This window comes from Dermacentor andersoni, chromosome 4 (assembly GCF_023375885.2).
Source record: "Dermacentor andersoni chromosome 4, qqDerAnde1_hic_scaffold, whole genome shotgun sequence".
In the NCBI taxonomy this organism is placed as follows: domain Eukaryota; kingdom Metazoa; phylum Arthropoda; class Arachnida; order Ixodida; family Ixodidae; genus Dermacentor; species Dermacentor andersoni.
In genome coordinates, this window is record NC_092817.1 from 180,259,643 (window position 1) to 180,365,773 (window position 106,131).

The window sequence follows — 106,131 nt, forward strand, 5'->3', positions numbered from 1 at the left end:
TTGGTTTCGCACGTAGGACATCATAATTATTTTTTTCAATCCGTAGTGGCTCATCGTATACCATACGGTTAGTGTGATCACCTTTTGTGCCGTAGCGGTTAAGCGCGCCTCGATTTAGGTTGCGCCTAATGATGCGGCGCACCGCAAAATATATTTCGCATCTTTGGGATTTGCGGAGAACGGCCAACCGATTAGTCACAGCTTCCGCGCGGTGACTGTACACGGATACACAGCGCAAATGAACAGAGGTGTGGTGACGACTTCGGCAAAGAACACAGCCGCCGACGGGGTCGCCTTATCGCCTATCACCGCCAAAACTACCGCAGTAACCATCTTTATCTAGCGCGGCGCGTTTCTGTTGAAGGCGTACCGTACAATTTCAATTGGCGATAGCCGAAACATGCCACCGTTCTCTGCTGCCTCTTTGAGCTGGGCCGATACGAATGTGCGATGCTTGCAGAAGCGAAAGGAGCGCCACTCGGCGCGTTGTCGCCTCGAGCACCGTTTGCGCGGTGAAGAATGACGCGTGCATGAAGCTAGCTCACTGCGCAGACGCTACCGCGCAAAACGCGCAAGGGCGTGTACGCGACGTTCTACACACAAATCGCGTGGGATGATCGGAGACACGCCGGAGCGGCTAGCGTCAAAGAAACGGTGCATGTTCTCACTTGTACAGGCACGCTCACCACTCGCATCGCTCTCGGCGTATCTTTAGGCCATTCCTGCTGCTGGACTTCTACCCAAAGATTCGATATCTGCTTGGGATCGGCTATGCACCGTCGCGTGGTCTTCGGTTCTGTGAGAGAGCCGGGAATATTTCTCCCCGCTGTGAAACTTCCCTGTGCGTGTCTTAGCTAACATTTACCGTAGCAACCTATTTCTTCCTTTTCTAGACAGCACTCGTAAAGAGTCGCAAATTTTTACTTGCCAGTATAGTATGTACTTCTATTTTGTGCGTAGTTATGTGCAGTGTGTGGCAGATCCTGAATCCGCGCAATCTCATTTTCTGTCCGCATTCCCTTCTCGCAGGTTACGCATGTAGCAAATGCCCAGATGCTAAAGTGTTCTACGTCAAGAGCAGCTTGGCGTCATGCAAGAGACACCCGTTGATATGTGGCTGATTCACTAGCAAGCTCGCGTCTCTGTTGCCACTCTCCATCAAGTGGGATTTCTAACAATTTTTTCTGCTGCTCTGTCGTGTACTAGCTGCCGCGCATGGACGCTGTGAAGGCTTTCGATTTGCTCTGGCTTGTAGTAGTAAAGGATGGGCTACCTTTTGAGGGGAGGTATTTCCTTTTGCTTGCGAGAATGTTTACCAGCCTAACCAAGTGATACGTGCATACTGGAAACAGCAGCACGAAATGAGACGGACGACGAAATAGGTAGGAGCACACACGAGCGCAAGTTCAACTAAGTTTATTTTTGAAGACAGAGGTATTAAAGACGCTGGTCAACTTGACAAAGGTAAAGAGCCGTGCATGCGTGGAAGAAACAGCCACGAGCGACAAGAAAAAAATATGAGAAAGCCATGTCATGTAGAATAAACGTGCGTGAAAAACGAGAACTAGCGGACAAATCTTTCGAAAAAGTGAAATTTGTTCGATGAGTGATACTACCCAACGAGAAATACTCTTGAGAACTGCAAGTCTTTCCCACTAAAGCAACAGATAACCTGCTTATGTATTTGTTTCGTTTGTGATCAATAAATATTGCTGCTGGAACTCCTCCGGTGTTGAGGTATAGAGCAGAAATAACGGTTGTTTCATCACAAAGACCAGAACACAAGAGGACTTATGAAAGAATTATTTTTTGATCACGAAGAAAAATTCATAAGCAAGATTTCTGTGACTCTAAGTGGAGAAGAGTTGCTGCATTATTTCTCGTTAATATCACTTACAGGACAAACCTTTCAGTTTTCATGTGTTTTTTTTTTTTTTTGTTTTTGACGCATATCTTTGTTCTACAGGACATGTCTTTCGGTCCTTTTTTGTTGTGCCGGGCTGTTTCTGCTGCACATCCATGGCTTTTTCTTTGTGAAGTTGGCCAATTTGTTTAAAATATTTGTCTTCACGAATAAACTTCTAGTTGAGTCAGCGTTCATGTGTGTTCCTACCTTAATTCATCCTTCTCGTTTCTGTTTGTGTGGTTGTCAAATATTAATGTACACCGAATTCGCGAAGTGTCCATATAATTTATACATGAAATATTTGCGCTGTTTATTTCAGGAAGAACGCTATAGGGTCTTATCTTCTCTGTTTTTAACACTGATGTACATTTTTCTAGTTCAACTTCAAGGAGTCCCCTGAGGAAGCCAATAAGAGTGATGGTAACTTCATTTGTGTAAGATTTATGAATTTCATTCAGTCAAGGGATGACATGTCACATGCCTGTAGGTACGCAAATATTCGTACTTTTTAAACATACTAAGTTCTAGTTTTCGGTTCTCATGACGCTGCTTTGTACTGTGCTGCATTCTCCAGGCGCAGGAACCTTTTATGCCGTCAGTGCATGGGTTCTTTTTGTATATATTGGAGAAACAATTGTCTTGAGCTTAAATATGCATGTATATCACTTGTAATTTTTTTTCAACACGGGTGCTGTATCTCCCTCTGTCTTTCTTACTGCTTTGTCCCAATTTTTATGCAACTTTTATGTATTTTATGCAATAAAATTCTGGTAGCATTTGAATAATATTTTACCTGCGCAATTTAGGTCATTGGTTTTTCGTATACACATTTATTTGCGTTTTTCACTGTCTCACCAATCTGGCTGTCCAGTCATTGAAACCTTTTCCCATCCTTTATGACTATTTCTGGGCTACTTGATACTGCAAGTGCAGGTTTACTTGATACTGCAAGTGCAGGTTACCATCTATTTGGCTCTGGAATTGTGTTAGCCGTGTGTTACTACCAATTTTCTGTGCTAAATAATTATTTAAAACCACTTAGTTGCTGGGTATAGTGAAAAAGGCCCCCAAAAGTGCTCTAATTAGCTTTGTGCAAGTCCAGAAAAATTAACTGAAAATGAACTCACTAAATTGAGGAAATACCACCAACAAACTCTTCTGTACCTCAATTTAACATATACAAATGGTGTACTGTTCTTGCAAACCTGGCTCGTCAGAAACATGATTCAGGTGTTCGCCATGCCCGACAACTTTCTAAATGATGTCTCATCAATTAATAGCTAATTTGAGTGATGTTATTTTATAAAATAATTGGGCAACCTGAAAATATATACATCTCGAAGACAAAAAGCTCAGACAAGTCTACTTTGGTACTTCATTAAATTTTAGTCGCGATGAAAGACGTGTGCTAAAGCTTGTATATATTTACGTGAAGTCATTTGTTTCAAGTCTGTTATTTTGCCTTCTCACAGTCAGCCGTAACTTTTCATGTGATGGGTTAGTGTGCGAAACATGTTAATATAACGCATTCAGATGTCTTGTGTGTATCCACACGCAAGCAGCTTCAAGTGTTCATGTGTTCAAAGTTGGTTGTTAGAAGGGTATGCTTAAGCCCTGCCTTTTGAGTCGCTTTGCCTTCTAGTCATAAACTTATGTCGAAAGCAAAGACCACAATGAACGTTTTGATTTAATTCATATGTATAGGTTTTTTCAGATGTATTTACACTGCTAGAGTGCTGTAAGTACGAGCCTATGTCTCCAGGTTCGATGTAGTGGTGCCTTATGTACTGTAATAATGTTTCACGTGCACGCATCTTTAGTGTAAATAAAGGTACTTCAAGTTTGACCAGTATCTGCTTTGATTTTTGTATGTGTGTGTCACGCAGTAGGCTCGTCCGGTTGGTGTGCCTTGTTACTACGCCGCTCCCGGGGAATCATAGTAGAGACCGTGACTGTGTGTAAAACTGGGCGGTTAGTTGTGTGTGATTTTATTTTCTCTGCTTTGAAGTGGCGGGCAATATGTTTGTACGCGCCTAACAGAGAAACCGATCGCTCAGCTTTTTTTGAAAGTCTTGAATCCTATTTGAATTCTGAAAGAATGATTCTAATGCTTGGCGATTTTAACTGTGTGTGTTTTTCTGCCGATAGAATAAAGAATGAACCGGTACGCGATAATAGTGCCATGAAATTAAGCGCGATAGTTCCGGATCACTGCCTAGAAGACATTGGTCATATTGCAGCTGGCGGAGAACGGCCACATTTCACTCACTTCCAACGCACAAGCCATGCACGCTTGGACAGGTTATACGTATCTGCAAATATAGTGCCGCTGTGCCAAGATTACAACGTAAAACATGTTTCGTTCAGTGATCACAGTTTGCTTATGTTTTCCTTAGGAGCAAAGCACAAAGGGTCATCATTCAGTTGCACACTTTGGAAGTTTAATGATAAGCTTATGAACAATGATAACTTTGTGAGCAAAGCAAAAGAATGCATAGAAAGACTACTGTCTAAAACGGATAGTTTCATCGCTGAATGGGAGCTGTTCAAGCAAGAGATTAAGCTCATTGCAATCGAGAGGGCACGCGCACTACGCCGCAGTGAAAGAAACGAAGAAAATGTGCTCCGTAGTCAATTAGACTATTCGCTGAACGCAGAAACCACACAACCAGGGGCATTAAATAATATAATTAAGGATGTCAAAAACAAACTGGAAGCAATAGATGTCGAAAGATATGAAGGAGCCATTGTTCGCGCTCGTGGCGAAAGACTGTGGTTGGGAGAAACGCCTACTAAGCGCTCACTCGCGGATGAGAAAAGTTATGCCGTCAAAAATGAAATAAAAGAATTACAGTACGAGGGCGTTATAACCAAAGACAAACGGATAATTGAATTTGCTTTTGTAGAGTACTTTAAAAATCTGTTAAGTCATAAAATTGATATTGAAACCGGCTTTGAAAATGAGTACCTTCACTTAATGCCAAGGTTAGACGACGACGTGAAGACCCGCCTTGAAGCAGACATTACCGTACGCGAAATTGAAGACGCAATTGATGAGTTATCCGTAGGCAAATCTCCAGGCCCGGATGGCTTCAGCAGTTGTTTTTACAAAGCTTTTAAAGTGGATCTGGCAAAAGCCCTGCATCATGTAATAACCGAAGCATATAATGAAAATGCAGTGCCCCTATCTTTCAACTGTTCTCACGTTGTATTAATACACAAGACAGATGACCCAGTTAAACTTCTATCGGTTTCGTCCTATCGACCGATAAGCTTAAGCAATGTAGATTACAAAATATATATGAAAGTACTGGCCAAACGATTACAAACCGTGATCACAGTTTTGGTAGGACCCCACCAGACATGTGGGATCAGGGGACGCTCGATATTTACTAACATTCATGTTACCAGAAGTGTACTTGAATACTGCGATGACTTTTCAGAACGGGTAGCAATGCTACAGCTTGATCTAGAAAAAGCTTTCGATCGTGTATCACATCAAATTCTTTTTAGTCTTTTGGAATATATTAATGTTGGGTTTGTGATTGCGACAGGTGTGAAAATGTGTTACACACACAGTTCAGCAAGCATAATTGTAAACAAAAGTGTCAGCGAAAGTTTCAAAGTTCAATGTAGTATTAGGCAAGGGTGTCCATTATCATCATTATTGTTTGCAATTTTTCTCGAACCTTTCTGTTTAAAGATTCTTAATAATGACACTATACATGGCTTCAAATTACTCACAAGTGAAGTTAAAATACTGTGTTATGCTGACGACATAGCAGTCTTCTGTTGCGATAAGGAAAGCGTTAAGGAGACCGTTAAAGAAGCAGAAATTTTTTGCTCGCACACGGACAGTATGATAAATTGGAACAAATGTTTAGGCTTCTCGCATGGGCCGTGGGAAAACACCTCAGATTATTTCGCTAACATGAAATGGACTGTGACACCTGTCAAATATCTCGGAGTGCCCTTAGAACATTATCGCGATACAATGCAATACTGGAACGAGGAAACCAAACGTGTTAGGGAACAAACAGATAAATGGGGTGGGCGGGATTTCTCCGTTTTCGCGCGTGCTACAGTTTGCAACGTGTTTTTAGTCGCGAAAGTGTGGTATGTTCTTCAAGTGCTTTGTATGTCTCGTACCAACGTGCAGAAGTTGCACAGACTATTTGCAGTGTTCGTGTGGCGTTCAACATGGGAAAGATGCAGCAGAACTAATTTATTTCGATCAGTCCGTAGCGGCGGACTAAGTTTATGTCATTTATTTCTCAAACAAGTTGTGTCAAGATTTATTTTTTTGCGCGACCAAAATAACGGATTTCTGCGAACAATTCTTCAATTACGAATGAGTGATGTAATTCCTGAATATGTTGTATCAAATGTCACAAAAAAGGGAGTTCGCGGCTTTCTTCGTGAGGTCGTTATGTCTTTTCGAATGCTAAAGGGGAGATTCTCAATGGAGTACCTAAGTAATGTGCCTAAAAAGAGTTTATACAAGGATCTGATTGATATTATGTTGCCAGTGCCCATATATCGTGCCATGTATTGTGTAGGTTCGGAAGGTGACGTGTTGAAACGTGTTAAAAAAATGACAGTCCGCTCCTCAGTTCAGACGTTCTCATTTCAGCTCCATGATGATGATGATGAAAAACGTTTATTTGCTCTATTTTGCAGTGATTTTTGCGGCTTCAGATGGAGTCTTCCATCTTCTCTCCAGGGTCGGTTCCCCTAGTCCAGGGCTCCGCTGAGGGTAGCTGCCCTGCGTGCACGCCTTACTAGTCCTTGTTGGACTTTCAGGATGTCGCTGGATAGCATCCTCTCCCACTGTTCCGCACTCGGGTTTTTTATTATGGCTAGCCCATCTATTTTCTGGCAAGCCCATGTGGTACGGTATAGGGTTCGTTTGTCTCCACACCATGGTCACTTCCTCTCGTACTGCGTGGGGCAGATCTTGCTTAGCATGTTTAGGCATGGGAATGTTCCCGTTTGTAGCTGCCGCCATGCTACGGCGTCTTCTCTATTTAGTTGTTTGTGAGGGGGCGGGTATTTTCGTCTGATGCCTCTGTAGTAGTTTAGTATCTCTGAATAGCTTTGGGCTACCGGCTCGGGTTCCTCAGCGGGGTCGGGATTGTTGGATGCTCGGTTTGTTGCGTGCCCTCGAGCTATCCTATCTACCTCCTGATTCCCCGTAATGTCGGTATGTCCCGGCACCGAAACTATCGTGTGTTTGGCCTGGTTGTTGACGGTGTTGCCACGTGAGCGGAGGATACGGAGCGCGCTGTGGCTGATTCTGCCGTTTAGGTAGTTGCGGCATGCTGCTTGGGAGTCTGTGAGTATGGTTAAGGACCTGTTGGATCGGTAGCCCTTCGCTGACGCTAGAGCCACGGCTGCCTCTTCGGCCTCGACTACCGTACAGTTCCGAATTGATGTGCTGGTGATTTCTTTTAGGTCCGAGTTGATCACCGTTGCGACTTTGCTTTTCTTGTGGTTTCTGTCCTGAGTGTAGGTAGCGGCGTCTACGTACACTGTGTCGTGTCTAGTTGCCAGTGTTCTTTGTACATACTCTGCTCTTGCTTCTCTTCGTGCCATGTGTAGGCTCGGGTCCATATTGCTGGGTATCGGTGCTACTTTGATGGTGTTTCTGTATTCGTCCGGTATCGTCTCCGTGCTTTGTGTCTCCTTTATGGTAGCTTCACCGCCGTATCTGCTCAGGAGTCTTCTGCCCGTTGCCGATAGCTTTAGTCTTTGCATTTGCGCGATTATCTGCGCTTCTTGGAGCTCCTCGAGACTGTTGTGTAGCCCCAGGGCCAGGAGTTTGTCGGTCGATGTTGACTGCGGTAGGTGGAGCGCCGTCTTGAAGGCTTTCCTCAGGATTGCGTCCGCTTGCTGCATTTCGTGCTTCGTACAGTGGTAGTACGGGAGGCTGTACGTCACTCTACTGACCACCAGGCTTCTGACCAGTTTGAGTGTGTCTGCTTCCTTCATGCCGTGTCTTTTCCGCGAGACCCGCGTTATCATGCGGGCCACTTGGTTGGCTGCAGTTTTAAGTAGTGTTAGGGTGTGGGTACATCGTTGGTTCGATTGTATCCACATTCCTAATATCGTGATGAGCGTCTTCTCCGGGATTGGCTGTGCCTCGAGGTGGATGTTCAACTTCATGTTTACTTCCTCTGGGATGGTGCGATTCCTCTTGCCTCGCCATACTCTTAGGAGCTCGGACTTCTCCATTGAGCAGGCTACACTGTAAACAGGTTTGACCCTTTTAGGGAGTTTTGGCCTCGTTGCATAACTTCAGCCCTTAAGGGAGGACAATATCCTCCATTCGAACGGAGTTTTTTTTTACACCCTTGTGTTTGGTGGTGTTAAGGGGAATTATGGGAGTTTTTTAATTCTCCTTTGAACACCAACCCCTGAGTGGTTGCAGGAGTCTATATGGAGAATTATGGGAGGTATTTAATTCTCCTTTGAACACCAACCCCCGAGTGGTTGCAGGAGTCTATATGGGGAACGTTGGGAGTTTTTCATTCCTCTTTTGAACACCAGAACTATGGAAGTTCTTATGAGGAGCTTTGGGAGCTTTTACAAGTTGACATGGGTATTTCATTTTGCTTCTTATGGGAATTTATAGGAGAAGCGATGGGAGTTCTTACGTACATATTTTCGGAAACGTTTGGCTTCTTAAGGGCGTTTTGAAGGATACCTTTGGGAAATTATTTTACCTCCTTGTAGGAGTGCTTAGGTGTAAACCTGGGAGCAACCGTTCCCATATTTTGGGAGCTCTGCTTAAGGGAGCACTTATGGATAGTTTTGAGAGTTCGATTTTTGCTTTTTATGGGAACATATACGAGAATGCTTGGGAGTGAATTTTTACAGCTTTAGGGAGCTGTTTTACTAAGGGAGTTTTAAACAGATGTTTTGGGAGTGCATTTTAGCTCCTTATTAGGGCTTTTACAGGTAGGTCTGGGAGTTTATTATGCACTTTTTGGGAATTTTACGAGGTTGAAGGGAGTTCTTTTTGTGTGTGTGTTTAGTAGATTGTGTCTGACGAGTGCAAAAACCATGACAAAGCAATAAAATGTCTGGAAATTTATTGCAGTTCCAGAATCAAATGTGCCAGCATGATAGTACAATCAATGACTATTAGCATAATGAAAGTGAAATAATTCAATAAATTGGATACAAACAAGCAAACCAGTTTGACAGGAAATTCAAGCATATTGCAAGCTTCAGTACAGTTGAAAATCCACAAGTGCAGCCAAGACTGAAATTCAGCGGCTCAAAACATCATGAGCTATTGGGCAGTCCTTGCATGCATTAGAACAGGCCACATTTGTTTTTGCATGTAAAAAGCATGCTACAAAAAATGATGCAAAGGAGGCCAGACAGCACAAATGACCTAGAACATAATGAAAGTACCTTTGAATACCTATGCTATTTCTAATAGACATCTACGTACAACTTATTCTCTCATGTAACACACAGCTGCAAAGAAAAAGAAGTGGTACCACCCACTCTGAATCAATTTCCTTAGCGTGCAGCACCTGAAATTCAAGCTTGCCAGCTAGAGAACATGACAAGTTCACAGCAAAATGGGCATAATGTGATAACAGTAGACAAACAGGTGATATCTCAGGCTGAAGTTAATTCAACAAGGGGACTAGTCGTCATCAGGGAAAGAAAATCCAAGCAGACAATTCCAGCTCACACTTACTTGCATACACAGATGTCACTACATAGGTTTGTGTTGTGATGCCCCATGACCTAAGTCAGCATCAAAGAGGTTCATTAAAGAGTGGCACATATGCAGTGGCACACACCCAGCGTACATACACAAGTTTGTGTCAAAAAAGTTCATTGGAGAGCTGCATCTACCCAGTGGCCCCAAGTGCTCGTAGTAGCCCCAGGGGCACATACTGAATTTCCACAAATATAAGGAGTTTTTTTTTTCAAAATTTCTGGCGTCAGAAGACGCCTCGCATTATATAACTGACATAGACACAAACAACAAGATCATTCATAGAAATTGGTGCCAGCAACCTGCCAAACTCCCATACTTCTACACACCTTGCTACCCCAACTAAACCCCCATGGTGAGCATTTAAACTTACCTCACCTTCTCTATGCACTCACTCATTTTGCTGGATATCCATGGAGTGGAGAAAAGTGAACTATATAAATACTGCCAAGGAAAACGGTTGTTACCCTAACGAAGAAGTCCACTTCTCAAAAAAATTTCTCCACCTGACATAACACTTGTTCGACCTCTGCTGATCACCTTCAGCTGAATATTGCATATCACACAAAGCAGCAATTCAACTATAATTTTTAGTTTTATAATGAAACAAAAATTTCTTAGGATGTGAAAGAAAATATGATACAGGAACCTTTAACAGTATCCATAAGTGTGAAATTTTTACACAGGCAAAGAGGCAAACACTTTGCCACCAGGGCACACATAAGGAGTCATTACATTTTCTCTGCAAAAAGCCTTAACACACCGACGACAGGTGGTGTTGCATGAAGCCATGCATGCATTTCAAAAAATAGGCATTTTGTATTTTCTTCTTCCGCAAGATCAAGGCAGGCAGGCTGTGATGCTGTGCAAACAGTGGTGGCCTTCAAAAGGGAAGGAATCCACACAAAAAGCCATGGTACTGTTGAGATGGCAGTGCATGATAGGGCGCATTCTGGAAAACCAAACAAAATAGATTATGTACTATTGTATTGCAAACAGACACCGCATGAATATTTAAACATAGCATCACCAATTATTCAACAGTGCTGGGCCATTCAATGCTACCACTCCAAGTGCATCTTGGCCACCTCAGATTTTAGGAAAAATTACAGCCCATTGTACAGTTGCAGGCTGGATGAAGTGGAGAGTATGACGAAAGCCCGTCTGGTCGGGATGATGCATACTAAAAGGAAGAGGTCCAGACACCGACCAAAATGTTTAAAATAGTTTTTTACATTTTCAAATTCAAATAAATTCAAATAACTTCAAAAATTCAAATAAGTACTTTAAACCATTTTGGTCAGTGTCCAGACCTCTTCCTTTTGAGTCGCAGAATGCACAAACAGACTACTTCGCGAAAATTTCACATGGTGTGAGTATCGTTATCTTGTAGGCTAAGGTTGAAACATCACGGCACTGACAAAGCTACAAACAAGTGTTTCTACGAATGACCACAAGGCCTTCCAGAATGTTTCATTATGTGAGATAGACCATTAATGTTTTCTATCTGCAAAGAGTATCTTCTTATTCTGACTTAAGTATAATAGACCTTCGAGCAATTTCTGAAAAGTATTTTCATCCAGCTCGGGTGGTTTATAGGCGCAAATAACCAATTTAGGAACCCCCATTTTGTAGTGAAGAAAGCTTATATTAAAAAAACCTATAGCTGCAGTGATTAAAAGCTTCTGAAATTTTGAATCAACTCTTTATGTCTGCAGAAGCTCTTTAATTAGGTATTAGGACGCCTTGCAGCACTGACAATGAAAGGAAATCATGACAACATATTACAAAAACTAATAAAATGAATGTGTTCTTGATAATATATGTTGTTGTACTATACACAGATTATACAAAACACCAGCAGTAATGTGCATATCTTCAGAGTGCACACACAGTTCACCAACGTAATAATAAATACAGGTCAACATCATAAAGCAACACATAGGTACTGGCGTTTTTCTTTCACATTGGCCTAAAAACCAATCACATGAGCATTCAGCCATCATATAAGCAGCACCTGCTTGCATGAATTCAAGGAACTTTCAGATGTGCAAAATCGTTTAGGAGCTTTTAAGCAATAGGCATGACACTACTATTATGATTAATTTGTTGCCTGTAAGTGGTAAATCAAGTGAACTGCTAGTTGTCCTTCCGGTGAAGGATATTACAGAAAATGTGAGGACAAAAAGATTATAGTAGCTATTTGGAACTCATGAATGTTAAGAAGATAATATGCAATGTTACCATGCTGACAGACAGTCAGATAAAAGATGATACAAAGAAAATATTATATATAGATTACACAGATGCAAGCATTCTGCTTCTTTATTGCTGCAAAACTCTGTAGTTATAGAAGTGCTTCATCCCCTGAAAAATATTTTTAGCAATACATTCACTATGGAGTTCTATTGAGGATGCATCAGATTTGCATGCTACAAGTGGTTTGAGCTGTTCACAGACAGACATCTGGCTTGTAAACGCAAGAGCATGACGAAATACTGCAAGTGCTCCAGAAAAATGCTTGCATGGTAAGGGAAATGACAAAAACAAGAATGTGGATGAAAAGACCAAACTGCCCCAAAGTCTAATTTTAGCAATGTAAGGTTTTATGAAACATAATTACAGTTCTAAGACAAAACAAAATACCAACATGATATGCAGAGAATGGGTGCTGGACATCAAGCAACCTCACTAAACAATGATTACATACATAAAAACGACACATTCGCAGGAAATTTCACAATACACGACATATAAACTATGTGATTCATGATGCACCCATGTCATACATCATATTGTTCAAGTAACCAACTTCTTTATTCAAGACCCCTGTAGAAGGTTTGTTAATGCAGTTATTGGTTTCTTGGATGGAAAAGACCTAGTATACAAATCTGCACTTCCCTGCCTTATATTTGCAAACTGCATGTGTACAGTCACAGTTTGGCATGTTTTGCAATGTTTTGTGAGATATCCAGATGCTGTTACCACCTACATCTGTGCACAATGCTCCTGCAGCCTGCCATTACCACAAATCCTGGTCTATCCTACATAATACCCCAGTCACACGGGCACTTTCAAAGTCCTTTGAACCAAAGATTCTTTACTTCAAGGGAGAATGTGCACTGTCACACAGGCACAGCAAAGGAGCCCTACTGGAAGGTGGCTTTGAGTCAAAGGAGTGCGCGTTCGTCCTTTGAAACCTCAAGGGAATACTCCCAAGCCTAGAGGGCGTCTGACAGTAGAAAAAATAATCTAAAGATATGGAAGTTCAATTTTTACTTCTTCAGAACAAGCTTATAAGTACTGAATACTGTTACTAAAGTACTAAACACTTTCGGGACACCCGCAATCTCCATCATGAAAGCGCCGGTACAGCAACACCGGTACGGCCTGTCGTCAGCAGCAACCTCGACACAACACGGTTGCCATGTGCGATTTGGTTCTTTGGTTAGTGGCTGCTAGGCATCCCAGTCTCCTTGGCTTTTTTCTGCACATCTTTCCTTGTCACTTTTGTTTTTTAGTTTTTACAGCGTTTACGTGTACCTACCGCTACCTAGCCACAGCGAACGAAACAAAGCAGCTGAAGCAAAGGCAACAATGAATAATCGACGCCAATGTGCGGTGTACGAAGCGGTACACATGGTGGCCATCATTACAATAAATACATCTGTTTGTGATAAAGTAATGCCTTTACTACGTGTGCATTTTGTTTTGATGTTTCTATGTATTAGGAAAAATAATTGTTGCTGAAAAAAATGTGACAAATTTATTATAAGACGCATTGGGCTATATTTTTTTATTACTTTCAAGGTGATGGTAGCGCTAAGGATACATTGCGGTCTCTGTTAAAAGCTTCAACGGAGACTACCTGGAGACCATGTAGCACCGACATATATCCGTTGAACTAATGTCTTTGAAAGCTCAAGGCTCCTTAACTTCAAAGGACCTTTGGCATGCTCGTGTGACGGGTATAACACTTGCTGCTGAAGGCATTAAAGGCACTCAAAGGTGCCTCAAAGACAGGCTGAGCATTCTGCGCAGGTTAGCGTGTCAGCAAGGCCTGAAACACTTGCAGGACATTGTAAAAGATGTCGATACATGGCAAAATACAACAGCACAACATACTCAGAAAAAATGTAAAGGTAAAATTCCACACTGATATATAAGGGCCTTCCCAGACAAACCGATAAATGCAATAGCACACCTTCTATTGAAATCTCGAATATAAAAATTGATTACTTGAAAAAGATGTACGGTACATGCAAAATAAAATGAGTGATGTATGTTATATGTCACGTGTAGTCAAATTTTGCTGCAAATTTGAGCATTTCATGCATGCATATAATCGCACTCATGTACTAAAACAAGTTCATGTGTAGTGCTCATCCTGTGCATTTCATGTGTTTCATCTTATAGTGTAGTAACTATGTTTCCTAATGCCAGTAACCAACTCTCCCAGCTTTCAGCAATAGTATGCAAGATTATTTATTCTTAGAAGTATGATAGCAGGAAGAAACAAGGATAAAGACCTGTCAACAGGACTAGCATCAACTACAAGCTGATTTGGCTCCTGGATGGAAACGAGTATTAGTAATCGTAATCATTATCAATGTTTCAATGAGGGAGTGGGTGAACCCAGAACTTGCACAAATAACTACAGTAGCCACATGGCTGAACATATGAGCCGTGGGTGTTTCCCTATCTTCCAGCACATGAGGTTAGTTGCAGAGCCCCGAGAGAGCTGAGAGGGAAGTGATTGTGGTTTTCCACATTAGCAAATAAAGATCGACATGTGTCGGAAAATAATCACCATCTCTCATCGAAAACATGTAATTGTTTATAGAGCACTTATCCTCAATTCATTACACAGATTGCGTTAGGTGACTAATTTGTTTTACTACTGTTCTTAGTGCCCCATACAAGATTAACCTTTTCCAAGCCAATTTTATTTTCAGAAAACCACTGAAATTTCTAAAATATTTTTATTAGCTATTCTTTGTGAAGAGTTTTTATTACTGCAATATCAGCAGTTCGTTTAAAATTTTCTGCTGCCTTTTACTAGCTGTTTTTCATGTTTTTAGGTTGCAAACAGACAAGGACGCAGAAACTGTCTACATGAAGCATATTTTTTTAAAGAAAGTCAAGCGTGCTTTTGTTATCCTCCATGAAAAATGTTATTGCAGGAAGAAAGGTGGTTAACCGAGGGCCCCTATTTTTATTATTCTTATCATAAGAAGCCAACAAACACTGACACCAAGGACAACATAGGGGAAATTACTTGAGCTTAATAAATGAAATAATGAAACGATAAATTAATGGAAATGAAAGTGGATGAAAAAACAACCTGCCACAGGTGGGGAACAATCCCACAACCTTCGCATTTCGCATGCGATGCTCTACCAATTGAGCACCGCGGCGCCGTTTACCGATCCACTTTCTTGGGTATTTATGTTTCCTTGTAGAACCCTGGGAGTGTTAGCCAGCGTTACCACTCACAGACCTTGGCGGCGGACATGGAACATTCTTTCTGCCGCAGGCGTCACGAGAACGTGATCTTTTTTTAGTGAAGGCAACCGGTCAATAAACCCACACATGCTACCTGAAGGCATCAATGTTGCCTGATTCGAGACACTCGTTATGTAATAAATTAGAAGAAAGAGGGTTAACCGAGGGCCCAATTTTTACTAGTAATATCATAAGAAGCCAACAAACACCAAGGGCAACATAGGGGAAATTACTTGAGCTTAATAAATGAAATAACGAAATGATAAATTAATCGAAATGAAAGTGGATGAAAAAACAACTTGCCACAGGTGGAGAACGATCCCACAAGTTCACTTTCTTTTTTTTGGGGTGGGGGCAAAAACTGAACACATAACTAATCACTGATCTATCATGCAAGTGGTGTTTGCCTATCTCAATAGTCTATATGAAGACAGAAAACTAGGCTCAGGTGTTTTTATCTCTAAAAGAAAAGACAAGCTTTTATACGGCAACCTATCAACTTGAAGCCCACGGTAGTAGTTCTCTTCTATGGCATCTAGCTGTTGAGCACGAGTCAAATAAAAATTAATGCAAATGTATTAGTGTTCCATGCTTTTAATGCATGGAAAAGGGACACTAAAGGAAATTAATGAGTTAAGTTAGACTAGAGGTTAGCCTTTTGTAATAACAAATTCATCATTTATACCAAGAACAGAGCTTTTATAAGCAAGAAAATTAGAGAACTGGAACATCAAAGGGCACCAACTAATATATTGAACCAAATTCTGTAGTTTTATTTGCCAAAACCACAATATGATTATGAGGCATGAAGTACGAGGGATTCTGGAATAATTTTGACCCCCTTGGTTACTCTACTGTGCATACAGTGCAAAACACACATGCATTTTTGCATTTCACACCTATCAAAATGCAGCTGCCACAGCTACAATTTGATTATCCACCATCAGGCTTGGCAGCGCAACACCAAACAGCCCAACTCAGAGCCCATGCTTGTCAGCAACCTTCTGCAGTGAGTGCATCACTTTGTGCTCATGAGGCAGTACTTCCAGCTGCTTCAGCTGCTTTAAAGTGTGCGCACTGCTGGCTTTTGCTGTTTTACAGCCCTTAAAGCCCAACCACAACAAAAGTTAGGGCTGCATAAAAAAATGATTCAAACAGTGTAAATACAAAACAGCATTCTAGCAATCTTGATACCGAGACTGAAATGAATGCCACAATTACCAGTAACTGGCAGTGAGGCATGACTCAGATTGCAGGGCACCTTAGTGTGGCCTACGAGATAAGGGACCACCTGCAGCTGCCTGCAGTGATAAAAACCTGAAGGCGATGTGGACTCTCGTCATAGCCACTAACCACCAGGTTCATGTGTCGTCTGCTAATACAGTATTAAAAGAATATCAAAAAGAAAATTAGATACCAGCCCCGCAGCTTTGCCAAGATGACTACAGTAGTATTTACTACTAATTTATTACCAATATAGCCAAAGTGAAATTTCATTGCATTTGGAATTTAAGCTTTTGCATTAGGGGTTTTGAGATGTGATAATCGCAATGCTCCTGTGCTTTGTGACATTGCATCACTAGATATTTGACAACGCCGTGGTTCTAAGTGTTTTTACATACATCGATATCTTGATTCTTTTACAACCTAACTCTAATATGACACATGAGAATACGGTAGATAACATTTGAAATGTCTTTAATGGGCACGGAAAAGGACTAACCTTTACACATGAGACACGCATGGTGAAAGCATTGTATGCAAGGCTCCCACGTGTCTTTAAATAATTTTTCACTTTGGTCGGTGTCAGTTCTGTTTTTTCCCTTGACTCTTCCTAACCGGACAAGACTTCGTCAGACTCAACTTCATTAACCCATTGACAATATGCTGCATATCTTAGGTAAACATTTGATGCTCACCCTAACGCATGTTTCCTGAAGTTACCAACTAAGAGCAAAGAAAGGTTAGCTACTGTATGAACCAGCCTAAATCCATGTTAAGCCCACAATTGCCCAATGTGCCTTGACTAGGCTCTAAAAATGTGTATTAACACAAGGCGCAATAGATTTTGTGCTCACGTTGGCATGTTCATAACGGCTGGCCTCCCTCACTCTCATCATCGGAATCTCAGAATCCCTACTGCGAAAACTTCAGGAGTGGAAAGCAGCAAAGGTAACAGTGCGCAGTTTGAAGCAGCCAGAGGCACTGCCTCATGAGCACAGCAGTTGCACTCACTGAAGAAGGTTAATGACAAATATGGGGCCCCATTCGTGCTGCTGGTTCCGAAGAAGCCATCTAAGCTTTTTTCCCACGCTTGAGTGTAAAAATACAGCTGCTTTTAACAAAAGGCATGCAACACCGTTCATGAATTGTGCCATTGGAATGGTTTACCAAATAACCTCTTACTTCTGGTAAGCTCTACACAAGCCAAATTGGACGCTGCACTGATGAAAGGGCAAGAGAACATTTGCAGAATATAAAAACAAAGTAAGACCAATGTAGGTGAGCATTGTAACACATGCACTTGTCATCCACAACTTGAAATATATTCTTGGCAGAAGTAGAAACATGAATTCACAACTGATATCAGAAGCTCTTTTAATATCAAAGAATGACTGTAATTATTCTTTTTTTTTCTATTTCTCACAAGTATGTGTATGAATGTTTTTTGCTTTCGGTTTACACAGGTTGCTACACCTCCATTTGTTTGACCCTGTTCCCTTCTTTGCAATCTTTCCTCCCTCCCCCTCTTTTATGAACTTCCAGAGAGATTATATGAATAGTTCCTGCTTTCTTAGAAAACATGGCACACACGCGGTGGATGTGGAACATCCTTTCTGCTGCAGGCATCACAAGTACGTGATCTTTTTGGGTGAAGGCAACTGGTCAATAAAGCCCCACATGCCAACTGAAGGCATCAATGTTGCCGGAATCGAGACCCTTGTTATGTAATGAACGAGAAGAAAGCAGGTTAACCGAGGGGCCCGATTTTTATTAATCATAAGACGCCAACAAACAAAGGCCCCAAGGACAACACAGGGAAAATTAACGGAACTGAAAGTGGATGAAGAAACAACTTCCCGCAGGTGGGGAACGATTCCACATCTACGCATTACGTGTGTGATGCTCTACCGATCGAGCTAACACAGCACCGTCTTCCCATCTATTTTCTGGGGTATTTATGTTACTACTAGAACTAACCCTGGGATTGTTAGCCAGTGCCACCACTCACAAACCTTGGCGATATGTAGAGCATCCTTTCTGTCGCAGGCATCACGAGTATGTGATCTTTTTGGGTGAAGGCAACTGGTCAATAAACCCACACGTAGTACCTGAAGGCACCAATGTTGCCAGATTCGAGACCCTCGTTATGTAATGAACGAGAAGGGGGTTAACCACGGGGCCCGATTTTTTACTGCTGGTGTAGTACACACTTTCCTGCGTTTAGGGTGATGCCAGCTTCTTGCAGGTGCTGAAGTACTTTGTGCAGTCGTGCATCATGTTCTGTCTTCGTGCGGCCAAACACTATTATGTCGTCTTGCAGACATGCTTGGCCGTCCAGGCCTTCTAGCAGTCTTAGCATTTCCCAGTGGAAAAATTCAGTTGCTGTGGAAATTCTGAAGGACAATCAGAGGAACTTAAAATGGCCAAGTGGCGTCAGGAAAGTGTTGTACCTCTGGGACTCGGGTAACCAGTAACCAATATCCGGCTATAGCATCAAGTTTGCTAAACCAGGCAACTCCGGTGAGTTTGGCCAGGCAATCATTGATGGTGGGCACTAAGACTCATTCTCACAGAATGTTCTATTTTAACCCTCCAAAGTCACTGCAGATTTGAAGCTCGCCTCCTTTATTTTTAGCCACTACCATAGGTGCATGCCACTCTGTGGTTTCTTCGACCTTTATGATGACACCCAGGCTCTCCGTTCTTTCCAACTCACATTTGGACACTTGGCAACATGGGCAGTGGTACTCGCCCCGAGTACATAATAGCACACCGCTTGGCATCAGGGAGTAGCGATATATTGTAATCAGTCCTGAGAAGGTAGGCCTAGGTCTGTAGCCAGGTAGAGGTAGTGGCATAAAATGTTGGCTGGGTCGCTGACCTTGCCTTTTGACTCCGCTACTTCTAGGAGACTTGGTTGGACATTGAAGGACTTGATTGCGGGGGGACGTCAAAAAGTGCGTCATGCAGCTTGTCTATTACATAAATTTGTTCTTGACACAACCAGCCATTTCAGCACACGGTAGCAGTCTAACCGTTGCTTTTTTTGGTCCTGCCGGGTCCGAGCAGCTGTTCTTTTGCTTGCTTCAGGTTTCCCGTGACTTGTTCGTCGTAGAGGCTTGTTGGCATGGCAGTCACATCTGCACCAGTGTCTACCTTGAAGCCATTGACCATCACATTGATTTTTCATGGCCCAGGATCCTGTTGGTCAGTTAATTGTCCAAGTAAACCTCTTCCAAAACAGCTTGGTATGTGCATTTTGTTCTGCTTTTTGGAAGCGGAAAAGCATATGGCAGCTGTGTTCCTTTTTACTGCAGGCACTGCATGTTTTGCCATTCGCCGTGCACATAGTGTGTGATGGTGAACCATAGGTGTCTTGTTGAGCCATACCACTTGCATGTCAGCGCAGTTTGGTCACGCTGGATTTTACGAGAATTATTTGACTTTCCTTTGCTCTTCGAGAAGCTGTGCATGGTGTCTACAGCTTCAAGTGATTGTAGCTGTGGCCGTAGGTCCTTTTGCTGCTGTTTGATTGTTGCCGCCATGTTGCGAGCAGCGTTGACAGCGGCTTTCAGAGTAAGCTCAGCATTAAGTTGCAGCTTCTCACTTACCTACGTGTCTGTGGGACCGACCACGAGTCTATCACAGATCAGTTCCTCTTTCAGGGCGCTGTACTCAGAGGCTTCAGCGAGCCTGAAGAGTTCAGTGATGAACAGATCGGCTGTCTCATGCACGTCTTGCTTCTGACTGTTGAACTTTGCACACTCGTATATCATGTTCATCCGTGTCAGGAAATTTTTTATGAACAGTTGCATTACTGTGTTGAAGTCGAGTTTCTCAGCATCACAGAGCCTGAGCAAGGCTAGGACGTCTTTGGATTCAAGACCCATGGCATAAATGAGTGTGTTCACCTGCGTCTCGTCGTCGTCTTTGGTCTGGAGATAGCTCTATAGCCCTCCCTTCTCGTGAGCCACCGTTTCTACTCCTCGGGCTGCCGAAAATCAAGTTTTTCCGGCAGTTTGACGACGAACGAGTTTAGTGGAGCTGCGTGCTGGGCTGTGGACACTGTAGGTGAAGCCATGGGTAGCAAAGTTTCGTATTCACCGCAGTGCGCTGTGATGTAGACTTCTACTTGCGTGGTGCATTTCTCACAGCGTTGTCGAGTATCCCACCGTTGCCTCCATGTCATGGTCGGGTGACGAGCATACGTGATTGACAAAACGTAAGTGTTAACTGGAACTGTTTACTAGGTTGTGTATGCAAAACAAGCACGGCTACATGCCGGCTCGGCTTACACGGTCTGGTCCGCTCTCCCAGAGGCGTTGTTCCGCATCTTACATGACCGTGTACACAGCGCCATCTCGTTGCGGTAGCTCGCATGACACGGTGCACCAGTGTAACTCAATGGACAGCAGCTTCAAAAAAAGTATATTTCGGAAGGCTGCCCAAGTTTAAACAACTCTCAGTTAACGTTAAGGCGATTTGCCCTCTTATTAACATGCACATTTACGCCACTAGACCATAACCTCATTGCTACATTATAGCACAGTTTTGGTCCGAATTAAAACACTGATATAACACAGCGGAAAAGTTACGAATAAGTGCCATAAATACAAAGAATATTAGAAGGGCATACACTATCATTCTTGCTAACTGCTCATTTGTTGAAATTATGGCAGTCTTCTGAATTATAATTTTTAAACGTGCTGCCCATTGAGTTATGATAATGCATTGCGGTGAAATTTGATAGATGGCCGCAGAGCCAATTCAACATTTCAGTTTCAACCACAGCTAGTTACCCCTATGCTTTTCTTGGCTTCATTGCCTGCTGGCTTTATATGGTCGTGATTTTAAAAAAATGAAGTCCGTTTTCCTTCTCATTCATTCATGCGAGGGTTTGAAACCTCACAGCTTTGATGCCTTTAGGTAGCATGCATGGGTTTATTAGCCACATGCCTGCTCTCTTCAGTTCAGGTGTTACGCGACACCATCGTGCAAAAAAAGATGTTCCACATCTGCCCACCATGGCTCTAAATGGCGCTGGCTAACACTCCTAGGGCATAAATACCATAAATACCCAAGTTAGCACAATTGGTAGTGCATCGCGTGTGTACTGCAAAGGTTGTGGGTTCAGTCACCACCACAGACAAGGTCCTTTCGTCTGCTTTCATGACTTTCTTTCAATATTTTCTACATTTCAATTTCAACCACAGCTAATTACACCAACGCTTTTCTTGGCTTAATTGCCTGCGACCTTTATATAATCAGCAAAAATAAGGTTACAAGAAAATTAAAATAAATAAGTGGAGGACAGGGTCATCGGTGTTCAAAGAAGCACCTTCCTTTTTGTATCGTTAACCAACATGTGCGCCCAATAGGTAACTCCTCTACCTGCACATCGAATGACAATGCAAGAGATGCAGCTGGAACCCACAGTCAAATATATGTACAGCATACCAATGCATCTCTCCTCCGAAGGTAGTGAAGAGCACAGGTGCCTGTAGAGTTGCGTGCCACGGTTCCTCTTGCCAACCCATGGAAAGGAGCATAAGTGATGCTGTAGAGCTTGCTCCTTCAAGCAGTGTTCAGGTATCCATTCATAATCCTGCATGTAGTGTCCAATGTATTGTAGATATCAAGACAGCTTCAGTCCTGCAGCAAATAAAGTGATCAGTTCTAACCAAAATGTTGAGATGTAGACACTTTGGCAGGCGGATGTTAAATGTTGAAGTTTCTGGGATGCCAGTGATAATTTCATTAAACATTATATGGGCCACTCATACAGGGATGGAAGCAGTCAAAGAAGTTTTGGAGCAGCTCTGGGAGGTGGCAAATTTGACACACTGGAGCATGAATTGCCCGTTTTCGAGCAGTAAATACATATTTACATGAGTAGCTTGGTAGAGGTCAATGAGTGAAATACAGGTATATGAAGAAAAGGTGTTCCTTATTTTACTTTACAGAGCACTATTTGATTATGGCAGATCAGTTCTGTGGAAGCCTGCAAGGCAAGTAAAATTCATGACAGGAAAAATTTTCACCCACCCTACTTTAGCATGAAGCTACGAAGGAGACCTGTACAGGTTTCTCGGAAACCACCATTAAATTACATACTGGATATGACAACTAACTGTGGCCAAGAAAAAAATTAATGAGTGCTTTCCGTGAACATCACCCACTCTATGTTGATAGGTTTATGTTTGTGCTACTCAAGTTTTTTTTTTCCATTGTGAACAAGCAATTAATATGTACTTGTAATGAATGTTTATTTCCTTACTTATCGAATATGGTGCCAATGCAAAGGTTGTGGAATACGCCGAGAAATGACCGATAACAGCGTTACAACGACCTAGTTCATGTGTGGTCTTTCTTTTTCCGACAAAAAAAAAAACAAACAACCAAGCGAATTTTTCTTTAGAAATTCACGTGACAATGCACTCCGCAACAGTAATATAAGTGGTCTCAGACAGAAACAGTGTCATCAGTGCACTGCATATATTATGAATGTGCAAACCTGGGGCACAGTCTTGTAAAGGTTCGCAAAGCGAACTGTTACCAAGATCGCGCTACTTCGCATTTGGTAGGGACTGTACTTGCCCGCCAAAAACTGCTGACATGTCGAGAAAAAACTGCAGCTGCTCTTTCCCAGTGCCCCTATTTGACAAAGTTTTTGTAAAGATTGATGCAATAGTGCGCAGAAGCATTGTCATGGTAAGGACAGTTTATTTTCACCTTTTATTTATTTCACGGGCTTTCATTCTCGTGCCTTCACAAATCCTAGGCTGTCTTAAATGCTGTTACCGGCCATTTGTAACCATCATACAAAGCTTTTCACTGACATCTCATCGATTAGGTAAATCAAGACACTCATCAGATACAGTGAACACCATTCGAGTAGTGCACTCTGGTAATTTTTCATTCTTGGCAACCTGCAGTTGAGATAGCAGAATATTGCAGAATAAATGTGAAGTGACGTAGTGGTCATTGCATATTTGCGAGTATTTTATATCTGTTTTGACACACTGGTTGGAAAAAAGACATGAACGGGCATGTTAATTGCACTTGAGCTATGGTATACAAGTTTCCCTTGTTGTGCAAGGGCGTCTACATTAGACAGACGGGAAGAGGTATCAATGATTCATAATAAGGATAGTTACAGCGCAACCTAAGACAAGGACAACAGAAGGTACAAAATGACGACACGGCGCTGTTTTGTACCTTCTGTTGTCCTTGTCTTAGGTTGCGCTGTAACAAACCTTAGTATGAATCCCAACCAACTGGCCCAACTTGCCGTTCTGATGCAGTATCAACGATTGCTTGGGCGAGCATAGTTACAACCTTCATAAAAGTTAACGAAGTAGGCCCCTTGCGATGCATTGCAAGACTTGTGGATGCAAACTAGTTTTTTTAAAGAATGTGTCATCATAGGATGCAGTAACATTCAACTGATGCGCGAGATTACTGATCAGGCTAATGCCATTGCCAAATACGTTAGGGTGTGCGTGAGTACACCCTCCTTATCTTTATCAGGCAAGGAACTTTACTTTCTAAGTTGGTCGGCACGTTTTCAGTGAACTGCAGCAGTCTGCTTCTTGTAAGGTTGTTGTTTTAGTTGTTTTTCTCATGTGTGCTATGAGCGGCGCATATAATGTGCAGTAGGGTCGTGGAATAAGACCAGTTAGAAGTTAGTGCTCATCCTGTCACCTGTACTTTTTCTTCCATACTGAAACTGAGTTATGCTAAAGCAAGATAAGAATCCATTCAGTCAGTTTGTGCCTTCGAACCAGTTCACCTCCACAGTGCACAATGATGCTTTTATAAAGGGACATTGAAAATATTGTTTATTTTCTTTGAATAAATAAAGTTTAGTATGAAGTTTCACACTGCATTTTGCAAGTTTTAATTACCCTAGTATAAATTTGTATTCTAGAATGTGAAGGATGAAAACAAGCATTTCCAACCTTACACATTTCCAATGACATCTAATCACTACAACTTAGAGGAAAGGCGCTACGATCTCAAACAGTCGCAACTTCTATCCGCGGTTGTTGTATATAAAGGCATTACGCACCGAGAGAATATGGTCAAATCTTAAAGCTAAAACTACGGTAAAGGCTTGTACCAACACGCTTAAACAAGGGAGAACATTTCAAAACACATAGTGCGGAGGTAAAAAAAATAGATCATGGAGTTTTACTTGCCAAAACTACAATCTGATTATGAGGCACGCCATAGTGGGGGGACTCCGAAATAATTTTGACCACCTGAGGTTCTTTAACGTGCACCTAAATCAAAGTACACGGGTGTTTCTGCATTCTGCCCCCATCAAAATGCGGCCGCCGTGGCCGGGAATCGATCCCACGACCTCGTGCTTAGCAGCCCAACACCATAACCCCTAAGCAACCACGGTGGGTACAGTGCACAGCTGTGAAAATTTTTCCTATACCAGAAATAAGTTTTTGGCCAGGGGCTCAAGAACCGGGGGAATCGCGCCCTGTCTAGCGCTGTTCACAGTGCCACCTCAGCCAACTGGCACATTTGCACGCGAGAACGAGAGCACCAAGTCCGGCCATGACTGGTAAACCCATATGACGATACATTACCAAAATATACAGTAACTAAAACAAAAGGACGCGTACAAACGAGATGTGTCCTTTTTATTCAACTGACATATAATCTTCGCGCCTTCTCCCCCTTGTACGATATAGAGGTTACACAGTTCTGCTTATTCTATCGTCTTACATCATGCATGCGCACTGAGCACATCAATACGTTCTGGATATCGCAGAAGCCGTTGTTCACGGCGTGAGACTCACGATAGCGAAGTCAAATGCGATCCTTCTAGAAATAAAGAAATTGTTTGCCTGCGACAAACTTTGCAAACAAGAAATAAAATACGAGCTTACCAAAATGCTTCGTCCAGGTTGGTGGCGGCACGCAGTTCGTTGGCGTTCACCGTTGCGCATTACGCTGTGTTGTTAATCACGCCGCCCTCGCTTGTAGGCGTGAGAAGAGCATCAAAGTATTATTCTTTTCTGTCAAATACTGCTGCTTCGTAAGTACAAATAGAAAATTTTGAGTTGTCAAGCCTACCCCAGCATACTGGCACATAACAGCTTCCCGCGCTCAAATCTCGCTGTGGATTCGAATTCGCGCTGCGTGCATTTCGATGAGCTGTTGGGGCGCCACATAGAAGAATTTGAATATGGACAAAACAAAACAAAGTTCTAACATATGTCCGTCTAGATTATTTTATATTTATTTATTTAAGATATAAGGCACATGCTGTTTAGAAAATACTCACGGCAAACAATGTTTCAGTTTAGTTTCTTTGGCCCCTCGGCCCCTCCGATTTATGTCCATTGTCAGCTGGCCTGCGGCCTTTAAACGATATTCCTTACATATTGTGGCTCAATGTCGAGGACATTAAACCTGGTTGAATGGGGTTTAAATGGAGGGACAAAATTTCGTTTTGTAGAGTATCGCTGCTGGGGATAAAGCGAGAAATATAGGCTGCTTCTCGTCGGCAAAAGGAGCCGGACGAGCAAGTCACGAAATGCAAGAAAACGAACGGCTTGCATGATTACTAGTACAGTCTCGCTTGGTTGACCAGTGAGAAACAGCATAATTAACAACCTAACAAATACAATGGACAGCCGCCAAATCGTTGGTCAATTAGACATGTTAATGATGAGTCAGAGTGGTTGTTATTTCGTGTTTGTCCGTTTGTAAACGTGTTGTGCAAAGCTTCGTTTATTCGATGTTGTGCCCCATTTCCACCAGAAAAAGAAAGAAAGAAAAGCGGCGTGTTTCTGTTGACGCGGCACGCGCAAGTGAAACGGATTTACGGGCAAGCCGCGCGTGTCACGTTCACACATATATCGCTCAATAAAGCATTCCAGCGGTATCGATCGACATACCGGCCGCACCACTGGTGGTAACGGCTATAGTGGTACCGGTGGTAATAAGGGGAGCCGAAAGGACCTAGAACCTCAGGGCACTACAAGAATATATTTCATGGTTTCACACCTGCTTACTGCAAAAGTGTACAAAGTACATGCATGGTATAGCACTGTACTCGTAATGCAAAAATAAACGAATTAAAATTAATTTGTAAACTAAGAAACCAAGGTGAACCTTCAATAATTCACGAACAGGTAGGTTCACACTCAACTGACTCATGAAACAGTATGCTAGCTGTGCCAAGAATCTTAATTAGTCGAGCAATTAAGGGTGGTGACTGTCATGTGCAATGCCTTGGGGAAATGCATGCAGAAGTAGGACAATAGCTGTTGCTCTGTCTTTGCTCATGCCCTATCAACTGATTAATCACTTATTTATTTATTTATTTTTATTTTCACATACTGTAGTCCAATTGGGCTATCGCAGGAGTGGGTTTGTACATTGCATATAACAAAATATTTTTCTGCACAAATCAACTTCAATGCCTTAAAAAACATGATAACTTCAATATAAAAGATACAATCAGTATAATAAACGCAGCATGAATCAAGTAAATACAATGATTTTTCTAATTTACCTAGTTTCACCTGGGAGTAAGTTCCATTTTTCAATTGTATTAGGAAAGCTATACTTAAACAGGTTAGTATGCAGTTGAAATGGAGCAAGGTTAAGTTTGTGGCTATTCCTAGTAGGTTTCAAATTATCAGGAGACAGATAGTTGTTCTTTAATGAGTAGTGTGGGGTGTTATTTGAATTATGCAACAATTTAAGGCATTCATAATCACGCCGCTTGGACAGAGGTAGTAAACCGATTTGTTGTTTATTTAAGTCATTATTCCAAAAAATTGGAGAGTTGGAATTTCCCCTCACAAGGCACTATTGGCAATAAAATCACCTACAGTGCTTGTCGAATGGGTGCCGCAGTGCTACAGTTGACCTGCAAAGACGGGGCCGAACCCCTGCTCAGAAAATGGAAGAGAGGCCGAACTCTCTCGAGCCCTGGCTAACTTTGAGCACTGACTGTGTTGAGTGGTATACTATATATTGTACTACCACACACTACAATGATGTATATTAATGATTAATACAGTAATATTATGTATATAATAATAATAATAATAATAATAATAATAATAATAATAATAATAATAATAATAATAATGATAATAATAATGATTCAGATCTGCTACCATATCTGCATCTCCTTCCTTCATGCTACAGAAAATGTCTATGGAATTCTTGCTGTCAAATCAATAAATATATACTTCAGAGCATTGTTGCGTTGTTGTGACATCACTGGAAACATCACTTCACAGCATTAAACCTTTATCGGTCAAACCTGTGCTCAGAAAAACATGTGGCACTCAAAGCACAACAACCCAGCGGCGAGCATGGTGTGTCAAGCGCGTCACATGACTCGTCAAAGGTCGTAACATAATTGCTGGTGCTATATATATATGTATATATATATATATATATATATATATATATATATATATATATATATATATATATATATATATATATATATATATATACATACCTTCCGCAAAGTACAACACTATTTGCATCTCACGTTGACTGATATCTTTCAATTGTTAGTAGGTGAAATGCAATCCACAGAAAAAGGATAAACAATTGTATGCATATCTATCAGTATAATCACGGAGTATCAGGCTGGGCATCAACCAAATTGATTCCTAATATCTGTAACTGTGGCGAGGAAAGCATATGTCGCCTTGAAGAAGTCAAGTCCACTTGTTGAAACGTTGGCTCCTGCTTTCGTCTTGTTCTCGGTTTGCTCATCGTCTTGAATTTCCATTTCCTGCCTTCCCCATGTTTTCCCTGGGTTTGTATACATGGTATTTTAACACGCAGCCTAAAAGATTGCAGATTCTTCTCCTATATGCATAGTTGGTATATAATTGTGAATGAGCAACACACTAAAAAAACGTTTTCTTCTAGCATAACACTGAAGCATACAAAGTTGAAAATTTACTGTGCCTACCTGGGCGTCATTTCACATATTTAAGAGGTGAATCATTTTCCTTTGTGTACATGTGCATTGGGCTAGCTCCCAGATCAAACTATATGCCATCAATCTGCACAGTTGGCACAGTAGGAATTCACAAGACAAATTTTAGCAGAGTGCACCTTGTTTACACTTTTCTGCATTTCTGTATGCAAGATATAACACTACAATTTCCGCTGAAGATACTGTGCTTGTTGTGCAGGCCATGTTTTGATGCTAATGGATGGCACCTGTATAATCATGTAAGACTTTTGTGAATATATTGGCACAGCAGCACCTTCTGTTATTTTGTATGTATATTTCTGACCAGCAACACAACCAAGCAGAGGTATATTGTGCTGTAGGCAAAACAAGTGGCCACTTAGATTTGGCAGCTCTAGATGGGCACATCGCATCTAGTCGTTCCTCACCCCACTTTAACATTTACATTTCACCAATGGCAAAGGACAATGTTGGATTCCGTAAAATATCCAATTTCAAATGCACTATGGATGACTGACTTTTGAAAGAACAATGAAGTGATGCCTGGAAACCTGTGTACCAACTTTCTTCCCATATTAGTTACTATAATGCCTTACAATGTGTCTTAAAATTCTTCACATGGTGCACCTAAATTTCGTGCTAGAGTGGAGAGGAGTGCAGTAGTTTGACTTTACCTAGGGTAGCAAAATGCCTCACAACACTGCTACATCAAAGTAGCAGTGTTGCAGCGCTCAACGGTGCCCTTAAAGGCATCAGTTGCGCCCATCACATAACAGGGGCAGGGAGAGTACAAACATAAATGAGATTACAAAGAAATAGTTACAACAAATAATAGGACAAAGTACAGAACAAAGGTATGCTAACATTGTTTAGGTATTAAGAAACAGAATGTAAGAAATCATAAGAATTGCAAAACAAAAGTTATGCACACAGCAAAATAAAATGTTGAAAATATGCATGCACACATAAACTACGGTATTAATACAGGTATTTATTAGTAACTCACAAAAACAACTAAACAAGAATGTAATAAAAGAGGCAACTAATTAACAGTGCGTAGCACGTCGTAAAATTTTAATGTCAGATTCTGTGGCAATATCAGAGGGAAAGCAGTTCCCTTCAGTGATGGTGCAGGGTATAAAGGAGCATGCATATTGTAACATGCGAGATGGTGTACGCTTAAATATGAGGTGGTGATCCCGGCATGAAAATACGACAGGTGGTGACTGAAAGAAATCATTGTGAAGAGAAGTACGATTATAAAGTTTGTCAAGCAGGCAAAGACGCACTGATTTGTGGCGAAGGGATAGTGCTTTTAAATCAGTACGTGCTTTTAATGATGACACGGAAGTGTAAGATGAATAGTCGGAAAATATGAAGGTGAGCAGCCCAGTTTTGAACAAATGCAATCTCGTCAACAATGTTTACCTGCCAGAGTGCTATATTAGCGATGCGTATTCGAGCTTTGTGTGGATTAGTGTAGTGTAAGCAAGTTTATGTATGTTGACAAAAGCATGCTTTAGGTTTAATTTGATGATGCCAAGAGAGTGGTGAGCTGCTGCAAAGATGGAGTAAATGTGGTGGTTTCATGCTAAGTCGTAATGTAAATGAAAACCTGTGCTGGTAGTTGAATGTTAAACTGGGATCTTCGAAATAGTCGATGACTTGTGAATTAATAATGTGTTCCATAAGTTTGCGAATTGTACTGGTTAATAATATTCATTGGTAGTTAAAGGGTGATAAACACTCGCTGGATTTGTAGAATGGGATGACTTTAGCCACTCACCAGTCTTAAGAATGAACCCAGGGGGTATGTTGCGACACTAGCTGGGACACATTCTTGAGCAGCTTGTTATTAAATTTGCTGTGACCTGTTGTAGATGAAGTTTTTAATCTGTTTAGTAAGGTAAAAATGCCCGACCCACTAATAACAATTTCAGACATGTCAGATTGCATGGGGAAGTCAGGGCATGCAGTGATGTCTTCACATTTGGACACTCAACAAAACATATCATTTAGTAACTGCACACACTATAACTCAGGAACTACATCACCACCAGAATTAGGATTATGTCAGGCTGTGAATAGGGGTTTATTACGTGCCATAATCACTGTTATTCATAATAAATCATAGCTGTAAACCTGTTGACGTGTGGATTTTAGTAGCATCTGGCATTCTTTGTCACATAATATGTATCTTTGCCATGTCTTGGCTTTTTTTTTTATTTGCCATTCTATAGAGCGCTTCATTTTATTTATGAGGTGCTGCAGGCGTTTACTGAATGTTTTGTTGCATCTAATGCTGAGAAAAAGGACGAACATTTTGATAAGATTTGCAAAGGTGGCTCTAAACATAACCAGTTCTCTTCAATAGCTCGACTGTGTCTGCAAAGGTGGCTAATTAACGATTATGCCGAGTAATGTTGGCCCTATTGTAGCACCTAATGTGTTTAGTAGTGTTTTCTTTTTTGTTAAAGAGAAGTTAAGCAGACCTACTATAACTGCATGATCAGACAGCCCGTCCAGGTGAGTAATGCCGGAACAGATTAGAGGATCGCTGGTCGAGATGAGGAGGAGGAGGAATAAACATTTATTTTTGAAACAGTATCCCGGGTTAAGCCCCAGTTCTACTCTAGGTGGGAGGTCTCCTCATTCCAGGAATCCTCTGGCCTTCGCTGCCTCCTTGGCCCTGGCGACGAGGTGTCATTGTTGCTCCAGGCCCTCGGAGACGAGCTTGGCCTCTCACGTTTCAATGAGGTCTTCGCTTTCTTGTCTGGCCTTATATTCTTTCGGTGAAGGCGATGCGTCTGTATCTAGATGCCATGGACACTCGAGGATCAGGTGCGCCAAGGTGTATGGTAAGCCGCACATTGGGCAGCGGTATCCTTGTAGCATTGGGCATAGTCTGTGCATGAATATTTCCTTGTAGCATTTGGTATAGTCTGTGCATGAGTATTCCGTGGGTGTAAGTGTTACTCTGTAGTCTTCTGAGTGTGGTACTTTCTTCTTCGGTGAGCTTTGGGTGAGGTGGTGGGTGCAGCCTGCGTTCCAGCCTGTGATATTGAAGGATCGCTGAGTAGGTGATGGGTACGGTCTCTGCCCCTGCTGACGCAGACCGGCATCTTGAGAGTAGGAAGGGTTGGCCCGGCAGGTGTGGCCTCGGGCCACGGCGTGTGCTGATTCGTTCCCCTCCAGCCCGTCATGCCCAGGAACCCAGGTCACGCAGGTGTAGCGGATCGAAGCGCTGTCGTGCTTCAATATCTTTAGTGCTTCTGTCGACACTAGACCCTTAGCATAGTTCCTGACAGCTGCTTCAGAATCGGAAAGAACTACAGCTGCGTCTGCACGTGGTAGTTGCTAGGGCGATCGCCGTCTCTTCTGCAGTCTCAGAGTTTTGCGCACGGACTGTGGCAGACGCTAGCTCTCTGCCCTTAGAATCTGTGACGTTCAGGGCGTAAGCATTTCTTTGCGGGTATTTGACTGTGTCGGTGTATCTGGCATCCGGACCTTGCCTGTGTCTTTGCCGTAGGGCATCCACTTGGGCTTGTCTTCTTTCCTTGTGGTACAATTAGTGCTATGCACAGGGATTTGCAGATGTTTGGAGGAATTCTTTCTTTTCGGTCCGTGGTGGCCTATAAAGGTTTCACTGTAGCTCAGCCGTTGCAGCACTGATCTCCCGGTGGGCATGAGCTTAAGTCATTCTAACTGACTGGCTTTACGAGCTTCGGCTAATTCTTGCCAGGTGTTGTGTATGCCCGTCTTGAGAAGTCTCGTAGTCAAAGCCGTAGATGGTAGGCCCAGGGCAGTTTTGATGGCTTTGCATATTTGAATGTTAATTTTTTTCTACCTCTGATGAGATCTAGAATATTGGCCAGTGTACATGATGAACAGGTTGGGAGAGTAATGAGTTGAGGTAACATATACAGGAATGAAGGAAAATACGCCATTGAGCGTGAGCAGCTGTGACAGATTCTGTTGTCCAGTTAATAATGGAGAAATTAAAATTGCCATAAATGATAACAGTAGAATGCCAAAATAGCATATGCACTTCATTTAGAATGTTTTGAAACTCGCTTGAAAATGCACAATTTACATCCGGAGGGCAGTAGTATGCACTTATGAGAACATTCTGCTTGAGCATTGAAGTGAAATGAAAATGTGCTCTAGGAATGAACGAATGCCAGTTGGAACTGCAAGAATTTATTTTTTTAAAGCTATGAGCATGCCACCTTCTATGCAGTTGCATCATTCACAACAAAAAGTGTTGCATGCAGATGTGAAAAGAAAAATTTTATAGGAGATGGTATCGTTTAGCCACGTCTTGATTAGTACAAGAAGAGATGTCACGCATGAATCAATCAGTGATGAAAGTGACATATATTTTGACATCAAACTTCAACCTCTAGTGCATAAGAATGACAGGTTTGTAGACGTGTTATGGGTGTGTGGTTGCATAAACTGTCAGTTTCCACACTTGCATAAGATGAAGGTTTGGCTTGTCATTCTTAAAGCATGCTGAGACAGACGCACTGCACAGTTTATTTCCGAGTCCCAAACGTATGTGTCGTTGTTGACCAAGAGCTTGTTAAAAACCAAGCAAGCTTAGTGTGAGCTGTCTCATACTGACTACAAATTTTAAAAAATTAATAAGAAAATAAATATATCTGTCATCCTGATTGCTGATTTGCTGTTCCTAAGTGATGGGGTAGTGTGAAAGTGACATATTTTATTTGTACATATTGTACTCAACCCACTGCAACAGTAAAAAAAAGGAAAGAAAGGAAGGAAAATGTAATTTTGTGAAATTATACAGATGGAGCATCCTTCTTTTTTTTATGCTGAAGTAAACAATCAATATATGCACATGTGAATACGATATATGTGCATGCACTAGAATAACTTTCACCAGTCATATTATGTCAGCAAGACAGCAAGGTGGGCGAATTGGTTAGGATTTATCTTAGTTTTGGTAACAGCTAGCGCAAAGGTACGATGAGTAGAAAACGTTATTAAATACACGAGCAGGGCTGTTAATGGTTTGTGAACACTTTTCTGTAACGCTATGTGTTATATCCGCGTCCACAGCGACCAGGCCGGCATGGATAAGCGTAGTTTATGATTGAGCTCTTCCTTGTCATTTGACGCGCTGATAACCACGACTTATTACAATACGGCAGTTTCTTAACGTTTGCTAATCCGGCTTGGGCAAAGCTCCCGTCGTTGTGTGCCACCTCACGTCCGCCGTACGCGGTGCCGGCCGGGCAATAATAGATTGACTTTTGGATGGTAGTACGCTCGCTGCGTGAGGGCACCCCGCAGGTGAAGGGCATGGGAAAATAGCCCATTCTTACGACGCGGGGTTCGGTATGTGACCTGTGATTAGCCCGAGGGTTCAGATTAACTGCGTAGCTGTTGCGCGGCCCAATGCTTCGCGCTGCCCGATTGTAGACGGTGGACATTGTAACATATTTTAATTTCGCTTGCGTTTCGCTCGCGCAAGAACTTTCCACGACTCGCTGACTTCCCGTCTGTTGCCAATGAATGTTCCCCGGCCAGACGCTCCTAGGTCCAAGCCCGGCCCGGGCCCGAGTCAGCAATTGCTTGGCCGCCCCGAGCATCCTTGGACCGAGTTTGGCATATGCGGCCGACAACGCTTTCTGTCTGGCCAGCGCTAGTAGTAAAATCGTGTTTTGTCAACAATTAAGTTAGCGTGTTGACGGTACGTGAAACGTCGATCGCTTCCGTATCACAGCTCTGTTGGCATTAGCCTTTTTTTCTTATTGTGTTACACAATAGGTGCGATTGCGATCACTTTATTTTGACGGTTATGCTATGTTATGATAGAGCAGGCAGGCCGGATCGAGGTGCCGTACTCGCTAGGGCCTTTCCTTGCCGTGCTGCGCGTACACTATCACCGATAGGTCGTTTATATGGACGGTAGGTAATAATAATAACGATAACCCCGAGAAAGGAATCCATTGACATACTGGCCCTGGAGATAGGTTCATGTTTGCCGAATCGCACCGTATGTATGTATGTATGACTCGGTCGAATTGGCACGTACAGTTGAGAGGCTCTCATGAGATATGCTCGCCGACGACATGCCGATGAAGTGCTGTTTAGTATTTTTCTCGCACACAACTATGTAAACGAACTTCCTATTAGCGTGTAGACGAATGATGAGGGCGGCATATAGGTACAGTACCGTACATATTCGCCTGAAGAGGAACATTACAAATGTGCACATGGTATTCACATTTTATTAATTTAATGATGATATATGTGGGCTGTGTGGACATTTAGGGTGTAGTGTAATATGCAATGTAGGAATGAAGTATTAAGAACACAACAACAAAATTTCTTGTCATATGACCAACTGAGTAAAATGGGCTTTTCAAGTGAACAAACATACCCCACAGGAATGCCACTTGTAGCTTTTTCAACTGAGCTACCACATTTTTAGTCACATATGCAGCTAGGGTATGCAATCCAATTTTAGAACATGGCTTAATTAGCAAAAAGCTTTCATAATCTTGAATACAGTTAATGCATTAGAGGTGCAGCCTTAGTTACTGTACACATTGCATAATCTGCACACTGCAGAGCATTAATTTGCATAATTTGTTTTGTACTTTCTTCTGCATGTGGCTGCAAGCCTTTGTTTTCAAGAGTGCGCCTAGGAAAAAAAGTGTTTGTGTTTGGTTTGGATGATGCACTTCGGTGGCCAAGAGAAGAAACATGCAAATTATAATATTTTTTTATTAAGATAGCTGCATTGGACCAGCAGGACCTACCTTTCATACCATGATTAGGGCAAGACAGATGGCACCTGACAAAATCCAGAAAATGTATCATCCACTCTGAGTAATTGGTGAGCAAGCTTCAATACCATGAGGGGCCAGTGAGCCTTGGCTTTGGTATGACAGGAACAGTCTTGAAAATACCAAAACATATGTGCATAAGGGACAGGAGTTGCCTCTGTCTGAAACCCACTGATGACTCCATTATAAACGTAAGCAGCAGTGCTTGTGCCATGCTCTGCTGCTTAATTTCAGAGAGACTAAGAGATGAACGAAAGGCATAGATAGAAACATTGAGAGGAGCATTATTTATGTTCTTTTGCAACATCATGCTGCAATTACCACAAATTATAAACACTGCAATAGTTGTCTCTAGCTTGCTCATTTTAATAATCGTTCCATTCACAGTCTCAACTCAACAGCATAACACAACATATTAACTTATTGCGCTAAAGTCTGAGAGTGTGTTGGTTACATATACTACATTTGGTTACATTTACGTATACTGGATGAGTGAGGGGCATATGAACACACTTAGTGCTGCTTTCCAACTGAGATTATTCAATCCATTGAGCAACCTGACTTTAAACTTCTGCAGGTGACTGTTCAAGTCAATGCACATACATTTACCCACATCTACTGTTTGTTCTATATTGATTTCTCTTTTACGAGTAATCACTGTGGATTATAAGGGATATTACAATTAAACATTGAAGGCCATAATTATGAAAATAATATGGCCTTTGAAAACAAAAAGCATAGACAGGCCATCAAAATGACAGCAAAAATAAAGAATAAATTAATTGTTTATTTAAAAAGAAGCCTAATAAGCTTATTAAATCACCCATGACATGCCTCTTAATTGGCTCTTGAAAGTTGAGCTCCAAGACTGGCATGCTGTGTATATCACTGACAGTAAGCACCAGACTAGCAATACCAGAGTAACAGGGGAATCACCCATTGCAATGACCTCTGAAAATTTAGTCAACGGAGTTAGAGAGCTCTTCTAAATCACCTTTCTAGCAGCGGAGTAACACTGTACCATTTTGGAACAATACATTTGTGTTTCTCTGACATGACCCAAATACCTCAAATGGATCCCAGTACATATGGAAGAAGTAACCATGAATGGCCCTCCCAACCTCAATGAGAAGGCCGACCGAGCCGCGCGAGAACTAATCCACCGCGTCTCGGACAGTGACGGCACAACACCCCGCAACCCCCGGGGAAAGGGGAAGGACAGCGGGGAGGCAACGACAACGAAGTAGCGATACGAGACAACAGGCACAGACTGGTCACGTACCACGACATACTGACACACTATACGAAACGAGGAGAAACATACCCACAACCCCGCAAACAACTCGACAGGTTTCAAGAAACAGATTGGAGGAGGTTGCAAACCAGAATATTCCGAAACCCAGTACATTTAGACAGAGTAAATTCAACACAATACCCAGACGCGAGCTGCAAGCTCTGCAAGCAAGAACCCGCATACAATGCACAGATCTCATGGAAGTGCACACAGATCAGATCGATATATCTAGAGGACAAGATAGAACAGGACCTTCTCGAGGAGCGATAGCTAAGCGCTCTGACTAGCTCGGAACTACACGACCAACTATGGGCTATCCAGTGGGCCCGGGCAGCAGTGGAAAGGCTATGCCTCACCGCACATAATGCCCGGGTGGCCTGAGCCTGGGCTGGAAACCTTGCAGATCCTTTTCTCATTAAAGTTATTTCCGTACGTCCCTCCCTGGTTCAAAAAAATTTACCTTCCTAAACGCCATGTGCATCTTTAGAGGCATGCCTTATAGAGATACACTGGCAATTTAATCTCTCCCCCATGGATGCTAAAAAGTCTCAAAAGGCAAAATGCTACTCCCTGATAGATGCTTCATATCAAAGAACATTTGCCCTTTTTACACACAATGCTTTGTTTAAGGTCACATTCAGAGCAAGTGAAAAGCACAATTAGGCCTATAATTCCCTGCCTGTAATGATACTTTGTACAAACTTGCTGTGAAACAGTATTGCATGAAGCTACACTGACTCTCTACAACTGCAGAAGATTACTCTTTTCATTCAGGCAGCAGTGACATTTCTTTCCATTCATAATAAGTGAGTCAAGATGCCTGTGCTCACATTATTAAAATTTACGTGTTTCCTGATAATAAATTGCAGTTAAGAATACTGCGTCCTTGACAGTGCTTGCAAAATTGATGCAGCAATGGCTGTCGAACTTGAGCGTAAAAGCATGTGTCGCATCAGAGCAAACTTTTCAGGGTAGAAAGACGGTAAGTGAGCCTGGCACAAGAGGTGCGGGTAGATACATGTTCTTGATGTTGTTGTGTTCTTTGTTATCTGCCATGGCATTGAAAAGGCCAGAGATGTGTCCCTGTACCTAGTGTAAGCAAGCATTAAAAGTGAGTAGTTGTGAAGCTTGTGTATCTTCTGACAAAGCTATGTGGCTTTACTGTCTTGCTTCAGCTGCTAAATGGCACTCAAGGAATTGGTGTGTCTGTATTTGGGTGAAGTTTGATAAAAATGAGGCTGCCTCATTGGTGTCATGTGTGACTTTACCGTGTACCAGCCCCGTTCTGCAGACTCTTGTCATGTATGGTATGAAGCTCAAGTAGAGTTGCAGACATCCATTGTAGATTCCTTATTTTTATAAAGAGGGAAGTACTTAAGGCTGACTGATACTATGCTTCCATCTCTTGTAATAGCAGCGTCTGTACAAAATACATTGGTCCAAAGGAACATCAGTGTACAGCCGTGCCATGGCCTTAAGTCTGTTCTTGCACCCAAGCAATCAGAAGTGACTGCAACATGCAACCTCTTTAATTCAAATGCTCATTCACATTGAATTAGCAATGCTGCCGTGGTGTTCACCTGGGCATGTTCTTGAGCGAACAGAGGGAGAGCAGCTATTGCCCTCATCACGTTCTGAATAATGATGTCAATCTGGTCCCTATGCTTCAGTGAGGGCCAGTAAAACTGAGCCTGATAAATAATATGTGGCGGGAGTACAGACCAAACAGCATTACTGGCTATTTCGGTACAATCTTCTCCACATTTAGATGCAATCCTTCATATCAGGTGGAAGGTTGACATTGGTGTCTTCTTTATTTTGCCTAGCCAATTTGATCTTGTTCCGGATTGGCGAACATCGAGACCAAGGATCCGTACTTCTATTTCTTGTAACAAGGACCAGTGCCGGTAGCCAGGAATATATTGGTGCATGTGTTGGGGGGGGGGGGGGGGTGAGCATTGTCTGCACATTGTCCTATGCCAGGTAAACAGACATGTTGGGTTCGGGGGCAAGGAGTTACGTTCCCGGTGTAGAGCATGCTGCAAAGCAATGCCGGTCTAGCCTGGTGTGGTTGGAAACGCCTTTCTCAAACTAATTGCCAATAATTGTTACAAAGCTATATTGTGGCTACTTTTCCTTGCAACAAGGTGTGTATTGTCCAAAATGAGTGATGCACGAATGATGGATGTCGCTGCACCTATTGCTGCCTGCAAATGTGAGCCACCATTCAGGAGCACAGCAGTACTGGACGGTAGTGCTAGTAAATTTACATAATTAGCAAGGCTTCAATATGCATACCCTGGAGTTAAATGTCAATATTGATTAAAATGGCTGTGACATATGAGTAGGCTTTGTTTTTTGTGGCCATTATCTGGCTTTCGCGCACCCCCTGGATGGGCTGTATTATTCTTGCATCCCTCTGACAACAAACATTTGCTTGTGAGTACTTCTTGCTACCTTTATTACTGATTTCTTTTCTTGATACTCAGATCCCTGTCTTTGCAATGTGGCCTCTGGCTGTTTATGTTCTTAGGAATGCAGACTTGTATGATGTTAACATATCTGAAAAGAAGCAGTATACACACTGAATACTTGAATGATAGAAAGCCACTGCTGTAAAATTAATGGTCAATCTCGGAAAGGGTCACCTGAATTGGCCACAATGAATAATTTACTGAAGCTATAAAAGCTGCTTTTCTGAATAAATTTTCCAAGACAAATACAGCAATATGCATGTCATGTTTGACGAGAATTCACAATTACCTGAAGCATATTTGCTTTGAGAATTAGTCCCAGGTGCCACAAGCACACTTGATGCAGAAGCTTGAAAGCAGTACAGTGACAGCCACACACCTCTACCACGTGGAATAAAAAAAATCCCAGACGGTAGCACACTACTCACCCAGTTAAAAAAAAAAAAACACATGTTGTCATTTATTGAAATTGCTCTTTATTTTTAAAAGTTCAATTCAGAACAAGTTACTACAGAGTGTACTAATGTTTATGTTGGTTTCCATATTACATACCCCTCTGTGGCAACAAAATGCTGCACATACGCAATCAGTCATGCATGGCCTCCTACAAAGAGTGAAATGGAATCTGAGTGAATCAAGTGACATGTGGCTCATTTGTAGTTGTAGGTAAACTTGATGGCTGATAGCACTAAGGGCAAGTAATAGTAGTGTAAAGTTTATTTCTCTTAGTGGTTTGGGCGGTCGGTGCGTCCCTCAGTCCAGGGCTCCACTGATCTCTGTGGTTTGCTGGGCTTGATCGAGAAGAGCTCTCTGGCTCTCTACATCTTCACTAGCAAGCCAAACATCCCAGTGCCTGTTACTTGGCACTTACGCCATAAGGGGCGAATTGGAATTTGGAGGCTGTAGTTTATACGTTCATGTTACGTGGGCAAGAGTTGGCAGCTCCTCGCACCAAGAACACATACTTTCATAGAATGCAGGGTGTACCTTAGTGAGTATTTGTAGGTGTAAATATGTGTTAGTCTGTGCACAGCGCGAATCCCTGGCCTGTTCTTTCATAAGGTTGGAGTGCGGGCGGCTGTATTTTTGTCTTTCCTTTTCCTGGTTTTCGAAGTGTCGTGTGGGTCAATGGGAGTTCCTTGAAAGGACTGACTAGTGCTCGGATGCTTTTTGCTCGAGCAGTTCGGTCCACCCTCTCATTTTCCTCGAGTCCAGAGTGCGCCGGGCACCAAATTACCACCTGGTGCAATTCTGTGAATTTTGTATGGGACGGTACCCGTCATGCACGAACAGCATGCTGCCTTAGAGTCCATCATGGCCAATGCAGATTGTTTCTTTTGCTTCTGCATCTCGAAAGGCCAGCGCTATGGCTGCTGCCTCCACGGTGCAGGTTAAAGGGTTCCGAATGGAAGTTGTTATCCCTGTGGGCCAATTGAAGGCCACTATTTTGAATTTGTCTGTTGCCACTCTACATGCATCTGTGTAGTACACGTCTGGATTTCTTTCACATTTCTTTTGTAAAGCCTTTGATTGCGCTTTTCTTCTGCTTTGGTGGTGTTCCGTGCTCATATTCTTTGGGATTCGTGAAACTAGAATTTCCTCTCTTGTTTGTCTGGGTAGCAAAACTGTTTTTTCTCAGCCATACTGCGCTATCAGGGGATATCCTGCCTTTTGTAACAGAGCCTTTCCTTGTTTTGTAGAATTCAGATGTTCTCTCTGAGGCATGACCACATGCCGTGTCATGTTCTTCATATGTGTTGTGAATACCAAGAGCCTCCAGCTTTTTGGCACATGTGTTTTTGGGAGCCCTAGCTGCCCTGATGATGGAGCTCACTTTAGACATTTCAGCCTTATTTAGTTTTTGAAAGGGGAGGCTATAGGTCACCCTGCTAATAATTAATGCTTGCACAAGTCTGACTGCCTCCGCTTCTTTGAAGCCTCTTTGTTGTTTTGTGACTCTGTGGATCATTTGTGCCACATTCCTTGTTCTTTGTCTTAATGTTTCTAGCATGTGTGATGCCCTGCTGTTGTCTTGGTACAAAAACTCAGAATACATTCAGGTATGTGGACACCAAGGGCAAGAAACAAGGAAGGAAATTGAGATTGGCTGGGTGGTTTCTTTTGATGCAGTGAAACGTAACTAAAGTCCAAGTATGCATTCACACGACATCTGCACATGAACACGTTACTAAAATACATCAAAGCCTGACCAAGCAAACAAATTCGCAGGCCTATTTAAATTTATTCCATTTGTCCTTTTCAGCACTGGTCAAACGTGCAATACATGACTATGAAAACACAGTTAGTGTCTGTATACAAAAAAAAAAAAAGAAATTGTAGGCTGTAACTGCCTGAAACTGTGATTTCTAATGCACAAACCTTTGTGCATAGACAACTTGATACAAGGAAGTGCTGGTACAGATTTCCCAGTGAAAATGCATGCAGCTTGAAGCTTATTTCACAAAACTGACAAAATGAACGTAATTGTGTGCACACACCGCGTGCCTCCATTTAACACAGAAACAGGCTGGCTGTTCGCATTGTTCATGCTGCATAACAGTAATTTGCCGCCTTAAAAATAATGTTGCTGTGACGCAAATCGCTCCCAGTTGAAAAAGACAACAGGAGTTCCTGTCGCAACTACGGAAATTTCTGTTCTACGACAGAAGTTCCTGATGTTTCTGTAGTTGCGACAGACATTTCTGACATTATGACAGAAATTATGATGTCCCAACAGAATCATCCTGTCGTGAAGACCAAGAGTTCTGAAGTCGCAACAGCAACTTTCTATCGCAACAGCGATTCTGACGTCGCAACAGGAACTCTCTGTCGGGACTACACATTTTCGGTCGTGGCGTTAGAAATGTGCCACTTTCTGTCGCAGCGACATAATTTCTGACGCCGCGACAGAAGCGCTTTCAGTCGCGACGCTTTAAAATTGTATGTAAATTTCGCATCGGTGGTGTACCCTGTACTTTTCTCTTGCGCGGTATTCAATCGTGCTTCTCTGAAGCCGGCAATGCTGATAGCACAGACACCGGTATTAAAGTCGAAGTGGCCAATTGTTATAATTGTGCCGTGACGACGAAGCACCATAAATGCCCTAACGGCCTCCTCAAAATCGGCCGCTGATGAAAATCATATCATCTGCGGGAATGGCTGCGTATCCGTTTTGTGTTATTTGGTAAGACGTGGCACACAGGCCTGTGGACTTACATGTGCCGTTACACTGACACAGTTAACTTCCCAGAAATATTGCATAAGCTTTTACAAAGCGAAAAAGAAGTTTTGGGTTGTTCCACAAAGTTGCGTGAAAAGCTGTCTCGCTCGGGTCTCATTATTCTGGTACAGCGCTGCCGAGAGATGCCAGTATGCTGTCAGAATGAACAATCATCCACGAATGTTTATGTAGCTATCTTGCATTGAACACAGAATTATATGCGCGCTCAAAAGTGCAGAGCGAGAGACAACTGTCGAAATTAGCAGTAACAACCTAACAGTGTCCCCGGTCACCGTTGTCTATTTCTGTATTTCTTATTTAATATGGATATCCTACAGCAAAATCGAGGTTCTAGCACTACACAATGTACCTGTCGATGGTAAGAACACTTTTACTTTTCTAGAGATGCGGCAGTTGACGCGGTGGAATGAAAGCGCCTGTTGACTCTTAAAATGCAATTATAAACATAAACGCAAAGTGTTTGTATAGCTGAAATATGCACGAAGGGGCATATTCGTCGTGGCGTAGTGGTAAGATGCTGGGCTCGGGATGCCTCAGTCCGGAGTTCAAATCCCCTGCAGGGAGATTTTTTTTTTCCTTTTTTTTTTTTTCTTTTTTCTACAAACAAATTTACATAGCCTTGAAGAGGTCTCTGTCAATTTTTAATTGAATATTGATCAAGAACTACAGGACGTCACACTACGGACAACAGAACGACAGACTAAAATTTCCTGTTGTGTTTTTCAAGTGGGCAGTCACAACCTATATCGACACTTAAGGCGAAGTGGTTATCAAACACACCTGATGACGAAACTCCAATACTCTTTGACCCGCCGTGGTTGTTATAAGCGTCCTTGGAGTTGTGCTTAGTATTAAGCACGAGGTCACAGGAACAGATCATGGTTCTGACACGTAAAACACGACAATTAAATTGAAAAAGAGAAAGAAAAAAGTTGAAACGTCTCTTTTTTGTGCGGCACTGTCTTCTTGAGTTTTATTGAGAGGACCGGTAAGTCTCAACACCGCGACATAAAAGGTGTGAGCATTATGCGCATAGCGCAATGCTTCCGCGCCGTACTCACCACGGCAGCTTGAAAAGGCCGCGTCAAACATGAGGCAACTGGGCAAGCGGTAATCCGAAACGCGCCGTTTCCAAAAGCAGTCGACACCGTACGCGGTCCGATTTTGTGAGGACTGTGGGTGAGGTTTATCTAGCCGCTGTCATATCGTGGCGCAGGAGGGAATACCCGAGCACGGCCGCGCGAACCACGAAAGTGTATTGTAGTACACAGATCACGTCAAAGCGATGACTACGCAGTGGCCGATCACCGCCGTGCTGCGCAGTGGGGCAGGTAGCTTTCTTGTGAGGTTCCACACTACACGAAACACTCTCCGACGGCCGCCAAAATTACCTCGTAAGCACGCATATAGACACACACGCAGAACTACGATGAGCAAAACAGGTGCCGTCACCGGCGCCGACGACAGTGGCGCTTTGCGAGCTTTGCCTTCAGTTTCACTTTTAGTTGATGGGAAGACGAACAGAAGCGAGGACATTCTGCGGCCTAAGCCGTCGAAGTTTTGCATGGTCTCGCTTCCGAAGACAGCTCGTCAGATGCCGACCGGGGGTTCTGGCAGCGCGACAGGACATTGTGGTCGACGAGACGAACAAAGCGTCTATTATATCGCCCTAAATAAGTTGGCTTGCACTCCGGAAATGTATAAATTTGCAGAAAGAAAAAAAAAGAAGAAGAACCACTTGGACAATATATCTCTCCTTTCTAGTTTCCTTCTCACAGATGTGTAAAAGAAAAGAAAATAACGCATAAAATAAGAAACAGAACTCCGTTTACGCTAAAGGGAGGCCTGTATCTTCTAAACTCCCTCTTAAAAAGGATGTAGAATTGAGGTTCTGTCTCCTTCTTTCATCCGCATTTTGCGAGGGAGAGAAATGGAGGACGCTGAGCATTTCTACACCACTCTAAGGGAGCACGGTTTTCAGGCACGTAGTCTCAAGGGAGGTCACATCCCTTAAAATGCCTTTTTCGGCTCATTTCCGTTTACAGTGTAGACCTCTTGCCTTGACATGTTCCTCTACGCATGTCGCAGCTTCTTGTAATATGTCTTCCTTTTCCCTGAGCGAGCCTTTGGTGACCCATACAGTGATATCGTCGGCTTACATGGCGTGGCGTACGCCGTCGATTTGGTCTAGCTGTTGGGCCAGTCCAATCATGGCAACATTGAACAGGATGGGTGAGATGACCGGTCCCTGCGGTGTGCCTTTGTTTGGGGTGTTGAACTTTTCGGATCTCAGCTCGCCCAGGCCGATTGTTGCTGTTCTGTTGGAGAAAAATGCCTTGACGTAGCTGTGTATTTTCATGCCGCAATTTAGGTTGTCTAGTCCTGTCAGGATGGCTACGTGGCTTACGTTGTCAAAGGCGCCTTTGACGTCCAGTGCCATGATGATGTGCTCTCCGTTGAGCGGGATATTGCTCAGTACCTCTTCTCTGATTTGTAGGACTACATCTTGGGTCGAGAGCCTGGCTCTGAAACCAAACATGCTGTGGGGGTGCAGCTCGTTTTCTTCCATATGATTTTGTAGCCTCCTCATAACCACTCTCTCATAGATCTTGCCTAGGCATGATGTAAGGGAGATTGGTCTGAGGTTTTCCACTTCAAGTTTCTTGCCTTGTTTCGGGATCATGATGACTTCAGCGTGCTTTCATTCTTCTGGTACTGTTCCCGCTTGCCAGTGTCCATTGAGGTATTCGGTTAGCTTTGCGACTAGCTCGTCTCCGAGGTTGCGGATGAGCGCGTTTTTGATCTTGTCCGCACCTGCGGCTGTGTTCTTTGTTGCGCTTCTTATCGCCTCGTACACCTCTTCCCGGGTGATGGGTCTATCCAGCCTTCCATTTTCTTCTCCTTTGTAGCGCTCTGTGTGGGCTGCTGGGTCGGCGTCGCCGTAGCACTTTTTGCGTACTTTGTCCAATAGTTCCGAGTCTGTTCCCTCGTACTGGTGCACCAGTCGGTATATGAATTTGTTGTTTTCGGTCTTTGATTTTGCCGGATCTAGGAGTGCCTTGAGTATGCGCCATGTTTTTGAAGTGCTCAAGGTTCCGTTTAGAGAGTCACTAAATTGTTGCCAATTTTGCTTCGATAGCTGCGCCGCGTACTCTTCTGCCTTTTTCGTGATTTCCGCGATCTTTACCTTGAGCTTTCTGTTGTATTTCTGTCTTTTCCACCTTTTTGTGAGCCCCCTTCTGGCTTCCCATAGTCTGAGAAGTCTAGAGTTCACGTCCGGCGTCTGCGGCGTACGCTCAATTTCTTTGGTGAATTTGAGTTATGTTTCTTTGAGCATGTTCCCCCAGTCTGTTATAAATTCGATGCTGTTTATTGTATCGCCACATGCTTCTCTGAACGCTTTCCAGTCCGTTATGTTTGCTTTCCCTATCTGTCGTCTAATTTTGTCTGCTATTGTGATTTGCGTCTTTAGGATATAGTGGTCGCTACCTAGGTTTTCCATTAGGTTGTCCCACTCCGCTTGCCTTGTTCTTTTGACGAACGTCAGATCGGGGCAGGTGTCCTTGTTCACGCTGTTCCCGATTCTCGTAGGGGTATCGGCTTCCGTGATGAGTTCACACTCGATATTGTCAGCTGCCTCGGTTACCGCTCTTCCCTTTTGATCCGTTCTCGTGTATCCCCAGCTCTCCTCTCTGGCGTTGAAATCTCCCAGTATGACTAGTGCATTTCCTTTAGCCAGCTTGTCTGCTCCTTTGAACAGCGCGTCGAATTTCGCCCTGCTTTGTCTCGGGGGGCTGTACATATTTACGATGAATATGCTTCCTCCCTTCCTTTCCTTTTTTGGTATGATCTCGACTATTACGTGCTCTACGTCTGTGTCGGCTATCCTGTCATGGCTTATGGCGATGAGAGTTTTGTTGACTAGGATTGCCGTTCTTCTCCCTTCCTCCGGATTCTCGTAGCACGTGTAGCCCTGTAGTGTTGGGGTAATCCCTGTTTCTTGTAGAGCTATTACGTCGGGTGGAGTTAGTTGTGTGCTGATGTACTGTTGTAGTAATGCTTGTTTTCTTCTATATCCTCTGCAGTTCCAATGCCATATTTCTAGTTTTTCTTCTTTTTTAGTTCTTTTGGCTGTACTGTCCATGTTTAAATTTCGGGGTCGTCGTCTCTAGTACTGTAGTTTTCTAACGCCGGGCGTCTCTGGTTGAACTTGTCTTTGACACCTTCGGTAATTTTCTGTTTTCGTAGGGTGCGGATTTCTGTTCCCTGCATGGTTATCTGCTGTTCCATTCTTTGCATAGCTTGCTGTATTTCTGCTATAAACTTGGTGAGGTTGCCCTGAGTCATTTCGGTAGGTTGACTTTGCGGGGGTGTTGATGGCGGCCTGGGAGCGCTACCTGACCTGAGGTCCTGTACTTCCTGCATTAGTCTATTGATTTTTGTGTCCTGTTCTTCGCGCGCTCTACGGCTAATTTCTAGCTCTCGCCTGAGTGCCCTGTTTTCTTCCTCTAGCTGTTTCTCTCTAATGTTCTGGTTATTACCCGAGCGCGGAAACAAAGGTTTGGGGGGGCCTGCTTCCCAGCTCACCTTCGTGCCACCCTTGGGCTTCTTTTTCTGCTGCTGCTGCTGGCCCTCGATGGCCGGGGGCGGCAGGGGTGGGAAGGACCGGGACCGGCTCCGTGAACGGCTCCGCGACTGGCTCCGTGACCCGTTCCGTGACCCGTTCCGTGACCGGCTCCGGGATCGGCTCCGCTCGCCCTCCGAGCTGAACCATCTCGGATGGCGTTGCCTTCGTTCTTTCTCCCTGCTGCTGCGCTGCTGCTGCTGCGACTGGTGCTGTCGACCTCGCAGTTCTCTGGCTTTCTTCAGGCGATCCTTGCAGTCCCTGGATCCGGTGGCGTGGTCGCCTCCAAATATCAGGCACTTGGTTTGGCATTGGTGATTTTCCGGCGGATTCTGCATTCCACATTGCCTGCACGCCCTGGCGTTTGGCGTCGGGCAGACGTCGGAGCGGTGGCCCTGCTGGCAGCAAATGTAGCACACCTGCCTCGTCGGCCGGTATGGGTAGCATCTAAACTCTGCGCCCGCAAAGATCACGTATTTGGGTATGATGGAGGCGTCAAAGGTGATGACCGCCGTCTCCGATTTTCCTAGCATTCTTGCGGTGAGCACCACAACCCCTTGGGTGCGGACTCGTATCTTCGCCTTGAGCATTTCCGTCGGCGTTCCCGCGGGGACTCCGTGTATTACGGCTCGCTTGACGTCCTCCGGCATTGCCACGTATCTGTTGACCTCGTAGGCTTAGCCTCTGACTCGTAGGTTGGTTATTCCGAGCATCATCTTCGCTACTTCCTCGTTCGAAGTACTTGCTATGATGATGTTCGATCCTGTCCTTAGTCTGACTATGAAGTCTTCATCCTTGAATTTGTTGTTGCATGCCTCGATGATGGCTTGCACGATTTCTATCGCCTTCAGTGCTTTGATTGGTAGGCCATTCTTTGGTCTGATAATAATTTTGGCGTCGCCCTTTGGGAGCGGTGGCAGCCTTTGTCGCGGCTGTCGTTGTTCTTTGTGCGCAGCTGGCGCGCCAGCTGTCGTTCCGCTCACACCACCTGCTGCCGAGGCGGCCGGCGCCATCTTGCTATTGTTCTCCCCGCTCCGGGTCTCGTTCGAGTTCAAAATGGCAGCGTTCCGCGATCCGCTCCTCTGCTGTTTTTTCTGGCGTTTTGAAGTATAAATCTGCCATTGCTCGGCGGTATCGTATGTGTTTGACGTACCTGGTTGCTCATGCTGCATGGCGGCACCCTCGAGCTCTCCGTCTCCAGTGGCTTCGGTGTCGGAGTAGCCGCGGTAGCCTTGCCTTGCCAGTTACCTTGCCAGTTAAACCATGGTTGCAAGAGAGAGGACTGTTCGTACCGTGGTCAGTTAATCGTCTCATTTGTTCAAAGCCTGAGACAATAGAACACATTTTCTTAGACTGCAGGGATGCAATATTCCACTGGGATGTCTTGCAAAGAACGCTGAAAAAAGAGCTCCCTATATCACCCTACGGTATCCGCTTTCTCCCAGTTGAAAAAGAAAACGACGTGCCCTATGACATGATCATGACGCTGAGCCTACACAGCATATGGAAAACGCGAATGGCCGTAAGAAATGCTGATGTGGACGCCAAACCAGCCAGACAATATTTTATTGAAAGTGTTTCTCAAATAAGAAACGTGTATAAATCTCAGGCTGAACCACCAGAATGGTTACCTGTACTGGATACACTGGTGACCTTAAAACGTTTTAACATGTGCATTTCGAGAAGTATATGTAATGACTATGTAACACTTTGTTTTGTTCTTACCTTAGTATGGTGAATGCACTGCATCTTTGATTATCCGGCAATAAAGAAAAAAAATCCTCTTTAGTATAGTGGCCAGTATCCCCGCCTGTCACGTGGGAGACCGGGGTTCGATTCCCCGACGGGGAGTCTTTCTTTTTTCCTTCTTGTTTGTAGGCGCACGCGGCGGCGCAGTCGACACTACCCCCCAGTAGCTGGCTCTATTTTTTCCCACTTGAGGGCAAGATTGCGCGAACGCTTTCGCGTTTTTTTTTTCAAATCGTGTATATACTGCTTTAGCTGGCAACTTGCATGTCTCCTCGTTAGTATAGTGGCCAGTATCTCTGCCTGTCACGCGGGAGACCGGGGTTCGATTCCCCGACGGGGAGTCTTTCTTTTTTCCTTCTTGTTTGTAGGCGCACGCAGCGGTGCAGTCGACACTCCCCCCCAGTAGCTGTCTCTATTTTTTCACACTTGAGGGCAAGATTGCGCGAACGCTTTTGCGTTTTTTTTTTTTTTCAAATCCTGTATATACTGCTTTAGCTGGCACCTCGCATGTCTCCTCGTTAGTATAGTGGCCAGTATCCCCTCCTGTCACGCGGGAGACCGGGGTTCGATTCCCCGACGGGGAGTGTTTCTTTTTTCCTTCTTGTTTGTAGGCGCACGCGGCGGCGCAGTCGACACTCCCCCCCCAGTAGCTGTCTCTATTTTTTCCCACTTGAGGGCAAGATTGCGCGAACGCGTTCGCGTTTTTTTTTTTTTTCAGATCGTGTATATACTGCTTTAGCTGGCACCTCGCATGTCTCCTCGTTAGTATAGTGGCAAGTATCCCTGCCTGTCACGCGGGAGACCGGGGTTCGATTCCCCGACGGAGAATCTTTCTTTTTTCCTTCTTGTTTGTAGGCGCACGCAGCGGCGCAGTCGACACTCCCCCCAGTAGGTGTCTCTATTTTTTCCCACTTGAGGGCAAGATTGCGCGAACGGAGGAGGAGGAGGAGGAGGAAAGAACTTTATTGGGTCCTGAGGAACCCCTTCCCACCCACTCTTGGTTTAGTGGTCGGCAGGGGTCGCGGGCCGCACCCACGTTGGGACGGGAAGCCCGTGAGCCTCCGCCCTTTCGTGAGCCCTCTGGACGGCCCGAAGCTGGGTCTGGTGGTCGTCGCTTCGCAGGGCGTCCATCCAGTCTTCTTCTTTGCTTTCGTGTTTTTTTTTTTTTTCAGATCGTGTATATACTGCTTTAGCTGGCACCTCGCATGTCTCCTCGTTAGTATAGTGGCAAGTATCCCTGCCTGTCACGCGGGAGACCGGGGTTCGATTCCCCGTCGGAGAATCTTTCTTTTTTCCTTCTTGTTTGTAGGCGCACGCAGCGGCGCAGTCGACACTCCCCCCCCCAGTAGCTGTCTCTATTTTTTCCCACTTGAGGGCAAGATTGCGCGAACGCACGTACAGTATACGCACTACCAAGGTGTAAGTCATGCTAGACTAGATCGCATATATGTTCCGGCAGTTGTGATACCACACAATACTACATACAAAGTAAAGAACGTCACATTTAGTGATCACTGCTTGGTGATAGTGACACTAGGAACCAAGACAAAAGTGGCCAAGTTCAGTTGGAACTTGTGGAAATTAAACGATACACTGTTGGATGATGAAACTTTTGTTAAAAAAGTAAAGAAAAAGATAGGTGAAATGCGTTCGGTTGACTCTTCCAATTTCACAGCGCTTTGGGAGCAATTTAAGAATGAAGTAAAGATTGCGGCGATTGAACGAGCTTGCGTGCGGCGCAGCATTGAAAAACAGCAAGAGAAAGAACTTAGGAGCACGTTAGATTATATGATTGCGGTTGACAGTGCTAACCCTGGACACTTTAGCAAGGAACTACGTGACCTTAAAAGTAAACTCGAAGTGATAGATGCAAAGAAATATCGTGGAGCGATCGTCAGAGCGCGGGCTGAAAGACTATGGCTAGGGGAAACGCCTACTAAGCGGGCACTCGGTGAAGAAAAAAGGCAAGCAGTAAAAAAAGATATACAAGAAATAAGATATAAAAACGAAGTGACACGTGACAAGGAATCGATAGAGAAAGCCTTTGTTGAATGCTATCAAAAACTGCTAAGCCAAAAAATAAAAGATACAGAAGCCTTTCGAAACGAATTTCTGTCGCTCATGCCAAGGCTAGGCGATGAAGTAAGACAAACGCTTGAATTACCAATTAGTGTGCATGCAGTAAAACAGGCCATTGATGAACTAAGCACCGGCAAAGCACCTGGGCCTGAGGGACTAGGGGCTGCCATTTACAAATGCTTCAAGGAAGAACTGGCACGAGCGTTACATCGCGTAATAAATGAGTGCTACGATCAAAAAAGAACACCTTTATCGTTTATGAAATGCCATGTAGTACTTATTCCAAAATCGGTGATCCCAGGAAATTTTTGGCTGTTGAGGCCTATTGACCTATAAGTCTCACGAATGTAGACTACAAAATATTTACGAAGGTGCTAGCCAAGAGATTGCAGAGCGTTATCACACACCTCGTATTACCTCACCACACATGTGGCATCAAAGGCAGAACAATTTACACAAACATACACACCGCTAGAACTATCCTAGAAAGCTGTGACATGACTCACGACAACATAGCTATGATACAACTGGATCTTCAGAAAGCATTTGATAGAGTTAATCATGACATATTACAGTTATTATTATAACATTGTAATGTAGGTAGTGTTATCACTGAAGGCATCAAGATGGTGTATGAAGGGTGTGCAGTAAACCTTATAATCAACAATACCTTAAGTGAAAACATTCCAGTACTGTCAGGAATAAAACAAGGGTGTGCGTGTTCGTCTCTTCTTTTTGCACTTTATTTGGAACCCTTATGTTTAAAAATTCGCTTAAATACAAGGGTGCATGGTTATTCCTTTTATGCTACTGAAGTAAAGATACTAGCATATGCGGATGACATAGCCATATTCTGCAAAGACAAGGACAGTATTAAAGAAGCTGTTAAGGAAGCTACATCATTCTGCAGTGCGACCGGAAGTGCCATTAGCTGGGATAAATCTCTGGCAATTGGGCATGGAAATTGGGGGCAAACGCCGGAGGCGTATGCAAACATGAGATGGACAAGTATTCCTGCTAGATACTTGGGGGTTCCTCTCCAGCATTATGGAAATACTGCAGAATACTGGGCAGGAGAGACAGAAAGGCTCAAGGATCAGTCTGAAAAATGGGGAGGGCATGACTTTTCTATGTTTTCCCGCGCCGCAGTCTGTAATGTGTTTTTTGTTGCAAAAGTGTTTTATGTACTCCAAGTGTTCTGTATGAGCAGAACTTGTGTCCAAAAATTACACAGAGTGTTTGCCACCTATATATAAATGGAATTCTACCTGGGAACGCACCAGTCGGTCAAACTTGTTCCTTTCGGTGCGACACGGAGGGCTTGGTCTGTGTCATTTATTTTTGAAACAAATAGTTTCAAGGTTTTTCTTTCTGAGAGACCAAAGCGATGTTTTCTTGCGTACTGTTATACACATGAGGCTGTGTAATCATATCCCGGATTATATTGTGTCATCAAATGCAGATACGCGTGGAACACTGAGCAATTTTTGGCGCGAAATAGTGTCTGCATATCAGTTACTGAAGCCACGGTTTTCCTTAGAATATTTCAGCGCAGTGGCACGTAAACGATTGTACAAAGATCTAATTGATGTTTTTTTACCAATACCGTTGTACCGCTCCATCTATCAACTAGGACCAGAACGAGACGTATTAAAACAAAGTTCGAAAAATGCAGGTAAGAGCGTCATCTAAGTCATTCTTTTTCCAACTACACACGGGTACACTCGCTGTAAAACCGTGGCAAAGGTATCTTTGTCCCATGGGGATTACACTGCCTGATATGCAGAAAGGAGGAAACGATAGAGCACATCTTTTTGGACTGTCACGATGCTGTTTTCCTGTGGGACATCCTTAAATGGACACTTCAGAAAGATTTGCCTGTAACACCCTTTGGTATCCGATTCTTGCCATGTGAAGATCCTGATGAAATGCCATGCGACATGTTCATGTTACTGTGTTTACATAGTGTGTGGAAAACGAGGATAGCGGTCAGAAATGCGGATGTCAACGCAAGATCGGCCATGCAAAACTTCAGTGAAAACTGTGTGTACATACAAGATGTTCTCAAAATTCAGAGGAACCCAACGGATTGGATACCTCTGCTTGATAAGCTGGCTTCTCTCAAGCCATTTTAGCTTCACACCAGCCATGAAAGGCTCACGCGTCTTTTATTGTACTTGTAAAATTGTATTTATGAGTTTCATGTTTGGAAGTGCCAAACCGGTAATAAAGAAAAAAAAAAACTCGTTAGTATAGTGGCCAGTATCCCCGCCTGTCACGCGGGGGACCGGGGTTCGATTCCCCGACGGGGAGCGTGTCTTTTTTCCTTCTTGTTTGTAGGCGCACGCGGCGCCGCACTCGACGCTGCACCCTAGTGGCTGTCTCTATTTCTTTACAATTGTGGGTAAGATTGCGTGAACGCTCTTGCATATCTTCTTTTTTTTTTTCAAATCGTGTATATACTGCTTTAGCTGGCACCTCGCATGTGTCCTCGTTAGTATAATAATAGTAACTAACGAGGACACATGCCAGGTGCATTCCACTTCCGGCTTTCAAGCGAAACGGTCGCGGGATGGCTTCCTCCCATGGAGCGGTTTCGGCGGCCCAGGCGGGCCGCGGTAACAGGTTTTTTGCTTCTACTGCAGAAGATTATCAGGTTATTCTGCCCAATCTGACATCCGGACGCATCGTCGCGAACACCGTTTTCATGCACGGCGACCCAAGATCTCGGCCCTACCGTGTCGAAGACTACCGGGACACTTTGGCCAATCTAGGTGCGCTCCCCGACGTTTTGGCGTCTGGGGCGTATCAGATGAACCACGTGTGGGCTGTAACAATGACGAGTGCTGACGCCGCTCAGAAATTGCTCACCGCTGTCAACGTGAAGGTAAAGGATCGCCCATGTTTGCTCATCGATCCAAACAACCGGGAGGTTCGCTTAAAGCTACACTGGTTGCTGCACGGCGTGACCGACGAAGACATTCGTGTGGCCCTGACACCCTACGGGAAAGTGTTGGAGGTGACGCGGGAGAAGTGGCGTGTGCAAGGCGTCACTGAAAAGGCCTCGACGACTCGCTCAGTTGGACTGCAATTGCATGGCGACGTCAAAGTCGACGACTTTCCACACCAGCTCAAGAAAGCCGGAGAGCTGACTCTCGTCGTTGTTCCAGGCCGCGCTCCGCTGTGTCTGCGCTGCAAGAGCACCGGGCACATACGTCGGGACTGCAAAGTGCCTCGCTGCAGTCGTTGTCGCCGCTTCGGCCATGAGGACGCGGATTGCCCAAAGACGTACGCCAGCGTGACCGGATCAGTCCAGGCAAACGATGCATTGGACCACCTTATGGATGAGGCAGACTCCGAGGAAACAGCAGGAGTGTGCCGAAACCCGTCTACAGAAGAGGGTACCCCGAACACTCAACAGGACGCCCTCCTTGAAGCTCCAGGTAAGCCCGAAGCCGGGCTTCTGCATGAAGCCGTGGAGGACCGGAGTAAGAAAGCTGCTCCAAGTAGTACCGGCCAAACTTTTTCCGGCGGAGCTGTAGAGACTACTCCCGAGGAAGTGCCGATAACAGTCATCGATAGCGACTGTGCCAGTGCGACCGCAAAGCGGCCCCACAAAGCAGGCGAAAAGGAGAAGGGGCCCAGCGCCGTCGCAACGGACGAGCCGCCTGCGAAAACGACTCCCGTGCGGCGTCTTTCCCTTCGGCTTCGGCCGAACACTTCGACGGAGCGCAAGACGGCGGAAACGCCGCCTTTGCCTCCCTGAGGACTGCACCGTGACAAGGCACCCAGGAAAAACGCAGTAGTGAGGTGAGCGTCATGCCCCCGGGTTTTCACCGCCTCGCAATGATGTCTATGGATAGGTCATTTCGTGTGGTCACTTTAAACGTACGTGGGCTTGGCTCAAGGAGGAAGCAAAGTCAACTCTATCGACTAGTTAGCGAACATGACCTGGACATTCTAGCAGTACAGGAGACGAAAGTTGAGGGCGATGACGAAACCGCGGGCATGGTGCGTCAATTCTTAGCTCGATACTGTGTTATAGTGAGCCATGCTGTGGGAACTTCTTCCGGGTGCGCTTTGTTCATCCGACATAGTCTGGGAGCAAAAGTATAAGCTGCGACGTCGTGCCCGTCAGGTCGGCTTATTCTCTGCGATTTTTTATTATCGTCATTGGAATGGCGTGTTATTTGTTTGTACGCGCCGACTGTCGCTGTGGAAAGACGCAGATTTTTCGATCAGCTAAAACAGTATACCCAGTGTAATTGGCTCCTCATTATTGCCGCTGATTTTAACTGTGTTCTTTCAGCCCGTGATAAAACTAGCGCCCGACCGTACAAGGATGCAAGCACCATTGCCCTAAGCAATATGATAAGGGACGATGGTTTGGAAGACGTGGCAGAATGTCTCGGTGGTGGGAGGACTACGCAGTACACCCACTTTCAGGCAGCCAGCCACGCCCGTCTTGACAGAGTGTATGTGAGCCTTGATTTGATACCCCTTTGTAAGGAGTACCATGTGAGCGCACTTTCATTCAGTGATCACTGTTTGGTCAGCTTTTTAGTAGCAAGCACGAAAGAAAAGAAAAAGGGCTTCATGTGGCAACTATGGAAATTTAATTCGAAATTACTAAGCGACGAAATGTTTACAGCGGATGTAACGAAGCAAGTTGAAGAAATGAATGCTGTTGATAACAGGACATCTGGTGAAAAATGGGAGAACTTCAAGCAGGCGGTTAAAATCAAGGCTTTAGAGCGTGCGAGCGCTATATGCAGAGAAAAAGGAGCAGAAGAAAAACAGATGCGCAGGAATTTAGAAAAATTGATCAGTGAGGAATGTAGGATGCCCGGCATGTTCATGGACGATATTCGCGCACTGAAACATAAAATAGAACTGTTCGATATCGAAAGATACCGCGGTGCTTTGGTGCGGGCAAGGGCTGAAAGGCTGATAATGGGAGAAGTACCGTCGAAAAGAGCGTTAGGCTCAGAAAAGTGGCATGCGCGCAGCAATCAGATAGCGGAAACCGAATATTGCGGAAAAGTTAGCGACGCAGCAGAAGATATCAAACGTGCTTTTTTCGAGCACTACAGTGGTTTATTCACTTACTGCGCAGTCGACATTGATCGTTTTAAAAAGGACTTTTTGTCGCTGATGCCAAGGCTAGATGAAAGTACGAAAGAAATATTGGAGGAACCAATTTCGGAAGAGGAAGTCAAAAGTGCTATTGAAAGTGTGCATCCGAAGAAGTCCCCTGGCCCTGATGGTCTAACCTCAGCCTTTTATAAATATTTCAAAGGTGCGATCTCACCAGCCTTAGCGGATGTATATAACGAAGCATTCCAGCTCAAAGTACTACCCCCGTCCTTCTCATCTTCCCACACTATTCTCATACCCAAGTCAGAAGATCCCGTTGCATTGCGAAGAGTAACTTCTTACCGGCCAAATTATCTCACTAACGGATACTATAAGATAATCATGAAAATCTTAGCAAAGAGGTTGCAGACTGTCATTGCGAAGCTTGTGGGGCCGCATCAAACGTGTGGCATTAAAGGCCGAACTATCTTCTCAAATATACACGTAGCAAGCAGTATCCTCGAATGTTGCGATGCCATGGGTGCACGAGTGGCAATGCTCCAAATTGATCTCGAGAAAGCGTTTGACCGGGTGCCTCATGGCATTCTTTTGTGCATTCTAGATTATGTGAATTTGGGTAGAACAATTAGAGAGGGGGTTGCCATGGCGTACCGGGACTGCTCGCCGCGGCTTATTGTCAACAAGGTGGTGGGAGAGCGAATCCAAGTTAAGCGTTCGGTGCGTCAGGGCTGCCCTCTCTCGCCGCTGTTGTTTTGCTTGCATATTGAGTCTTTTTGTTTGAGTGTCATGGAGAATGACTGTGTCCGCGGGTTTAAACTGCACGAGGTTGAAGTCCGCCTGTTGGCTTATGCAGACGATATTGCTGTGTTTTGCACTGATTCGGACAGTATAACGAAGGCTGTCAAATGCGTTAAACGTTTTTGTGCTGTAAGCGCCAGCGCGGTAAACTGGGGTAAGTGCCTGGGATTCGGGCACGGGGATTGGCGTGGGGCCCCAGACACTTTTGCCAACATGAGTTTTGTTACGACTCCGGTGAAATACTTGGGTGTTCCCCTTCAGTGCTACAAAGACAGTGAGTCGTACTGGAGGAGTGAAGTGGATAACCTTCGGGACAGGGTAAACAAATAGAATGGCTGGAATTCGTCTATGTTTTCCAGAGCCACAATTTGCAACATATATTTATTGAGCAAACTTTGGTACATCCTCCAAGTCTTGCATTGCTGAAGGGTAAACATCCAAAAAGTTCACCGGGTGTTCGCAGTGTTTCTGTGGGCATCGTCTTGGGAGAGATCAAGTCGCACCAATTTGTTTCTTCGAGTTCGAAATGGAGGACTTGGATTGTCACATTTGTTTTTGAGACAGGTAGTCAATCGCTTTTTTTTATTCAGGGACGCAAAAAACCCGTTTGTATACACTGTCTGCCAACTTCGCCTGGGCAAACACTTGCCCGAAATGGTTGTCTCAGCGGGCAGTTTGCCAAGGGGTGTTCATGGTTTTCTACGTGAAGTTGTGGTTTCATGCAGGTTTTTGTCAGCGCGTTTTTCACTTCAATATTTGAGTGACGTAAACCGGAAAAAACTGTACAAGGACCTGTGTGATGTTGTTCTTCCCGTGCCTTTATATCGGTCTCTCTACAGAGCTAGCCATGGGGACAATGTTCTGAAGCGCGTTAAGGCGATGCTAGTACCGTCAGGCGCTAAGACGTTCTTTTTTATATTGCACTCCGGAACGCTGTCTGTCAAACCGTGGCTGGCTGAAAGAGGTTTCTTTGTTCCTTGGGGCATTCATTGTACAATTTGCAAGCAGGAGGAGACAATTGAACATGTTTTTCTGCATTGTTGGGATGCCGTTTTCCTCTGGGATGTGTTCCAGCGCACAATCAAAAAAGATTTCCCCCTAGATGCGTATGGGATTCGCTACTTGCCAATAGAAAGTGATGATGGTACCCCATTCGATGTGATCATGCTTATTGCCCTGCATAGCATTTGGAAATGTAGAATGGCGGTAAGGCACACCGATCTCGATGCAAGAGCGGCTCGCCAGTATTTCAAAGAAAGCATACGGAACTTTGTAGAGGAACAAAAGTTGCAGGAGTGCATCCCAGAGTGGTTGCCACGTGTGGAATTATTATTGGCGATAAGGGAATTTTAGAACAAGCGCAGCCGCACAAGTTCTGCGGTCGTTTCTAACATATTGTGAGTGTGCCTTTTGATTATCTGTGAATGTGTATTTTTTATCCGGCCCAATGACCGGCAATAAAGAAAAGAAAAAAAATGTCCTCGTTAGTATAGTGGCCAGTATCCCCGCCTGTCACGCGGGAGACCGGGGTTCGACTCCCCGACGGGCAGTGTTTCTTTTTTCCTTCTTGTTTGTAGGCGCACGCGGCGCCGCACTCGACACTGCACCCTAGTGGCTGTCCCTATTTTTTTTCCACTTGTGGGTAAGATTGCGTGAACGCTTTTGCATATCTTTTTTTTTTTTCAAATCGTGTATATACTGCTTTAGCTGGCGCATCCCATGTCTCCTCGTTAGTCTTCGCTACCGAGGTGGAAGGACGTGCGTTTCATGTGCTCCCAAGGAGCGGTGGTTGCGGCTAACAGCGGCCGCGGTGGCAGGATCGACGGAATGGATACCGAGGGATACGAAGTGGTTTTGCCTACTCTGCCATCAGGTCGTAGTGTTTTGAATACTTTATTTTTGCACGCGGATGTCCGGTCGAGGCCTTACCGAGTCGAACATTTCCCGGACACGTTGGCGCGTCTTGGTTTGCTCCCTGAAGTGGTAGCGTTGGGGGCATACCAGATGAGCCACGTATGGGCTGTGACTTTCAAGAGCATGGAAGGGATGAAGAAAGCTTTGGAAGGCGGCGAAATGAAGGTGAAGGGCCAACGTTGTTTGGTTATTGATCCGGCAAACCAGGACGTGCGTTTGAAGCTTCACTGGCTTCTTTTCAATGTGGCCGACGATGATGTGCGTGTAGCACTTGGTCCGTTCGGAAAGGTGACCGAGGTCTCGAAGGAAAAGTGGAGATTTCAAGGGATCCAAGACAAGGGGTCGAGGACACGCCTGGTGTGCCTCAAGCTCCATAACGGCATTAAGGTCGATGACTTTCCACACCAGCTTCGCGTAGCCGGTGACATGGCCCTTCTAGTCGCGCCTGGAAGAGCGCCACTGTGCCTGCGGTGTCACAGTAAGGGCCATATCAGACGAGAATGCCGAGTTCCTCGCTGCACGCACTGCCGTCGTTTTGGACACGAAGAATCTCAGTGTGTGAAGACGTACGCAAGTGTTGTGGGGCCGGTTGGAGGAGAAGACACTGCGGAACTCGTCATGGACGAGGCCGACGCTGAAGAAGCCGCAAGCGAAGCAACGCCGAAGCTCGAGGTACTTGATGAGGCAACGTTAACCCCACCCGACATGCCCCATGACGGTAGTGTTAACAAGGAAAGCCGAAAGCAGACCGACGCAGCTGGCGACACCACCGGAGTCGTGAAAGTGCAGGAGGCCTCAACGCCGTCGAAGTCACCTGAGGCATAGAGTTTCCTACAAAAATTACTAGAGGGAACTCTGGCGCTAGTGTCTACGGGAGCTGCAACGAGAACGGTTGTCCCAGCATGGAAATTATGGGAAGTACATGGATTTGCCTAAACTTCGTCCTTTTTGGCTTCAAACGGCTTTGTGACTTTTGAAACTCGTCATTTTCAACTGCGTATTCCGTAATAAATAATTAAATAAACATCATTAAAATTGCCCTACGGCAGGATTCGGACACAGGGACTCTAGCACAGAAGCCTGATATCGAAATCATTAAGCCACGGACGCATATGTCCACAAGCGAATGAAACGTCCTTATGAATTTATCGTGGGCATGCCAGTGCCTTGAGACGCTTGGCGCGTTTCGATTTGGCCACCTGGACAAGCTCAATCGATGCAATTAATAGCAATTGTAAGCGTTCCCGGCGTCTTCTGCACTTCGAAGAATATAGATTGCGGTGAAATATAGGACAATAAGATTTATATAGCCTAATATACAAAGCTACAAGAACGTCTGAATCCACAAGCACGAAGATCAGACAAATCCATGTACTTCCCATCATTCCCATGGTAGGACAACGACTGCAGCGCCAGAGTTCCCTCTAGTAATTTTTGTAGGAAACTCTATGACCTGAGGAGCCAGCCGTCATGGAAGTAAGCGAGGAAACAAGTGGAGCCTCAGTCTCCAAGCGCGGCCACGACGCTACGCTGGACGAGCATGAGGCCCTGGCTGCAAGGATCTCGGAAGGACCGCCGCCAAAGGCGGCGATCATTCGGCGGTCAACGCTGAGACCGCGTCCGAACATACCTCCGGACCGGAGGGCGGCGGAGACGCCGCCGACGTAGCCGCGAGAGCGTGTGCTTCGCGGCGTCTCTTCTAGTCCACCTATTGATCAAGCCAAACTCAAGGGACGATGGAACGCCATGACAGGGACATCAACTGTGCCTTCCGAATGCTGCCATGGCAGCTACGGAATGTTTGTGCGAAAAGCGAAGGCAGCTTTGGCCCCAGACGCATGAGGTGGGTACCATGCGGTTCGTTTGTTCTTCATAAAACATAAGAATGGCTCAAAACACTGCACTTCGTTTTGCTACTATAAATGTCCGCGGTCTTTGTGCCAGAAAGCGGCAATGCCAGCTTAGCAGGCTATTCTTAGAAACAGGTGTTGATATAGCAGCGGTGCAGGAGACAAAGATAGAAAGAGAGGAACAGACGGATCGCATGGTGCTGCAGTTTCGCAACAGATACAATGTTTGTGTATCACATGCTGTCGGGACTTCGGCGGGGTGCGCTATCTTCATTAGAAACAACCTGGGAATTAGAGAAGAAGGGGTCTTTTCTTGTAAAAGTGGAAGAATGGTTTTTGTGGATTTTTCTTTTTTAGGCGCAGGTTGGCGCGTGATATGTGTCTACGCCCCAAACACTGAAAGTGAGCGTGTGCCTTTCTTTGAGAGAGTAAATCAGCATTTACAGTGTGACAGGAAAGTCGTATTGCTAGGAGATTTTAATCGTGTATGTTACGCGGCCGATCGAGTGAAAAACATTCCAGTGCGTGACAAAAGTGCTTTACTTTTAAACACACTAGTGCAAGAATCTAATCTGGATGACGTCGGTAATTTCCTGTGTACTACAAGCACGCCAGTATTCACACATTTTCAAGGGCAAAGTCACGCAAAGCTAGGTAGAGGGTATGTCGCACTGGAGCTTGTTCCGATGTGCGGCAGCTATAGTGTGAAACACGTCTCGTTCAGCGATCACAGCCTTGTAACCTTTAGTGTAGGTACCAAAGAAGGAAAATCGAAATTTAACTGGAAGTTGCGGAAGTTTAACGATGGGCTGTTAATGAATGAATCCTTTTGTGACAGCGTGAAAGAAAAGTTAGACAATTTGATCGAGGCCAAAGATGGCGACGTGCTAGAATTATGGGAGAACTTTAAACAAGAAGTTAAGATCAGTGCTATAGAAGAAGCCACTAAAGAGAAATTTAATAAAAGGAAAAAAGAAAATGAAATGCAACGTGAGCTTGATTTTTTGTACACCGGGGAAAGTGAGAGACCCGGGAGCCGAACAAAAGAATTAAGAGAACTGAAAATCCAGCTTGAGCTTATCGAAGAAGAGAAGTTGAAAGGAGCAGTTATAAGGGCACGAGCTGAAAGGGTTTGGCTAGGTGAGACACCGACTAAACGAGCCTTATCTGACGAAAAGGCATACGCGAAGCGAAATGAAATCAGAATGATTCAATACGAGAACGAGATCACGAGCCAACTTCAAAAAATTGAAGAGGCGTTTCTTGATCATTATAGCAAATTATTCTGGACTGTTAAAGATGTCAAAGAAGAATTCAAGGCGGACATTTTGTCAAACATGCCGCAATTAGAGGAAGACATTTAAAAGCGTCTGGGGTGGCCTCTGAGCATCGCCGAAGTGGAAGGAGCCATAGATGAGTTAGTTGTAGGCAAGTCCCCGGGACCTGATGGACTCGGAGCGGCCTTTTATAAAGCCTATAAAAGTTATGTCAGTCAGATCCTGTTACGGTTGTTTAAGGAGGCCTATGCGCAAAAAGAGGTCTTCTTTTCGGACATCGCACGTAGTTCTGATACCGAAATCAGAGGACCCAGAAAAATTGTTAGCTGTCGACGGTTACCGGCCGGTATCACTAATGAATGTAGACTATAACATATTTACAAGAGTGCTCGGAAAGCGATTACAGGGAGTGGTGACCAGCATAGTAGGGTCGCATCAAACATGCGGCATTAAAGGAAGGTCCATCTACACAAACATTCATATTGCCAGAAGCATTTTAGAATACTGTAACGACCTAGGTGAACATTGTGCCATGTTACAGTTAGATATGCAGAAGGCTTTCGACCATGTGGCCCATAAAATTCTTTTCAGTATTCTAGAACAAAAAGGTAGGGGATTTGATCTTAGATGGGGTAAAGATGTGCTATCAAGACTGTACCGCCAGCCTCACTATAAACAAGGAGGTTACCAAAAGCTTTAGCGTCCGGTCATCTGTGCGCCAGGGGTGTGGTTTGTCGCCTCTTTTATTCGCAATTTACCTAGAGCCGCTTTGTAGGAAAATCAAGAATGACAATAGAATATCGCGTTTCAGAGTGCAGTCCGCGGAAGTGAAAGTGCTGGCATACGCGGATGCCATCGCGTTGTTTTGTCGCGATAAAGAAAGCATCGAAATCGCGGTCGCAGAGGCTGTATCATACTGCAGAATGACAGGCAGTGCTATCAACTTTGCTAAATCCCTAGGGGTATGGATCGGCAACTGGGAAGACTATCCGAGTAGTTTTGCAAATATTCGCTGGACAGTCACGCCGGCAAAGTACCTAGGGGTGCCACTTCAGCATTACCATGACGCCGTTGATTACTGGAATGCCGAAACTGAAAGGGTTCGTGAATGTACACTTAAATGGGGAGGCCGAAATTTCTCTATGTTTGCTCGTGCGACAGTGTGCAACCTGTTTGCCGTTGCCAAAATTTTTTACGTGCTCCAAGCGTTGTGCATGTCAAGGGCTAACATACAACGTTTACACAGAGTACTCGCGGTGTTTGTATGGGGTTCAAGCTGGGAGCGCACCAGTCGCACTAATCTCTTTCGTTCGGGTAAAAATGGAGGATTAGGTCTGGCACATTTGTTCATTAGGCAGATTGTGTCGAGGTTTGTTTACTTACGGGACCAAAATGACCCATTTTTATTAACTATGTTTCAAACAAGGCTGAGCGAAGCTATACCTGTGTTTATTGTATCGTCACATCGGTGCAGTCAAGGCAGAGCGCGTGGTTTTCTAAAAGAGGTGGTCTTGGCTTTTCAGCTGGTAAAGGTTCGGTTTTCCATGGAATACTTAAGTAGGGTACCACGAAAGCGCTTATATAAGGACCTGGTAGACACAATGTTGCCGGTGCCATTGTATCGCTCGATGTTCTGCATTAGACCTGAAAAGGACGTACTAAAAAGAGTAAAACGAATGCCAGTACGCCCGTCGGTAAAGTCCTTCTTTTTCCAGCTCCACACCAATACTTTACCTGTGAAACCGTGGCTAGATGAAAAAGGACTTTCCGTGCCTTGGAGCGTCAACTGTTTACTATGCCGGAAACCCGAAACAGTAGAACAGATTTTTCTTGACTGCTGGGATGCTGTGTTCCATTGGGACATCTTACAGAGAACACTAAAGAAGGACTTGCCGATTACACCATATGGAATTCGTTTCTTGCCTACTCTAAATGAAGACAAAGTACCCTATGACATGTTCATGCTGGTGTCCTTACATAGTTAATGGAAAACTAGAATGGCCGTGAGACATGCCGAAGTAAACGCCCGGCCTGTTAGAGAATACTACATTGAAAGCATTTGTCATATTAAGGAAATGTATAATTTGCAAAAAGAAAAACCAACATGGATCAGTGTGATGGCTGAGCTAGCGAATTTCAAGCATTTTTAAAAAGCCCTGTGGGCGCCATCCAATGGCAGAAATTTTGTTGCGACTGTTGTGTATTGTTAAAATGCCTTGTTTTGTATGTTGCCATGTCGGTAATAAAGAAAAAGAAAATCCTCGTTAGTATAGTGGCCAGGACCATTCTACTTCCGGCTACCGTTGGGTGCGGACGCAGAATGACTTGCTCCGGTGGGGCGGTGTTTGCGGCTCAGCCGAGCCGCGGAAACAGGTTTATTGGCGATGAAGACAAAGAATACCAAGTTGTTTTGCCCCAGTTGCCTACAGGACCCTGCGTTTCATCATCATCATCATCAGGACCCTGCGTTTTAAATGCTGTGTTCCTTCACGGGGACGTGACGGCAAGGCCATTTCGCGCCGGAGACTTCCGGGACATGCTGGCTCGTCTGGGACTACTGCCCGAGGTTGTCACCTTGGGGGCGTTCCAGATGAACCACGTTTGGGCGGTTACGTTCAGGAACTCTGAGTCTACGAAAAAAATGTTGGCGTGCGGCGAAGCTGAGGTAAACGAATGAAGGTGCCTAGTGTTGGACCCGGCTAACCAGGAGATACGCGTGAAGGTTTTCTGGCTCCTTCACCATGTCCAAGACGAAGACGTCCGCGTGGCACTCGCAGCATATGGAAAAGCCGGTGACGTGATTAGAAAACGCTGGCGTGTGCAAGGCATCACGGACAAAGGTTCGACAACGCGCTCCGTAACCTTGAAGCTGAAGGCGGGCGTGACCATTGAGGATCTGCCACATCAGTTTCGAGTAGCCGGTATGATGGCACTTCTCGTAGCCCCTGGACGGACTCCCTTATGCTTGAGGTGCAACCGCACGGGACACATCAGCAGGGATTGTCGCGTACCGCACTGCTCTATTTGCGGGCGCTTTGGCCACGACGAGAGCCAGTGTGTGCGGACGTATGCGAACATCGCAGGCCGCGCAAAGTCTGACAATGTAGTACAAGAGCACGTCATGGATGCCGCTGATGCTGAGGAAGCGGCTGGTGGGTCCGACGTTACGCAAGGCTCAAAGGCAAAAGTCCTCGCTACGCCTGACGGGGCCAGCAGCAGGGATTGTCGCGTACCGCGCTGCTCTATTTGCGGGCGCTTTGGCCACGACGAGAGCCAGTGTGTGCGGACGTATGCGAACATCGCAGGCCCCGCAAAGTCTGACAATGTAGTACAAGAGCACGTCATGGATGCCGCTGATGCTGAGGAAGCGGCTGGTGGGTCCGACGTTACGCAAGGCTCAAAGGCAAAAGTCCTCGCTACGCCTGACGGGGCCAGCAGCACTGTCAAGCATGGAAAGGACGATAAAGTGCAAAGAACAGACGCGGACGTGGAAAAGTCTGCCAAGGACGCAGTGACTAAGGTCGTCACAAAGGACAGCAGCAAAGACAAAAAGAAGACAGAAGGGGAGAAGGCAATTCCTATGGACACCAGTGGCCCAAGCCGTACGACGCCGAAGAGGTCCCTTGAGGAGAGCAATGACGGCGAACCAGGGAAAATCAAAGCGGTTCAAAGCGAGCCGCCTTTGAAGACAACCAACGTCCGGCGACCGACTTTGAAGCCGACGCCGAATGTGCCGCCCGATAGGAAACCGTCGGCGTCAACGCTGACATAGCAGGAGAACAGACGCTTTCCGTTTTTCCTTTTATTTATTTTTTTGTGGTTGGGGGGGGGGGAGGGGTGTGCGGGGGAACGGTGGGGTAGCGGGTGACTGCAACAAGACGCAAGTTTCGCGATGGAAATTCATAGATATGGAATCCAACAACGACAGTCCAGAGGATGGTTTTCGCTGCGCTATGTCGGTAAACGTGAGTGTGCAGCGAGTTAAGGCGCGTTCACAGTGGCGGGAAAACGGGCAACGCAGAACGTTTTCCGCGAGCCGCCTCCCGCACAAACCGGTTTTTCTCCCGCAGACAGGCTGCTGTGCCGTCCCGCAGAGCGATGGGTCGGGTACCTATTTTTCCCGCGCCGCTGACGAGAACAGCCAATGGGGGCCGACCGCGAACCGTGACGTCGGTCACAGTTCAGTGACCCCGTCGGCGGAGGCAGAGGCTGCGCGCGTGCTGCGGGTCACTCGGCGGTTGCTTTGCCACCAGCCATCCTCGTGACAAAAAGGGCGACGCGAGGAGAGCTAGCAGACGGTCAAGACGACCACGTGGGAAACTGGTGTCACATGACTATCCCCTTGCCTCTCTGCTCGTTAGGGTCCTCCCTCAACGCCTCCTCTCTCTACATTCCAAGACAACCGCAGCGAGAAAACGCGCGCAGTGTGATCGTCATTCCGAGCAGCTGCGACGAAGCATCGGCGTTGACGCTGTGCCGCTGCGGGAAGTCTCCCGCTAGTGTGAGCGCGCCTTTAGGGCATTGAATGTAGGCCATGACCGGTCTTTTTTCTTCTTCATAACATAATGAATTCCACCAATGTCGCGTTACGTGTTGGAAGTATAAATGTAAGAGGCCTTGGTTCTAAACGTAAACAGTACCAGCTTAGCAGGCTGTTCATGGAAACCGATCTTGACATTATCGCAGTGCGAGAAACTAAAATAGAAAGTGAAGAAGCAACGGAACGTATGGTAGCGGCTTTTAGGCCACGGTATTATGCGTGTGTGTCACATGTGTAGGGAGGTCTGGTGGGTGCGCCCTTTTTTTTCGCAGTTCTCTGGGCGTAGTTATTGAAAGCATGATTTGTGATGCTAATGGACGACAAATAGTGTGCGACTTTGTTATTGGAGCAGTGAAGTGGCGAGCGATATGTGTATACGCACCTAACAACGAATGTGAACGCAAGGTTTTCTTTCAATGCCTTAAAAGCCAATTGAATTGTCAAACCAGCATTTTACTGATGGGGGATTTCAACTGTGTGTGTTACGCTGAGGACAGAGTGCTAAGCCCGCCGGTTCACGACGCAAGCGCGCAATTTTTAGCCGAAATTGTTGGCGAAGTGAATCTGGTAGATGGGGGCCATGTCATGGGAAATGGTATGAATACAAGGTTCACGCATTTTCAAGGAGTCAGGCACGCACGATTAGACCGAGTGTATATGTCTGTTGATTTGATTCCAATGTGTAGCAACTATGAGGTAAAAGCTGTGTCAAATAGTGACCACTGTTTATTTATGTTTGCGTTGGGCCGTAGAAAACCAAAATTTAATTTGGCGTTGTGGAAATTAAACTCTAAACTGCTAGATGATGAGGTTTTTGTTCAGAAACCTAAAGATCATATTCAGAACCTATTAGAAAAGTACCATCAAAGTATTGCAGAAGCATGGGAATATTTCAAGCAGGAAACGAAGTTAATGGCAATGGAAAGATCATGCACTTTACGACGGGAGGAACAAAGAGAAGAAAAAGAGTTGCAGTGTCAACTTAACCTCTACTTAGCAATGGAAGGTGCTTGCCCAGGTAGCTTTGCGAAGGGAATAAAAGAAGTAAAAGCTCAGTTAGAAAGCGTCGATCAAGAGAAATATCGAGGTGCGGTTATACGTGCGCGCGTAGAAAGATTATGGTGCGGTGAAGTACCGACCAAAAGAGCTCTGTCGGACGAAAATGGCTACGCTTCACGAAAGGAGATAAGGGCCATCACATATGGAAACGCAATTGTGCATGAAAACCAACGCATTCAGCGGGCTTTTTATGAATATTACAGCGAGTTGTTAGGCAGTAAACGCGAGCACTCGGGAGGTTTCGACAGTGAATTTTTAAGGCTTCTTCCAAAGTTGGATGAGGACGCAAGGCGGAACCTTGAGCAGCCAGTTACTATCGCAGAAATAGAACAAGCAATAAATGAGTTAGCTATAGGTAAAGCGCCAGGGCCAGACGGATTAGGGGCCGCTTTTTATAAGGCTTTTAAAAAGGAAATGGCAATAATTTTGCATCAATTAATTAATGAGGCATATGAGAAACAAGTTCTACCACCTTCGTTTCGTGAGAGCCATGTGGTATTAATACCAAAGAGTCAAGACCCTCAAACTCTACTCTCGGTGCGGGCATATCGTCCCATTAGCCTTACAAATACAGACTACAAGATATACACGAAAGTTCTCGGGAGGCGACTACAGTCGGTCATACAGAAGTTAGTTGGACCACACCAAACGTGTGGAATAAAAGGACGGTCCATTATGACAAACATTCATGTGGTACAGACGGTCCTTGAGTGTTGTGATGCCTTTCCAGAGAAGGTGGCAATATTACAGTTGGACCTTGAAAAGGCATTCGATAGGGTGGCGCATAAAATCCTTTTTCTTATACTTGAACATGTGAACGTTGGATGTATGTTACTAGAAGGTGTTAAAATGTGTTATGATCAAATAGTTTCTAAGATTATAATTAATACTACATTATCAGAAAATATACAACTCCTTTCTTCTTTGAGACAAGGCTGCTGTTTGTCACCTTTGCTTTTTGCATTATATTTAGAGCCATTTTGTTTAAAGGTACTTTTGTGTAGTGAAATCAAAGGTTATCGGGTAGGCACGAGTGAAATAAAGATACTAGCATACGCAGATGATGTAGCAGCGTTATGCCGGGATAAAGAAAGTGTTAATAAAGCTGTTGATGTGGCAAAAAGGTTTTGTAAAATGACAGGAAGTGTCATTATTTGGGGAAAATCGGTAGGCATATTGCATGGCGCTTGGGAACATTTTCCCACTGAAACGGAATGTGTACAGTGGACGACTACCCCTATGAGGTACCTCGGTGTACCGCTACAGCATTTTCGGGACACGAAAGATTACTGGAAAGAGCAATGCACAGAAGTGAAGGAAAAAACAAAACAATTTGGTGGGAGGGACCTTTCCATGTTCGCGAGAGCAACCGTATGCAACCTCTTTCCCGTCGCCAAGATTTGGTTCGTGCTACAGGCCATATGCGCATCAAGAACGAGCATACAAAAACTGCACCGGGAATTTGCCGTATTTATCTGGGGATCTGTGTGGAAACGTATCAGCCGCACCAATTTGTTCACATCGGTTAAACGAGGCGGCCTGGGCCTAGCTCACTTCTTCTTGAAGCAAGTGGTTTCACGTTTTATGTTCTTGCGCGATCAACAAAATGAATTCTTATTAATTGTGTTTCAGGAACGTCTGAGTGACGCTTTACCAAATTATATTGTGTCAACACGACTAGCGAGAACAAATATCAAGGGCTTTCTGCGTGAAGTTGCATGGGCGTACCAATTCTTGTGCACGCGTTTTTCTTTAGAGTATTTAAGCAGTGTGAAGCGAAAGAAACGCTACAAAGATGTTGTCGACACATTGCTGCCTGCTCCTATATATAAAACCAAGTTTTGTATAGAAAATGAAAGAAATGTGTTAAAAAGGGTAAAGCGGATGCCGGTGCGCTCGTCAGCCAAGTCCTTTTTCTTTCAACTTCACAGCGAAACGCTACCGGTTAAGCCATGGCTCGAACAAAAAGGCTTGTTTGTAGCATGGTCAGTCAACTGTTTAATATGCAGAAAACCAGAAACAATAGAGCACATGTTCCTGGACTACCCAGATGCAGTATTCTTGTGGGACATTTTGCAACGAACTTGAAAAAAGGAGCTACCGGTGACGCCGTACGGAATGCGCTTTCTCCCTACATCAAATGACGATGGAGTCCCTCATGATATGTTCATGTTATTGTGTCTACACAGTCTATGGAAAACACGAATGGCGATACGTCATGAGCATATTAAGATTCAGTCTTCAAGGGAAAACTTTATTGAGAGCATGGTCGTCATGCGGGAAGTGTACAAGGCAAGAAACGAGGACAATGAGTGGATTTCAGTATTAGATGAGCTGGCATCTATGAAATGCTTTTAAATACCTCGCGTCAGCCTCAGAGTGGCAGGCGCTTTTAAAATTTTTTCTTGTAGAGTTTTGTTCATATTTGTATGTATTGCAAACCGGCAATAAAGAAAAAAATAGTATAGTGGCCAGTATCCCCGCCTGTCACGCGGGAGACCGGGGTTCGATTCCCCAACGTGGAGTGTTTTTTTCTTTTTACTGCTCCTCTATTTTAGGCACACGTAGCTGCGCCAACGACACTTATCATCGGTATCGGGCTGTGTCTTTCGCACGATTGAGAGTAAGGTTGTTGCGAAACACTTTTACGCTTCCATTCCCATCGTGTAGAGAATGCATTAGCGAGCGCTACCTTTGCCTCCTCGTTAGTATAGTAGCCAGTATCCCCGCCTGTCACGCGGGAGACCGGGGTTCGATTCCCCGACGGGGAGTGTTTCTTTTTTCCTTCTCGTTTATAGGCGCACGCGGCGGCGCACTCGACACTCCACCCCAGTAGCTGTATCTATTTTTTCCCACTTGTGGATAAGATTGCGCGAACGCTTTCGCCTATATTTTTTTTTTCAGATCGTCTATATACTGCTTTAGCTGGTGCCTCGCATGTCTCCTCGTTAGTATAGTGGCATGGCAGGATACCATGTTGATAATGATGCGCGGCCTGCGCGAATGTATTTCAGAGAACAAATGCACTGGTTTGTCGCCCTCCATAAAGCGACAGAGGAATCACCCGAGTGGCTCCCAAGAGTAGAGCCGTTGGTGTATTTGCGCGAATTTTGATTAGACTAAGCCAGTACGATACTGGTTGAATACGTGCACACACAGCAAATGTATATTGTACTTTGGTTTTCGTTACAGTGATTACTCTCTATTGTGATAAGTTATGCACCAGAAATCTGGCAATAAAGAAAAAAAAGTATAGTGGCCAGTATCCCCGCTTGTCACGCGGGAGACCGTAGTTCGATTCGCGTGGTTGGTGCCGCGCGGGGCACGAGCACGCAGGGTGGGACCGAAACGTGCGACCACTTGCTTGGACGAAAAGGGAATGCCCCTCCTTTATTGGGCCCGAACATATATAGACACACACAGATCACAGGGGGCGCCACACTCTGGTGGCAGCCTAACAAATGGGGCTGAAATGTGGCGACCTCTACATCTCCCCCCCTTGAAGCATTGGAGGTTAGACGGGAGAGATTCAGGAAGCCAGACACCTCAAAAGTTTCACAAGTTCAAACAGCGTGGCGGAACGATAGGCCGGCCGTAACGTGTTCGAGTCACACCGTCACTGCGGTCCCTGGCTGCAGGGGACTGTTGCACGGACTGTCCGAGGGGGGACCGTTGATTCCACGATGTTGGCAGGCCGAGGCTCCTGACAGCGAACTTGCTGCAGTAGTGGTGGTTCCTCTCCGGAGGCAGTAGTCCCAAAAGGCACTAGGTGACGCCGGTTGCGCTGTAGGGTGCCACCTCGCTCCGTTTCGACCACGTAGCTTCTTGGTCTTTGCCCCGGACTGAGGACCGTAGCCTGCACTTGATCGGGTCGCACCCAGACGCGCTGACCTGTTTGGAGTGGCGGCAAGTCTCGAGCTCCATGATGCCTGTTGTAATTGTCGGCCTGCTTCTGCTTGTAAGACGCATCCTTGGCGACGACTTCTTTCATTGGAGGCCAGTTGGGACATAGCTGGGAGCCTTGCTTTGGGACTCTGGTTCTCAGTTGACGTCCCATCAACAGCTGGGCTGGACTAAAGCCGTTGACTCCTGGAGTGTCCCTATAGCTGTGCAGAGCCAGATAAGGATCCTTTGACTTGCGAAACAGGTCCTTGATAGTCCGCACCATCCTCTCCGCCTCTCCGTTCGATTGAGCGTAGTGTGGACTGCTGGTCCTGTGGTTAAAGCCGTATGACGCTGCAAACGCCGCGAACTCTTGCGACGAGAACGGTGGGCCGTTGTCGGACCTGACTTGTTGCGGGATTCCATGGCGGGCAAAGATGGATTTGAGAGCGTCAATGACTGCCTGAGCTGTCGTGCTCCTCAGGGTCACCACCTCAGGGAACCTTGAGTAATAGTCCACCACCAGGATGAACGTCTGGCCGTTGAGGTGGAACAAGTCTATTCCAAGGAATTCCCAGGGATGTCCAGGTAGGGCTGTGGAGAGCAGGGGCTCGGCAAAGTTCTCGCGGGTGGAAGCGCACTGTTCAGAGTTGGCAACGAGAGAGGCGATGTCTGTCGAGATACCGGGCCACCAAACTGACTCCCGAGCTAGGGCTTTGGTCCTGTTGATGCCCTGATGACCTTCATGCAACAGCGTCAAGACCGCTGGCCGAAGGGACGATGGGATGACTAACCGGGCGCCCTTCAACAGAACACCGTCGCCGACAGAGAGCTCGTCTGCCACCGAGGCGTACTTTGTAAGGTGCAGTGGTATCGTGGTCTTTTTAGGCCAACCATTCTGGCAGTAGGAAGCGAGGGCTTTGCACTCGCCATCGGACTCTTGTGCCTGTCGCACGTCTTTAGGGCTGAGTGGCAAGACTTCCGACGTGCAGCCGACTACCTGTGCTGCAAAAGTTCGATAGTGTCTAGAGGAGTGGGTGGCTTGTAGGTGATGCGCGACAACGTATCAGCTGTGGCCAGCAGCTTTCCTGGCACGTGCAGCATACGGAACTGGTATTGCATGGTCTTCAGCCGTAGTCTCTGAATACTAGGCGGCAACACGTCCAGTTCCATCTTGCCCTGAAGCGAAACGAGTGGCAGGTGGTCAGTCTCGACGTCGAAGGGGATGCCACGGACGAACTCGTCGAACCTTTGGATAGCCCACGTCGTTGCCAAAGCTTCTTTTTCAGTCTGGCTGTAACGCTGCTCGGTATCGGTCATCGACCTCGAAGCGAATGCGACTGGGCGGCGCTCTCCTGAGGGTTGCGTCTGTAGCAAAACTGCGCCGAGTCCGAATGAGCTTGCGTCTGCAGACACCGTAGTGGCGTACGACGGGTGGTACTTGGCCATGCACCTGTCTGACGTCAAGAGTTCCTTGATTTTCTCGAACGCTGCCTTTTGCTCGTGCTGCCACACCCAACTCGCAGACTTGTTCAGTAAGGCTCTGATGGGAGCCGTGACGTCCGAGATGTGTGGCAAGAACCTGGCAAGATGGTTCACCATTCCGAGCAGTCTTCTAACGCCAGCGACGTCCGTTGGGGCTTCCATGGCTTTGACTGCTTCGACCTTGCCCGGATCTGGCCTGATGCCCTGTGCCGAGACGACAACTCCGAGGAAGGAGACCTCGGGTACCCCAAAACGACACTTGTCCTGGTTCAATGTGATACCTGCTTTTGCAAGGCGAGATAGCACCTGGCTCAGTCTGACGTCATGTTCCTGGCGGGTGCGTCCAAAAACCAAAATATCGTCTATCATATTGGCGACTCCTTCTTGGCCCTCCAGGATTCTTGCCATCTGCTTTTGGAAGTACTCGGGTGCGGAGGTGATGCCAAAGGGGAGCCGGCAGAAGCAGTATCGGCCATATGGGGTGATAAATGTCGTAAGCTCTTGGGAGTCTTCAGCGAGCTTCACCTGGTGGAAGCTTGCGGTCGCGTCCAGCTTCGAAAAAACTGTTGCATCGCCGAGGAGGCCAAGGACTTGCTCGACAGTTGGCAGAATATGTCTTTCACGAAGGACGACCTTGTTGAGTTGTGTTAAGTCGACGCAGAGGCGGTAGGAACCACCGCCTTTCCGGACGACGACGAGACCCGAGCACCATGGTGTTGGCTTGTCGACCCTACGGATCACGCCTGCGCTTTCCAATTTGTCCAGCTCGCGGCGGACAATCTCGAGCAGCGGAATGGGGATCCTGCGAGGTACGCTTAGCGAGAAAGGTACGGCATCGGGTTTCAACGGGATGTTGTATTCGTCCTTGAGGGTTCCCAATCCATTGAAGAGCTCGGCGTGCAGCGTCGCTTTTGAAGTTTTGAGTTGATCAAGAAACCGAACTACTTGGAGATGAGCTTGGAGCGCTGGCAGTCGCAGAAGAGGCACAGTGAGAGACTGGATCACGTAGAGGCGCTGACAGCTTGTTTTCCCTTGCCACTGAAGTCGTGCCTTATACGAGCCCAGCACGCGCAGTGGCTGTCCTCCCGGGCCAGTGAGCAGAGTGTCGACTTGGTCGAGTGTGGCAGGCAAGGTAGGAAAGTCGCTGGGAACAGCAGATACTTCGGCTCCGGAGTCGACCTTGAACTGCGCTGTGTAGTCGTCAACGGTGACGTCGACGAACTTTGCCGAGGCGGGCGTCGCGACGGCGTGCAGCTGAACGGAGCTGAGCTTGTACTGCTTGAACTTCCGCAAGCGGCATACTTCGGCAAAGTGGCCTTTCTTTTTGCAGAAGTTGCAGGTGGAGCAACGGGCCGGGCAGTCTGAACGTCGATGAGGCGCGCGGCCGCAGAATTCACATGTGGACGGCTCGCGTGAGCGCTCTACTAGCGACTGCGGCGAACGAGGCTTAGCGGCGGAGCGGCGGCGAGAGGGGAACTTGCTAGCTTTTGCGGCGTCGAGGTTGAGCTCGCGGGAGTGCTCGGTGCGGTTCTGGGGCAACGCCTTTTCCCTGTCGGCGTCTTCGGATTGACGGGCTTGTGTCCAGGCGTCCTGTAGTGTCAACTTCGCGTTCCGGCACAGCTGGTCCGAGAGACGGGAGTCGCGGAGGCCGACGACGAACCGGTCGCGTACGAGCCTTTCCTCGACAGCAGCAGACGGATAGTTACAGCGCTTGACCATCCTGCGCAGTTCTGCGTAGTACGTGTCGACGCTTTCGTCGGGCAGCTGAACGCGTCTGTGGAACCGTGACGATTCGTAAAGCTGGTTTGCCGGGTGCACGAAGTGCTCAGTGAAGCGGGTGGCAACGGCTTGGTATGAAGCAAGCGACTGGGCGTCGAGCGAGAAAGTCTCGAGAAGCGGGCGGGCCTCCGGGCCCATGCAGTACAGTAGCGAGCGTACCTGCGTGTCTTCCGACGCTTTCGTCAGTCCTGAAACCACTGCGTAGTCTTCGTAGCGGCTGAGCCATGTCGCCCACGTTGGCGGGTTCGCGAAGTCGAACGGTGCCGGCGGCTGGAAGTTGACGCCGTACAGTTTTGGCGGCTCGCCGGTCTCGAGGGACATCTTGGTGCCTTCCTATGAGGTGAGGGCTAAGGCAGGGGGGCGTTATCCGGCCACTTCTGACACCATGTCGCGTTGTTGGTGCCGCGCGGGGCACGAGCACGCAGGGAGGGACCGAAACGTGCGACCACTTGCTTGGACGAAAAGGGAATGCCCCTCCTTTATTGGGCCCGAACATATATAGACACACACAGATCACAGGGGGCGCCACACTCTGGTGGCAGCCTAACAAATGGGGCTGAAATGTGGCGACCTCTACACCCGACGGGGAGTGTTTCTTTTTGCCTTCTTGTTTGTAGGCGCACGCGGCGGCGCACTCGACACTCCACCCCAGTAGCTGTATCCATTTTTCCCCGCTTGTGGGTAAGATTGCGCGAATGCTCTCGCGCATTTTTTTTTTTTCAGATCGTCTATATACAGCTTTAGCTGGCGCCTCGCATGTCTCCTCGTTAGTATAGTGGCCAGTATCCCCGCCTGTCACGCGGGAGACCGGGGTTCGATTCCCCGACGGGGAGTGTTTCTTTTTTCCTTCTTGTTTGTAGGCGCACGCGGCAGCGCACTCGACACTCCACCCCAGTAGCTGTATCCATTTTTTCCCACTTGTGGGTAAGATTGCGCGAATGCTCTCGCGCATTTTTTTTTTCAGATCGTCTATATTCTGATTTAGCTGGCGCCTCGCATGTTTCCTCGTTAGTATAGTGGCCAGTATCCCCGCCTGTCACGCGGGAGACCGGGGTTCGATTCCCCGACGGGGAGTGTTTCTTTTTTCCTTCTTGTTTGTAGGCGCACGCGGCGGCGCACTCGACACTCCACCCCAGTAGCTGTATCCATTTTTTCCCACTTGTGGGTAAGATTGCGCGAATGGTCTTGCGTATTTTTTTTTTTTCAGATCGTCTATATACTGCTTTAGCTGGCACCTCGCATGTCTCCTCGTTAGTATAGTGTTTTTTTTTCTTTATTGCCTGTTTGCTGCACAAACCAAGAACAAATTCAAATGCTAAAACATGTCAACCACACTTTGGCTAACATTATATATTAAAATCGCTTCAGCTTGATCAGTTCATCAAGAATAGCCACCCACCCGGGAGGCTCACTCTGGGCACGATATATTTCCCGAATATACGCGACACTTTCGATGAAGTTTATTCTCGCCGGACGGGTATCGACATCCGAGTGTCGCACTGCCATTCTCATTTTCCACAGACTGTGGAGGCCAAGGAGCATAAACATATCGTACGGAATTCCTCCTTCGTTATCGGTTGGCAAATATCGAATACCAAGAGGTGTAATCGGTAGTTCTTTTTTAAGTGTACGTTGTAAGATATCCCAATGAAATATTGGGTCCCAGCAATCGATGAAAACGTGTTCAATGGTCTCTGGCTTTTTACAAAGTAAGCAGTTTACTGTCCATGGCACATATATTCCTTTTTCGTCTAACCATGTTTTTACGGGTAGCGTGTTTGTGTGTAGCTTAAAGAAAAACGTTTTTTGAGAGGGTCTAACTGGCATTTTTTTCACCCGTTTCAGTACATCATCTCCTTGGCCTCCCCAGTTTACAGACCTGTACAATGGTATTGGCAACATTGTAACAACTAAGTCTTTATACAGTGTTTTTCTTGTCACAGAGCACAGATATTCCATGGAAAACCGCACACGCAACATACGAAGTGAATCAACCACTTCGCGCAGATATCCCCTAATACTTCCTCCCTTCACATCACTGGTCGTTACAACATATTGCGGCAGTGCTTTTCCCAAACGAACTTGAATTACTGTGCGTAGAAAATCAGTTCTCTGGTCCCGAAAAAAAAGAAATCGCGACACAATTTGTCTGATAAACAAATGCGACAGACCTAGCCCACCACTTCGAGCTGAACAAAACAAATTGGTTCTGCTTGTCCTCTCCCAACTGGAAGCCCATATGAATACGGCAAATACACGACGCATTTTTTGCACACTTGAACGACACATTGATAACACTTGCATAATATACCACACTTTCGCTACTAAAAAGAGATTGCACACAGATGCACGTCCAAACATTGACAAATCTCGGCTGAGCCAACCCTTTGATTTTTCACTCATTCTATCAGCTTCACCGGACCAGTACTGTGCGGTATCATTATAGTGCTCGAGCGGCACACCCAAGTACTTAGTTGGCGTTGTTGACCACCGGATGTTTGCAAAGTGAGATGGTATAATGTCCCAATGACCGTGCCATATACCGATGCTTTTTTGCCAATTGATCTGGGACCCAGATTGTTCACAGTACTTCTTTACAAGATGTACAACATCAAGTACGCTATCACGATCCTCGTTGAAGACTGCGATGTCATCAGCGTATGCCAGTACCTTGACTTCAGAAAGCTGTAGCCGAAAAACTCGGGCGTTTTCATTGCGCATCACTGCTAAACAGAAAGGCTCGAGGTACAATGCAAAAAGCAATGGACTTAGTGGACACCCTTGTCTAAGGGAAGATCTGAGTGACAGCTTCTCGCTGAGGGACTTATTAATTATAATCTGTGTCGTGCATTGGTCGCCAGTATCCCCGCCTGTCACGCGGGAGACCGGGGTTTGATTCCCCGACGGGGAGTGTTTCTTTGTTCTTTCTCGTTTTTAGGCGCACGGGGCGGCGCACTCGACACTCCACCCCAGTAGCTGTATCTATTTTTTCCCGCTTGTGGATAAGATTGGGCGGACGCTTTTGCGTATATATATTTTTTTCAGATCGTCTATATACAGCTCTAGCTGGCACCTCGCATGTCTCCTCGTTAGTATAGTGGCCAGTATCCCCGCCTGTCACGCGGGAGACCGGGGTTCGATTCCCCGACGGGGAGTGTTTCTTTTTTCTTTCTCGTTTTTAGGGGCACGCGGCGGCGCACTCGACACTCCACCCCACAGTAGCTGCATCTATTTTTTCCCGCTTGTGGATAAGATTGGGCGGACGCTTTGCGTATATATTTTTTTTTCAGATCGTCTATATACAGCTTTAGCTGGCGCCTCGCATGTCTCCTCGTTAGTATAGTGGCCAGTGTCCCCGCCTGTCACGCGGGAGACCGGGGTTCGATTCCCCGACGTGGAGTGTTTTTTTCTTTTTACTGCTCCTCTATTATAGGCACACGTAGCTGTGCCAACGACACTTATCCTCGGTATCGGGCTGTGTCTTTCGCACGATTGAGAGGCCTGAAACAATCGAGCACATGTTTCTCGATTGTTACGATGCCGTATTCTTATGGGACATCTTGCAAAGAACCCTGAATAAGGAACTGCCGCTTACACCCTACGGCATTCGATTTCTTCCCGTCGAAAGCGAAGGTGTGCCGTACGATATGCTAATGATTCTAGTAATGCACAGTGTTTGGAAAACCAGAATGTCAGTGCGTAATGCGGACGTCAACGCGAGGTCAGCCCGGGACAACTTCAACGAAAGCATTGCATATTTACGAGATGTGTACAGACAGAAGGAAGAAAAGCCAGATTGGTGTGTTTATCTGGACGAACTCCTGACCGTGAAGCGTTTTTTTACCCACTTATGCTAGCCAGACACAAGCTAGCATTTTTAATGTGATGTTGTGATGTTGTTTTTCACTGTATTGTGCCAAGTTGGCAATAAAGAGAAAAAAAAAAAGAGAGTAAGGTTGTTGCGAAACACTTCTACGCTTCCATTCCCATCGTGTAGAGAATGCATTAGCGAGCGCTACCTTTGCCTCCTCGTTAGTATAGTAGCCAGTATCCCCGCCTGTCACGCGGGAGACCGGGGTTCGATTCCCCGACGGGGAGTGTTTCTTTTTTCCTTCTTGTTTGTAGGCGCACGCGGCGGCGCACTCGACACTCCACCCCAGTAGCTGTATCTATTTTTTCCCACTTGTGGATAAGATTGCGCGAACGCTTTCGCCTATATTTTTTTTTTCAGATCGTCTATATACTGCTTTAGCTGGTGCCTCGCATGTCTCCTCGTTAGTATAGTGGCATGGCAGGATACCATGTTGATAATGATGCGCGGCCTGCGCGAATGTATTTCAGAGAACAAATGCACTGGTTTGTCGCCCTCCATAAAGCGACAGAGGAATCACCCGAGTGGCTCCCAAGAGTAGAGCCGTTGGTGTATTTGCGCGAATTTTGATTAGACTAAGCCAGTACGATACCGGTTGAATACGTGCACACACAGCAAATGTATGTTGTACTTTGGTTTGCGTTACAGTGATTACTCTCTATTGTGAAAAGTTATGCACCAGAAATCTGGCAATAAAGAAAAAAAAAGTATAGTGGCCAGTATCCCCACCTGTCACGCGGGAGACCGTAGTACGATTCCCCGACGGGGAGTGTTTCTTTTTGCCTTCTTGTTTGTAGGCCCACGCGGCGGCGCACTCGACACTCCACCCCAGTAGCTGTATCCATTTTTTCCCACTTGTGGGTAAGATTGCGCGAATGGTCTTGCGTATTTCTTTTTTCAGATCGTCTATATACTGCTTTAGCTGGCGCCTCGCATGTCTCCTGGTTAGTATAGTGCATTCTACTTCCGGCCACCGAGCGTGACGGACGGCGAATCATGATCTCCAGTGGAGCGGCGACAGCGGCCTTTGTTGGCCGCGGAAACAGGTGGAACAGCGATGACGACGCAGGCTATCAGATTATTTTGCCTCCACTGCCAAAGGGGCGCGTCGTGCTAAGCACCGTGTTTTTGCACGGCGACGTGCGAGCTAGACCCTACAAAGTAGAAGATTTCCGGGACGCTCTTGGCCCAACAGGATTGCTGCCGGAAGTGCTTGCCCTGGGGGCCTACCAGATTAACCACGTCTGGGCTGTGACTATGAACACCGTGGACGCCACGAAAAGGATGCTGGAAGTCAAGGAGCTGAAGGTAAAGGGGCGGCGCTGCATCGTGGTCGACCCTCAGGATCAGCAGGTGCGGCTGCGTCTTTATTGGTTAATACATGGTGTGGCCGATGAAGATGTAAGAACGGCATTGGCGGCTTTCGGTAAAGCCGTACAAGTCACCCGAGAGCGATGGCGCGTTCAGGGTATCAACGACAAGGGGACGACTACCCGGTCCGTCTTGCTCAAGCTCAACAGCGGCGTGAAGGTGGAAGATTTCCCGCACCAAATTAGGGTCGCCGGTGAGCTGGCCCTAGTCGTCGTTCCTGGCAGGCCAATGCAGTGCTTGCGCTGTCAAGGCACTGGTCATGTACGACGAGACTGCAAGGTTCCCCGGTGCTCGCAATGCCGTCGGTTTGGACACGCCGAGGACCAGTGCGTACGTACTATCGGCCAAAAAAGTAAACGGACCACGGCTTAGGTGGCCGGAGCGGCTGCGGGGCTACACCGGGGCGCTGCTATCTCGCTCCGCACGCTGACGGCGAGAGTGTGCCGGGTGACGCCAGACTTCGCCCTCACTCTCGCGCGGTGCCTTGTCACGCTTGATAAATTTCTAGTGCGCCGTTCGGTTGCTTCTACTGCTGGCAGTCGCAACGAAGGAAACCGTGCATCGCCGGTAGTCGAGCACATGGCGCTGTCGCACAGGGGCGGGCGGCATCCGGACAACAAACCACGGCACTGAGAAGGAACGGAGACCCGTTCTGATTGTTTTGTTTATATTCACCGTATCTGTTATACTAGTGCATGTCGCCGGCGTCCACCGCTGCTCGATTTTAGGTAACATCGCGCAACTAGCCGCAACGGTGGCTACCGTGACACGCGCTCTTTCACGTCATCGCGATAACTTAGAGTTGGAAGCGCTGCGTGGACGTCCGAAGCTATAGCGGCGGCGCTCTCGATGCCAAGGCGAGTAAGCCAAGTCATTGTGGTCGACGGCAACTTTTCATCGCACTGAGGACCCCTTCAAGCCACGAAATGTTTCCATGAATAAACTTTCATGACTGACTATAGTTATTCCTATTCGTCTTCCCAATTGTCTCTTCCTGGCCGTGCTTTTGTAAAGTTTCATTACGGCCTACGCATTGTAGTATCTAATTAAAGCAGTTTTCAGAGGCGTCGCTGATGTTAATATTAGACGTACTACTGGAGACAATGACGGAAAAGTGATCTCGACATATAAGCCGTGCCCGCAGTAAACCTTGCCGCCTGCGACTATCGCGACGGCGTGAAATATCGCGCGTCACGGTAGCCGCCGTTGCGGCTACTTGCGCGATGTTACCTAAAGTCGAGCGGCGGTGGACGCCGGCGACATGCACTAGTATAACAGATACGGTGAACATAAACAAAACAACAATCAGAACGGGTCTCCGTTCCTTCTCAGTGCCGCGGTTTGTTGTCCGGCTGCGGCCCGCCCCTCCCGCCCCTGTGCGACAGCGCCATGTGCTGGACTACCGGCGATGCACGGTTTCCTTCGTCGCGACTGCCAGCAGTAGATCAACCGAACGGCGCACTAGAAATTTATCAAGTGTGATGAGGCACCGCGAGAGAGTGAGGGCGAAGTCTGGCGTCACCCGGCACACTCTCGCCGTCAGCGCGCGGAGCGAGATAGCAGCGCCCAGGTGTGGCCCCGCAGCCGCTCCGGCCACCTAAGCCGTGGTCCGTTTACTTTTTTGGCCGATAGTACATACGCCTCTATGACTGGGCCAGCCGAAGGCAATGACACAGCAAGGTTGGTAATGGACGCGGCCGAGGCCGAAGACGCGGCGAAAGGGGCAGGAGACCAGGCAACCCCATGTGCTGTAGGCGGTGTGCTTGCACCTGATGCGGGCGCGGGGACACCACCGGACAAGGAAAACTCTACGGAAGGTGTGGCAAAAAAGCCAGCAGAAGAGACCAAGGAAGAAAGCAAGAGCAGCCTAACGGAAGCTAGCGAGCAAATGAAGACAGCTGAGGACCAGTCGGCGCAGAACGACCCTATGAGCAGCAATGTCGGAGCCTCGGTCAAACGGCCTCTTGAGAAGGCTGCAGACAGCAGCGCAGCGAACCAAGGAAGTGGGGAAGACGGGCCGCCTTCGAAGACGCCAACGGGCAGGCGCAGCAGCTACAAGCCACGACCGAACACCGCCAACGCAGACAAGAAGTCCGAGAAGAAGCCGCCACCGCTCTCCAGTGGCACCGGTCCACCGGGCGGCTCCGGGGGCGTCTAGCTGTGTGCTAGGCGCTAAAGGTAAACACCATGCTCCGGGCCAAAACTTTTCACTAGACCTATAATCATGGCTCCCAACCCGTCGCTTAGATTGGCCACGCTAAACGTTCGAGGTCTGGCCGCCAAGCGAAAGCAGAGCCAAGTGTGTAGGCTGCTGGTGGACTATGACCTTGACGTGTTAGCCGTGCAAGAGACAAAAGTAGATGGTGATGAAGAGACCCGCAGTATGGTGCAGCGGTTTACGCCACGCTACTACGCGGTAGTGAGCCACGCCTTAGGGACGTCGGCGGGCTGCGTGCTGTTTGTTAGAATATTACCCGGTATAACGGTGCAAGGTTTTTATTCATGTCCAACTGGTAGATTAGTTTTCTGTGATTTTGCTTTGCATGGAATTGAATGGCGGGTGGTATGTATTTATGCACCAAATGCGTTGGAGGAACGGGCTTTGTTTTTTTCCATGTTAAAAGAGTATATATCTTCTGAAAAGCAGATGGTGCTGTTAGGTGATCTTAATTGTGTTCTCAATGCCCAAGATCGGTCTAATAGAGGTTTAAGGAGCGATAAAAGTAGGGATGTTTTGAACGAGATAATTACTGAATGCCAATTAGCGGATGTGGCGGAATGTATGATAGGGACGCGAGATGTGCGTTTCACGCACTTTCAAGGAAACAGCCATGCGCGCTTAGATCGTATTTACTTGTCGCTTCAAGCAATACCAATGTGTAATAGTTACAGTGTATGTCCTATTTCCTTCACTGATGATTGTCTCGTTAAATGTGACTTAGGAAGGAAGAAAAAAGGCGGCAGCTTCTCTTGGGAGCTGTGGAGAATGAATTCAAACTTAACTACTGACGAAAGTTTCGGAGAATATGTATCGGACTGCATCAAAAAAATTCTAATGAGCGGCGAGGGTGAATTAAAAGATCGATGGGAAGTGTTTAAACAGTTCATTAAAATGAAAGCCATCGATCGTTCCGTCGCAATAATGCATGAAACAAAAAAGAAAGAGAAGGAACTGCGAATAAGCTTGGAAAAGCTGACAGAACTGGAGTGCCAAGAACCGGGAGCATACAAAAGCGACATACGGAATATTAAACAGAAACTTGAACTGCATGATGAGGAACGCTATCGCGGAGCGATAGTTCGTGCTCGAGCCGAATCCTTTGCGATAGGGGAGGCGCCCACTAAAAGGGTGCTCGGACTGGAAAAATCGCACGCTCGACGTAATCATATTGACGTGATCGAGGTGGGTGGTAACGAAGTTACAGATAATGATAGTATCGCACGTGCGTTTTTTGAACACTACGAAAATCTGTTCGCATTTAGGCAGGTGGACCTAGAACGGTTTAAGACGAACTTCTTGAAAAGAATGCCTCAACTGACTGAAAGAAAAGTTGCATTAGAAACGCCGATAACTGTTTTTGAAGTGGAACGCGCAATTGACAGTTTGAATCCTGGCAAGTCACCGGGCCCTGATGGGCTTTGCGCTCTGTGGTACAAGCGGTTTAAAAAGGAATTGTCAGCAGTACTTGTAGCAATTTTTAACGAAGCGTACGATGGTAAGGCGTTACCGCCATCTTTCGGTCAATCACACACGGTGTTGATTCCGAAGACAGAGGATGTAGATAAGTTGAAAAGTGTAAGACCATACAGACCAATAGCACTCACAAATGTAGACTATAAGATACTAATGAAAGTCTTAGCAGCTAGACTTCAGTCGGTTGTTAAAGACATAGTCGGCCCACCCCAAACGTGTGGAATTGAGGGTCGCACTATTGCGACGAATGTTCACAAGATGCGCTCAGTTCTTGAATGTTGTGACTCCCTTGAAGCGTGTGTGGCCATACTTCAATTGGATCTGGAGAAGGCATTTGATTGCGTAGCGCATGCTATTTGTTTGCAGTGTTGGAACACATTAATGTCGGATCCGTCATCACGGATGGTGTAGCTCTGGCGTATCGGAACTGCTCTACCAGACTAATTATTAACAAAGAATTGGGGGCCCCCATTAAAGTGCAGCGTTCCGTGCGTCAAGGCTGTCCCATCAGTCCACTTTTGTTTTGTATATATATTGAAACATTATATTTGTCAATAATTGAAAATAATTCTATCCGTGGTTTTCGTTTACAATCTTCAGAGGTAAAACTGCTCGCATATGCCGATGATGTGGCGGTATGTTGTATTGACTACGAAGGCATTGAAGAAACCATTCGAAGTGTTAAATTTTTCAGCGACGTTACAGGAAGCCGAGTAAACTGGGGAAAGTGTCTGGGACTTTGGCACGGCGTGTGGCCGTTCACCCCGGGCATTTTTGCCAATGTTGTATGGCAGAAAACGCCTGTGAAGTACCTTGGTGTGCCACTTGAGTTCTACAAAAATAATAATGACTACTGGCAGCAACAAGCAGAACTCTTACGCGAAAAGGCGAATGCTTGGAGGGCGAATTATCTCTTTATGTTGGCGAGGGCAACCGTGTGTAACATGTTTTTTGTGGCTAAGCTATGGTATGTGATACAAGTGATGCACTGTTCTAGGGTAAATATGCAGAAACTTCATAGGGTTTTTGCGACCTTTGTGTGGGGATCGACGTGGGAAAGGTGCAGTCGCACAAATTTGTTCAGGAGTGTGAAGTGTGGGGGACTTGGACTGGCACACCTTTTTGTCAAACAATTAGTTAATAGATTTTTCTTTTTTCGCGAGGTCAGCGACCCTTTTCTGCAAGCGGTGTGCCAGGCCAGATTAGGGCGGCTGCTACCTGAATATGTTAATAGCACGCAAGTCCTGACGGGGACGGCACAAGGTTATTTTCGGGAAGTAGTAGCGAGTGTGCGATTTTTGAGTGTGCGTTTTTCTAATGATTATTTATATTCTGTTAAAAAGAGGAAACTGTATAAAGACTTATGTGATATAGTGTTGCCAATCCCTTTGTACAGGGTGATATACAGTGCAGGCCTGGGTCAGAACGTACTCAAACGGGTTAAAAGAATGCAAGTAGCACCAAGTGCAAAAACTTTCTTTTTCAAACTGCATACCGGAACTCTCCCTGTAAGAACCTTCTTAGAGGAGCGTGGGTTTTATATGCCATGGGGGTCTCACTGCATTATTTGCAAAAAGCCGGAAACGATCGACCACGTTTTCCTTCACTGTTGGGAAGCGGTGTTCTTCTGGGATGTGTTGCAGAGGACAATCAAAAAAGAATTCCCACTAGACATACATGGAATTAGGTACCTTGCGATAGACAACGAAGAAGGTGTACCTTTCGATCTAATCATGCTGACAGGCCTGCACAGTATATGGCGCTCAAGAATGACTGGCTTCTACTGTGAACCGGATGCAAGACCAGCAAGGCTGTACTTAAGAGAGAGCATTGCTCGGTTAGTAGAAGTGGAAAAAACAAAAGAATGTCTTTCTCCCTGGGTAGCCAGGGTAGGAAGAAAACCTTAGTCACACTAAAGGAATTTTAAGTGACAACGTCAGTCAGAAGACGACTGATGGCTTTTCGCTCAATGTGTTGACAAATTGTATTGTAACCCCGTCTTGACTTCTCATGTGTTGTAAGTGTATTGTCCTTGCAAAACCGGTAATAAAGAAAAAAACAAATCCTCGTTAGTATAGTGGCCAGTATCCCCGCCTGTCACGCGGGAAACCGGGGTTCGATTCCCCGACGGGGGAGTGTTTCTTTTTTCTTCTTATTTGTAGGCGCACGCGGCGGCGCACTCGACACTCCACCCCAGTAGCTGTATCTATTTTTTCCCACTTGTGGGTAAGATTGCGCGAACGCTTTTGCGTATTTTTTTTTTCAGATCGTCTATATACTGCTTTAGTTGGCGCCTCGCATGCCTCCTCGTTAGTATAGTGGCCAGTATCCCCGCCTGTCACGCGGGTGACCGGGGTTCGATTCCCCGACGGGGAGTGTTTCTTTTTTCCTTCTTATTTGTAGGCGCACGCGGCGGCGCACTCGACACTCCACCACAGTAGCTGTATCTATTTTTTCCCACTTGTGGGTAAGATTGCGCGAACGCTTTTGCGTATTTTTTTTTTTTCAGATCGTCTATATACTGCTTTAGCTGGCGCCTCGCATGCCTCCTCGTTAGTATAGTGGCCAGTATCCCCGCCTGTCACGCGGGTGACCGGGGTTCGATTCCCCGACGGGGAGTGTTTCTTTTTTCCTTCTTATTTGTAGGCGCACGCGGCGGCGCACTCGACACTCCACCACAGTAGCTGTATCTATTTTTTCCCACTTGTGGGTAAGATTGCGCGAACGCTTTTGCGTATTTTTTTTTTTCAGATCGTCTATATACTGCTTTAGCTGGCGCCTCGCATGCCTCCTCGTTAGTATAGTCATTCCACTTCCGGACGCGCTAGCGAAAGGTTGTGTCACCATGAGCTCCGATGGAGCAGATACAGCGGCCCATATAGGTCGTGGAAACAGGTTCTTTTGCCGTAGAAAACCAAGGATATGAAGTCGTTCTGCCACAGTCACCTAAAGGTGCGTGTATTAAAAATACTGTTTTTCTACACGGAGATATCAGGGCAAGACCTTATCGTGTGGAAGATGTCCGCAACACGATGGTTCGTCTGGGAATGCTGCCCGAGGTGCTCGCTTTGGGGGCTTTCCAGATGAACCACGTATGGGCGGTGACCTTCAGCACAGCAGAAGGAATGAAGAAGATGCTCGCGGTTGGTGACGTCAAGATAAAGGAGAGGCGATGCCTCGCTATCGACACAAATAAGCAAGACGTTCGGCTAAAGCTACATTGGCTTTTGCATTATGTACCGGATGAAGATGTACGCACCGCGTTTCCGGCCTACGGGAAGGTGACGCAAGTATCGAAGGAGCGATGGCGCGCCCGTGGTATCACAGACAAAGGACCTTCGACTCGTACCGTAGCACTGGAACTGAAAACCGGAATGACCATCGAGGACCTACCACATCAGCTTCGAGTGGGTGGCATGACAACACTTCTGGTTGTGCCAGGCCGAGCGCCACTGTGCCTACGGTGTCGCCGAACGGGGCATATTAGACGTGACTGTCGAATACCGCGGTGCGGTCAGTGTAGGCGCTATGGTCATGAAGACAACGAATGCACTCAGACATATGCTGAGGTGGCAGGTACGGTTACAGCCCACCGTGTCTCGGAGCACATCATGGACCAAGTTGACGCAGAGGAAGCAGCCAGCAGCAGAATGGGGGAGCCCGTGTACACGCCCCTTTCTAAATTGTCGGCGGAGAAAGAAAAGAATGTGGAACGCGCGGAAGAGTCGGGCATTCTATCAAGCCAACCAAAGCGGTCAACGATGCTCCAGTGGACGAAAACAACAAAGATGAAGGAAAGAATACCACCGCGTCAAACAGCCAGCCAGAAGACATGGACGTCGTGAGTGCAGGCGTAAGGGGCGCAACTACAAAGCGACCGATTGAAGACGTCGCTCTTGACGGCGGCCGACTAGGCAAGGGGGCAGGGAGTGAGCCGGCGACGAAGGTGGCCACGGGCAGGCGAATGAGCACTAACCCCACACCTAACATTGGAGCGGGCACCCGACCGCCGCGGAAGCCACCCTCGTAGCAACGAGGGTTGTGCTACAACCAAGGGCCTTAAAACCATAGACGGAAAAGGACACGGCTAGAATGGCTTCAGCATCATGTGACGTGTGTGGCGGGCGCACGCCGTGTGCGTGTATACCCGCAAGTCCTTCAAGGTTTTGCACCGGCGACACCGCGCCCATGTGTGTGGTAGGAACCACGCGATCCGTTCCTACTGGCACGCGGACTTCGCAATCTAGAAACGCGTTACGGGTTGCTACATTGAACGTTCGTGGACTACGGTCTAGACGAAGGCAATATCAGGCCAGTCGTCTCTTCCGTGAGTATGACCTTGACTTGATAGCTGTTCAGGAGACCAAGGTTGAAAGTCAGGAGCAAACGGATCGCATGGTCGAACCTTTTAGGTATTTGTACAACGTTTGCGTATGTCACTCCCTTGGCACCTCTGGAGGCTGTGCCATTTTCTTGCGTAGTTCTTTAGGTCTTGTGCAAGAATATGTTTATTCTAGTGAAGACGGCCGAATTGTATTTTGTGATTTTCTGTTCTTGTTTCAGAAATGGCGCGTCATTTGTGTATATGCACCAAATAGTGTTAAAGATCGTCTCAGGTTTTTTGCAACTGTTGAACCATATTTAAAATGTGAAAGAAAAGTGATTCTGCTCGGTGATTTTAACTGTGTATGCCTGAAGGAAGATAGGAGCAAGGGATTGCCAGTTCGGGATCAAAGTGCTTTGTTTTTATCTACGATTATGCAGGAGTGTGGACCAGATGATGTTGGAAATGTACTGCAAAAAGGAAGTGGCACATTCTATACTCATTTCCAACGTGATTGCCACTCCCGTTTAGACAGAGCGTACGTGGCAGACGTGCTTGTACCACTTTGCAACAGTTATGAGGTTAAGCCGGTAGCGTTTACTGACCACAGTGTCGTGATGTTTTCAATAGGCGTAAAAAAAAGTAGGCCAGGTTTTTCGTGGAAGTTGTGGAAACTCAATAACAAATTAACGATAAAGTCTTTGTAGACAATGTGAAAGTACTTATAGAAAAATTGAACTTGTTTGAGTCGGGGAGATTTGTTGACGCATGGGAGCGGTTTATGGAAGAAGTAATAATTAGCGCTATCGAGAGATCTTCCATTTTACACCAGAATGAAAAAAGAAAAGAAAGGGAACTACAGTGTCAGCTGGAATTCTTGTTGACAGTCGAAAGCGCGCAGCCAAGCACTTTCAATGAAGAAATAAGAAAAATAAAGAATCAGCTTGAAATAATGGATATAGAAAAATACAGAGGCGCAGGTGTACGCGCACGCGCAGAACACCTCTGGCTCGGCGAAACACCGACGAAACGATCCTTGAGCGAGGAGAAGCGGTACGGTTCACGTAAGGAAATAACGCAGATAACGTACGGTGAAGAGATTACAAGGGACAAATTGATGATCCAACAAGCGTTTGTCGAATATTACAAAGGATTGCTGGGATGCAGCAGTAAAAGTGAGGCCTCTTTACACATTGAATTTTTGACACCAATGCCTACATTAGATAACGAAACCAAAGTACGCCTTGCAATGCCAATTGGCTTAACCGAAATAGAAAGAGCAATAGACGACCTAAGTGAAGGGAAAACGCCGGGTCCAGACGGACTTGGTGCTGCTTTTTATAAGGTGTTTAAGCATGACCTCTCGAAGGCTCTTTCGCGGCTCTTCGCTGAGGCGTACGAAATAAAAGATGCACCACCATCCTTTAGAAGGTCGCATATTGTACTGATACCGAAAAGTGATGATCCAGTGAAGGTGGTATCGGTGAGTTCTTATCGTCCTATAAGCCTCACCAATGTAGATTATAAGGTGTTCATGAAGGTGCTAGCCAAAAGACTGCAGACTGTAATACAACTAATCGTAGGACCTCACCAACCGTGCGGCATAAAGGGCAGAACAATAGGAACGAACATTCACACAGCGAGGAGCATCCTCGAATGCTGTGATGCATGGGACAGGCAAGTCGCCATGTTACAATTAGACCTCGAAAAGGCTTTCGATCGTGTAGTGCACGACGTACTTTGTACAGTATTGGAACATGTAAATGTCGGGAATGTTATCTTAGAAGGTGTGAAAATGTCATACAAAAATTGTGAGGCTAACATTATCATTACCAAAGAAGTCACTGAAAGTATTCATATTGCCAGGAGCGTTCGCCAGGGGTGTCCAATTTCTCCTTTATTGTTTGCTACTTACTTAGAGCCCTCTTGTTTGAGCATAATTCACAATAACAAAGTACGTGGTTTTAAGCTTATGATGGTGAAGGTCAAATTATTATCTTATGCTGATGACATTGCCGTTTTATGTGAAAACAGAGAAAATATTAGCGAAGCTGTGAGAGTAGTCGACAAATACTGCAAGTGGTCCGGTAGTGCCATAAACTGGGATAAATGTGTAGGTCTGTGGCGTGGCACCTGGGAGGCAATGCCAGATTTTTTCGAAAATGTGAAATGGAGGGACGTACCCACAAGGTATCTCGGTGCGCCACTATATGGATATAAAGATCCAGATGAATATTGGAAGGACGAAACAGAAATGCTGAGAGAGAAAGTAAATAAGTGGGGAGGGAAAAACTTCTCGATATTCGCCCGGTCAACAGTCTGCAATATCTTTTTAGCAGCGAAAGTTTGGTACGTGCTTCAGGTGCTTCAGGTGCTGATACCGCTCCAACGGAGCGGTATCAGCGGCCCAGCTTGGCCGTGGAAACAGGTTTGCTGGCTCGAGTGACCAGGATTATGAAGTTACTTTGCCGCGGCTACCAACAGGTCGAATTATTGCAAATACGCTGTTTTTGCACGCCAACCTCAGAGCAAGGCCCTACAAGGTCGAGGATTTTCGCGACGCAGTGGTTCGTTTGGCACTGCTCCCCGAGGTTGTCGCCTTGGGGGCGTACCAAATGAATCACATCTGGGCTATCACGTTCAAGAGTGTTGACGGAATGAAGAAGCTGCTTTCAGTCCGTGAAGTGACTGTTAAAGAACGACGGTGCACTGTCATTGATCCCGACGACCAGGACGTGAGGATGAATTTTGTACAACGTGCAAGACGAAGATGTGCGAAAAGCTCTTGCACCTTACGGAACGGTGACGGAAGTCGCCAAGGAAAGCTGGCGCGTTCAGGGAGTCATGGACAAAGGTTCGTCAAAGCGTTGTGTGTCCTTGAAGATGAAGCCTGGAGTCACAATTGATGACCTGCCTCACCAGCTACGCATTGCTGGAGAGAAGGCCCTCGTTGTGGTTCCTGGAAGAGCCCCGCTTTGCCTAAGGTGCCATACTTCAGGACACGTCCGACGGGAATGTAAAGTTCCCCGTTGCAGTCAGTGCCGTCGCTTCGGCCATGACCAATCGCAGTGCGTCAAAACGTACGCAAATGTCACAGGACACATGAGAGGAGAAGACGACTCCGAACTTCTCATGGATGCGGACGAATCCGAGGAGGCAGCGAGAACAGCAGAAAAAAATACACCGCAGGCAGCGCCTAACGCCGTCAAGGGGGGCGTGATAGCGATACAGACTGAAGACCAGACCACTGCGTCGAAGCAGGTTGTTGTAGCCCCGAAGATTGACGCAGCGGAGCTGAGCACAAGTACTGCTACGGAAGCAGTACATGGAAAACCTCAAGAGGAGGGAGAAGGCATGGACGTCGTCCAAACAAGCATTAGTAGTGCTCCAGCAAAGAGGACACAAGACAAGGACTGTGTCGAAGTGGTTCAGCATCCTTCTGCGAGTATCGACGAACCACCCCCCAAATCGGGAGGGCAGCGCCGGCCGACGTTTCGCCCGAAGCCCAACATCCCGTCGGACAAAAAGCCGGGGAAGACTACACCGACGTAGCAACCATGGCTCCCTTCTGGCTTGACAAGGGACGAGAGGCGACCCACAACGGGACTACGACGACCAGCGCGCTGAGGCTGCGCCAGCCTGCTGCAGAAAGCGAGCACGCCTCTTGGGTGGGCTCGAGAACTCTTGAGAAGGAAAAATTGCTGAGCTTCACTTCTCGGTGTATTAAGACTGAAGGTGAGCACGAAGCCGTTCGGCCTATTTAATTTGTCGCGCAAATGGCAGGCAGAACAGAAGCAGCACTTAAATTTGCCACCTTTAATGTAAGGAGACTGGCAGCGAGGCGGCGTCAGTATCAATTAAGCCGCCTCCTGCTTGAGAACGATGTGGACGTAGTGGCAGTGCAAGAGACCAAGGTGGAAAGTGAAGCTCAGACGAACCGCATGGTTGAGCCTTTTAGAAGCCGTTACAATGTATGCGTGTGTCATTCTGTTGGTACGGCAGGAGGGTGTGCCATTTTAATTCGAAATTCTTTAGGTGTTATTGAAGAATCTGTTACAGTTTTCATCAACGGGCGTTTTGTGAAGTGTGATGTTTTGTATCTTGATTTACAGTGGCGCGTAATGTGTGTGTATGCCCTAAATAAGGAAAATGAGTGCAAAGCTTTCTTCGAAATGGTTCAGCCCTATCTGAAGTCTCCTAGATACATTATTCTGATGGGTGACTTCAACTGCGTATGCATGCCCGAAGACAGAGTTACTAACGCGACCAGTCGAAACCAGAGCTTGTTACTTTTGAATGCAATTGTCCTGGAGCACGATTTGGAAGACGTCGGGAGTGCTCTGTCAGAAGGTGCCCGTCTGCAGTTCACACATTTCCAACAAGCAAGTCATGCAGGACTTGACAGGGTTTATGCGTCTGCTGGCCTGGTCCCAATGTGCAGTGACTACTTGATTAAAAACGTTGCGTTCAGCGATCATTGCATGGTAATGGTTACAATAGGAACGAAGAACAAAAGGTCGAAGTTCAACTGGGAACTATGGAAATTTAATATAAGGCTTCTTGAGGATGAACGTTTTGTGTTTACAGTAAAAGAAGAAAATTGACTATTTGCAAACGGGTGATCAGAGGGACGTTATTGGAAAATGGGAACATTTTAAAGAAGAAATAAAAATGATCGCTATAGAAAGAGCGAGTGCGCTGCGTCAAAGCGACAAGGCAGACGAAAAAAATTTCAGAGCCGCTTAGATTTGCTGCTGAGGTTGGGAAGTGCTCAGCCGGGCCAGTACGAAAAAGAAATAAAAGAAACCAAAAATAAGTTAGAACTGATGGATAAAGAGAAATATAAAGGAGCGGTCATACGCGCACGTGCAGAACGGTTGTGGTTTGGCGAGACGCCGACAAAGCGGTCCGTGTGCGACGAAAAACGATATGCAGTAAAGAACGATATAAAAGCGATAGAGTACAAGGGCGAAATGGCTCGTGACTCTAGTACTATTCAACGTGCGCTTGTTCATAATTACGAAGGACTACTGGGTCACGAGTCACGTGTTGATGAAGGCCTCGCGGCGGAGTTTTTGGCACTGCTGCCTATCTTAGAGGATGAAGTCAAGCTGGGGCTCGAGGCATCGATTAGTGCAACGGAAGTAGAGCGCGCAATCGACGAGTTAAGCTCCGGCAAATCACCTGGTCCCGACGGGCTGGGCGCAGCTTTTGACAAAGCGTTTAAGTCTGACATGGCGCATATTCTACACAGCGTAATTCAAGAAACATACGAAAAGCAGATGATGCCTCCGTCCTTCCGAAGAAGTCACATCGTCCTAGTACCGAAGAGTGAAGACCCGGTTAAGAGATTGTCATTCAGAGGGTATCGGCCCATAAGTCTCACGAATGTGGACTATAAAATATTCATGAAGGTTCTGGGCAGAAGGTTGCAGAACGTAATAAAAGCTATCGTAGGCCAGCACCAAACGAGTGGGATTAAAGGACGTACGATAACGACAAATATTCACGTAGCACGGAGCATATTAGAATGCTGCGATGCTTTTGATAAACGTGTAGCCATGTTGCAACTGGACATGGAAAAGGCCTTTGACCGCGTCAACCACCATGTTCTGTTTTGTATCCTCGAACACGTGAATGTCGGCCGAGTGCTCTTGAAGGTTGTCAAAATGGCATATGCTGGTTGTACGGCAAACCTTATTGTTAATAAGCAGCTGAGTGAAAGTATCACAGTTCGTTCTTCCGTGAGGCAAGGGTGCCCATTGTCTCCATTGTTGTTTGCACTGTATCTCGAACCTTTTTGCCTGAAAATTATATCAAACGAAAAAGTGCGTGGCTTCACGATGTTGTCCACTGAAGTTAAACTACTTGCGTATGCGGATGATATCGCCATATTTTGCGAAGATAGGGAAAGTCTAACTGAGTGGTGAAGGACGCGGCTAGGTTTTGCAAAGCCTCCGGAAGTGTGATAAACTGGGAAAAGTGTTTTGGTTTCTGGCACGGAAAATGGGATTATGCGCCTGAAATGTTTGAGAGCGTTCAGTGGGCAACGTCACCTGTCAAGTACTTGGGAGTGCCACTAGACCAATATCAAGAACCTGCCAAATATTGGGAAGCGGAAAATGACCTCACAGCGAATGTACGCACAAATGGGGTGGCCGCTATCATTCAATTTTTGCTCGGGCCACAGTACGTAACCTCTTTTTGGTGGCCAAGGTATGGTATGTGCTGCAGGCACTGTGTATGTCACGGACCAGAGTCCAGAGATTGCACCGACTTTTCGCAGTGTTCATTTGGGGGTCGAGTTGGGAGAGGACAAGTCGCACAGATCTATTTCTGTCCCTTGGAAAGGGTGGCCTAGGTTTGGCTCATTTGTTTCTTAGGCAACTTGTGTCAAGATTTATGTTCCCCCGTGACCAAAAAGATGCTTTCCTGCGTGCGGTAATGCAAATTTGGTTGAAAGAGGCACTGCCTGAATATGTTGTATCATCCAGCCCTGTGAGACGCGTACGGGTGCGCGGCTTTCTTTGGGAGGTTGTGCGCGCTTTTCAGTGTTTGAAAGTTCGCTTTTCTGCACAGTATCTTGCTGATGTTAGAAGGAAACAACTTTATAAAGACCTTATTGATACTATGTTGCCTATACCTTTGTACCGTTCCATATACTGTGAAGGGAATGTACAGAAGAGAGTGAACAAGATGTCGGTGCGGCCCTCAATGAAATCATTCTTCTTTCAGCTGCACACTGGCACACTGCCCGTGAAACCATGGCTACAAGAGAAAGGAATATTTGTCCCATGGTCCACAAACTGTCTAATCTGTAGAAAACCGGAGACTATAGATCACATGTTCCTTCGCTGCACAGACGCTGTATTTCACTGGGACGTCTTGCAACGAACTTTAAAAAAGCAGCTTCCAATATAACCTTATGGCATAAGATTTCTATCGGTAGAGAGCGGTGACGAAGTGCCGTGGGACATGTTTATGCTTATCAGCTTACACAGTATATGGAAAAATCGAATGGCGTTTAGGCATGCAGATGAAACTATCCTCCCTGTACGAGAGTATTTTATTGAAAATGTGTCTTATGTAAGAGATGTGTTTAAGGCTCAAAAAGAACAGCCGGAATGGCTCCCATTAATGGATGACCTCGCCAAACTGAAACGCTTTTAATCCTTTGGTGTGAGCTGGCCAGTGCACCGCTCGCATCTTTTACTTGTAAAGCGATATTAGTGTTTTGTGTGTCTTTCATTGTCATGTACCAAGAAGGTAATAAAGAAAAAAAAAGCTTCAGGTGCTGTGCATGCATAGGCTAAACATTCAGAAGATACACAGAATCTTTGCCACTTTTGTTTGGGGATCCCAATGGTAACGCACGAGTCGTACAAATCTTTTTCGATCAGTGAGAGCTGGTGGGCTGGGATTGGCCCATTTGTTTTTAAGACAGATGGTGTCGAGGTTTACTTTTCTACGAGATCAGAGTCATCCATTTCTGCGCACCATGTTACAAGTTAGACTATGCTGTTATTTAACTGAATTCATTGTATCGACTTCTTGTGCAGGGCGAATGGGTATAAATGGTTATCTGCGCGAAGTAGTATCGGCTTTCAGTATATTAAAGGTTCGTTTTTCTCTGCAGTACTTGTGCGAAGTTAAAAAAAAAGGCTGTATAAAGATGTTATCGACGTAACGATGCCAGAACCCTTGTATCGCACCATGTATGCAATCGGGCCCAGAAAAGATGTCCTTAAAAGAATAAAAATAAGGGTAGTACGGCCATCAGCCAAGACCTTTTTTTTTTTTTTTTTTCAGCTACATACTGGTACGTTCCCCGTGAAACCATGCCTAGAGGAAAAGGGCCTATTTGTTCCGTGGACTACCAATTGCCTCTTGTGCCCTAAGCCGGAAAGTATTGAACACATCTTTTTGGATTGTTGGGATGCCGTATTTCACTGGGACATCCTTCAGCGAACTTTAAAGAAAGACCTCCCTATAACACCATACGGTATTCGTTTTCTGCCGGTTCAGTGTGAAAGTGGCATACCGTATGATATGTTTATGTTGTTGAGTATGCATGCAATTTGGAAGACGCGTATGGCGGTGAGGCATGCGGATGTAAACGCACGCCCAGCCAGAGAATACTTTACAGAAAGTATAGCTCACACCAGGGATGTATATTGCACAGGCGAAGAACAGCCGAAATGGCTACCCGTTCTGAATGACCTCATGTCATTATAATCATCCCCACGTCAAACAAAGCATGTTTGACGTTTTTAAACATTTTTCAGTGTCATTTTCTGCTATAAATGCGTTTTGTTCTGTTGTTCTTTGCACATGATGTACCAATCAGCGAATAAAAAAAAATCCTCGTTACTATAGTGGCCAGTATCCCCGCCTGTCACGCGGGAGACCGGGGTTCGATTCCCCGACGGGGAGTGTTTCTTTTTTCCTTCTTATTTGTAGGCGCACGCAGCGCCGCACTCGACACTCCACCCCAGTAGCTGTCTCAATTTTTTTCCACTTGTGGGTAAGATTGCGTGAACGCTTTTGCATATTTTTTTTTTCAAATCGTGTATATACTGCTTTAGCTGGCGCCTCGCATGTCTCCTCGTTAGTATAGTTTTTTTCTTTATTTCCGGTCTTCGACGTACACATACGGCATAAACAGATACACTTCATAATGGTAAAAGCAATGACCGTCTTGGGCCCTTGCGAATAGTTAAAAACACTTGATTACCGCTAGTTCATCCAATATATGCATCCATTCGGGTGGTTCTGTTCTCGTTTTATAAGCTTCACGCAGATATAGCACGCTTTCAATGAAATGCTCCCTCGCAGGATGAATAACAAGCCTCTCATGACGCTCATCCATTCTTGTTTTCCACAGGCTATGTAAACACATTGCCATAAACATGTCACATGGCATATCTGCGTTCTCAGTTGGCAAAAAGCGGATGCCGTACGGTGTTATCGGTAATTCCTTTTTCAACGTTCTTTGCAGGATGTCCCACAAGAACATTGCATCTGAACAATCAAGAAAGATATGCTCAATCGTCTCTGGTTGCCTGCATCTTGAGCAGTTTACAGACCACGGCACAAAGATTCCCCTTTCTCTTAGCCATGGCTTCACTGGGAGCGTTCCACTGTGTAAATGGAAGAAAAAGGTTTTTGCGGATGACCGTATCGGCATCCGCTTCACTCGCTTGAGCACGTTTCTTCCTCTAGATTCAACGCGGTACATAGAACGATAGACAGGCACAGGCAATGATACATCAAGTAAATCTTTGTACAGTCTTTTCCGTTTAACAGATGCAAGGTAATTCAATGAAAAGCGCGTATGTAGGAAGTCAAAGGCCAATACGACTTCTCGCAGGAAGCCTCTGAGCCTAGGTCCTGTGCTGTAATCGGAGGACACAACGAATTGAGGCAACGCGTTGCTCAAACGCCTTTGAAGGACTATGCACAAGAATGTATCTTTCTGATCACGTAGGAACAAAAATCTCGACACGACTTGTCTTAAAAAGAGATTAATATAGTGGCCAGTATCCCCGTCTGTCACGCGGGAGACCGGGGTTCGATTCCCCGGCGGGGAGTGTTTCTTTTTTTCTTCTTGTTTGTAGGCGCACGCAGCGCCGCACTCGACACTGCACCCCAGTAGCTGTCTCAATTTTTGTCCACTTGTGGGTAAGATTGCGTGAACGCTTTTGCACATTTTTTTTTTTCAAATCGTCTATATACTGCTTTAGCGGGCACCTCGCATGTCTCCTCGTTAGTATAGTGGGTATGAGCCATTTTCGCAGGAACAACCAACAACCACCTCGCATGTCTCCTCGTTAGTATAGGCGGAGAAAGAAGCGGAGGCGTAGGCGGAGGCGGAGAACGAAGACGGCGTTCCGAACGGTCGCTTTTCTCATGTTCTCCGCTTCAAAGGATTTAACGGCCCCTGGCCGAGGTGCTGCTCAGGCTTCAGCCAGCAGCAATGACTACCGTGTTGTGTTACCCCGTCTTCCTACCGGTAAGCTGGTTGTGGACTCCGTTTTCCTGCATGCTGACTTAAGTGGTCGACCGTACAGAGCCCAAGACTTCAGAGACGCCCTTCGGAACGTTATTGACCTGAAGGAAATAAGTTCCATCGGACAGTTTCAGATGTCGCACGTGTGGATGGTGACGTGCAAATCAGGGATGACAAAATCAAAGCTAGTCGCATGCGGGGAATTATCCATAAAAGGTAGACGCTGCGTCGTCATTGATCCCGTGCCCACGGAAGTTAAAATGAAGCTTTTGTGGCTTCCCGAACGTTTGGAAGATGACTACATTCGAGATGCGCTCCAGGCTTACGGGAAAGTCAAGTCTATATCAGCAGAAAGCTGGAGAGTATCGGAGATGGAACAAATGCGTACGTTAAATCGGGACGTGGTGTTGACTCTTGCCGATGGAGTGAGCGTGGGAGACGTTCCACATCTACTACCTGTTTGTGGAGTGCAGAGTCTCATATTAATTCTAGGCCGGCCCCTACTTTGTCTGCGCTGTAACAAGGTGGGGCACATTCGTCGAAACTGCAGAACCCCACGTTGTGAAACCTGCCGGCGCTTTGGCCACACAGCTGAAGAATGTGTTGTAACATACGCCGATAAGTTACGACACAGAACAAAGCCTCCGGATGAAAGCTTGCAACACATAATGGTCGTTACGGAGGTTCTTGACGCGACGGGAGACGTGCCCTCTTCTGCGGAGACCCGCTGTGCCAGTAAGGCCCCTCTGCCTGTTAAAGACAGTCACAATGGCCTCGCAGAACTGCCCGTGAAAAAAGAAAGTAGCGAAGAGAAAGATGACCAACCGAAGCAACAACCCAAAGGAGCACCCGCTACCACGGAGCCAGCTGCTGCCCAGCAAGCGAATGAGGGAGCCGGAGATGACTCATCTGATGCACCCAAGCATCTCGACACGTGCGCTGAGCCGACAGAGGACAGACGAAGTAACGCGGATACTTCAGTTCCGAAGCGCCGTGCGACTAACAGATCGGAATCAAGCACAGACAGCGAGACGACCAGTACCACAAGAAAAACACGTCGCCGCAAAACATCGAAACATTCAGGAAAGTGCCGGCGATCACGGTCCAGAAGGCCAGGTGGGGTTTCGGAGGGAGCCTCACCGTTGCCCTCTAGGACCGATCACATAGATCATTAGGTCCAAATAGTTGGCAGTCACCATGGCCCTGTCCCAGCAACTTCTATTCGCAACCTTGAACGTACGAGGCCTTAGGTCTTTGCAGAAACAGGCGCAGCTTCACCGGCTTTTGTCTAGGAGGCGCCTCGACTTCGTCGCCGTGCAGGAGACGAAGATTGAGAGTGACGACGAGACAGAAAGGGCTTTGCGACCTTTTCTGTCTGAGTACAATGTTTGCGTCTCACACGCTTTTGGTTTATCCGCGGGCTGTTTCCTGTTTCTGAAAAAAGAGCCTACTTTATTCAGCATTTAGTTATCATGTCGACACTGAAGATCGATATATATGTTGTGATTTCGTGTTGCAGGGTGTGCCATGGCGCATAGTCAACGTCTATGCATTTAATGACGCCGCAAAACGAACTCTTTTATTTGATACTGTGTCTAGTCTATTGGACTGTGATCGCTGCATTGTTTTAATGGGAGATTGCAATTGTGTATGTGATCCGAACGATCGAAGCGGCATTAACACTCAGCGGGATAGGAGTGGTGAATATTTGTCTAACATAATAGAAAATGCAGGGCTCGTTGATGTAGGAGTGTCGGGACAGGGAGCTCGCTCTTATACAAGAATTCAAGGTCATTCCTACGCCCGCCTTGATCGGATTTATGTTTCTTCATCACTCCTCTCTCGAGGACTATCCTGCATTACTATCCCCGTTTCATTCTCTGATCATTGTATGGTTATCGCAAACATTGGTGAAAAATCTGTAACTAATTTCCGACCACAGTGGGCACTCTGGAAGCTTAACTCTGAGCTCCTAAATGATCAGGAATTTATTATTCGCGTGCGCATGGCTCTAACCAATTCCCTTTCTAGTGACTTGCCATTATTTGCTGCTTGGGAACTCTTTAAACAAGAGGTTCGTACAGTGGCTATAGAAATTGGATCGGTGAAATCATTCTATAGAAAGAATGAAGAAAAAACGCTTCTTAAGAGCCTATGTAGCCTTTATGAGATTGAATGCGAAATGCCAGGCACTTACATTGTCGACATAGAAAACATTTAATGTGAGGTACAAAAGTATGACGTACTACGTTACAGAGGTGCGCGAATTCGATCTCGGAACAGGCGTGCTCTGCAATCTGAGCAACCAACACGCCAAGCTTTACTTGACGAGCGACGTCACGGTATTTCCAAAGTAATTCCGCAAACATACTCCGAAGGTAGTCTTCTAACAAATACTAATGACATAATTTCTCAGTTCGAAACTTTCTACACTATGTTGTTTAGTGCACCTCCGGACGATCACGATGCAAAAGTTTTAGAGAGTTTTGTATCTCTTGTCAAAACATTACAGGATGATAACTGTGCAGTCATCAGTGGTAGCCTTATGATTCAAGAAATTGAGCTAGCTATTGATCAGCTGCCTTTGTCGAAAACACCCGGCCCCGATGGACTATCAAGTGAATTTTACAAAGCTTTCAAATCAATTATCAGCCCCATATTATTGGATATTTTTATTACAAGTTTAGACGTTGATGCCCTTCCGCAGTCTTTTTGCAAAACCCACACAGTTTTAATTCCCAAAAGTTCAGATAAAGAGAAACTGCGTTCCGTTGAAGGCTATCGACCAATCACATCGTCAAACGTGGATTACAAAATTTTTGCGAAAGTTCTATCCAATAGATTGCAATTTACGATGTCAATTCTAATTGGTTCCCATCAGACGTGTGGAATCAGGGGCCGATCAATTCAAACCAACATACATATCGCCCGTACCCTTCTTCAATACTGTTATGGTTCCACTGAGCAGCTTGCAATGCTCCAGCTAGACCTTGCTAAAGCTTTCGATTGTGTCAATCACTCCTATTTATTTTCCCTTCTGGAGCATGTCAATGTTGGCTCTATTGTGCTTAAAGGCGTTAGGTTTTGCTACACCTGTTGTACTACTCGTTTAGTTATTAATGGCCAACTCTCCGAACCCATTTCTATTTGCTCATCAGTAAAACAAGGATGCCCGATGTCCCCACTACTATTCGCCCTTTACCTGGAACCGCTATGCTTAAGCGTAATTCAGTCGAGTCACATCCATGGCTTCAATATACTGGGTAATGAAGTTAAAGTCTTAGCTTATGCAGATGATCTAGCGTTCTTCTGCACGGATAAGTCCAGTGTTGACAAAGTAGTATCGAAAATAGAAGAATTTGGCAGCGTATCAGGAGGGCGAATGAACTGTTCAAAAAGTTTAGGCTTATGGTTTGGCTCATGGTGCTATACACCAGAACAGTTTGCAGGCGTTAAGTGGACTGACGTCCCGCCAAAGTATCTTGGCGTGCCGCTAGACGCATATAAATTAAGCGCACACTATAGGAAAGAACGGGTTTCGGTACTACAAAGTTACGCCCAGACATTCGTTCCACAACGACTTTCTATTTTTGAGAAAGCCGAAGCCTGCAATAAGTTCTTGGCAACAAAAATTTTCTATGTATTGCAAGTTATCCATTGTGCTAGGCTATACATCCAACGCTTTCACCGTATCTTTGCAACCTTCGTATGGTCTTCAACTTTTGAGCCCATGAGGCGAGACAATATTTTCAGACCCGTTAGTGAAGGTGGGCTGGGCTGAGTACATCTTTATGTGCGGCAAATAGTGTCTCGTTTCTTCTTTTTTCGCGATACTTCCCATCCTGTAATTCGTTCATACATGCAAGTCACACTTGTTAATGCGTTACCTGATTTAGTTGTTTCTTCAAGTTTTTCTTCGCGCTTATGCTTGTGGGGGTTCATGCAAGAAGTTTACTTGGCGGTTCGTTTCCTGACAGTTCGGTTTTCCACTGAATACTTGTATTCTGTGTCGCGCAAAACGTTGTACGAAGACCTAATATCCATGCTATTTCCGCCTCCACTTTACCGGTCAATATACATTAAATTGCCAGGCCACGATGTGCTAAAGCGAGTTCGCAAAATGTATTTATCCCCTTGCTGCAAAACATTCTTTTATATAGTTCATAGTGAAACCATACCGGTTAAAACATGGCTACAAAAAAGGGTATCTTTCTTTCTTCTGTTAACTGTCGCCTTTGTGCTGTACCAGAGACAATTGAACATTGTTTTATTAGCTGCACTGACGCCATCCTATTCTGGGATGTCCTCCAACGGACTTCAAAGAAAGACTTTGAAATTAACGCTCATACTGTGCGATACCTGCTGCCAACCTCTGATAATAGTGCACCTTTCGATATGTTTTTTGTCATGGGAATGCACAGTTTGTGGAAAACGCGAATGATGGACAGAAACACCGAAACGGTTGTACCTACAAGGGCAAATTTCATCCAAATGACACTACACCTAAAGCAGGTTTATGATGGACTCGGTGTACAACCGGACTGGTACCATATTTTGGTAAGGTGCTTATCCTTGCCACCCTTCTAAAGTGACAAGAACGTTTCTACTCACAGTATGAACGCTGCCTTTTCTGTGTGTGACTTTTATTGTGCCCTCCATTCTCTGAGTATGCAGAACTGGTGAACGTCTGGTTGAATGCAACTATAATAAATACCATGAAAGAGAGAAAAAAAAATCCTCGTTAGTATAGTGGCCAGTATCCCCCCGCCTGTCACGCGGGAGACCGGGGTTCGATTCATTCTGCTTCCGGCTCCCGAGCTAAACGGATCGTAGGATCATGGGCTCCAATGGAGCGGCATATGCGGCTGTTAGCCGCGGCAACAGGCTTTCGACGGAGGAAGATAAGGATTTCCAGATTATTTTGCCTCGGCTACCTACAGGACGCATTGTTTTAAATACAGTTTTTTTGCACGGCGACGCTCGTGTTCGCCCGTTCCGTGTGGAAGATTTCCGGGACGCGCTTCAAGCTGTTGGTATGCTCTCTGGCGTCGTCGCCCTTGGAGCATACCAAATCAACCATGTATGGGCGGTGACGATGAAGACAGCCGAGGCTGCCGAAAAGCTGGCTGCCCTGAAGGAGCTACAGGTGAAGGGGCGTCGCTGCCTGGTCATCGACCCCAAGGAACAACAGGTGAAGCTTCGTATCCACTGGCTTCTGCATGGGGTGGACGACGAAGACGTCAAGACCGCGCTGGCCTCCTTCGGCAAAGTGACGGAAGTGACCCGGGAGCGCTGGCGAGTGGATGGCGTTTCCGACAAGGGCTCGACGACCCGAGCAGTGCTGCTGCAGCTGAAAGCCGGAATGAAAGTTGACGACCTGCCCCACCAGATCCGCGTCGCCGGCGAGCTTGCGCTGGTGGTAGCCCCAGGTCGCCCCATGCAGTGCCTACGCTGCCGGGGCTCTGGCCACGTTCGACGAGAATGCAAGGTTCCCCGTTGTTCCCGGTGCAGGCTTTTTGGACACAACGACGCGGACTGTGTACGCTCTTACGCAGTAGCCGCGGGCTCGGCGCAGAGCGAGCCGTCGGCATCAGAACATATGATGGACGTGACCGAGGCGGAGGAAGCGGCCAAGGGTGCTGGAAACAGCAACGTGGCGGCAGAAACGAGCGCGACGACCAAGCAGGCCGAAGCAGGAAGGAATAATATCCCTCCCCCTAAGGAACCAGCAGCTACAGTCGAGAGCGTGCAGACGGCCCCGCAAGAAAATGAGAGCCACCAGCGAGCTACGGATGCAACGCAGGCAGAGGCGGACGACAACGCGACCCATGCTAGCACCCGCGTCGAATCCGTCTCGGCACCGGTCAAGAGATCCCTGCAGCACGAGGAGAAAGTCGACGGAAAGGCCGGCGGTGACTCCGAGCCACCACCCGCTAAGACGCTACCCGGAAGGCGCTCCACCATCAAGCCTAAGCCGAACTTGGAGGCTGACCGCAGGCTCACCCCGAAGCCGACCAAAGACGAACTCGGACGACGGCCACCGGATGGCCACGGAGGCGTCTAGCGGTCAGCTAGACGTTAAGGTGAGCACCATGCTCCGGGCCTTCTCCCCTCCCGTTTAAATCAGTAATGGCTACCAACCCGTCGCTTAGCCTCGGCACGCTAAACGTTCGAGGTCTGGCCGCCAAAAAGAAACAGAGTCAGGTTTACAGACTACTAGTGGACCACGACCTCGACGTTTTAGCCGTGCAAGAAACCAAGGTAGACGGCGAGGAGGAGACCGGGAGCATGGTGCAAAGGTTCACGTACAACTACTATACGGTAGTGAGCCACGCCTTAGGGACTTCGGCGGGATGTGTGTTGTTCGTGAGGAAGCTTCCAGGACTGGTTATTGACGGTTACTTCTCGTGCACTTCCGGTCGACTTGTCGTTTGTGATTTCAGTTATTGCGAGGTCAAATGGCGCGTGTTGTGCATTTATGCACCTAATACAGTGCAAGAGAGGGCAACTTTCTTTTTGAACCTAAAGCATCACTTCTCTGTGCAAAAAACAATAGCCTGTGTAGGGGATTTCAACTGCGTATTGAATGCTGAGGATAGGTCTACGCGACGCGTAGTTTATGACAAAAGCAGCGATATCCTCGCACAAATTATACATGAGTTCGAATTAGAAGATGTCGCTGAGTGTTTTCGGGCTGACCGAGACGTGATGTACACTCACTTTCAGGGCACAAGTCACGCACGATTAGACCGGATCTATCTATCATACGATTTGGTAGAAAAATGCCAGTGCTATGCAGTTACGGCCATATCATTCTCGGATCACTGCCTGGTAAAATGCAGGGTAGGCAGCAAGAAAGAACGAAACAAATTCGTTTGGGAACTGTGGAAAATGAATTCTGAGCTGCTACGAGATGAAACTTTTATTGAAAAGGTAGTGGCTGCTCTGAATTCTTTTGCAACGGATAGTTCTATAAAGTTTGGCGAGGAATGGGAGTTGTTGAAGCAAACCATCAAAATGAAAGCAATTGAAAGAAGTAGCGTACTGCGTTATGAAGAAAAGGCCAGTGAAAAGGATTTAAAAACATTGCTGGCAAAATTGGCGACGCTGGAATGCAAGCAACCGGGCGCTTATCAAGACGATATGCGCGCTGTTAAGAAAAAGCTCGAAGTGTTCGACGAAGAACGCTATCGAGGCGCACTCGTGCGTGCTAGAGCAGAAAGACTAACATGCGGGGAAACGCCAACGAAAAGAGCGATGGGACTAGAAAAAAAACATTCCAGACGTAAGCAGATTGAGGCCATTGAATATGAAGGGGTGGTATTAACCGATAACAATAACATAGGGCATGCGTTCCTTGAGCATTACAAAAAACTTTTTGCATTCAGGCCTGTCAACATGCACGATTTCAATAATTTATTTTTGCAACGAATGCCACAGCTGTCGTCTGAAGTTAAAGAAACCTTAGAACGACCATTAACAGAACATGAAGTGATGAAGGCCATCGAAGACCTGAATCCTGGCAAGTCGCCAGGTCCAGACGGTCTTTGTGCCGCCTGGTACAAATCTTTTAAAGGCCACCTAGCTCATATCTTAACCGCCGTTTACAACGAAGCATACGAACTGAAAATACTTCCACCATCCTTTGGCCAGTCCCATACCGTACTAATACCGAAAACAGAAGACACCGAAAAGCTCAAGCAACTTTCATCATACAGACCCATTGCGCTTACTAATTGCGACTACAAAATATTGATGAAGGTGTTGGCACGGCGTATGCAGTCAGTCATTAAGGATGTAGTCGGCCCACACCAGACGTGTGGAATTCGCGGAAGAACCATCTTTACTAACATTCATAAGTTGAAGTGTGTGCTGGAGTGTTGTGATGCCATGTGTGAGGCAGTTGCGATCCTCCAGCTAGACTTGGAGAAAGCATTTGACTGTGTTTCTCACGAGATATTGCTCACCATCCTTCAACATGTTAATTTTGGCCACATAATCACTGAGGGGGTGACCATGGCGTACCGGAGTTGCTATACGAGACTTATAATTAATCAAATGCTGGGGGCCCCCATTAACGTGAAGCGCTCCGTTCGCCAGGGTTGTCCACTCAGCCCACTCCTGTTTTGTGTTTACATAGAAACGCTATGTCAGGCCATCATTGAAAATGAATACATTAAGGGATTTTGCCTCCAAGCAGCAGAGGTGAAGTTATTGGCATATGCTGACGATGTGGCTGTATGTTGTAAAGATACGCAAAGTGTATTGAACGCAGTGAGTATCGTCAGACAGTTTGGTAATGCCACTAATAGCTTCGTGAACTGGCAGAAATGTTTGGGGTTTTGGCACGGGGAATGGGCGTCCACACCAGACCACTTTTCCAACGTAACCTGGGTCACGACGCCAGTTAAGTACCTTGGCGCACCCCTTGATGCCTACAAGGACAGTAGCGAATACTGGAAGGAGCGAACAAAAGAAGTAAAAGAAAAAGCCGACCGATGGAACGCCGTTCACTTGTCCATGTTCGCGCGAGCTACAGCGTGCAA

The 106,131-nt window shown here is 46.1% G+C and overlaps 2 protein-coding genes, 1 long non-coding RNA gene, 5 other non-coding genes and 1 pseudogene across 8 annotated transcripts; 7 read left to right on the top strand and 2 right to left on the bottom strand.

Annotated features, from left to right (window-relative positions):
* Positions 1-29,399: 29,399 nt before the first annotated feature.
* LOC129384959 (uncharacterized) lies at positions 29,400-43,365 on the bottom strand. Its single transcript, XR_008612506.2, has 3 exons — positions 43,245-43,365; positions 35,148-35,286; positions 29,400-30,224 (listed from the first exon to the last, which is right to left on the bottom strand). It is a non-coding gene; the product is annotated as an uncharacterized lncRNA (long non-coding RNA).
* A 973-nt stretch (positions 43,366-44,338) lies between these two features.
* LOC140217266 (putative nicotine oxidoreductase) lies at positions 44,339-44,773 on the bottom strand. Its single transcript, XM_072287676.1, has one exon. The coding sequence runs from the start codon at positions 44,771-44,773 to the stop codon at positions 44,339-44,341; it is 435 nt and encodes a 144-aa protein (XP_072143777.1).
* A 13,241-nt stretch (positions 44,774-58,014) lies between these two features.
* On the top strand, positions 58,015-59,269 carry LOC126531924 (uncharacterized). The gene has a single exon (XM_050179646.3). The coding sequence runs from the start codon at positions 58,298-58,300 to the stop codon at positions 59,267-59,269; it is 972 nt and encodes a 323-aa protein (XP_050035603.1). The 5' UTR covers positions 58,015-58,297.
* Positions 59,270-62,712: 3,443 nt separating this feature from the next.
* LOC126531923 (uncharacterized) lies at positions 62,713-63,721 on the top strand (annotated as a pseudogene).
* Positions 63,722-75,077: 11,356 nt separating this feature from the next.
* Positions 75,078-75,149, top strand: TRNAD-GUC (transfer RNA aspartic acid (anticodon GUC)). The gene has a single exon. It is a non-coding gene; the product is annotated as a tRNA-Asp (tRNA).
* A 169-nt stretch (positions 75,150-75,318) lies between these two features.
* Positions 75,319-75,390, top strand: TRNAD-GUC (transfer RNA aspartic acid (anticodon GUC)). Its single transcript has one exon. It is a non-coding gene; the product is annotated as a tRNA-Asp (tRNA).
* A 2,009-nt stretch (positions 75,391-77,399) lies between these two features.
* TRNAD-GUC (transfer RNA aspartic acid (anticodon GUC)) lies at positions 77,400-77,471 on the top strand. Its single transcript has one exon. It is a non-coding gene; the product is annotated as a tRNA-Asp (tRNA).
* An 8,085-nt stretch (positions 77,472-85,556) lies between these two features.
* On the top strand, positions 85,557-85,628 carry TRNAD-GUC (transfer RNA aspartic acid (anticodon GUC)). The gene has a single exon. It is a non-coding gene; the product is annotated as a tRNA-Asp (tRNA).
* Positions 85,629-85,799: 171 nt separating this feature from the next.
* TRNAD-GUC (transfer RNA aspartic acid (anticodon GUC)) lies at positions 85,800-85,871 on the top strand. Its single transcript has one exon. It is a non-coding gene; the product is annotated as a tRNA-Asp (tRNA).
* Positions 85,872-106,131: the final 20,260 nt, after the last annotated feature.

Excerpts from the sequence above, each read along its gene's own strand:
- LOC140217266 (XM_072287676.1), bottom strand. The coding sequence starts at position 44,773 with ATGAGGAGGCTACAAAATCATATGGAAGAAAACGAGCTGCACCCCCAC.
- LOC126531924 (XM_050179646.3), top strand. The coding sequence starts at position 58,298 with ATGTGCTCCCAAGGAGCGGTGGTTGCGGCTAACAGCGGCCGCGGTGGC.